This window comes from Podarcis erhardii (genome assembly GCF_964252035.2).
Source record: "Podarcis erhardii genome assembly, chromosome: 14".
NCBI classification, from domain to species: domain Eukaryota; kingdom Metazoa; phylum Chordata; class Lepidosauria; order Squamata; family Lacertidae; genus Podarcis; species Podarcis erhardii.
This window is the reverse complement of record NC_138503.1, coordinates 43,779,030-43,895,321: the sequence shown is the minus strand read 5'-3', so window position 1 is coordinate 43,895,321 and position 116,292 is coordinate 43,779,030. Positions and strand designations below refer to the sequence as shown.

Here is a 116,292-nt window from a genome sequence, read left to right as displayed (position 1 = left end):
TATCATACCACTTTAAAAAGTCGTGGCTTCCCCCAGAGATTCTTGCGATCTGCAGTTTGTTAAGGGTGCTGTGAGTTGTTAGAGGAGACTTCCGATTCCCCACACAGAGCTACAACTCCCAGAGTTTCCTGGGAAGAATTGATTTTAAAATTACTTATGGGGTGGGTGTCTGTAATGGTTCTAGGGGTTGCTCGTGCATAAGCCGGTGCAAACACCTGGCTGGGATGCCTGAGTGAACCTTTTCTGTCCGGACAGCCACTCACCCATGGCTGTCTCAATTGCTGGCAGAATCCGTCAGTGGGCATTTCTTAAACTTCTTCCAGCAATGAAGCTCTTTGACGCCTAGTCTCCTCCTACTCTCTCTGCATGAAAGCCTTCTGCGCAAGGAGGGCGTAGGCAGTGGAGGACCCCTACTCTCCCCGCTGGTCCCCGGCAAGGAGTCATGGGACCGCCTCGCCGCTTCCCCCATCTGCCCCCCTTCTCCACTGGTGCTACGCTGATTCTCTTCCCCAGAAGATGGGCTGCCTCTCCCAATCCCGGGACGCTCTCTGGAATCCCTCTGGATTTTGCTCTCTCCCTCCGGCACTGATGGCAGTTCCCTGACAGTGTCCTATGACTGTAATTCAATGGTGCAGCGCTTTGGAAACATGTTCAAGTCCAACCTTGAGCATCTTTTGGAAGCAGCGTGAAGTCTGTTTCTCTTGGCAGTCTTTCAGGTCCAGGGTTAAGTCTGCAGAAGATTTGCGGCTTTAATAGATTTTAATAGATTTATTTTAACAATTAAATGAGATTATTGTTCTAGCCCAGGGTTCACAGCTAGAAATAGCTGCGGCAATAAAATGGCAGAGAGGAGCAGCACCTTATGGGGAGAGATTTACAGTAAAAACGGATCTGACGAACTCACCAGCCTTAATAAACAGCAGCCCACAAATTAGAGAGTGAAACAGCTTCTGTCACAAATGTAACAATCAAGAGAAACAGATGAATGTAGGAGGTTTGAGATGCAGAAAGCGTTAACACTCACTTAACAGGGGGGGAAAAGGCACCCTGTTTTAATTTAAGGGGATAAAATGGCTTCAGACAACTTTCAAAAGACGTTCTGGCAGATTCTGTCTCCCCACCGCCCTGAAACAAAATGCAAAACTAAAAGACACTGACTGATATCCTCTAATTTTTACCTTTTTGGGGGGAGGATACCCACAAATACAACACATTGGGCCAGTTTACACCTTAAAGTATGGCAAACAATAGCTTACTGCAGGGGTGGACTCTTTTGTTCCACAGGTCAGATCCTTTTCAGGATGGACCTTGTGGGCCAAATTTGATGGGTAATGGGCCACCCAACTGCCCATTGCCTGACATCACAATGACATTAGGTGCAATGTGCTTTGAAGTCCCAAAGTCAGGGCTTCAAAGTGCCTTGCAAGGCACTGTTAACATGAAGGTTTCCCCCAATGTTTTAGAAAGGAATCTGATGTGAACCCCTTCCTGAATCAAGAACACCATGAGAAGCAAAGACCCAAAACACAGCATTAAATCCAAGTCGGACATGACATCATTGTTGAAATTATGCTGTTCAGTCTAAATCATCCTTCCATAATATTCCATGTGTGGAGGGAGAGTTGAACCTGTGTTTTGTTCTATTAGCATGCCTAATACAAAAATCATGTGTATTTTATTTCTGATACTCTTTGGCTGCCTTAGCTGTTATTTAATTACTGCATAGGTTTCAGATTCTGTTTTTACACTGCATTTATTAGCGTATTGCTGCTTTTTATCATGTTGCATAAGCTACCCTGGGAATGAATTTTCAAGGGCAGTGTTGGGGCATAAATCCCCAAAAGCAATCAGATGCATGGAGCATTATACTCACTTGATTGTCAGATAGGCCCACGCACAACTGATGGTAACAGTGAGAATGTCAGTTGAATATTATATGAGTGTATCGACACATTACTGGGGACATGTTTTATTTATTTATTTATTTATTTCATTTGTATCAATCCTTTCTTCCGCAGAGCTCAAGGTGGCAGATGTGGTTCTCATATTTTATATTTCACAACAACCTTGCGAGGTAGGGGAGAGAGAGAAAGAGAAAAGAGAGAGAGGGAGGAAGGGACTGGCTCAAGGCTGGCTTAAGGTCACCCAGTGAACTTCATAGCCAAGAGGGGATTTGAACTCTAGACTCCAAGTTCTTAATCCAACACTTTAACCACTACAGTCGTACCTTGGTTTACAACCATAATCCGTTCCGGAGGTCCAGTTGTAAACCAAAACATGTTGTAACCCAAGGCGCCCTTTCACCAATGGGGCCTCCCCCCCCCCCAAATTGGTTGTAATCCAAAAAAATGGGTTGAAATCCAAAAAAAGGGACATGCACTTCTGGGTTTGACATGGTTGTAATCCAAAACGGTTGCAAACCAAGGTACCACTGTACATCATGCTGGCTCTGCTTGGCCACACTGAGAGTGACAGATGTAGGTTGATCCAAAAGGAGTTGATAGATATAAAATACATCTGACCATCCTGGCAGATTTAATTAGAAGGGTTCAGTAAAGGTTTTACTCAAGTCACAGAAGGAGTAGTACAGGAGGGTACAGGTCACCTTCTTGCTTGTTCCCTTGCCTCTTGTTCTGGTCCAGACCACAATGGTGACCCACCCAGTGAGGAGGAGGAACAGGAGAAACCTCTGGCTGCTTGCTTATTGACTCTGCCTGACATGCAAGCAGGTGTCTTGCCAGAATGGTATATGCACTGTTTATCTCCTGCTTGGATTACTGCAATGCGCTCTATGTGGGACTACCTTTGAATGTGACTCAGAAACTACAACTAATCCAGAATGCGGATACCAGGTGGGTGGCTGGGAGCAGCCACCAGGAAAATATAACACTGGTCCTAAAGTATATACACCAACTCCCATTTCCAAGCACAATTTAAAGTGTTGGTGGTGACCTTTAAAGCTCTAAACAGTCTCAGCTCTGTATACCTGAAAGAGCGTCTCCACCCTCATCGTTCAGCCTGGACACTGAGGTCCAGCTCCAAGGGCCTTCTGGCAGTTCCCTTGTTGAGAACTGTGAAGCTGCAGGGAACCAGGCAGAGGGCCTTCTCAGTAGTGGCGCTTGCCCTCCCGTCAGATGTCAAACGGATAAACAACTACACAATTTCCCAATGACATCTGAAGGCAGCCCTGTTTGGGGAATTTTTTAATGTGTGATGTTTTGCTGTGTTTTTATTCTGTTGGAAACCACCCAGAGCGTCTGGGGCAAGGTGTCTTGTCCAAGACGCCCTTCAAAATCTTTAGAGAATGGCTGCAGCTTAGTAGCAGAGTTCCTGCCTTGCATGCAGAAGGTCCCAGGTTCAATCCCCAGCATCTCCAGGCAGGGCTGGGAGAGACTCCCTGCCTGTAACCCTGGAGAGATGCTGCCAGTCAGTGTAGACAATACTGAGCTAGATTGACTGATGGTCTGACTCAGTATAAAGCAGCATCCAATGTTCCTAAATTTGGAGTTAATACTGTTTGTGTGTATTGGGGAGGGGCATGTGTGGGATGTGTGTGTGTGTGTGTGTGTGTGTGTGTGTATTTGTGGTGTGCATATTTTATATTCTGGGAAGATCCTTACAAACCTGATCAAGGATAAGGTAAAAGGAAGCACTCTCCCAGATAAGGCTCTGATTCAGATTCTAAGCATTATATATATATATATATACGCTTCAAAAACATTTTTATTACAGCTACAGCTCTTCAGTGTGTGTCCCCACCCCACCCTCTGCAGATGGAGTTTCTGCTCTTTGGTGAATTAATGGAACAGCCATTGTCAGGATATTCCCTCCCCTCCTGCCCTGACTTTTGAGAACTCACTGCTTCTGTTGACTCAAGAGATGAGTGCCCTTGGAAGAGAGATAGAGAGACGACTGGCCTTGGAAGAGAGATAACAAAAAGGTTGCATTTACATTTTAAACCTTCAGATACAAGCAGACGCTTTCTAATCATGTGCTAGCTGCAGGATGCACTAAACCAAACTGGAATGCCAGCAAGCTTCCTTTCGGCACTGAATCTTGGGTTGCACCAATCATGTCTCCCTCCTCAGCTATCAGCCCATTCTCTTCCTTACCCATCTGCGCTGACTGCCATTTGTTCGCCTTTGTGGCTCCAGGGGTGCCTGTGTTTACCCAGGGTTCAGTTTCCTCAGAGTGAAGTTCAGCAGAGACTGTGATGTCTTTAGGATATATGGTTTTATTTACACATTTATGCAATCTGAGCATAGCATGGAGTGGCTCTCAGAATCAATACTTCAACAGATCTTGACCCCCCGCCCCAAAGTCACAGCTTAGGTTCAGCACAGAGCAAGGTCTGCCTCTGTGTATCCAGCTTCCAGCATCTGCCAAAACTCTCTCTCACACACTTTCTGTGCACAGCCCCCCTTGACCTACTCTTCTTGTTCATAGGCTGATGTGGCATCCAGCCAGGTGAGGTGGGAAAAGGCCCACCCATTTGTCTCTATGGCAACAGAGCAACCTCTTTGGATATGTTAAAGCACCGTACTTAATAACCCAGCCAAAACAATTATCGTAACAAAGGAACTGGTTCCACTGGTAACACAGCCTCTTTTCCTTGATTCTAAGCAGGCCTAGAGGGTACCAGGATATCATCTAGACTAATGCCCCAAACTCACAACAATATCCACAGTGGGACCCAGTTAACCTGCAACATCTGCAGGTCCTTAAATACTGAGGTTGTGTACACACTGTCCCTTTCGTAGCACAAAAATGTTGCTTTTCCCAGTCCAAAATCATCCATGCTCATCCTCAACATGCTGCTTTTGATCTTGCACCCACAAGGGCAGGGGTTATACACATTTGAAAATCCTCTCCTTAAGTAGGCTATCCATGCCCTTTCACCCCTGCACATTCCCTAGGTGAATGAAGAAGGAAGTGATGACTGTGATCTTGGTGTATGCCTACCCACCATGTCATTGGGCCAGTGGGGATGTATTCACTCCCCCTACAATTCCAGGACCACCTACATCTCTTTACACAGGTTTTCAAATGGACACACTACAGACTAATGCAGAATCAATCTGCAATGAGCTATTCTTTCTGGAATGAAACCAGTTTCCCGAGAAGCACTTTTCAAGGCCTTTTTCTTTTTAATGCATTAGATCTAGATTGTGTGGGCTATGCGGGGTGGGGGTGGGGGGTGGGGGTGGGGAGTAAGGGCTTAGTCTCCACTGATTATAGAAGAAAATGTTGTAGTGTATGCAGCCTGACTTTTGCCTAATGGCTTTCTTTCCTCAGACTTTTTCGTGTGTGCACTACGCCCCATTCTAGGGACGCAGGTGGTGCTGTGGTCTAAACCACTGAGCCTTGGGCTTGCTGATCAAGAAGGTTGGTGGTTCAAATCCCCACAATGGAGTGAGCTCCCTTTGCTCAGTCCCAGCTCCTGCCCACCTAGCAGTTCGAAAGCATGTCAAGTGCAAGTAGATAAATAGGTAGCGCTCCAGCGGGAAGGTAAACGGTGTCTTCTTGCGCTGCTCTGGTTTCGCCAAAAGTGGCTTAGTCATGCTGGCCACATGACCTGGAAAAACTGTCTGCAGACAAACGCCAGCTCCCTAGGTCTGTAAAACAAGATGAGTGCCGCAACCCCAGAGTCATTTGCGGCTGGACTTAACTGTCAGGGGTCCTTTACCTTTACCTTTTTTTTTACACACCATTTTACTTGGGTGAAGGGCCATAGCATAATGCTAGGGCACACACTTTGCATGCAGAAGGTCCCTGATACATTTGCTACTGTGCTGGCTTTATTTCAAGTAAATTCACAAATAAGAATTTCCTTCTGATGACAGCATTCATTGTTTATTCCAGGACAGGCAGGTTAACCCATTTCTATGGCACTCCCTTTGCCTTTTGGGAAAAGTTCCAGACACAGAACTATGACTGGTTTCAGACTTAGAACTATAACTGATTTACTTAAGAACATAGGAAGCCATCTATTGCTGAGTCAGACCTTGGGTCCAACAAGCTCCGTATTGATGGAGAACTCTCCTCAGCCCTAGCAGCAGCAGCAGCAGCAGAAGAAGAAGAGTTTGGATTTGATATCCCACCTTTCACTCCCTTTAAGGAGTCTCAAAGCGGCTAACATTCTCCTTTCCCTTCCTCCCCCACAACAAACACTCTGTGAGGTGAGTGGGGCTGAGAGACTTCAAAGAAGTATGACTGGCCCAAGGACAGTGGCCAGGGATGATGGAGAGTTGTGGTTCCCCCAACTGGGCAGAGCCAAAGGTTCCTTATACCTGGATTGTCAGCACTGGGGTCTCCCACAGCCCTACGTGGGAATTGTTGGGAACTGAACCTGGGATTGTCTGCATGCAAAGCAGATGTTCACCCACTGAGCTATGGCCTTTCCTTGTAGGAACAGATGATGATAGGAAGAGCCCTATCAAGCCAATGGCTCATCTAGTCCACCATCTTGTTCCCTTAGTGGCCAGCCTGTAGCCTGGGGACATAAGGAGAAAAAGTGAAGATTGGCAATTTCTGCTCCCGTTTCTGCCTTCATTGGAATTCTCTGACATCCTTAGACATAATGTCAATTTTGGGTGGTGGTGGTGGTCATCTGAACTGCTGTCTGAATCTGCTGTAAGGCAAACTTCAAGTGCCTCCTGTTGGCTAGAAAGAGTTTTCATCCTAAGGAGCATTTCTTCCATTTTCCCCTGAACTCCTTGGTGTGTTTTTTTGTGTGGGGAGGGGGCTCCCACTATCTTCCTCTGCCCCCTAGAGCTGACCCCCCAATAAAACTATTAGTAGCAGGCAACAGAGAGCTCGTGTGAAAAATTGGCGAGTGGAGGCATATTCTTAATTGCAGCTTGTTCCAATCAGTACAAACAAACCTACATAATATGAATGCTAAATTTTGCCTTGAAAGAAAACACCCAACTAATTTCAATAAACACTGCTTTATATGCAAACCTTTGCAGTGGTGGTGATGAAGGAGGAGGACTGAGTATATTTTCCTTGGTGCATTTTTTTAAAAAAACTGCTTGGCTTTTCAGTTCATTAAGCTCCTTTCTCACTACTTAGACCAACCCTGCCAAAATGGAACAAGGCGTAATTGCCAACCACTTTGACTGCCCTGGCTTTGCTGATCCCCTATAGCAAGGAGAGGGAACTGGCGGCCCTCCAGACATTGCAGCTCCCATCATGAGTCCCTGTCAGGGAGATATGCGGGATATAAATAAATGTAAAAATAAGAATAAGAACTCGTGCCCAAAGACTGTGCTGGCTGGAAGCTGGAATCCCCTAACACAACATGAAGGGTCACAGCTCTGTAGTGCGCCTCCAGAAGCCTTTGTCATTGCAACTCTGATAATGGAAAGTGAGCCTGCCTTATTTTGGTTTCTGCTTAAAAAACACCCAGCAAAACACCCAGGTGGAAGGGTTCTGCACCCCTTGCCTGCACCCCTGCTTTACGTGGTATAGGCACAATTGGGGAAGTGTCAAGGATGCTGCCCAGCCCAAAGGAATGCACATGGCAGGTAGCTAACTCTTTTTTGTCAAAGATAACATGTGCAGTCGCTTCTACAGCTCCGGATACCTATGCACACCAATCTAGCCTCTGGGCAGCTATTCTCAGGTCTATGCTCTAAGGAGCAGTTGCAGCAACAGGGGCCCACTCTCCCTTCAACAGTTTATGTAGCTTCTCCGATGGGCTGCGTGTGCACAGAGACTGTGCCTGCATGGCAACTCCCTGTGCTCATCCCTTTTCACTCCCCTCCTGGTTCTGGGAGATAGTGATGCAGGAGAGGGTGGGGAAGCACCAGGACCTTCACTTGCCTGGCCTGCCTCTTCCTCCTCTTCTTCTGACCCATCCTGTGCTCCACCCTCCTTCTCTGAAGCTTCCTCTGCCTCTTGCCTCCTGGCTGGTGCAGTTCCCCACAAAGCACTGATCCCCCCCCCCTCCAAGTCAGACTCCAGCCCCCTTCCGCCAGGGCACAATTGTCAGCCTCCTGCCAGTCCTTGACAGGAAGACAGTTGTAGCCAACTAACTCCTACTCAGCGTAAACCCACCCATTGGAATTAATGGACCTAAGTTACTTGTGCCCATTAATTTCATTTGCCCTACTCTGAGTAGCATTGGCTCTCACCCGTGGGTTGTTAGGAAGAATACTTGTATTCACTTACGGACAGCTCTTTTAAAAATATAGTTTACAAACCCTGTTTTTCTGGGTTACAATGGATTACCTTGAGGGCAGAACAGCAGAGTATTTATAGTTCTGTACTTCTTAAGTACTTTTGTGTTTTAACACAATGTGGATGCCAAGGCTGCAGCTTTGAAAAGAGGGTGGTTAATGCTGGGGAGGGGCCTCTTAATCCTTTCAACCACGTGCTGTTTTTCCATCCAAAGTCCCCCCACCCCTACCTGCTCCCCCCCCAATACGGGGAAAGGGTTTATAATTTTTAGATCTTGTATTGCTATATCCCCCGCCTCTGCAGTGGTGGATAAAAGCAGCTTAAGGGAGAGTGTGCAATTTGCAGTGGAAAAATGTTGGAAGTGGTGGGAACTTAAGAAGAGTGCTGCTGGATCAGGCTCATGGCCTATCTTGCCCAGCATCATGTTCTCATATTGACCAACCAGATGCTTATAGTAAGCCCGGAAGCAGGATCTGAGCACAAGAGTGCTGTTCCTGCTCATGGTTTGCAGCGTGACTGCCTCTAACCGTGACGTAGAGCATAACCATTATGGCTAGTAGCCATTGATGTTAAAGCTATGGTTTTCCCAGTAGTGCTGTATGGAAGTGAGAGCTGGACCATAAAGAAGGCTGATCACCGAAGAATTGATGCTTTTGAATTATGGTGCTGGAGGAGACTCTTGACAGTCTCATGGACTGCAAGAAGATCAAACCTATCCATTCTTAAGGAAATGAGTCCTGAGTGCTCCCTGGAAGGACAGATCCTGAAGCTGAGACTCCAATACTTGGCCACCTGATAAGAAGAGAAGAATCCCTGGAAAAGACCCTGATGTTGGGAAAGATTGAGGGCACAAGGAGAAGGGGACAACAGAGGACGAGATGGTTGGACAGGGTTCTCGAAGCTACGATAATGAGTTTGACCAAACTGCAGGAGGCAGTGGAAGACAGGAGTGCCTGGCGTTCTCTGGTCCATGGGGTCATGAAGAGTCGGACATGACTAAACGACTAAACAACAACAACAGCAGTAGCCATTGATATCTTTATCTCCCATGAATTTGTCTAATCCTCTTTTAAAGCCATCCATGTTGGTGGCCATCACTACAACATTCAGCCTCGTTGGATGTCCATGAGTCCTAGTGTTATGAGAGAGGGAGAAAAACACTTTTCTCTAACCACTTTCTCAATGATCACCTCTTGATCGCCTTTTCTGAACCCTTTTCAGCTCCACAATACCCTCTCTGAGGTCTTTGTACTGTAACAGTGCCTCTTGCTTGGGTGGGTAGAGGCATCTGTGCAGAAAGAAACCTCTGATATTTGTGTTGCTGGAATGTGGTCTACTGAAAGAGTCACATCCATTGCCCTGCCCACTTTTGCCTTTGGCTCCACCCACCACAGACATGCGCCCACCTCCCAAGGGTGGTCGCATGGGAATGTGGCCCTTGAGCTGAGAAAGGGCTCCCCACCTCAGATCTGCAGTGCCCAACAGTGGCTCTCTGGGGTCTCAGATTCCCTAACCCTGCCCAGAGATGGCAGGAACTGAACTCAGGACCTCCTGCATGCAAAACATCTACTCTATCCACGAGCCACAACCCTTTCTTGTCACGAACCTACTGTCTGCCCAGGACCCTCCAAGTGTCCCTTTTTTCCAGGGACAGTCCTGGATTTACAGAAGCCGTCCCGGTTTCTGATTTCATCCTGGAATGTCCCGCTTTTCCTGAGGACATCCCTATTTTCGCTGGAGAAATGTTGGAGGGTATGGTAGGATGTTCCTATTTTCATCAGAGAAATGTTGCGAGGGTATAGAGTTATCTGACCCCCGAGCCATCTGAAGGCTGTATGGGGAAGGGTGTTTGTTTGTTTGTAATGTTTAATGTTTTATATATGTTGGAAGCCACCTGGAGTGACTGGGTCAACTCAGTCAGAAGGACAGGGTGTAAATCATAAACTTATTATTATGGAATAGGATCCATCAGAGAAATTTTGGAGGATATGTCTGCTCATTTCAGTGAGAGAGCTCTACTATTATGAGAAAGGAAGGTGGAAATCTCTCTAACCACAAGTATCCTCCACAAGTATTCCCCCCACTTCTTTGGGACACACTAGTATGCCATGACAATGGAATAATAGAATCATAGAATTGCAGAGTTGGAAGGGACACCCACAGTCATCTAGCCCAACCCCCTACAATGCAGGAACCTTTTGCCCAACGTGGGGCTCGACTCCACAACCCTGATATTAAGAGCCTTGTGCTCTACTGACTGAGCTATTTAGCAGTTTAGAAAGTGACTGACTCATAGGGAAAAACCTTTGCCACTGCCCATAGTTGATGTAATCAGAATCTATTGCTGCTGAAACTGTGTACCCAGGGCAATGCATAGTGTAGGCAGAGTCTATTTCCCAGTCCTGCCCCCCGCAAACAAAAACCCCACATCTGAGTGTTCATAAAATTGAGAGGTGGGGTAGATGGGAGAGGAAGGGAGTGGGAAAATCTGGTTAGAATTAATTTAAATTCCAGTATCTGATTTAAATAATACCACAGCATGTTCTTTATACTGTATTATGTAAACATCTTCCCACTGGTCTAACAAATCAGATTAAATATTTCTGAGCCCCTTCACTTGGCTGAAACAGGAGGCCAGTCCAGGAGGGAGATTATTCTCAAAAGTCAAATGAATACTGCATTACAATAAGTCTAAAAGTAATGCAGTGTGGGTGTGAATAAGGAAATGGATTCACTAATGCTGGATTAAAATATTAATGTTAGGACGGGCGGCAATTTCGGCTTCCAGCAATCGCTTTCTGTTAAGCAGTGTTTGACAGCCTCCTCTTCTCCAGAATATACATTCAGCCTAAAGGTATTTGAAAATGGCTATATCTGCCTGGGCTTCTGGAACCTTACCAGCAGGTTTTATGACAGTGTTGGTATGGGCGTTTGTTTCAATGGAAAGTCCCTGTTTTTGTTAAAGCTAAATAAAAAAATAAAAAAATTCCTTCCAGTAGCACCTTAAAGACCAACTGAGTTAGTTCTAGGTATGAGCTTTCGTGTGCATGCACACTTCTTCAGATTCTTCAGATACACTGAAACAGAAGTCACCGGACCTTTCTATATTGTTAAAGCTGTAAGCTTTAATTGGGTTAACTAGCAGATTAACCCACTAAAGCTTTAGTTAATTAATTTGTGTGTGTGTGTGTGTGTGTGTGTGTGTGTGCATGTGTGTGCGCACAAATGGGTGGGGCTTCAATTTAAGGGTCTACTTTTTATTTTCGAAGGGAGTTTTTACTGTTTTACCTCATGTTTTTACTGTACAGAAGTGAAAATAGAAAATGTATTAGGAAACCCTTTCCTTCTATAAGCAAATGCTATTGTTCCTTTGGGAAAGTGTTCAGGTTCTCACACGTGCTTAAATATCAGCAAAAAGGAACTTAAGCTAAGTTTGGGGACAATGCGGACATTTCTTTAAATGTAATCAATCAGTGTTTTCCCCCCTGAAGGGACGCAGGGGTAAGCATAACCCTAAACATTTTGTGACTCTAAGTTTGGCCTCATTGAGGGGCAGTGTTTCAATATGAGTAGGAAAATGAGAGTACCCCTAAACATTTTTTAAAGAAAAAAAGCACTGTAATCAATTAAAGGGAAGTCATTCTTCAATTACAAATTTGTTGTAATTGTAGACAGCCTTAGGGACACGGGTGGTGCTGTGGGTTAAACCGCAGAGCCTAGGACTTGCCGATCAGAAGGTCGGCGGTTCAAATCCCCGCGACGGGGTGAGCTCCCATTGCTCGGTCCCTGCTCCTGCCAACCTAGCAGTTCGAAAGCCCGTCAAAGTGCAAGTAGATAAATAGGTACCACTCCGGCAGGAAGGTAAACGGTGTTTCTGTGCGCTGCTCTGGTTCGCCAGAAGCGGCTTAGTCATGCTGGCCACATGACCCAGAAGCTGTACGCCGGCTCCCTTGGCCAGTAAAGTGAGATGAGCGTCACAACCCCAGAGTCGGCCACGACTGGACCTAATGGTCAGGGGTCCCTTTACCTTTACCTTTTAGACAGCCTTAGGTGCTTATGGTTGCACTGAAAGCTGCCTTGCCTTCTGTCCTGAAAGATCAATTCCAAAATGTTCTCTCCCCTTCCCCAAGTTACACGAAGTTCCAGAGAAAGTGCTACCCTCACATCAGATCACCAGAGACACATTTTTTATTTTCATTAATTAAATTTATATTCCACCCTTCCTTCAAAGGAGTCCAGGGTGGCAAGCATGTCATTACTAAAACAATGCAATTAAAATTTCTAAAAAGTTAGAAACTTCTGAAATCAATGACTTGCTCACAGACAGGAAACTGAGAGCAGATTAGGGTTAGAGGGGCAGTGCCCCATCTGCCCTAAAGGGTCAACCACCACTATTAACAGGCTAGCTTAGTCTGAAATCCTCCCCACATTTACCTTGGAGTTAGCCTCACTGAACTTAATGGAGCTCACTCCTGAATAAACATGCCTAGGATGGCACTGTTTATTCCCGCTGAAGTCAAAACCTTCCACCAATATGGTCAATGGTCTCTGCAAACAGCTGCTAATATGCAATAAACAAGCTTTTTGTGAACAGTTCATCAAATACAATTAAAACTCTTTACTACGATACTCCCACTGGAACTTAGCCCGTTTTGGTTTCATTCATCCTGTTAAGCTGTCCGGCAAGGAATTGCATTGAGATGGGCTTATAGATCAGTGTTTGTAAGTCAACATTTATGTTGGTCTTGCTATCCAGATGGCTGCTTATCATGTACAAATAAAAGCTCTTTTAATTATCACAATGCGAGACACCAGTGTGAGTCAAAGGCTAAAGAATAATGCTCTTCATTAAGCCCTTCATGAATAATTAGTTGATGTTTATGGAAGACTCTTGACACTACATGCAGAACGTTATAAGCAGCAAAGTTGTTCTTATTCCTTATCGTTCCCTTCCAAGTTGGCTGAGAGCTAAGGTATTGTTTTGTCCGGAAGGAAACTAAGAAGAAAGTCTTTTTGTGATTCAGAAGAAGTGTCCTGCTGGACCAAAAGACTGGGCCGGCCCTACCATTTAGGCAGAGTGAAGCAGTTGCCTCAGGTGGCAGATGCTGTTGGATGAAAGTCAGCAGTGAATTGTTGAGGACAAAGCTATTGTGTACCCTCTAGCCTGCTCTGTAACCTGTAAGTTTCCTTGCTGCCCTGTCTCATTGAGAGGGTTGAAGTAACATTCTGCTACCACTCTGTCATTTTCTGTGTGCAGTGGTTGCACAGTTTTGGCTTCTAGCAGCAAATATTTTGGGCCAGCCTTGCCTATCAAATCCTGTACTCTGCTCCCAGAGTGGCTAGCCAGATGCCTCTCAGAGGCTCGCAAGCAGGGTGTGAGCAAAATAGTCCTGTCCTGCTTATATTGCCCAGAAACTTGGAAACGCAGTAGTAAGAAAGATACTTATTCAAGAAATGGAACAATTGACATTTGACCGCTTCAGCCAAAAGCGGGACAAATTGGCCTTTTTCTGGACCACTGTCTGAACCCATGGGGAATGCAACAAGACTGGAGGCAGGGATGGACCAAGATTACTGGGCTACAGACAGCTCCAAGCAAGCAACTCACTCCAACAAGGCTTGGGAGCAGACTGAGGGGTATTTTATGCTTGTCTCCAGACCACCTCCTCCAGGCTCTACCCCAGGCACCCCCAAACTTGGACCTCCAGATGTTTTGGAACTATAACTCCCATCATCCCTAGCTAACAGGACCAGTGGTTAGGGATGATGGGAATTGTAGTCCCAAAACATCTGGAGGGCCAAGTTTGGGGATGCCTGCTCTACCCACTTGAAAGAATTTCAGGCCCTTAAAGGGCCAGCTTTCTGGCCTGAAGATGGGGACTTCTCCTTTGTTCCATAGCCTTCCTCCCTGTATGCTCCCAGTGCTGCTGGACTGCTGATATGCAGCAGGAGTCGCCTTTTTTTCAGGTTCAGGGGAAAGTGTCTGTGAAGGTTCAGGCTCTGGCCCTTTTGGACCTGGAAGCCTGGGAGGAACTTCTGGGAGGTCTTCTCCAAAATTTTCAGGTGCAGTGGTCTCCCTATCTTCCAGCTCAGACCCAGACCTAGCTCCCCATCTGGCGCCCCTGCAGTCTCCAACTCTGTGTTCAGATCACTGCAGGATACAGGGGCCATGACACCTTTGTAGCTCCATGTTTGTGGGGATATTGAGAGCTAAGTCACTGTTCCGATCCAGAAGTAGTTCACTGGGTGGGGTAGAGCCACTACATTGGCTTCCTGGCAGGTGAACCACTGGCAGGGAAGTCAATGCATTGCAAACACACTTGCAAGAATGCCAGGTTGGTTCTGCCAGGGCATTTGTACCATGCCAACCTCTGCCACTTCAACCCTCTCACTTTCAGAAAGCAACAGCAACACACCTTCCATGAAGCTAGTGAAGCAGCTCCATTCCACCCAGAGCAAAGATTCCACTTTCAAAAGGCATGGCTTCCCCCAAAGAATCCTGGGGTGCCGGTCAGGGGTGCTGCAAGATGTTAGGAGATGCCTATTCCCCCTTGCAGAACTAAAATTCCCAGAGTTCTCTGGGGTAGAGCCAGAGTGTCAAACCACTCTGTGAATTAGCCATGTTGGTAGGGAATGAGGAGAACTGGAGTCCAGCAGCTCCGGAGAGCTCTGATCAAACCTGCACCCCACAAGTTCCCTTGGCCTACTTAGTCTCCATTGAAAATCATGGGAGCCTTGCAACAGCATTGCAGTTCCTAGCAGACTGTGTCTTAAGCCATTCAAACAGTTGCACTGAAAATGAGGTGCAAATGCATTAGGTTTTCACTGTCACTCCCAGCCGCAAAATATCTGTCTTATTGAAATGGAGGGAACGTGCTTTTGGCTGTTGAGAAAACAATTCTATAAAATGTGTGAGTGGAATGATTACTCTTTTAATGCAGTGTTATGAAATCCCCTGCAGAGAGAAAATTATGTTGCTACTATGCTACCACACGTGTGGGTGTGAGGTTATGGGAGCATAAATTTGAGCAGGATAATAAAAATCTATAATTTAATATCTATTCATGAAATTAACATTGACATTTTAAGTAGATGGGGCTCTGTTGTTATTACTCCCCCCCCCCCAGTTTGTTTGCCCCACTGTGGTTAGTATTTCCTTTGGTTAGATTCTATTTTGATTCATCAGAATCATCAATTGACTGCAAGCTGGAGTAGGGCTTCCAGAAGCCACCATCCTATCATTCTAGTTCAAAAACAAACTGCTCTGTATTAGTAGTACACTGATGCAGATTCTCAAACGTCTCAGAATCTGTTATAAAACAAGCTTTTATAAGCTGCATCTAGAGATGGCAGAGAATTAATTTCACCTTCAAAGACAAGCCTACAAAATCCACACTTTCTGAAACAGATTGTGAACCAAAACATAGTCATCCTTTGGAATTCGTACTTCCCCAAATTCTGCAGAGAGCTAGAGAAAGCGCTAGATAGCTAGGGAGAGTGCTAGATAGCCAGATAACAAGAGATTATGGGAGTTTTAGTTCAGCAACACCTGGAGTAAAGTGTGGCAATTTGAAGGAAAGGAACTGGCACAGAGGCAACCCAAGACACTTTTCTCAATAAGCTGCCTGTCTACTTAGCAATCAAACCTTATCAGTTCATTTTAAAATGTGTATAACTCAAATGACACCAGGCAGTGTTAAACATTAACCATTTTGAACAAGAAAACAGGGAATGACTGGTTTGCGTCAGAGATTAGAGACCCTGAGAAAATATTTTTAAAATATTTAGCCTATGACACACTTGTCTAGACGGTTGCTATGTTTACTGCTTGGGAGTGTCATTATGACCCCAAGTGATAGATTGTACCTGACAGGTTAGTGGTGATCACCTTAGGACAGCTGTATCAGAACAATCAGCCAAGCCAAAGTGCTGGTGATGGACGTGGAGCTGGGCTAGTGAGCAATGTGGACGGGGAGAGGGTGTGACCTTGAGAGAGTCCCAAGGGCGAGATAGGAAGGCATGGAGGGTTACATTTAACCTCCCACCCACTGCCGCAGATTGTAGCTAGATGAACCGGAGGTTTAACCCCGTATAAGGCAACTGATCCAGGGTTCAGTTTCATTGGAATGTAGGTCAATGGGGGCTGCAATGTCTTCAGCAGAGTTGGCCGCCCATGACATGGGGCGAAGCACTGGCCTCAGGTGGCAGAAGTGCAAGAGGCGGCATTCTGCCTGGCCCACTGCTGGAATGCTGGGAGGCATTCAAGCATGTGGCGTCATCACTTGTCGTCCCCACCCCAGGCAGAGAAGCTGAGTGACAACAATCTGAATAGCTCACTGGCTCCCACCAAATTTGGGCACAGTAGGGCACAGCAGTGGCAGCAGAAGTGGGGTGCAGCACAGCAGGCCAGGAGGTGACAATTCCTGTTTCACCTCAGGTGGCAAGACGGGCAGTGCTGCCGTTGTCTTTAGGATATATAGTTTTATTTACACATGTATACAACCTGAGCAACCACAGCATTAACATTCCAGCATATCTTGTCTCCCCATGATGTTTCCAGGTAGGCCCCGAAGCCATAGCTTTGGGTCCAGCACAGAGCAAGATAAGCCTCTCTGTCTCCAGTTTCTGGTATCAGCCAAACTCTCACTTGTACACAGCTCCCCCTTTGCAATCAGCTAGCTAAGGTGGGGAAAGGCCCACTCACTTGTCTCTATGGCAACAAAGCAACCTCTCTGACCATGTAAAAGGCAGAACTTAAGTGGCTGGTTTAGGCCTTTACTAAAAGAATTAGGTTGTTTGGCTGATTTGATTCTAACATCACAGATACAGAATCACAGGTTTGGAATGGACTTATGATACTATGTGTCACATCTTCTCACAGTGCCTAATTAACTTATGGAATTCAATGCCACAAGATGCCATGACTACCAACCTGAAAAGAGCTGCTGCTGCTGCTTAAATTTATATCCTACCTTCCCACAAAATCATGCTCAAGGCAGTTAATGGAAATAACGTGCAATAATTCAACAAAATGCAAAAAAGGAATAAAAGACAAAGTAAAAAAAAATGGTTAAAAGAAGAAAGATAACATATCATTTTTTAAAAACCCAGATAGTTGCAACATACTTACAAGCCTCTCATACTGAACTGCCTTCCACTATGAAGCAGGATTTAGAGAGAGGTGGGTGCCATGACTGCTGACCGTTTGCAATTCTTAGAATTTTGCAATGCTGCCAATCTCCAGTCAAGTCATGTGCACAAGAATGCACACGGTGGGGTAAAATGTGAACAAAAATGGGTGTTTTGCTGCAAACAACATACAAGAATGCATTCTATTAGGGAAAATTGCTTTGCAAAAATGCATTCATTAGGCAAAAGCGCACACCAAAAATTGTACATTCAGAGAAATTCACATGCAAATACTGATGAATTTTTAGGAGGACTTAACCCCCCCCCCCACATTCACAAACTGATGTGGAAAAGTGGAGAAATGAGCTTAAAATTGGGAAAATGATAAATGGATTTATCCATCTCTAGTATCTGGCCAGCAGACATAACTGCAACCCTAAACATGCTCATCTGGGAATAAGCCCCACTGCAGCTTGCATTGATTTCCTTCTTCAAAAAAATTCATAACGGCTGCATTTCTACACACTGCCATTTGAATATCCTCCGCTACCTGCCGTTGTAATGACAGCCATAAATTTCAAAGAAAGGCACATCAGTTATAAATGTGGCCCAAGGTCACAGAACCAGGAACTGCGCTTTGCAATGCCCTGTGATGAAAAGTTCTTCAGCATTCTCAGTCCTGAAAAATAATTTATTTAAAAGGTACTCAATGCTGCTTTAAAATCTGTCTTCATCATTTGCGTTGGAATACATTATATAGTTATCCATTGTGGCAGCAAAGAACAGTCAGTGCTATTATTGTGTGGCACCTGCAAGCCATAATGATTTAACATAATCAAGAAGATTTTAAAAGGAATACTTTATCATGGGGGGAGTTGCTTCTTCAGTCTACCCAGAATAGTTAGCCTTAGGTTGTCATTGTGATGCTATGGGGAGTGGAAGTACCTGGGCCCAATTTTGGATGTGTTTTGAGATGCTTGCTGATGGTTTGATTGCGATTGCTGCCAGTGGGTGGAATCCAAAAAACTGAGCAACTAGGGGCCAAACTATGTTTTAAATGAATCTCTTTAAGAAGATGCGTTTGGCCCATTTAGTCCAGCATCCTCTTCTCAGAGTGGCCAACTAGGTGCCCGTGGGAAGCCAAAAAATCAGGTCCAAGCACAACAGCATTCTCCCACTTGTGAGTCCTAGCAATAGGCATTCAGAGGCATATTGCCTCCAAGTGTAGAGGGGGAACATAACCATTGTGGCTAGCAGCCACTGATTGTTAGAATTCCTGCTCCATGATTGCAGTCATGGGATTGTTGTCTATCACATGACGGTATATGTTTTGACTCCACAGAGTGGGAAGTGACGGAGACAGGATGTTTGTGTTACAGTGGTACCTCAGGTTAAGTACTTAATTTGTTCCGGAGGTCCGTTTTTAACCTGAAACTGTTCTTAACCTGAAGCACTACTTTAGCTAATGGGGCCTCCTGCTGCTGCCTTGCCGCCAGAGCACAATTTCTGTTCTCATCCTGAAGCAAAGTTCTTAACCTGAGGTACTATTTCTGGGTTAGCGGAGTCTGTAACCTGAAGCATATGTAACCTGAAGCGTATGTAACCCGAGGTACCACTGTACTGTGTTCCGTGAAGTGGGACTATTGTCCTTCGTTCTTTTTCTCTTTGCTGTCTGATGCTAGAGAAAGAGGGAGCCATGTTGCAGTGCTCTGTGTGTGTTTATATGTAAATAAAGTAGATTAGCCAAAATGCTGAGTTGCTGAGGTCTGTTACACAAAATGTGCAAACTGTGGATCCCTAAGTGTGCTGGTGTTGGTTGGCATCAGTTGCTGTGATGTTCAGGCTGAAGAAAGCTTATTAAGCTCCCGAACGATCGACCAGGAGGGAGAGAACATGCCAGTCAGGCATGTGTCTCTGCCAGGGTCCTACTCGAGTGTAGGCTGAACTCCTGACATTGATACCCTTATCCTCTTTTTTTTTAATGCCATCCAAGTTGGTGGCCATCACTACTACTTATGGGATCAAATTCTGCAGTTTAACTATGTCGTGTGTGTAGAAGTACTTTTTGTCATGTGCCAACATTCAGCTTTGTTGGATTGCCACAAGTTCTAGTGACATGAGAAACAGAGAAAAGCTTTTTACCACCACCCCTTCTCTACAAAATGCATAATGACAGTGGTTAGGGTGCCAGACTAGAATCTGAGAAACCAGGATTAAAATCCGCACTGAGCCAATATGAAGCTCACTGGGTGACCATCTCTCAGCTTAACCTGCCTCAACTGGGTTGTCATGAGGAGGATATGGAGAGAGAGAGAGAGAGTTATTTACACCACCTTGAGCTCCTAGGAGGAAAGGTGGGATATATAAAGAAGTACAAGTAAAGTAAAGTAAAGTAAAATAAAGTAAAATAAAATAAAATAAATAAATGCAGAGCAAAACCTTTCTCCCATCACCAAGAAATTTGTCTGATTCCCCTCCCTCTTTCCCATCATTAATAGCAATTCCTGTTCTTCTTCTTCACAAAGTTTACATTGTGTTCTGTCTGTCCCTGATCTAAAATCCCTGAGGCAACTAATCGTGTTGTGGGTTTTTTTTTTTTAATACAAAAAATTAATCTTCATCTTTTGTTCAGCTCAGTGCTGAAAGCAACTGAATTATTTTCCAGGTATTGGCAAAGCAACTGAAACGTTGTTGTAAATTTTCACCCCCTAACCTCACCTTTCCATTTTGTTCCCTCATGCTGAGAGCCTGGTGTGCTGAACGGGTTTTTTGTTTCGTTTCGAGAGCACACTTATGAGCCCATCACTGTTGCATTCCCGTATGACACAGGGAGTGTGACAGCGATGGGCTCGAAAGCAGAATAAGTGTGTATTTCAAAACAAACGGAAAAAGCAAACAAACAGAAGAAGTATGACAGAAAAAGTGAGTAACTCTGGAAGGACCCTTTGTCCAGCTTTACCTCGAAAACAAATGTGAAGAGAAACAAACAATCAACACCACATCATTACTGCTGTAAAAATAGCATCCCCTTAAAACCCAGGCGACAAGTTACTCTTCGTCAACTGACAGTTGTAATTTATCACTTTGCTAACCAGAGTGCCATGAACTGTACCTGCTGTGTATGATATTCCCACATGCAGGAAAGATGAACACCCACACACAGGGTGGTTTCATAATACCGGGAGCATTATGGAAGCATTTAAACATACCAGGTGGCTCAAAGTATAAAGTAAGTTGGTCCACTGTAGAACTTGGCTGGAACAGATGGATGTGTTTTGCTAAAGTAATAGTAAGTCATTATTGCAGGTGGCAGCCAATGCACTCATTACTGCAGATATTAGTATTATGCCGTCTGAAGCAAATGGATGCATAAAACCTGACTCCTTTTGAAATAAAACATTGTCCAGGCCCATTAGTGTTAATCAAAACTTGCAGAAATTTATTCAGAACAGAACAGAAACATAAAAACTGCTTTCTCCCAGTGCAGCTTTTCTGTATCAAAAGCAGCTATTAGAGTATTCTTACATCCATGTTAATAATACAGTGGTACCTTGGGCTACAGATGCTTCAGGTTACAGACTCCGCTAATCCAGAAATAGTACCTCGGGTTAAGAACTTTACTTCAGGATGAGAACAGAAATCGTGCTCCAGCGGCATGGCAGCAGCAGGAGGCCCCATTAGCTAAAGTGGTGCTTCAGGTTAAGAACAGTTTCAGGTTAAGAACGGACCTCCGAAATGAATTAAGTTCTTAACCCGAGGTACCACTGTAAAAGGAGCCATGCTTAAACAGGCTGCCTGGAAGCAAAGGGTCAAGAATGAATACGGGAATGTATTGCAAGGAAACCACTGAAGCTATCAAGAGAATTACTGTGTGCGAGTTACCCATTAATACAGGGACAGGGAATCTGTAGCCCTTCTAATGTTGATAGACTCCCATCATCCCTGGCCACTGAACATGCTGGCTGGGGCTGATGGGAGTTGGAATCCAACAATATATTGAGGTTGAAAGGTTCCTCAAACCAGCATTAACATCATTAAGGCTATAATTTGGATATACTGAAGACTTGTTTTATAAGAGGAAACAAAAATTGGAGTAAATAATCATGGAAATGATAATTATTAATCGAAAGAGAACATAGGAAGCAGCCTTATACTGAATCGGACTGTTGGTCCACCTAATTTGCTATTGTTCACACTGACCGTCAGCAGCCTTCTAGGGTTTGAGGCAGGATTCTCTTCTGGTCCTACCTGAAGATGCCAGGGATTGAAGCTGGAGCATTCTACAGGAGATGTCCTATCATTCAGTTAAGGGTCTTGCCCGTGGAGAAGGCCCACTGGCAAAAGAGTGGTTGAACAAAGTTTGGGGCTCATTGCACATCAGAGTTGGAGAACCTTAGGGCCCTCGAGATTTAACACTTGATATTCTCCCCAGGCTACACACCTCTTCCTTGAGTGCTTTTGCCCGAGTGGGATGTGTCTGTGAATTGTGATCATTCCTCTTGCTTGCCTGGAAGGAGGATGTGTGCATTGAAACCTCTCATGTTTGCAAGGCTGGAATGTACTCTTAAGATCCACATCCATTGCTTACCCCACTTTTGCATCTGGCCCCGCTCAGCACTGATATATGGCCCTTGGATGACTACCCATGAAGGAATGTGGTACTCAAGCCAAAAAACATTCCCTATTCCTGATGTACATAGTAAAACTTACACATTAAGAATGATTCCAAAAAAAGGAGAGAGAATCTTTGTATATCTACTTACACAGCAGACCCACTGAAATCAATATATATATATATATATATATATATATATATATATATATATATGCTGCTATATGACAACAACAACAACAACTTCTTTATTATTTATACCTCACCCATCTGGCTGAGTTTTCCCAACCACTCTGGGTGGCTTCCGGAGCATATAAAAATATAATAAAATCTCAGTGGTTTAGACCTAGGACGGTTATATGGATTAATTTCAATGGTTAGTGTAGTAGATGCAACCAATTGTGTCTAGTTGGAACTCAGATTTCCATACTGGAATACAGTGGTACCTTGGTTCGACTTCCAAAACATTTGCAAAACAAGGTGCGGCTTTTGATTGGCTGATTGGCCCTGGAAACAATGCCGACAGCCAAAACAGATGTTCGGCTTCCAAAAAAAGTTCGCAAATCAGAACACTTACTTCCGGGTTTGCGGCATTCTGGAGCCGATTTGTTCGGGAGCCAAGCTGTTCAGGAACCAAGGTACCACTGTATAAGGATTTTAGGATAATATTGCAAATGACATTTTAAGTTTGTTTTTTTTTAAATGTGGCTTGCTAATTACTGCTGATTGGATTGTTTTATGGTATAATGTGTGATTTGTGTGTGATGGTGATAGAATAAATACACTGAAATAAATTCAACAAATTGAAAGAATGAATGCTGGAATTTAGGGAGGAGTAAAAGTCACTAACAAAGTTACTCCTTAGACAGCCTCACAATTTGGTACTTATTTCATGAGCAATCCATCATCACCCAAGGTTAGTGTAGGTTTCTTTAAAAGGAAAATCACCCTGATTAGCTGTGTTACTATTTGCATACATCCATATTTATTGCTCACCAGTCCCTGAAATGCCAGATGGCAACTTCCCAAGACAAAGGCTGGGTCAGAGACCCTGAGATATAAGGGGAAGCGATCTGTCTTAAGGGGCTTTTCAAAGTATGATAATGGTCAGGCATCTTTTTTCCTCCGTGGTTTAATAATCCAAACAATCTGCAAATTAGTGTACCGCAGATGGGAAGAGAATCAGGACTCCATCCACACCATACATTTAAAGCATCATCATACCATGGCTTCCTGCAAAGAATCCTGGGAACTGTAGTTTGTTAAGGTGGACCTAATTCCCCTCACAGAGCTTCCATTCCCAGAGTTCCCTGGGAAGGATTGTAGAATTGTCACTCTGCGGGGGGAGTAGGGGGTCTTCTAGCAATTCGGAACACCCTTAACTACACTTCCCAGAATTCTCTAGGGAAGCCATGACTGTTTAAAGTAGTATGATACTGCTTTAAATGTATAGTGCAGATGGAGTCAAGGAAGCTGCCTTACATTTAAGCATTTGCTCACTGTAAATTTAGGTTTTAGATTTATTACAAAGTGTTGCAGTGTGGAATGTTGCTGTTCAAGGTTCCAAATAACACTTGGTCCCCATGGAGCATGCTCAGTTCTCCTTGGGCTGTGTTTGCCTCGCCCCACATGGAGTTTGGTCCATTAGGGCAAATGGGGTACTGCCCGACCAACTTCAGACTGCTGTCACCCTCACCTGCCTGTCTTCTTACATGCAACCATTTCAACTGGTGGCTCCGGCTGTCAGCTTCCCCCTCCTTACTCTGTGTTGCCCTTGTAGAACTCAGCAGGGAGGGTGAAGGAGAACCATAAATAATAACTATAAGAATCTTCTTGAGATACAGTTTGTCTATTTGCTCAGGAGAGCCAAACCTCCAGGAAGCTAGTGGCTGGTTCCGATTTAGATTGCCTGGATCAGTGGCGTAGCGTGGGGGGGTGCAGGGGGGGCCGGCTGCACCGGGCGCAACATCTGGGGGGGGCGCGCTCGCCGCCTCCGGAGTCGCCGAAGAGCCTCGGGCGCAGGCTGTAGCAGAGCCCCATGTCTCGCGGAACCGACGAGCTGTGCGCGCGTCCGGGCTGAAGGCGTCTGGCAGGCAGCGGCTCTCAGCGCTCGCCGTGGTCCCCGCGCGTCAGGGCCGCGGAGGGTGCACCAGGCAGCCCCTCCTCACAGCCCCGCCGCCGCCGCTGCTGCAGCTGCTGGGCCATGTTGCATTTTCCTCGCCTCTCTGCCCTCCTCCTCCTCCGGGCAAGCGGCGTCGTTTGGGCGGCAGCGCCAGCGGCAACTCGCCTCAGATCACCTGACACGGACCCGCTGCTGCCGCCATGGCTACCTTACCGTAAATACCCCAGCCCAGGCAGCAGCAAGAAGAAGCTGGCAGCGGCGGCAGGTTAGGGGTTAGGTGTTAGGGGCGCAAATTACTTGCCTTGCCCCGGGTGCTGACAACCCATGCTATGCCGCTGGCCTGGATGACCTTCAGTGTGAATCTAAGCAACCAGACATTTGTGCCCTCGCTTACAAGGGCTCTGTGTCCAGGAAACATTTAAAATCTCCCCTTCCACTGCTAATTCCTGTGAGTTTTGAATGTTGATTTAAAAAGAAAAACCTAGCAACAAGTTCACTTCTTGTTGGTCGAATCGTATACAGTAGTGGGGTGGGGAACCTAAAGCTCAGGACCAAATTCTGCCCCCATGGCTTCTCTTGGTGGCCCACGGAATTCTCCCTAGGCCACACCCCTCTCCCTAGGCCACACCCCTCTCCCTAGGCCACACCCCTCTCCCTAAACCACCCCCCTCAGTGTCGCTGCTTCACACCCCAAATGGTTTTGCTTGGCTGGGATGTGTCCCAGAACTCTAACAATGTCTGGATGCAAAGGTTAGATTTATACTGAACTATCTCAGATCTCTTGCATCAGGTACAGTTTGGTGCTGAACCCTTGGTACACGGTATGTGCTGCCTTTAATACAGAAACACAAATGCTTTCCTATGCGTTCCATAGAGAATGGCTGCAAAAATGTGGAGAACTGAATTTAAGATTGGCAAAAAAGAGAATCGGAAAGAAACCTAGCTGGACACATTTGCCCATCCCTCGTACAGACTCACCACAGCCCACCCACCACGAAGCACAACAACAACAGCTCCAAGCAACATGCAACAGGACAGGGATAAGCCTCTGTTAATTTAAGCCATTCTTGTTTGTTCCATAGACAGAATGCAAAGAGATAATGAGATGGAACAAATCCTTTGATGACATCTCATAGCTTTTCCCTTAATAGTAATAATAAAAATAAAAAACCCTCCCCAAAACCTTTGTCAAATGACGGTAAGTGGTCTTTGTGTCCCTTTAACGTCGCTGATTCAACTGCTCAGCCCATGTTTCTCGGTGCCTTCTCTGTGCCAACTGTGCTTTTAAACCAAAATGAACTTCCACTCAGACAGACGCTGCTCTCATTTCCTGGCTGTGTGGTGAGGAAGTATGTTTCCTTATGAAAGAGCATCTGCAAATGGCAGTGAATTTGATAATGGAACATTAAGGGCTTTGATCTCACTCCCATTCTGTGCCAAGGCTCTCCTCCCTGCCCCACCCCCGCCCCTTGTGGGGGATTATATATCTATTTCACAAGCTTTATATACTGCTTGGTTGTAATGAAACCTCAAAGCGGTTTACAAAAAAACACAAGTTGATAAAATCATCTGTAAAAAACAACACCACAACACCAGTTAAAAACAACTATTTAAAATATTCAAATAATAATAATGAACACCTCTGGTAAGCTGAAAAGCAGATTAAAACATGTGTTGACATCCTGCATATTTTTTGGATAGCCTTTCCTATACAGAAATGCTTTTAGCAGGCACTGAAAAGGGAAGGAGGAGGAGGAGGAGGAGGAGGAGGAGGGGGTGGTGGTTTGGATTTGATATTCCACTTTATATTACTCTAAGGAGTCTCAAAGCAACTAACAATCTCCTTTCCCTTCCTCCCCCACAACAAACACTCTGTGAGGTGAGTAAGGCTGAGAGACTTCAGAGAAGTGTGACTGGTCCAAGGTCACCCAGCAGCTGCATGTGGAGGAGCGGGGAAGTGAACCCAGTTCACCAGAATATGAGTCCTCCACTCTTAACCACTACACCACACTGAAGTACATTGAAGGCCCCTGCCAGGTACCCATAGGCAGGGAGTTCCAACGTTTGGATGCTGCCACACAAAAATATCATTTCATACAAATGGGAAATGAGTGTTATATAACACCTGTAACAGGGCCAGTTCCGCAGAGCAAAACAGTTGACTGGGCAAATGTGGGGTAAGGCATTCTCTCGGGAAAACTAATGTGAAGTATGGACAAAAACACATCTATTGGTGAAAATGATATATTAAAAATGCATTATGTTTGACAAATTGCTTTGCTAAAAATGTTTGTGTTAGGATGAAATTCTCAGTAAAATGCTGATGAATTTTCCTGAGGAGGACACAACCCAGCTTGTATACTTGTACTACATAGCATGTGGACAAGCCCTAAATATGCAACCCTGATTAAGAGATCACATTCATCCCGAGCCAGCATTTAATACAAGTCATGTCTCATTCCAGAATCGATTTCCAGCCTTCCATTAGTTCTTGGCAGCAGCTGTTGACCCCATCAGTGTAAGTGAGAGGGCAGAACCTGGTTTCCTATATTCATTACGACCATAAGAGTCAAAGAACCCATTATGATGCCTGCAGAGATTGGAAGGCCTTCTATAAACACAAACCTGCCCGAGTGTGTTTTCTGACATCCCCTCCCTTCCATGACATATGGCTTGATTTGGAAAACTGGCTACTGAATTCCGGAATGTAACCTCTCTCGACTGCAACCTCCAAGTACTTCACCTCTTCTGCTGCAGTTAAAAGAAAAATATGTAGCTTCTGTGTCAGAGTCAAACACGAACCAGTATTGCAAAAATATATGGCAAGCGTAATACGAAGTCGATGATGGGTGGATGAAAACTGGAACGTGTGAGCTGGCGTATAAAAAGAATTCCTGTTGAGTTGCTTCTACTCTGATGGCTAGGATTGCCTTTGGGAAGGGTGGAAGTCTTTGAGAAATAGGATCATTTAGAACCTATTTAGGCTGAGAAGGAATGGAAGCAGTCACTAGAACAGGCATGAGCCCAGTGGAGCTCAACTAGAACCACTGGAGAGCCCAGCATTAACAGAGAAAACCAGGTTCCATCTGTCAAGCCTCCACTTTGAATGTTAAAGTCATTGGATGCAAAACTTGCAAAAGTAGCCACTAGCTTCATCTGTGGCCAGCTGCTATGAGTTTTATTAGTTTGTTGTTGGTTTTAATTTTTTGAGCTTTAAATTGTTGTTGTCAATTCTTGCAGAATCCAGTTTTCTGACAGCAGAATCTGGGAATTAGTTTAGTGTGGCATTTGTGGCTAACTCCATAGCAAGCCTCACATTTAAAAGACAGAGTGTGGGAGAGATATGAAAACTGAAATGCCATTCAGTATATTTTTTTATTGCCTGTGAGATAATTCATAAAGACAATAAATACTCGCATTGACTCTAAATGTTATGCCTTTTTTTTTTTTTTTTTTTTTTACAAAAATGTCAGCCACCTCATTCTTTCACATTTGTATGTTTATTGCCTGTGGATGGAATCTGACCTCACATAATCAAAGAGCAATTGCAGTATTGTTGGTTAAATTCCTTTCAGCGTTGAAGGAACTCAACAGTAAATGTAATAAAAGATGGCTTTTATTTAAAAACAGAAATGGGGGGAATATGGCTTTAGCAACAGCTAATTTCCTGGCCTTGAATAACCGGTTCATTTACATGGGTGACGCTGTGGTCTAAACCACTGAGCCTAGGGCTTGCCGATTGGAAGATCAGCGGTTCGAATCCCGCGACAGGGTGAGCTCCCACTGCTCGGTCCCTGCTTCTGCCCACCTAGCAGTTCGAAAGCACGTCAAAGTGCAAGTAGATAAACAGGTACTGCTCCGGCGGAAAGGTAAACGGCATTTCCATGCGCTGCTCTGGTTTCACCAGAAGCGACTTAGTCATGCTGGCCACATGACCCAGAAAAACTGTCTGCAGACAAATGTCGGCTCCCTCGGCCAGTAAAGCAAGATGAGTGCCGCAACCCCAGAGTTGTTCACGACTGAACTTAACTGTCAGGGGTCCTTTACCTTTACCTTAGCTGCTATAGCACTTAAAAAAGAAAGAAAGAAAATACTATTATAGTGACATTATAGTGACATTATCACTATAATACCCTTTATTATCAGAGACCTCCAGACCTGGATTTTTTAACCCAGATTTTGCAAATCTGCCCAATATCGATCCATTTGGAATGGACTACAGACTGTTCAAAAGCAATCTAGAAAGTATTTTTTTTATATTCCTTAATGATGAATAAGTGTGTGTCCCCAAGGCAACTGGGAAAGTCCATTTACAGTATCAAATTAATAGATTCTGCCTGCTGCACAGTGCAGCAGGGACCATGGGAGGTGAGGTTCCCATGGATCCCGGTCTCCCAAGATACAGAGTAGATTTTAAAATTGCCTTTCAAAGCACACCTGCTTCCAAGGGGAAGGGCTGTAGGTCAGTGGCAGAGCATCTACATTGTATGCAGAAGGTCCAGAGTTTGAGCCAACACATCTCAAGGTAGGGTTGGGAGAGACTTCTGCCTCGAAACATGGCGAGTTGCTGCCAGTCAGTGTCAGTAATACTGAACAAGACAGACCAGTGGTCTGATTCAGTATAAGGGAGCTTCCTATGTTCCCACAATTGCCCAATGCTCACAGCAGTGCTGCTACTTGCCACCACTGTCAGGCAATGCCCACCAGGACCCTACAACAGAGGAAAAGACCCCACCATGGGACACTTTTACCAAAGCCCCCTCAAATTGGGAGCTGACCCAGGGAGGGTTCCATCTGCGTATGAAAACTTCACTGAATGCAAAATCCCAAGGATGTTTACTTACAAGGTTGCACTGTATTCAGTGGGGTTTGGTTCCAGGTTAAGTGTGCATAGGTTTGCATCCTCAGGCTCATGCCCCACATTGTGATGTAACAATATAATTTTTGTGCACCTGCATTTAGGGACCCTAGCCATACCCAAATCAAGTTAAAGTTACTCTAGATGATTTGCAGAGCAGTGATTTGTGGTGAGGATAGGCCAGGTATGTGGAAACAGATGCTGTCAGACTCCAACTCCCATCAGTCCCGTTCAGCTTGGCCAGTGATCAGGGATGATGGAAGTTGTAGTCTAGCAATTTCTGGAGTTGCCACAGGTTTCCCATCCCTTGGATAGACACACATCTCTTCATATAATACTCACTGTTCCATTCATGAAAATGCAATCATTTGTTCCTAATAAGGGCTGCATTTGGATTTGCTTTGCAAGCTTTGAGTAAAGGGGGGGGGGACTTTCAAGGGAGTCCTCAGATTGAGTCCTAGCACACACACTATTGAAACTCCCTGGCATTGCTAGAATTTACCTTCCAGTTTCTGCATTTCCTCCCCACCAGACCCTCCTTCTTAATTGTCTCTCCTGTAGAACAGCTAAAGCTATTCAGACCAAGAGTGCTGCAAGAACAGAATGGATGGATTGCAGAAGTCATTGACTGTGCATACGAAAGCACCAACTCATTTGGGAGGCCCCCAGATTCCGATACATATAGAAAAACTCATTCTTGTAACTGCTGACTATATTTGTTCAGGAACCTGGCCATACGCAGCCCATCTGCATCCTAGCCAAGACCTCAAATAGGAGGGAATAAGCTGCACACAGAGTGTAGCGGGTTTTTGCTAGTCGTTAATGGTAAACCCTCTGACCACCACTATGATGTCAGCCACATGCTTGGTGTTCATGTCCCGTTCCAGGTGCATTGCAGTTTACCTGGCCACAGATCAGGGGTGCCAACTTGAATAAAATATTGGAGGGGGGGGCAGGTAAGCTCCTCTCTGCATAATAGAACAGATGCTGCGGTGCACACACCATGTGAATGGCAATGCCCACCAACTTTGGGGGAGGGGCAGTCCCTCAAATATTTTGGATGTTATTTTCACTAATGTATGCATTTACCCTACTTTTTATATTTTACCCTCCTTGACTGGAGAACTGCATTGCAAAATTCAGAGAAGTGCTAATTCCAAAAGATGGCTGTGTTTTGCTTCAGAAAGTGGTCATTAGGTAGCTTCTCCTTTAAATGTGAACTGAATCAAAATTGTCTCTCATTCCCAGTTATGGTAAGTTAATGTAGAGAGTGCATCCCCACCCTCCTGTTATTTGGGTGGAAAGAGCCAGGTTATGCCCTGCGTTTTCCAGGATTTTGTTTGGAAGTTTTCCATCTATAGTCAACCCATGAAGTTCGCAGCACACTCTCTCATTCTATGTAACTGGCATAATTGATGGATGTTTACATTCTTCAGTTCTTGGCTGACTTTCAGCCTAGTCCTCTGATGGGCTAGAGGGCTCCATAGGGAAAGCTATATATAAAATCCTGGTGCGTGCAAAATTAGCGCACAGTCCTGGAAATTTTGACTGCTGCTATGTCAGACTTCCCTTGGCTCTCTCTCTCTCCAATTGCCTCACTCTTTCTTCTTTGACTATTGTCCAGGTTCCTGCCTGATCTACAGATGAATTTCCTGATTGCTTCTGTTACCTGAACATGTTTAGTGCTTGCCTTTGCTTTTAAATAGTCAGTTTCACAATTCTAGATCTTGACTCTAAACCAGTATTTACAAGAATTTCCTCTGGCATTCAGGCTGCTGGTAGGGATTCTTATTGGCATTCAATGAATTAATTTGCAGCAGAGTATTGCAATACTCAGTGTGCAATGGGAAAAAGTAAAAACATCTTGACTTTGCTCTAGGCACTGCAAAGCCTTGGGTTTTTCCCAATTTCTCCTCTGTGTGCGAAACTTACAACTAAACGAATACAAAGCAAATAATGAATCTTTAAACCCTGTCTGAGAAAATCCTTTCAGTTGCTTTTGGCAGTCTCAAGACCAATTTCATTTTTGAGGAATTGTAGTTTTCTTTGGATACTTTTTTTCACGGAATGTCTGATAATGTCTGATGATGAATATCAACAGAATGTCTATCAGGAGCAAATCATGACATACCTACTTAGAGAAACACATGTGTAAAGGTTGCTACCCTCCGTCTTAGTCCATATCTGCACTATGCATCTAAAGCAATATCAGAATAAACTACCTCACATTAAACAGCCATGGCTTAGCCTGAAGAATCCTGGGAATTGTAGTTAAGGGTGCTGAGAACTGTCAGAAGTCCCCCTATTCCCCCTCTCAGAGTTACAGTTCCCAGAATGGTTTTAACAATCAATCCCTCTCCTCAAGAATGTCTGTGAATTGTAACTCTATGATGGGAGGAAAGGGTCGCCTAATAATTCTCAGCATCTTTAACTACCTACAGTTCCCAGGATTCTTTGGAAGAAGAACCCATGGCAGTTTAAAGTGGTATGACACTGCTTTAAATGTATAGTGCACACGAGGCCTTAATATGCATGGTATCAGAGCATGAATCGTAACAGGTTTTTTTAATACGGATCACTGATATTTTTTTTTAAAAAAAGATCAGTGGTGCTATAAGCCCTACCCACTCTCCTCCTGAACACTATCCCTTTCCTTAGCTCCATCTGCCCAAAAGCAAGCCGGCCTGCTCTACTCTTAGCAACTGATGAAAGCAAAAATGTGATCACTGTATATATATTTTTTTTTTATAATAATTTTTATTAAGTTTTCACAACATAAACATAACAACATAAACATAACAAGAAAAAATAACAATACAACATAGAAAAAAAAAAAGCACAGATCATACAAACTTGAAGACTTCCCCATACCTCTCCTGTTCTGCACCCTTATTTCACAATTCTCTCTAGCAACCCTTCAGTCAATTTTTACATATCACCTCCTTAAAACTTCTTCCCTATGGTTTATAGTTTACAGCTGTAAATCTTTATTTCTTACCCCTCGACATCTTTTCAGTCCTTAATTTGACAACAATTCTCAAGATACACTTTAAATTTCTTCCAGTCCTCCTCCACCGCCTCCTTCCTCTGGTCACGGATTCTGCCGGTCATCTCTGCCAGTCCCATATATTCAATCACCTTCGTTTGCCATTCTTCCAGAGTGGGTAGTTCTTGCAACTTCCAATACTTTGCTAGTAGTATTCTTGCTGCTGTAGTGGCGTACATAAAAAAAGTCCTATCCTTCTTTGGTACCAATCACTGTATAAATAGTGAGCCGAGTAGAGCTATTGATGGAATCATCTCCCTTTGGAGGTGTAGCAGAACCACCAGTGACATTGGTTGTAACTTTAAGACCTTGTGCTGGAGCTTGCTTTTCTCTCTTCCCTCCCACTCCTTTTTCCTCATGTGCCATGTCCTTTTAGACTGTGAGCCTGAGGGCAAGGGCCATCTTCGCACTGACTGCCTTTTTTTTTGACTAAAGGGTGAGATATGACAACAATATAGGATTGGTCTTTTGCTGCTTGTTAAAAATACATCTACTTTCTCATGCAGTTCCAGGTCATTAATTCTTAGCTCCAGCTCTTAATGAACCTCTGGATATCTTTTTGTTTATCTGAATTTATAGCAGCTGGACATATTGTTGCATTATTGTATGTGTGTATTGCTCACAGGGCTGTCTTAAGCATATGCAACGCCAGGGTGCAAAGATCTGCCCTGTGCTTCCCCCAGTTGTCCAGTCCCAGGTGTGCAGGAGGGCTGGATGGCTCGGGCACCCCCAAACTCACGGTGCAGAGCCGCCCACAGCAGAAGAGCCTGCAGCAAAGCCCTGACCGATGGACGGGCTCTTCCCTGGATTCAACTCTCGGGCCCCGGACTCTCAGCCTGGTGCCCCGCACCCCTGGTGCCTATGGGCAAGATGGCCCTGATTGCTCATGTGTTGCTCATGTTTTTGTAAACTACCTTGTACTTATTCTTGGGAAAGTAATTTTCTTAGCGTAGGATGCATCTTAAATACAGTATACAGTAGCAGAATTCTACACTTGTAGCTTAGCAGTTGAAGCAATAATAAAGCTAGGATCAGACTGTAAGGCTGAAATCCTGTACGTGCTTGGAAGTTGGTCCCATTAAACCCAATGGGACTTCTTTCTGAGTATCTATGCAGAGCATTGCACTGTAAGTTGATCACCCTCCGATTGAATTGGGCAAGAGTGGGAAGCTAGAGCCAACACCAGTTCACAGCTTGGTTTTTGATATGATAAATGGTGGTGGCAGTGATACTGAAAGAACTGAAGATCTTCGTTAGGGGCACCTTTTTCTTTTTGCAATGCTTTACACAGAGAGCTCTCCTGCTGCAACGAAATGTGATATTCAACAGATGCCAGTGTTTCGGCTGATAAGTAGGGGGGAAAAAACCCTCTCTGTTCAAAATGAAACAGGAACCACAGCACAGAAGGCTGTGTGGGTTTTCAGCCATCTGAACTGTTATTATGATTGATATGGAACTGATCGTGGGAACTGTATCAGAGGGAAAATATTACGCTGACTGAATATATAATAAAATTTTCTGATGAGTGACTTGGCTTAAGTTGTTGGTGGAATTTGGAAAAGGCAGGCTGTCTCCCCCCGTCCCCCAATGCCGGAAGTATTCAAAGCAATTTTGGTTACAACCAAACATTTGCCTACAACATTTGAGGCAGATCTGGAGGTTCCAGATTTCTGCTGGGGAGGTTCAACTCTGGCTTTCTTGCATGGACCCAGGGATTGGAGAAGATAGCTTACAAGTCCTGCCCCATCCCCACTGTAAACCTCATCACTTGATACTGCAGCTGTGCACAGACACAAACAATTATCGTAAGCATGAAGGTCAAAGCTCTGTACATCAACTTTCATCTATTTGGGTGCTTAACACCCTTCATTTCTGTTATTTCTAGCAGGTAGCTGTCATGATCCTGGAGTCAGATTCCTCATCTTCAGAGTATGAGGAATCTTGAAGCCAGAGGCGAAGGGAATGCAGGGTTAACACTAGACATGTTCTCATATGAGCCTGTGTGGCTTTAAGAGAAGCATCACAGGCTAAGTGCTCTGGCCTCTCATTAGTTAAGGTCCAAGTGATGGGTACCAGGGACAGAGACATCTTGGTTGTCCAAGGTGGTTGACACTGCAGTTGTGGAATTCCCTCCTTAGCTAGGTCCACTTAAACACTTTCTCTTCTTATGCTTAGATGGATACTACAAAAACCTCACGCAGTCACAAACCAGGTATTTTAAGACAGATTTCTACTGTGTTTATGCTTTCTCCTTAGGTTTTAATGCCGCTTTGCTTTGTAACAGTTTTGTTTGATTTATTTTTCGAGCTGTTTTTCTTGTAATGCTTTTGTTTTTTGTTTCATTATTATTGAAAGAATTGAAAAGTTGCCTTTTATTTTTATATAAATAATTAAATGCGGGCAAATAAAATCTTACGAAGGTTTGTGGTTGCTTGTCACCATGATATTATCCTATGCTCTTAAATTTCCGACAGTAGGGATGGGTGAGTCAGGTTCTCTCTATTTCTCATTAATCTAATCTTAAATTCAGTTCTCCACATTCCCTATCAGTTTGTGATCCCACCCCACTCCAGAAAGTGCTAGTGAATATTCGTCAGCATTTTGGTGTGATTTCCACCCCCTACTATAACACATTTGTGTATACAATTTTGCCTAACGTACAGATTTTCTTTGCAAATAAATTTTCCCTAATATAAAGCACTTTTGTGTTATTTTACGCATGTGTGTGCATGCTTTCTCCTAGTATATGCATTTTGTACACATTACTTGGCTGGTGGTGAACTGTGTTGCAAAATTTAGAAATTTTGAAGGATGGCTATGTTTCGATTCATGTATTGTTTTGGGGAGGGCAGATTAGGTTGAGTTCACTTTTAAATACAAACGGAATTGAATTTCTTCGTCATCCCTGTCTGAAAGTCAAACAGACAAGGCAGGCTTTGATGGCCTTTCCCAGGCTCCATCAATATGATATGCCATAGAGAAAGCAAAGAATGCACTTGAAACCCCATGAAGAGTTGGCAAGCACTGAGGCAGGCTGAGCCTGTTGCCAGCAAACTATTACTGCTCATTAAACCTCAGGAAATCCTTCCCAGCTTTTCCTGGTTGTGTGAAGTTGTCTTTCACTTACAATGAGCAATATGGATCAAAACACTCTTTTGAACCACTCTCTGCAATCTCAGAGCAGCATTCTGAATGGGCAGATGATGCTAAGACGTGGAAGGGTCAGCAGAGACTGCAGAAAGGATCTGACTGTTCCATGGACATCATTAATTGCTTTTGAAAGCCTATATGGTCCCTGCGTTTTCTGCCTCATGCTGAATCTGCATTTGGGGCTGTCCTTGCTACTCCTCCACCTCTTTTGTACTGAAAGGCCTCACTAAAGCATTAATCGCCAGCAATACATTTCTAGTGCAAACAACAATGCTGCCATAAACCCATTGCTGCAGTGTCTTTGTTTTTGACATACAAAGACGAAAATTGCCAACTGCAAACTAGCCCGTTTTCTTAAGCTCGAAAAGGAGGTTGTATGTACTGGTGTATAGGGATGTCAGAGAATCCCGACAAAAATGCAAGTGGAAGTAGAAATTACTGACATTTGCTCATTCATTCCATGTCCAGAACAGAAATCAATCAAATACCTGTGAATAAAACTGGTATTTGTTGTTGTTACTGCTTTCAGTCTGCAATGACATGTAATTGATAATGCCTCCCCCCACCCATTCACATTGAATTTCCTTTCCATTGAACTGAGAGGAAATAACATAACAACAAGTCCGCTAAACCTTTTGGTGTAGCAAAATTGTGACTGGGTCCCAATGTGCTGCATCGCAGTCCAGACGAAGCCCTGTTTGTTGCGTGGCTCCCTGGCCAGCAAGGCAGCCTAGCCTAGCCTTGTCTTGCCAGTCAGGCCTTGTATTCAGACCTACTCAAATTCAGCCAATCAGGGCAAGCAAATTGGCTTGTGGGTTCGCCTACCTCATAGCAATCGTCACAACTTTGGCATTGGGAAAGCCTTAGTATTGGTTGGAGGGGAGGTTGTAGCCTCTGCCTGTCCCTCCAAATCATGGGTATCCAGTTAAAGGAATCTGGGAGTTGCTTCTGTCCAGGTGCCCAGGCAGTGGCTGGAGCCACAGCACACCTCAGAATGGCGATCCCACAGGGGGAGCTTCTAGTTGATGTAAGTCATAGGTCCCCCCCTCCAGCTGTCGGGTTGACCTAGGTTTTACTTCCAGCCAGTGGGCCTGGAAGTTCATGGTGTTACCCAATGCCTATGCCAAACTTCTGACACCTGTCAATCAAAAAAGTTGTGGTCTTATTTGATCCCAATACACTGTCTTGACTGTTATTGTTGGTCGGTGGCACGCAATGTTATTTATTTAAATAAATAAATAAATAAATAATTGTGCAAGCGAAATAATTTTGCCATAGCATGCGGTGGGATGAATAGCTTAATTTTTGGCAGGAGGTGAACTGCCGTGGAACAAAAACAGAGCTGTAAACGATGGAGACAGAGCAGAAAGGAAAACAATGCCTTCTTACTATTGGTACTGTTATTCTGTGCTTCTTAAGCATACCCATGAAGTACCACCCTTTTCCATCTGTGGCCATGCCCCATTTTTCTACTGACTGGGGGCAGAACACTTCTCACACATCTGACAAAGAGAGCACTAGTCCATGAAAGCAAAATTCTGCAACAAGAACATGGTTGGACTACAAGGTACCACCAGAGCATTGTTTCTGCTGCAAAAATGGCTGACATAGCTACCTTAAACAATTCAGGTAGAAAAACTGGGGAGGGGGGAGGATATGCACCCCTCCTACTGGATGTACTCTAAATCACACCACTCCCTTTATAGCAAATCTTAGAGCAGACATGGCTCAGGTCTGCCGCCATAATGTCTTTCTCTCCCTAAGAGGCAATTAGATGCAATTCATTACCAAATTGGGAAGTAATGTCTAAATTAGACACTTTTTCCATCTTTGGGCAGAAATTGAATCCCCCCCCCATTAGATGTTGTTTTCCAATTTTAAGAGCATGCTGTTTCACATTCGAAGATACCTTTTGGCAAAAACAAAAGAATCTCACGAACATGAAACGTGATGCCCTCAACTTGCTGTGCCTCATCGAGTCTGGACAGGGGTCTAAATGAATTTGTAGTGTGAATATATCGCTGATTCATTTTTGTGGCTGTCTGTAGGGCAGGTGGAATTTTGCTTGTTGACGTTTGATTGAAACCTGCATTAGCTGCCAGCACCCACACGAACCGGAAAAAAGAACTTAAAGGCAAGTGAGAGATTGACTGTAGACATGTACATCTGATCTGACTGATTTTCACACTTCCCTAGATTTAACTAAGAACTGCTTTCACAGAAGCTCTGGCAAACCCATGCCCTTTCTAAATAAAATTATGAACAATTTGCAAATGCATGTGTGACCACATGGAATACAAATAAGGAGACTGCTTGTGAAATTCCTTCCATTAACTATAATTTCATTTATTTAAGGTTTTCTTTTTAATATTCTTCCTTTCCATAAAATGTGCCTGAGGCAGCTTACAATCAATGTGGAACAATTTAAACAAATCAATATATAAAAAATTGCTAGAATAAGCCACCTGTAAGATAAGGAAACAGCCTAAATGAACAATTGGCAGCAGCAAAAGGCACAAAGTGTGTCTTACATTTGATACTAAACAGATTAAATCTATGAAGCAATTAACAAGATAGCAATTCAGTGGAGGAAGGGAACTAGGCAGCCAACTGGAGAACAACCACTGAGAAAATCCTATCTGCAACAGCCATTGGCTAAACTACAGGTTACCAGGGCCAGCTCTAGATTCTGGGGAGCCCTTAGGCATTTACACCCCACATTTCTTGCATTGTAAAACCCAAAGCACCATACCTGTAGTTCCTAGGCAGTCACTCTTCTAGGCAATGACCAGATAAGCTTTAGCAAGGCTGTGGCCTCAGGCTTTATTGGGGTGGGGGAATACCGAGAGAAAAAGAGGTGGCAGAAAAAGAGAGAAAAACAAGTGGCCCCATTCCCCCCCCCCACTAATTCCACCCTCTGTTGGCTTTAACCCTGTCCACAGTTGGCCTGTAGTCCCTGATGGGTTATCCCCAAGGGAAAATACAGCCCTTGACAGGGGTGGAATCTACACACATATAAAAAAATGCTGTGAAAATGCTTTAAAAAAAAAGTTTTGAAAAATACATCGAATTTGTCATAGCTCACTGTCACCATCTAGTGTCACATTTGTATATTGCATGTCCTTCACATAAGCCCTCTCTGTCCAAAATTCCTGGGTGCCAGCTTGATTGTATGTGAAGCTGGGCACAAGTTTTCTTACCTCGAGATAATCCTCATGCAGGAAAGAGTCACCTAGTAGTAATTAGAAATGTATGTTTGCGCCCTTGGAAAATGTGACTGTTTGGAATCAGATTATGGCAATGACTGCAGTGCTGGCATTTTGTTAATAGATCAACGTCTCCTTTTGTTTCTTTAGTTTGCATGGTTTGATTAGGAGACCAAAGTATGAATGAAAGAAACGCAGATAATTCTCTTTATAGAGATTGCACTGTGTGGAAACTATGGCTTTCTGAGTTAATCAAGCATCCCTGAAGAGCTGCCAACATTCATTTTCCTTGTAATGCCCATTAGAATGCAAGAGGAAGCAGACGACACATCATGGCCAAACACCTGACGTTCTGGCATTGTGAATGTAACGGGGGTGAAGAAATAACTCTCTCATCATCCGTCACTAACAAAAGCAGTACAGGAAGAAAGATAGAAGGAAAGTGGGATGTAAGGCTGGAGGCAGAATTCAAGGATATATTGCACATTTTGGGCATTTTTAAAATTTAAGTTGTTGAACTCTAACACCCATCAACCCCAGCCAGTGTTGTCAGAGCTCAGGGATGATGGGATTCCAAAAATATCTGGAGGGCCAGAGGTTCCCAAGTAGGGCTGTAGATTTTTCTAAAATGGAGCCATGGGGATGTGATTTTCTTTCTCAGGCAGAGAGTCTTCGGGAAAGTTTTTCCAGAGAAATGAGACCAAGCTGACAGTGTTGGGGAGGGGAGGGGGTGGAGAACCTTCCATGAATCAGCCCAACTCACATTGTAATTCAGGGTACACACAGCGCCAGCGAACACTCCTACAGAATAAGTCCATCAGCTGCCTTAATGCCCATGTTCTTCATAAGTATTCTTCAAACCAGCTATTGGCAAAAACAGAAATGAAGTATCCTCTAAAAGGTTTACTAATAAAAGGAAACAGGCTTTCATTTTGGGAAAAAAAATCCATACTCAATCCAAGATAACAAAATATATAGAAGAAGAATTAATAGGAATAGCATATGAAAAGTATAGCATGGACATGATGAATTCATGATGAAATCCCTGGCATAGTGAAGAGGAATCAGGGAAGAGGAATCATAGTGAAGAGAAAACCAAGACATTTTGCCACCTGAGGCGGACCCCAAAGTGGTGCTTGTTCCCTGCCAGGGAAGAAGAGGTGAGGGAAGATCTGCATCAGGAACAAAGGAGGTGGGGGAAGAAAGATCAACTGCTGTCCCTGTGGATCCTGCCACCTGAGGTGGCCACCTCACCTTGGCCTCATGGATGGATCTGCCTTTAAGGGAATGCAGGGGAGCGTAGTTCCAGGACTTTTTTTCAGAGCAGGAGCAATGATGAAGTGATAGCAAGGCTTTCAAATTCTTTCGAAAAACTAGAGGGTCTCAGCTTTAAAAAAAATCAAAAAAATCACCCCCACTCCCCAGGTGGCAGCCCTTTCACCAAACCAGCCCAGTGAGAATTGCCCTTGTTCAGAAACCATGGGACACAGGGGTCACACCCACACCATACATTTAAAGCAAATGGTTCCCCCCCAAAATCCTGAGAAGTATAGCTTGCCATCGCAGAGCTGCAATTCCCAGCACCCTTAACACATTGCAACAGTGTGGGAAACTGTGTCAATTAAATGTATGGTACCGATGTGCCCTAAGGGTTAATAGGAAAAGGAAAAAGGAAAACTGGGAGTGTGAGGAGGGGAGGGGGAGATTTGAGTGTCCTCATCAGCTGATGAATGAAGATTAAACCTTGCTGCCTAAGCTGTGTGGTTCTGTTTCTTCAGCACAGCCATTGGAGGATGGCCCTACCTATCAGTCAATGTCATCAGTGATGTCAGGTAGGTGTGGTTTTAGGGGGGAAGTGGCTTGGAGAGCCAAATTGGACTCCCTAGCAGGCCATGATTGGTCTCCACATATTGGAGCTTTTTTGGCCCTATGGTATCCCTGCCCGTATGGGCCAGTCGTGTCTGACTCTAGAGTTGCGTGCTCATCTCGCTCTAGAGGCCGTGTGCCGGTGCCGTCCGAAGACACTTCCGGGTCACGTGGCCAGCGTGATGAAGCTGCAGCTGGTGAGCCAGCACCAGCACAGCACACAGAAACGCCGTTTACCTTCCCGCTATAAAGCAGTCCCTATTTATCTACTTGCACTTAAGAGTGCTTTCGAACTGCTAGGTGGGCAGGAGCTGGGACCGAACGATGGGAGCTCACCCCGCCGCGGGGATTCGAACCGCCGACCATACGATCGGCAAGTCCTAGGCACTGAGGTTTTACCCACAGCGCCACCCGCGTCCCTCTTTTGGCCCTATACTAGGAGGTAAATACAAATTTTGCTTGGGGTTCCCTAGTATTTGCTAGTAGCAGGCTGAAGCCTTCAGCAGGCATCTGAGCAAAAATCCAGCTTTATTAGCCCACCTGTGCCCTAAATCTTTCTTCCTAAATTTCAGGGTTAGACATTTCAAAACAGTGCCTCAAACGCGGCAAATGACACAAACTAGAACACAAAGGCCTTTTCCAAAAAGAACAAAGCTCTTTTGAAGGCAGCTGAAATTGTCGATGCTAAATTAAAAATTAAAAATCCAATCTGTGGGCTGAAGAGAGATGGTGAGTCTGCCAGACAGCCCTTAGGGTGATGACGTTAAAAAAAATATTCTTTCCACTACAGCTATAAAGCTCTCTTTCGTAATATATTTACCGCGTCACGAAATATATAGCTGACTTGCATGAATATGTTGCATGGGTATCGTTTTCTTTGGCAGCATCTATGTGAAAACAGCTTGGATGAGTAATGATGAAACCTGTGGAAAAAAAATCTGGTTCCTTTACTGCCTAATTATTGATGGGCATCAAAAGCAGCAGGCTGGTGTGTGCGGTGTTTTTTTAAAGGATTTTTCCTCCCTGAATCCAATAAACAACTGATGCATGCTGTTTGCACAAAATTAAGAGTTATATGCTCATAAACATATAAACATCAGCTGCATTTTTCAAGCAGTGTGTTTAATACGTATTAAATTGAAGTTTTATCTTTGCTTAGCACTAAGATGACAAAGCAAAATGTGGGCAACAGCGAAGGCTGATGGTGCTAATATTAGGCAATCCGTTCATCTCCACCATGCTCTTGGCCTCACCAAGCAAAAAGAATGTGCCATATCTCATATTGCCCATGTTAGACTTCTCTGCAATTGTATTGACCTTGCCTGTCAAAGCAAAAGACATATGGCTTTAATACCGAACAACACTTCGTCCTCGTAACAAAGCTCTGTTGCACGTACTGCACACTAGTGCTCAATAGCCAGGAAAGTTGAACTCGATCCTGCTGTTTAGCACTTAGCTCTCCTCACTGGCTGGCTGACACATGTCAGAACTTCAAAGCTCGGTCATAAACTATAAGCCACAATCTTGGTGTAATCAGCAGCAAAATCCCCGTTGGCTGTAAATGTGAAAGTCCAGGGGTTGCAAGCAATGTTTCTGCGCAAGCTAACCTTATCATCCAGTCCTTGCAGGGTGCTTCAGCCACAGACAGAGATTGGCTTTGGATCAGTGTAGTCTGCGCCAATGGTGCCATTATTTCAGCCTTAGTACATGAGGCCTGCAAAAAGTCACATCAAAGGGAGGAATTCACTTTGAGGTTTGCAAATAGTCCACAATGTTTTTGGCGAGTGTCAGAATCAGGTTCTGCCCTAACAAAATGTGGTTCAACTCATGTTTGGATCTTGCCAACATAGATTTGCTTTAAAAAAATTCCTTATAGGAAGAGCTGTGTGAAGCTCTCCTAACAAAGGAAACATTCATACCTTACATTTAAAGTAGTATTATACCACTTTAGTAGTCGTGGAGATTCCTGAGAACTGCAGCTTCTTAAGGGTGCTGAGAATCGTAGCTTTGGAAGTTCAGCACCTTGGGCAAACTGCAGTTCCCAGAATTCTCCATGACTGCTAAAGTGACATAGGAGTGCTTTAAATGTATGGTGCAGATAGAACTGGAAACAAAAAGACTTGACTATGAATGGGTGTGGGCTTGTTACCGTTAGCCACTAGAGGGCAGGCAGAGTTAACCTTAGATGAGTCTCAGCCCCAGGATCAATACCAAAGATCAGCCCTTAAACTTTGGAACTTCTGCCCTTTGATATCAGGCAAGTGCTGTACTTTTTGGGGGGAGCTGCTAAAGATTTCTTTTGTTTAAGTGAGCCTACCCAGACACCTACATTTGACTTGTATTTTAATATGTACATATTATTTTACAACACATATTTTTTAAACTGCTGACTTTATTGGTAATTTTATTGTATATTTTATATTTTATGTAAGCTGCTTAGAGAATTTGATGATTAAGCTGGATATAAATCCTGTTAAGAAATTATAACAAAAGAATAAAAACAACCTTTCTCTTCATTCGTGTTCCACCAGCAACTGAAGACACTCATTTTTAAACAAGCTTTTTAATTCTGTTGCAGCTTAATGTATATATTGTTAGTTCTGCTCTTTATGTGCTGCTGTTTCTAGTTTGGTAATTTGGGTTTTAATAGTTGGATCATTTTCGCATATATATTTGTTGGCTGCTGCAAGGAGTTTCTTTGCGGAGGGAGATGTAGGATATGGATTTTAAAAAATGAAAATGAGCAATTAATCAGGTAGTCCCTCATTCAGATCTCTCCCCTGCCTTGAACTGAGTATACAAGTGGGGCCTGCAACAAAATGTTGCATTGTGGAGCACTGCTGCCCAAAATTCCAGCTGTTCCCTTCCCTGTTGTGCTCCAGAAGATTCTCTCAAAGCCTGGGGTCTCAGTCCAATGAGGTAAAAGCCTTTTACCAAAACACTTGCCCAAGAAAGTACAGTCCAAGGTACAGCATAGTCTCAGAGTTAAGCCAAGCCCAATCACCTTATATTCTGTGGCCTCCTAAACCACATTCTAGCTCAGGCATCACCAAACTCAGCCCTCCAGATGTTTTGGGACTACAACTCCCATCATCCCTGACCACTGGTCCTGTTGGCTAGGGATGAAGGGAGTTGTACAGTGGTACCTCGGGTTACATATGCTTCAGGTTACATATGCTTCAGGTTACAGACTCCACTAACCCAGAAATAGTACCTCGGGTACTATTAAGAACTTTGCTTCAGGATGAGAACAGAAATTGTGCTCCGGCAGCGTGGCGGCAGCAGGAGGCCCCATTAGCTAAAGTGGACCTCCAGAATGAATTAAGTACTTAACCCAAGGTACCACTGTAGTTCCAAAACATCTGGAGGGCCGAGTTTGGGGGTGCCTGTTCTAGCTGCAGCTGCTTCGTAGTAAATAAGTTCTAGGGACTGCTCATTCACAAGTAGACCCCTTACTCATGAGCCACATGATGACTCAAAGTCTGTAGGCATATGTTGTGTCATGGCTCTTTGGATTGGACTCTGGGCCTTTTGGCACCAATCTTCTCAGAGACTGAGGGGTGGCTCTTCCTCCTCCTCCTCTGACAAAGTTCTTCAGCAGGTCTCAACCTAGACAGCTCCACAGGAAGATTCTCAGCACTGGTGCAAGGAGGCCCTGCCTGTTGCGCAAGGTTCTTGACCTGTGGAGCATCTGGTTTGTCCACCAAGGACTCAGGGCTCAGCTCAGGGCTAGGCAGGATGGCCCCGCCCCTGATTTTCCGCCCCGCACAGAACAGCCAGTCAGAATTTACACTGGGCTATTTTGAGGGTTCGTTCTATAGGACTAAACTTTTTTTTTTTATACTTCTGCAAACTTCTAGTACTTCTACTGCTGCCTCCCTCTAATGGACAGATGTTGCCAATCTGGCTGTGTAAGTAATGACACTCACAGCCTGGACATTGGAAAAAGAGGGAACAATTAACCAACATGCTATTATTCTTCCCAGGAATTATGACCCAAATCTGTACCTCTTTTTTTTTGTTGTGGGAGAAGTTTAATTTTCGTTTTTCTTCTCTGTATTTCCTTCCTTCTTTCTCTATTTCCTTGTTTCAGGGATTCCCATACTGTGTGACTCATAGACCACCAGTTGGTCCATGAGCTTCATTCAGGTGGTTCATGGAGTGTTGGTGAAAATACCATTAAAAATCATGCAGCATCTACTGAAGTGCTTTACCATTGATACAACAAGCAGAAAAATCATTAAGTAGTCCACTGAGAGCAATTGTAAAGTGATCTGTGGGGATGGAAATGGGAGTGTGGGAACCCCTGCCTCATTTCTTACATAGTTTTGAATTGTATGGTTTTGATTAAATACATTTTTAAAAAGCAATATTAAAAAATGATTAACAAGCATTATTATGTTTCGATAAGGAAGGCAGAGAGAAAAAACGGTCAATTTTCATAACATATTGGAATAATAAGGATTCAGCCTTGAAGAATATTGGGAATATTATAAAGGAGGTGTTGATACGAATAAGACTTTGGCACTGGGTGGTTAATAATGTATCTGGTTAGCAATATAATGGCTTCAGATTTGAAAAACAAAACAAAAACAAAGGCAGGGCATTAATTTGGGAGTAGGAGGGTGGAAATTTCTTATCATCATTACATTTGAAGCTATAGAAAAAGTTTGTACAAGGCATTTGCGGAATTTAAAAAAATGCAAATGAAAAATTATTATTATTTAATTGCTACATCGCCATTCCTCTCACAGTGCAGAGCAACATGGCAACACAACTTGATTATTGCAATGTGCTGTATGTGTGGCTACCCTTGAGCCTGGTCTGGAGGCTCCAGCTACATTGTGCACCCAATTTTATGGAACTCCTTTCCAGTTGATGTCTGACAGGCCTTCCTCCCTTATGGCACCTGTGGAAGACCTTTTTATTCCAGTGGGCATAGCTGCCAACTTCCTGGGGTCCCTGGGTGCCCAAGCACCCACAAAATTCCCCATGAAAGGGCAGGGCACCCACAAATTTCGGTGCCAGGGCCATGCACGCTGGGTGGCATGCATGGCCCCAGGCACCCACGATCGCAGGGCCAAGCTGACACACTTGCCAGCGGGCGTTTTATGTTTGGATTTGTCGTTATAACTGATGTTTACTTTCGGGGCATTGTATCTTTGTAAACTATTTCGAGATGACTGCAGTTCAGAGATACATGAAGGTTTTAAATCAATCAATCAAATGAATAACAATCACTTGCAAAAACTGCAGGACCAGGGCGAGTCAATACTTCTCAGCCCAATCTGCTTTACAGCGTTGGGGTGAAGTATTGGTGGGGAATCTATTTATGCTATCTTGAGCACCACAGAAGAAAGGCATGTTGTATAAAGTAATAAATATGAAATACAAAAGGAGCAGTTTCTTCTCACACATCACTGCACAGCACATCTCTTGGGTCATTGTCCCTGAAGGGTGCTTTACATGTGCCCAGACTTACCACAGCTCATTCTCAAATAGTATTGCATTATAACAAAGAAAGTGCCTCTGAGTAATGTGCAGAGTGCTTGTTATTACATTTCATTTCAATCCTACCCTTCCTTTTTTATTATTAAAAAGCACACATTCTCCCACTTTTATTCTCACAACAGCCTTGTGAGGTAGGTTAAGATTAGTTAGACTAGCAGAAGATAATGTACAAGTGCTGTGGCGCTGAGGAGTGACTTGCGCCCAGGTTTCCCCAGTTTTATTTATTACATTGCTATTCCACCTTTCCTCCAAAGAGCACCACAGAAGAAAGGCATGGCACACATGGCTCTCCTCCTCCCCATTTCATCCTCACAACAACCTTGTGAGGTAGGCTAAGAGGAGAGGCTGGTGAGCTCTATGGATAAGTGAGGGGATTTGAAACCTGGTCTCCGAGGTCCTAGTCTAGCACTGTTTTTCTTTGGCGATCACTCGCAGCCGAGTAAGATTGTCTTCCATAAACACGGTTTTAACAATGAGTCCGTAAGTGACTGTAGCCACTACACGACACTGCCTACCACACATTATTATTATTATTATTATTATTATTATTATTATTATTATTATTATTTCACTGTTTCAACCCACATGCGAGAGAAGAGCTGCGACGGGCTTTGAGCCCAGACATCTCTCCTTCAGGTTAGATGAGTGAGCGAAAGCTTCTCCTCAGGGAATAAAAGCGAAATAAGCTTTCGCGCCTTTTTCTCCCGCGCTTTGCTTCGCGCCAAAAAAACCCGCGCGTCCCCGCCCCCCAACGAGCACGCGCCTTTCCCCATCCTCTCTCTCTCTCTCTCTCTCTCTCTCTGAGAAGGCGTCACGCGGGCTTCCGAACCGCCCGACCAATCAGAGCGAGAGGCCGCCACGGCGCGCGCTCCCTTTGCCCGGCTCTCCCACGCCCCCTCCCTCCTCGCAGCTTACCCGGCTCAGCCTTTTAAGAGCGCGCGAGCCGCTTCGCCGGCGCAATCCTACTTTTGCTGTCTCTTGCAACGAGTTGCTGCTGAGCGTTGCAAGCTTTTTCCCCGCTCCGCACTTTCTTCTCCTGCGAAGAAAAGTGCTTCCCCACGCGGAGAGACGATCGCTGGGCGCTTCCCGACGGCAAGCCGTTTGGAAACACCACCCCAGGGGCTTTCCCGGGTTTGGCAGCCTCTTCCCCGCAACCCCATGCTGAGCCGGTCCCTCCCGCAGTAAGTTAGCGCCCCCCACCCACCCACCCACCCCACCGCCGGCATGCTGCTGCCTGTCTTAGCGGGGCTGGCTTTCTCCGCGTGGGGGGCAGCGGGCGCCCAGGAGAGCCCCCCGGGGAGCCGCTTCGTGTGCACCTCGCTGCCTCTGGACGCTGCCAACCCGGGCTGCCCGCTGCCCCCCATCCCCATGCAAGGGGGCGGGCTGCCCCCCGAGGAGGAGCTGAAGGCCACCGTGCTGCAGCTGCGGGAGACGATCCTGCAGCAGAAGGAGACCATCGGGAACCAGAGGGAGGCCATCCGCGAGCTGACCGCCAAGCTCGGCCGCTGCGAGACCCCCGACGGCAAAGCGGGCACGTGGAGGAAGGAGTTCGGCAAAGGCAAGGACACCATGGGCGACTTGCCCCGCGACCCCGCCAAGATCATCGAGCAGCTCAGCCGCACCATGCAGACGCTCAAGGATCGCCTGGAGAATCTGGAGGTGAGGACGGGGGAACGCGGGCGGAGCTGTCCGCGGTGCTGAAAGTTAGCCGCCGACTTCGCCAAGCCGGGACGGCAGCCAGTTGGCGGTAATGGATAGCGGGGAGGGCTCTGTCCCGAGCGGGAGCTGTCTGTGGTGCTGCAATTTGGCCTCTGGTCCCGGGAAGCGAGCGCACCCCGTTGGGGGTGATTGACAGGTGGTAGCTAGGTGCGGGGTGGGAGCTGTTTGTGGTGCTTCCATCTCTTTTCGGAAAAGAGAGCGGCATCCTTGTGGGTGACTGATGCCAGGTAGCTTGTGTTTGGTTTGAAGGTGAGAAAGTCACTTTGCCTTTGAAACTTGACTCTTAGGGAGTCCTAATAGGGATAAAACAACCTTTTGTGTGTCCAGGATGCTGAAAATTGGCTACTGGTATGGAAAGGAGGCAAGTTAGACTTATGCTGCAATCCTAAAAGCTAGCCTTACTAGGGAGCAAGCACTTCAGGGCACACTGGAATTTACTTTTTTAAAGTAGGCATTGCATTGTAAGTATCATTGAGTTCAGCTCTAACCCTTCTTCCACAGCGTTGAAGGCGATATGTATATAGGAACACGGGAAGCTGCCCTATACTGAAGTAGACCATTAGTCTAGCTAGTTCAGTCTGTCTGCACTGACTGGCAGTGGCTTTCCAGGGTTTCAGAAGGAGGGAGTCTCTCTCAGACCTGTCTGGAGATGCTGGAAATTGTCCATGCAAAACAGATGGTCTTTCACTTTGCTTCTGCTCGTCTTCATGCCTCCCACTTTCTTTATCCTTGTGTGACAGCCATAGGCTGAAATACATTGACTGGTTTCCAAGGTCATCCACAAAGCCTTGGGGCTGAGATTTGAACCCAAATCTCCTCAATCTACACCCCAGACTCTAACCACTATACTAAACTAGCATGATGGCTAAATGGAGCCTCCATGTGTAGGGGGACTGTACCTCTGAATACCAGTTGCTGAAGGAGGCAACAGCCCTTTTGCCCTGTTTGCAGGCTTGCCAGAGGCGGCTGGTTGGCTAGTGCAAAATGTTGAGCTTGATCCAGCAGTGCTGTTCTTATACTGCTGCATAAATAACCTACACATTCTTCTGAGTAGTTGTAGTGTCGAGGAACAGGATTTGATATTATCCCCCATCAAGAAGTGCCCAGATCCCATTATAGCAGCTTTGCAACCTTCATTTTCTTAAAAATAGTCTATTGCTGTCCATATCTAAAGAATTGTGTGAAACATCTTCGTTCATAGTCTATGTGTCTGGTCCATTCTATAGTATGGTCCATTCTATAGTGCTGTTCCAAGTTCAAATATCTGGTCACTTTTTGGGGAAGAACTCCATATTTGTACCCGCCTGTCTTCTTTTTTGCCATTTTCTTAGCCATTCAACATTTGTAACCTATAGTTTCATCTTCTAGGCAGCTGAAGGTGCATCTTTCGTTAGGGGATTGTTGTCACGCGCTAAATATATACGTCGTAGATTATCAGGGGAGCAATTAGTGAAGTTTCAACCTTCTGGGACACTGCAATAAACAGGCTTCATTTCCCAGAAACTCTTAGTCATCGTCTCATCTTTAATGGGATTCTTTTTAAAAAGAAAGGCTGTTCAGGTTTTATGTAAATCACTTTCTTGAACTTCTCTTTTATAAAAGGGGAACTTTATTATCACATTAAGCAGAGAAGCTGTACTTTAATCCAGGCATAAGAGGGAGAATATGAAGGGGAAGTGAGATCTGGAATTGGTCAATTTATTAGAAATCCAAAGAAATAAAATATTCACCAGCTCCTGGCAAGGCAATGCTTGTTCTGAGCCCTGGTGTAGATTTTGTGAAAATTGATTGCAACAAGTACAAACTACAGAACTGGTGTTTATGAGGTGCTATTTTCCCCAATGGAAGCACAAGAAGGTATAGATGTTCTGTGTGTGTTTACCAATAAAATGGATTGAGAGGAGATTTGTGGGTTTTATTTCCCTGCCCTGGTGCTTTTCATTTCTTTTTCTTAATCTCAGCCTCGGCTAAGAACATAGTTGCTTAAGAGGTTGCAGTGTAACGTTGACATCCTAGATAATGTGTCCTTGGCATATGGTGCCATGTAGGAACATGAGGGTTTTTATTTTGTTTTACGTGTTAAGTGCCGGTCCATCTTCTCAACAGTTTAACTATACAACCTGCTACAAAGACAATTGGAATGAATGAGACAGTATTTTAGATATTATTTTTATTAATATTTTAGATATTATTATTTTTCAGCCCAGTGGTCGCTGATGCTTAAATATTAATGCAGAATATATCTCTTCTCCCAATCCAGCTGTCATTTTGAAGGACATGGTTGAAAGCTTTTTGTAATCAATGCAGAATTCAGTGTTTGAAGCAGCTCTTACATTTGCTTGAAGTGCTGTCAATGTATAATGAGGAAGTCTCATAGTAATCGAATATCAAGGATATAACTGTTAAGGACAAGTTTTTCCCTTCCTCTTTGGAAAGGAACATTATCAGTAAGGTGCAGCACCTTTGGAAATGCTGGATGCTTTGTTTGATTACCTGTGGGACACAGTGAGGCAACCTGTGGCCCAGAGGTCACAGGTATCCCCTTGTTTCATTGCATTTCTTCTTCTTTTTGACTTTGACATTGAATAAACATAAGGATGGATGAACTCAGTAACATCAGGCCTATAAAAATGTAAATAAAATGGCTAGCAGCAATGCTTTTATTGCACAGTTCAAAGGCACCCCATGAACGCTACAGTAAAAGGATTCAAAGTGTTAGCCATTCAGTGACAATTTACACAAATTTATCTGCATTCCCCAAAATCACATGTCTAGACTGGCGTGAGATCTCTGTCGCATGTGTCATAAGCATTTAACAATTGTTCATGCAAAGAAATGTTAAATCTGGCAGCTAATGCCCCTGTGAGAGCTATTGCATGCCACCAAAGTCACACATTCCCCCCCCCCCCAACATACCTGCATAGAAGTGACATCACTTTCTGTAGAATGGAGCAGCTTAAGAGTTATCAACCATCCATTTGTAAGTAAAAAAAGTTGACTTCTGGGCATAACTGAAAGTGTTGGTTTGACCCTGTGGTAGCCAATAGGATGCCCTCCAGATAGCATTTGAAATTAGCCAGGCACTGGGCGCATTTTGTACCTGGCTATTGGCCACTTGCGACCACGTGAAGATGCTTGGGGCACCAGGACGGCACCTGATGTCTCTACTCTCTGGAGGTGCATGCCTGGGGATCCTTGGATCTCGCCTATTTGCACACACTAGCAACACAGCCTGTAGAAGTCAATCCATTATATTTTATGTGCAAAATTGGAATGAATTTTAGGAACCAAAAAGTTGTTTTGAAAAATATGACTTTCAAGCCATCTGGCCCCAAAATGGCAACGAGGCATTCTGTTTTAGTGACTGTAACCCAGGTTTAAGGAGCCAATTGGCTCCTATCTTATATATCTGAGTTTTTAACACTGCCTCCAGATGTTTTCAGCTTCCAGCAGCTGCAGCCAGCATGGAGACCTCTACACTTCCAGAAGTCCTTTTCCCACAGCTGATCTCCATATTGATTGCTGAATTGCTCTTTTAGAGCATGAAGCCAGGCCATTTCTAGTATTGCTCCATCTTTGCAGGGTATTGTTCATTTGCCAAGACCCTCCATTTCTGCTTTCCTAAAAGAAGGCTAAAACTTTATTTATTCCAGCAACCCTCTACAGTTGTTAGAATGAGATCTGTAAGGTCTGACTGTTGGGGCTGATGCTAGTGTGGACTGCTTTAATTCATTGTTTTGCAAAGCCTGTTTTATTTATGACATATCATCTCCCCGCCCTCACTGCTAGTTTTTTTTTTAAAGGACATGTATTTTTCAAACATGGACTATTACTGCTTTATAAATTGGAATTTAAAATAAGGCTGTGTTCCTAATCATGCTCATGCTAATATTAACAGTGTTGTATCCAATTCTATTCCTACTCATAGTAGACTCCTTGAAATTAATGGGAATGACTCCCTTGGGATACTGTTAATCAGCTATTAGATGAATTGAATCCTGCTGCTCTCTTCCTTCTTGCCCTGAAAGGCTGATCTGTGGAAATCCAGCTTTTTAAAGAGAGGGTGGTTTACCGGGTTCTGCATATACATCCCCGGCTGTTAGATCACAGAGGAGAAATTTACACACGTCTCCCATCTGCACACATGGTTTCCCATACAGTGAGATATATAAACTCAGAAGCTCAATTTTTGCTGCATATGCTTGACTTCCGGCTGCCCTGGGGCATCTGAGAAGATAATATAGTATTAGTGCCTCGTTAAGTTTAATAAATGAGAATTGTGGCGTTTTGTTTTGTTTTCCCCTTGTCCCCTCTCCTTTATAGCATCAGCTCCGAGCGAACGTGTCCTATACAGCCCTGCCTCACGATCTCCGAGAGATGCTTCAGAGGAGGCTGGGAGATCTGGAGCGCCAGCTTTTAAGCAAAGTGGCAGACCTGGAGAACGAGAAATCCCTGCTTCATAATGAGACTTCCACCCATCGGCAAAGGACAGAGGCAGCATTGAACGCACTTCTTGAAAGGGTTTCTGAACTAGAAAGAGGTAATGATGATGCCTAAATTACATCCTCCTTTGTATATTCCAGCGTGGGTTTATTTTTGTTTGACTTGTTGACTCAGCAGGAGCTCAGATGTCCTGCAACACTCCAGTCCTGTGTACTTTAGGGTGCAGTGATGCCTGGAGCAACTTGTATTGCTGGTAGTGGATGGAGACAGCCGTTACTGCATTGGTCTGAATCGAAGGCGAATGAATAAATAATAGAATAAGGGCATCCTGAGTGCAGACTTATACACACATTTGGACGATGGATGTGCAGTACCTCCACTGTAGGAGGCAAAATGTCTCTGAATACTGGCTTCCGGAAACCACAGGAAGAGAGACTGTTGTCATGCTCAGGATCTTATTATGGTCTTCCCAGTGGGGCATCTCGTTGGCCACTGTTAGAACCAGGGCCAGATTTAGGTTTGATGAGGCTCTAAGCTACTGAAGGTAATGGGGCCCTTTATATGTTCAGCTGTACTTTGTCAGCAACAAGTTGTTGCTACTTTTTATGTTGAATATATGCTGTATGGTAATTTATGGACCTAATAGGCATCTAAAGCCATTTGCCCATGTTGCCATGCAACCAATCCATGCAGAATGTAGGCACCCTATATATAGAAATGAGCAAACCAGTGATATTTTAGGGAAGCAGGCTAGCAGGCAGGGTCCATTACTTGCATCAGAGGAGCCTACACAACACAAAACACTGTTGATGTATGTAGGTTTTATTTTATTTGTTTTTTGTCTTATATTTTGGAAATGTACATCCAGTTTTAATTTTTTTGGGAGTCCCCAAGTGAGTGGGTCCCTAAGCTATAGCTTGTTTAGCTTATACGTAAATCCAGTACTGGTTAGAACCGGATGCTGGGCTAGCTGGCCAATGGCCTGCTCAGATAGGGCTTTTCTTATACAGTGGTACCTCGGGTTACATATGCTTCAGGTTACATATGCTTCAGGTTACAGACTCTGCTAACCCAGAAATAGTGCTTCAGGTTAAGAACTTTGCTTCAGGATGAGAACAGAAATTGTGCTCCTGCAGCGCGGCAGCAGTTGAAGGCCCCATTAGCTAAAGTGGTGCTTCAGGTTAAGAACAGTTTTAGGTTAATATTGGACCTCCGGAACGAATTAAGTACTTAACCCGTGGTACCACTGTATTACTACGTTTATATAGCACCCCCTCTTGTTCAGTGCAGAATCTGCAATGCAGGATGCAGCTGATATACAGTGGTGCCCCGCAAGACGAATGCCTCGCAAGACGGAAAACCCACTAGACGAAAGGGTTTTCCGTTTTGGAGGTGCTTCGCAAAACAAATTTCCTATGGGCTTGCTTCGCAAGACAAAAATGTCTTGCGAGTTCCTGCGGGTTTTTTTCCCTCCCCCCCCCCTTTTTCTAAGCCACTAAGCCGCTTATCTGCTTATCCGCTAAGCTGCTAAAAGCCGCTAAAAGCCGCTAAGCTGCTAATGGCGCTAATCCGCTAAGCCGTCAATGGGCTTGCTTCGCAAGACGAAAAAACCGCTAGACGAAGAGACTCGCGGAATGGATTCTTTTCGTCTTGCGAGGCACCACTGTATTCCTGACGGATGGTTGTACAGCCCCCCTCCTTAAACACACCCAGTGAAGGAGAGCCCACCGCCTCCTGCTGTCAAAAAGCTCTGGCTATTAGGAAGCCTCTCCCGATATTCTGCTTAAACTTGCTTCCTTCCATCCAATTGACAACTGCCACTTGGTTCTGGCCCTGCTCTCCAGAGCAACAGATAAGAAGTCTGTTCCATCTTTGCATGGAGGTCCTGTGGCTATTTGGAGGCTACTGCCATGTCTCCATCACTACATGGAATCCATTCTCATAATCTCAAAGGGATGATGTCGAGCAAGGAAGAAGTGGCTTCAATCCTGCACGGTCCACTTCTGGCAATGGAATTCCTTCAGTCCACCCAGCACACAAAGCAAGAAGAGGCCTTGTGGATCAGGCTAGCAGTCCATCTAGTTCAGCGTTTCTCAAACCTGGATCCCCAGCTGTTGTTGGACTGCAGCTCCCACCATCCCTGACCACTGGTCCTGCTAGCTAGGGATTATGGGAGTTGTAGTCCAACAACAGCTGGGGACCCAAGTTTGAGAAATGCCTGGCGTAATGGTGGTGGCTGGTGCTGATTGGGACTGCTAGGGTGGATGGCAAGGAGACCAATAGCAGGCGCATCCAGAGCCAATGACAGGCAGAGCCACCCACTGACTGGTTGCATGCAAGAAGGCAGGTGGTGGCTGGCTGAGGTCAGGCTGAGATAGACAGGGCATTGTCCCATTCACCGTAGTGGACCAGCTTCCACTGTTTGAGTCTGTTTCCCATAGTGGCCAGCCAGATACCTCCAAGGAAACCCAAAATCAGGGCATGAGGACAATAGCCCTCTGCCATTTTGGCTCCCCAGCGGGTGGTATTCAGTGGTTTACAGTCTCTGAACCTGGAGAATGCATATAAATATCATGACTAACAGCCACTGATAGACCTCTCCTCCTCCATGAATTTGTCTAATTCCCTTTCAGAGCCATCTCAGTGGGTGGCCATCACCACCATCCTGTAGCAATGAGTTCCATAAGCTATAGCACAAGTCCATGTAATGCACAGAAGCAAGTCCCATTGGATTCAGCAGGGCTTATTGTTTGCAGCATTGCAGTCTAACTTTAAGTGTTGTGTGAAGGAGTACTGCATTTTGTTTGTCCTGAACCTCCTATCAGTTAGTTTAATTGGTAGACAGAGTAAGAGAGAGGCACTTACCTTACCTGTAAAGGCTTCTTCTTTGCCTTTGAGCAAGCTGTGAAATGAGACAAACTTCCCTTTTCTCTTTTGCTTTTAATTAATTGCTGAATGTCACTTCTGTTCACTCCACAGACCTTGGGGCAAGCATGTCCTGTCTCAAATGCGCAACCTTTACTGTGGATTACTCCTGGAGCCACTGGGGGACACTCTTAATCCTAATCATTTAATCAGATCCTTAGATTTAATTACTGGGAAACAGCACGCTTGGCTAGAGTTTATGTATTTAAATTTCAAGCACACATGGCAAGGGAGGAATAACACGAAACTGTCTGCATAATCATTTTTCCTTTCCTCCCCCCCCCCCCCCGTTTTTACAGAGCAAGAGTGTGTGAATTGTTTAAATATAGATTCTCTTTAAATGATATTTATAGTGTTAAGCAAGTCTGGATCAAGGCTTGTTCAGGCAAATTAATGATTGCACCTCCGAATTGTGCCAACGGATGCATTTTATGAAGGTTAAGCCCCAGCCTTTGCAGGAGCCAGGTTGCACATATCTGGGCATGCCTTTACTCTTATGGGGAAAGGGTGCAAAAGTTCCTTAAAATAAATCTCCAGACCACATAAACACCTCTAGTTTCTCTTTTTTGTTGTTTGTTATTGTTGTTGAGCAAAAGCAGGAGAATCTTCATTTTGGGTTGCTTAGGTTTTTTGCCATGATGCGCTAGTTACAGGGATGTTTTGGAGATATAGGAAGTCTAGTGATAGGAAGAGAGAAGGCTGCTGTGCTTCTGTTCTGCTTTGCAACCTTCCCTAAAGGCCATTCTCTTGGTCCCACCACCTTCGCAGGCATGTTTTGCGAGGACATGAGACAGGGCCTTCTTGGTGGCTGCTCCCAGATTAAGGAACTCCCTTCCACAAGAGGCTAGGCTGGCCCCCTCTGTGCTTCCCTTTCACTGGTAGACAAAAGATTTGTTTATTCAGACAGGTCTTTGGCCACTAACTGACTGGCTTGATATTCTACTTTGGGTGTGTGTGCTTTTCAATGTTTTTAAGAGTTTGTAGTGCTCTTTTTTAATATAGTGGTACCTTGGTTTACGACCATAATCTGTTCCGGAGGTCCGTTCATAAACCAAAACAGGTCGTAACCCAAGGCGCACTTTCGCCAATGGAGCCTCCAAAAAAACTGGGTTGTAATCCAAAAATAAATAAATCACAAACCGGGATGTGCACTTCTGGGTTTGAATTGGTCATAATCCAAAATGGTCGTAAACTAGGCTGTTTGCAAACCAAGGTACCACTGTATGGTTACTTACTAGTTTTTTAAAAAAAGAAGTATTGACACTTGTTGTGTGTTTTAATACACTCATTGTATTTGTTTTAATTCATGCTGTGTCCTCCCACTGGAAGAAATGTAAATCAAACAAATAAATTTGGTTGGCCACCGAGGGAATAGAATGGTGGAATAGATGGATGGGCCTTTTGTGAGACTCAGCTCAGCTCCTCTTATGGTCTTGGGGAATGGGAGACATCTTATCAGGATGAAGTCCCAAACACACACTGTTGGAAATGAGTGTCTGTGGAATGAAAAAAGACTCAACTCCTGAGACTGAAATTAGATGTGGTGGCGATGGACTAATGTGGTTTAGCCTGGTTCTGTCTCAGATTTGGTCCCAAGGTATGGTCTGATGACCTGTCAGTCCCACAACCTTGCTGAAGCTAAGCAGGTCTGGTCTGATGGGTGATCACTTGGAAACCAAATGTGTGTTGGCTTGGATTCTAATACAGTGTGTTTCTTTGTGTGTGCCAGGTTCCATTGTAAGAGCAAATGGGACAATATCTAAGGTAGGCCAGAGATTTGGATTGTGTCCCCAGGTTGTATAAAGCAGGCACCCCCAAACTTGGCCCTCCAGATGTTTTAGGACTACAACTCCCATCATCCCTAGCTAACAGGACCAGTGGTCAGGGATGATGGGAATTGTAGTCCCAAAAAACATATGGAGGGCCAAGTTTGGGGATGCCTGATATAAAACAAGTGAGGGGAACCTTTTGCCCTTTTGCCCCCATATGAACCAGCCCAGACTCTCTAGCCTTCAGCAGAGCCCCTTTTCCATGTGCCTCTGAGGGAGGTACAGAGGGTCGCCACACAAAAATTGGCTTTTTAAGTGGTGCTCCATCCCATTTTTGGAATGCTTTCATCAGGAAGATGTACCTGGCACCATCATTGTCCATCTTTAGGCACCAAGTCTTATTTTGCTTAGGCCTTTGGTAATTAAGTTGTGTCCTATGGTAGTGGTCATATTTTAGTGGACTTGTCCTTATTAAAATGTTACTGGGCGAGTGCTTTGTGTATTTTGTAGTGCTCATTGTTTTAATTTTTTTCTGGTTTTAAAACATTTTTAGGTGCTGTGTTTCGTCAAATAGCTTTTAGACTTTTTCTTTTGTATGAGCAACTGATAAATGCAATAAATGATAATTATATATTGCATATAATTGCAATGGTTAATATTTACATTGCATTATATTTAAATACTCCACCTTTGCTCCCCAAAGCTTAAGTCATTATACAAGGTTCTTTCCCACTTGCCCCATTTATCCTCACAACAATCTTGTTAGGTAGGCTAGCCTGGAAGATGGTAGCTGGACCATTGGTCATGGTGGCTGGGGCTGATGGGAACTGGAGTCCAGCCACATCTGGAGTCCTGCAGGATCTCTATCTCTGTACACAGGAGGTCCCCCTGTGTAACTACAGCTCCCATCATCTATGACCATTGGCCATGGTGATGGGGACTCATGGGAACTGGAGTCCAGCACCATCTGGAGAATCATGGATTTCCCATGCCTTCTTAAACCTCTAAATCACACTGACCCTTTATATGGGTGCAGGACCAGCGTTGAACCTGAGTAAACCTGCATCCAGCTTGAACCTGAGTAAACATGTCTGGAATCAGGCTGAAAGATGGACACGTTGATAAAAAATTAACAGAACCTTTCATCCAAGGTGAAAGGCAGCATGGAATGAAAGTGTTCATCTTCTCCCCAGGGACATGTGCTGTTCACAGATGGGTTTTAACCTCTTAATAGGGTGGCGATGCATTCATAGAAAGAGCTTTCAGAGGCAAGCAGGCTGCTGCAGAACTTGGAACCAAATACACTTAAAGGGAAAATGAGTCTGAGAAAGCTGCAGGATCACTGCTGCAAATCAAATCCCCAGGTCTTTAAAAGCAGTCAAAAGCTATTTTAAAAAAGCTGACCTGCTAGATTTCTTTAAAAGCAAACCATCTGGGACAGGTAATGTTGAGATCTGCCGGAAATTGCCACATGCAGTCTTGATGTAAGTTACCTATATCCTCAGTGTAAAAAACACATTTACGGCGAAGTCTGCTCCATAGAAATCAAAGGCTTTGTGTTCTGTTTCATTGCAAATGAATGTGCTTGCCAATTTCTTTCATATATATATATATATATATATATATATGCATGCCACACAGAGGAAGGAAGGAATAAAATGCATAGTGATGTTTTTTTAATTAAAAAGAAGGCAGCCATTCACCGGTAAGCACAGAATCAGAACGTCTAATTAAACGAAGATACCATACACATACTCTGCAGAGGGTCTTGGGTTCAATCCCCTGTATTTCTAATTAAAAGGAGCTAGCTGCCTGAGACCATAGGGGCTACTGCCAGTCAGAGTATGTAACACCCAGTTAGATGAATAAAATTGTCAGAACTAGTAAAAGGCAGCTTCCTATATTTCCAATCCTGAACCAGACAGCCTACAGTCTGCGATGTTTGCTTCAGGGGCTCGGGCAAGGGATATCTTTTCAGCATCTGTGGCATGACGCCCAATAATCTCCAGAGGGGATTGCAGTAAATGCTGCTGTCCACCAGAAGCTGCTCTCTGGGTGAGACTGAGCCATTCTGTTAGCTTCCTGGCAGCTGGGTTGCTGTTGCTTACCCAGGAGGGACGGAGGCAAGGCAGTAGAGAGGTTGCTACAGTGCAAACACACTTGCAGGAATGCTAGATTGGCTCTGCTGTTGTGTTTGCACTGCATCAACCTCCCTGCTGACTCACCCACCCCTCTTCTGGGGAGCTAGCATGGTGCCCCTGCCCCACTCAACAAGGTATTCTTCGATACCTGCTATCTATTTTCAGACACGTGGAACTCACAAGAAAATATGACACTTTACAGCATGGGTAGGCAAATTAAGGCCCGGGGCCCAGATCTGGCCCAATCGCCTTCTAAATCCGGCCTGCAGATGGTCTGGGAATCAGTGTGTTTTTACATGAGTAGAATGTGTCCTTTTATTTAAAAAGCATCTCTTGGTTATTTGTGAAGCATAGGAATTCGTTCATCGCCCCCCCAAAAATATAGTCCAGCCCCCCCACAAGGTATGAGGGACAGTGAACTGGACCCCCTGCTGGAAAAGTTTGCTGACCACTCCTTTACAGTACAGTGGTACATCTGGTTATGTACTTAATTCATTCTGGATGTCCATTCTTAACCTGAAACTGTTCATAACCTGAAGTACCACTTTAGCTAATGGGGCCTCCTGCTGCTGCCGCGCCGCCAGAGCACGATTTCTGTCCTCATCCTGAAGCAAAGTTCTTAACCCGAGGTACTATTTCTGGGTTAGCGGAGTCTGTAATCTGAAGTGTATTTAACCTGAGGTACCACTGTATTGGTCACCCAGCCATGATTTTTTCAAGGTTACTCCATTCCATTCCTACTCCTGTCTGATCTCCCAGTCAGTTAGCATTCCATGCCTACTGAGCATGCTCAGTCCTCACTGGGCTTCCATAGAGCTTTCATTCCCTAAAGATTTGTTATACAGTGGTACCTCAGGTTACGTACACTTCAGGTTACAGACTCCGCTAACCCAGAAATAGTGTTTCAGGTTAAGAATTTTGCTTCAGGATGAGAACAGAAATCGTGCTCTGGCGGCACGGCAGCAGCAGCAGGAGGCCCCATTAGCTAAAGTGGTGCTTCAGGTTAAGAACAGTTTCAGGTTTAGTACGGACCTCCGGAATGAATTAAGTACTTAACCTGAGGTACCACTGTACTTTTGTTGTATGGGTTGGCTTCCCCACCTACAAATTTGTTGTACTTCTGCAAATCTTGGCGTTCTCCCAAGCCTGCTGATACCTCCCTCTTGTGCGTGAGTGATGCTGTTTTGGCTACATAAGCAACAGCCCTCACAGCTTGATAGGTTCAGCACAGCTTCTTAACCACATTGGAATAAGTGGGTTTTCAGAGTCCATTTAATTCCAGCACTTGTTGTTGTTAATCCTCTTATTAATTTATATAAATCTTATTGCCAGAAAAAGGCTTCTTAAACAGTGTTCAAGTACAAAAAGCAATTCCACAAGCATTAAAGTATAAACAACCACAATCAAAATACACAATAAAATGATCCCATTCAAACTTTAAAATACAGGGGGCACCACTGAAAAGGCGCTTTCTCCTGTCACATATGTCATGAAGATCCATAAAATAGATATATTTTATGTTTTAATTTTAGGCACTTAATATTTCAGGAGGGAAACTTTCTGCGCAGGGATGAAAAAAGCACGCTTCTTAGTTTGCTTTCAGAGCTCTTGTGTTACTTTTATGCAAAATTGATTGATTGATTGATTGATAAACCAGGTAAAACCTGTGCAATGAATCAACTTCTTTATTTGAGTGACCACCTTGCAATTTACATGGGTAACCTTGTGTCCTTTGGGATACGGCTGTAGGTACCAGCGCCTTCAAATCGCCGGATGAATTTAAAGTCTCCCTCCCTCTCCGCACCAACTACTTGTATGGAAAGATCAAGAAGACGTTACCTGAGCTGTATGCCTTCACTGTGTGCTTGTGGCTGAAGTCAAGTGCCTCTCCAGGAATAGGGACACCCTTCTCCTACGCTGTCCCTGGGCAAGCTAATGAAGTGGTGCTGATCGAGTGGGGGAACAACCCCATTGAGCTGCTCATTAATGACAAGGTGAGGAAAGACTTACCTTCCAGTGAGCCAGTGTGGTGTAGTGGTTGAGAGCGGTGGACTCGTAATCTGGTGAACCGAGTTCGATTCCCCGCTCCTCCACATGCAGCTGCTGAGTGACCTTGGGCCAGTCACACTTCTGTGAAGTCTCCCAGCCTCACTCACCTCACAGAGTGTTTGTTGTGAGGGAGAAAGGGAAAGAAATCTGCTTTGAGACTCCTTAGGGTAGTGATAAAGCGGAATATGAAATCCAAACTCTTCTTCTTCTTCCTTTTGAGAATCCTATTTCTTTCCATCAGCCAAGGCAGGAGGAACAAAAAAAAAGAATTCCCGCTGTGCAATAGTGAAATGTTCGAGGATTAAGCTCTGCTGCACTGTAAGATGTAGCAGAGTTTAATCCTGCCCTGCTAAAATAGTAGGGCAATTCTTCATTCTGTCTGGAGGGTCAATGCATTTGAGCCCCACTCTTGTTAAAACCATAAACAAGCATATTGAGTGTCTTGGCACTTGGCCCCTGGGACAGCAATCCTGTGCACACACGGTCCCTAGCAAGTCCCACTGAACTGAATGGGACTTGGTTCCAAGTAGAGATGAGCCAACCGCTTTCTCATTTTTTACCCAGTCTTAAGTTCTCCACACTTTTACATCAGTTTGCATAAAATAAAAATAAAAATCCTCATGGGAATTCATTAGCATTTTAGTGCAAATATCTCCTGAAAGGGACATTATTTGTACGCAATATTGCCTAATGCACACATTTATGCAAAGCAAATTCTGCTAATAGAGCACATTTTTGCACGTTATTTTCACCAATGTACTTTGGGTACCCATTACTTGTCTGCAGAACTGCACTGCAAAGAAAGGTGAATTTTGAAAGGTGTCTGTGTTTTATTCTGCATATTGTTTTGCAAAGTGAGGATTTGGGAGGCCGCATGACGTTTACTTGCTTGCAAAGGGAAGGATCAGGCTCCCAGACTTGCACTGCTGCAAGTTCTCCCAGTTGATTGATCAGGTTGTAAAGCTGCAGTTCTTGAATTACTTTGCCGGTAGAAGTTCCTTTCACCAGAGTGCGGCTTGTTGGCTTGGCCGCTTTAAAATTAGGCTGTAAGTCACGTAACAATTAATCAAGTCAGCAACTGACCTATTACAAATGTGGTCAAAATAAGGCTCTGTCAGAAGGAGAAATTTGTTTGTGTGTAGCTGGGGAGAGGAGAAAAGGCCTGTTGTTCTGTGCAGATGCATTGTGGTAGTCTCATAAACATCGAATCCCTGGGAGCGTTATAAGAGGTTGCTAAGAGACATGTGCATCATTCAGAATTTGCCACAGTTCATAATATATGCACACAGGGCTTCATCAGCATCCAGGTACAAAAATCAATTCTACTAGGCAATTCTAAAGGAAAATGTATTTAAGCCTGTTCAGAGGATATTGCTGTTACCACTGGGGAGCGACAATGATTCCGGATAGATAGATAGAAGGAATTGTAGAATCATTGGAAGGGACCCAAGGGTCATCTAGTCCACCCCCTGCAATCCAGGAATCTCAGCTAAAGCATCCATGACCGATGGCCATACAACCTCTGCTTAAAAATCTCCAAGGAAAGAGAGTCCACAATCTCCCAGGGAAGCCCGTTCTACTATCAAACAGCTCTTACTGCCAGAAAGTTCTTCCTGATGTTTGGTTGGAATCTCCAAATAATACAGTGGTACCTCAGGTTAAGAACTTAATTCATTCTGGAGGTCCGTTCTTAACCTGAAACTATTCTTAACCTGAGGTACCACTTTAGGTAATGGGGCCTCCCGCCGCTGCGCCGCCTCCCACGCCGCCGCCCCCCACCGTTTCTGTTCTCATCCTGAAGCAAAGTTCTTAACATGAGGTACTATTTCTGGGTTAGCGAAGTCTGTAACCTGAAGCGTCTGTAACCCAAGGTACCACTGTATTTATGGAACCGAGGACAAGAGTTTTTGTGACAGACTGTATGTCAGGCCTTTTCGCTTTCCAACACAAAATAGCTGAGAAGATTACAGTGGTACGTCGGGTTACAGACACTTCAGGTTACATACGCTTCAGGTTACAGACTCCGCTAACCCAGAAATAGTACCTTGGGTTAAGAACTTTACCTCAGGATGAGAACAGAAATCACGTGGTTGTGGTGGCAGCGGCAGCGGGAGGCCCCATTAGCTAAAGTGGTACCTCAGGTCAAAAACAGTTTCAGGTTGGACCTCCAGAACGAATTAAGTTCTTAACCTGAGGTACCACTGTATTTCTTCGTCAGACCAACAGTTCATCTAGTCTAGCATCGTGTTCCCACTGCGGCCAGTAGATGCCTATGGGAAACCTACAAGCAGGATTGACCGCAACAGCACTCCCATCCACTCATGATCCCCAGCATTCAGTGGCCTAGGAATCTGCGTTACACTTCATCAGACCATTGGCCTATCTAGCTCAGTATTGCCTACACAGACTGGCAGCAGCTCTCCAGGGTTTCAGGCGGGGCAATTCCCCCAGCCCTACCTGGAGAAGCCATTAGGGATTGAACCTGGGACCTTTTGCCGATGCTCTGCCACTGAGCTGTGGCTTTTCTGCTTCTGATACTGCAAGTAGCACATAGCCACTATGACTAGTAGCTATGGCAGACTTTTCTATGAATGTGGCTAATTCCCCTTTAAAGCTTTCCTACGGAGAATTCCATAGTTGGGCTATGTGCTGTGTGAAGAAGCACTTTATTTCCCCTGCCCCGAATCTTCCAACACTCAGCTTAATGGGATGACCCCGATCAGTATTGATTCAGAGCAGAACTCCAGTGTATAGTTAGCAGAGTAAAAACTTAAAACACGTTGCAGGATCCAGCAGAGCTTTACTGCTACTGAAGGCAAAGGAGCATAATGGTCACAAATCCCATACATTCAGGAGTGGCACTGTCCATAAGAAATCCAGTTGCAGCAGATTTAACTTAAACTTACTTACAATAAGTCTAAACCTGAACACTAAGCATACAGTCATACCTCATGTTATGTCCACTTCATGTTACGTTCTTTCAGGTTACGTCCTGCGGCGACCCGGAAGTACCGGAAAGGGTTACTTCCGGGTTTTGTCGCTTGTGTATGCGCAGAAGCGCAAAATGACGTCACATGCATGCGCAGAAGTGCCAAATCACAACCTGCGTGTGCACAGACGCGCCGCTGTGGGTTGCACTCTTTTCATGTTGCAAACGGGCCTCCGGAACGGATCCTGTTCACAACCAGAGGTACCACTGTACTATGTACAGAACACCACCCCAGAAGGAAAAGAGATAGAAAGAGAAAGTGAAACCCAGGCTCCTTCTGGCCTTACTTTTATAGTCAGCATGACCTTGACAGAAAGAGATAAAAAGACCAGTTTAAACCAGCTGTACAATACTCAGCTTCTCTGAAGGAATAACGCAAACATTATGAACCGTCTGCTTGTTTAGAATCATAGAATCCTAGAGTTGGAAGAGACCACAAGGGCCATCGAGTCCAACCCCCTGCCAAGCAGGAAACACCATCAGAGCACTCCTGACATATGGTTGTCAAGCCTCTGCTTAAAGACCTCCAAAGAAGGAGACTCCACAACACTCCTTGGCAGCAAATTCCACTGTCAAACAGCTCTTACTGTCAGGAAGTTCTTCCTAATGTTTAGGTGAAATCTTCTTTCTTGTAGTTTGGAACCATTGCTCCGTGTCCGCTTCTCTGGAGCAGCAGAAAACAACCTTTCTCCCTCCTCTATGTGACATCCTTTTATATATTTGAACATGGCTATCATATCACCCCTTAACCTCCTCTTCTCCAGGCTAAACATGCCCAGCTCCCTTAGCCGTTCCTCATAAGGCATCGTTTCCAGGCCTTTGACCATTTTGGTTGCCCTCCTCTGGACACGTTTCAGTTTGTCAGTGACCTTCTTGAACTGTGGTGCCCAGAACTGTTTATTTCCCACAGAGAAGCTTGCAGAACCCTCTTGAATTAATTAGAACAGGAAAGATCTCTACGCGTCGGATCAATACTTTCTGCACTAAGAAATGCAAACTGACGGCAGGATTGTTGGAAAGGATGCACCTCCTTCCGTCCCTCCAGCCCCCCCATTGAGAGCTCTGCAGTGTGTTAGTGTCCAATCTTCACAACTCTTTTCCTTTACGATTTGGGTTTCCTGAGGACTAGGCTCTTGCCGCTCAGCAAACAGTTCCAATGGATGCTGTTACACTTTGGGACAAGCAGGGCAGAAGGCAGGGAAGCCAGCAACAGGAGGTGACAGAGTCAGTGACTCATTCTAGTTTCGTCCCCATCTTCCTCCCTGCTGATTTCTACAGTTCAACTTGATCCTGCCGCTTAGCATCTGTCTCTCCTCGCTGATTGGACACATGTAGGATTTGCCAAGCTTCGCCATAAAATACGAACCGAGATTCCAGTATAATCCGCAGCAAAATCCTGTTAGCTGTAAAATGGGAAAGTCCAGAGATTGCAAGCCATGTTCCTGCCCTAGCCAAACTTACCGCCTGTTCTTTGTAGAGTGCTTCAGCCACTGACTGGCTCAGGATCAGTGTGGTCTGTGCCAATGGCAGCTGGTGCCCATTGGGACTCCCAGGGAGGAAGGCAAAGAGGTCAATGGTGGGTAGAGTCAGTGACTGACAGAACCAATTAATTCTAGTTTTGTCCCCAATCCTCCTCCTCCTCCAACGCTGAGACTAAAGAGGAGGGAGCTGGCAGGCAGGGCCTCCGCTTGGATTGGGTGCAGGTGAGAAGGCAGGCAAGCGAGGGTTGGCTGAAGACAGGCTGAGGTTGGTGATGCAACATGTCATTCACCCACACAGACCAGTCTCCCCTGGACAGGCCTGCACCCTTTGGGCGTAACACTCCGGGCATCCACAATAACCTTTATTATCTTCAACAGGTCGCCCAGCTCCCTCTCTTCATTAGCGATGGAAAATGGCACCACATCTGTGTGACGTGGACCACGAGGGACGGAATGTGGGAAGCTTTCCAGGATGGGGAGAAGCTTGGGACAGGGGATAATTTAGCTCCTTGGCACCCCATTAAGCCAGGAGGGGTTCTGATCCTTGGTCAGGAGCAGGTGAGTTGTGGAAGGTACTTATTTCCCCCCCCCTTCCTCCTTCCAAGAAATTAAAACAACAGGAAATTGTCATCTCCATTCCTCTCCCAGAGCTTTAGTTCCCAGAGTATTTCAACGATCAATCAGTCTTCAAAAGGGTATTTGAGAAGTTTTAGCTCTGTGAGGGGAATAGAAGGCCTCATAACAACTCTCATCGCCCTTAAGAATCCTTTGGGAGAAGCCATGACTGTTTAAAGTGGTATCATATGGTTTGAATGTGGCTTGAGAGGTACCTGCAGATATCCTTTTTTATTGTGCATTCATGGAGTTGTATCCAATATTAGTCTTGCTCAGTGTAGATTAATTGAAACCAATGGGCATGGCTAATTTAGACATTGGTTTTCAATGGGTTTACTCTGAGTAAAGTATCATTGGGTGCAACCCATGATGGTATCGGGGTGGTTATACACAATCTCACTTTCAATACCGTTTGCACCTTTGGGGCAGACATACTGCTTCATCATCCATCAGTGTGTGTCCTGCAACTCCCTGTTGGAATCCAGTAACTTTTTATACCACAAATGCCCTGGGGTGTGTTTTGGTTCTGCTTTTGTTGCTCTGTAGCGCAAGAGTGCCCTTCTGTGTGGCAATAATGCAGAAGCATTGCATGATAACGAATAAAGCAGAATGATGCGACCAGTATAAATCGTAGAGCTGGAAGGGACCCCAAGGATCATCTAGCCAAACCCCCTGCAATGCAGGAACATGCAGCTGTCCCATACAAGGATCAAACCTGCAACCTTGCCATTATCAGCACTAAGCTCTAACCAGCTGAGCTATCCAGGCAGTTATGCAGTGCTATTGCTTCAATGACATGTTGCAGAAGAATGCACCTGTCTTAAAAAAAACACAGTAGTTCAACTAAGTGCAATGCACAAAAAGTGTTTTAAAATACAGGTTCTGCCCACAATCTTGCAAATCCAACTACAGTGGTACCTCGGGTTAAGTACTTAATTCGTTCCGGAGGTCCGTACTTAAGCTGAAACTGTTCTTAACCTGAAGCACCATTTTAGCTAATGGGGCCTCCTGCTGCTGCCGCACCGCCGGAGCATGATTTCTGTTCTCATCTTGAAGCAAAGTTCTTAACCTGAAGCACTATTTCTGGGTTAGCAGAGTCTGTAACCTGAAGCGTATGTAACCTGAAGCGTATGTAACCCGAGGTACCACTGTATGGGAGAGACCAATATAGAAGGGGAAAGAAACATCCTGAAAGGGTGTGATTTTCATCTGCAGAAAGGCAGAGGGTAGGTGGGGAAGGAAGGGAGGAAGAACACATAGGGAGCTGTCCCATACTGTGTCAGATCATTGGCCCATCCAGCTCAGAATTGTCTACACTGACTGGCAGCAGCACTCTGCCTTCCCAGCCTGACCTAGAGATATCAGTGATTGAAACAGGGACTTCTTGCATGCAAAGGCTGATGCCGTACCATTGATCTGTGGCCCTTGGGACTCTCCTTCCTCTTTTCCTGCTGGTTATCTTTCTATAGCCCAGCATCTTGCTTCCCACACTTGTCAGGCAAATGTTTCTGGGAATCCCATAAGCAGTGCACAACAGCGGTAGCCCTTTGTGAGGTTGCTGCCCAGCAACTGCAACTGCCTCTGAACACGAAGGAACATGATCCATCTTGTTATTTCTGGCCTGCTTTTTGAAGCCCATACCCTGGGGGAGCTTACAACAAATCAATAAAACACCACATTAAAATTTGAAATTCAAAAGCATCTCCCGAGCTTTAAAATAGCAGCAGTAGAGAAAAGTTATTAAAACACTGCACCATGGTTCATTCAACTAGGTGTTTGGGGCCTGCCTAAAGGCCAATGAGGAGGGACCAAACCTGGGGATGGTATTCTAGGAATGCAGGGCCACCACAGGAAAGGCCCTCTTCTTCATCCTCTACAGGGAACATCCATAGCTCATGGGTAGATCATCTGCACTGTATACAGAAAGTTGCCGGTTCAAATCCCTAGTGTCACCAGGAAGAGACCCCTATCTGAAATCCCAGGGAGCAGCTGCCAGTCATTGTGGGCAATATGGGCTCAGTATAAGGCAGCTTCCCATGTTTCTGGGATTAATTCTCCTCCTCTACCTCTTCCCCTCCTCCTGCTAATGTATTGTAACATGAAAAACCTAACACATCTCTGACATATTGTCGGCCATACCGTATTTCTTTATTACGTGTTTATTTTACCTTTCCACCAGGAAAGTGACATGGTTACAAAGCAATATTTTACCCAACGTGGGGCTTGAACCCACAACCCTGATATTAAGAGTCTCATGCTCTACTGACTGAGCTTCATGACTGAGATTCATGGCCTCACATATGAGTACATCAGTCTCAGTATGTTGCAGATGGCAACATCACACATGCGGCGCACAAATAAAAGATTCATGGTTGTAGCTGAACACAGTGAATAAACCATCCTGCACATTCCTGAGCTCGCCATCCCTTGCAAGGGTGCTGATTCCATTGTACTAATGAAGCTCATAGCATCACTATGGGACTCCCCATTCAACTCAATAGAGAGGCACCTCTACATAAGAAAATCTGCAATAAACAATTTATGTTTATTGGGGTGCAGTTCCTCTCCAAAAAGCTGTGTTGCATTTTTAGGGTCCCTTCCAACTCTACAATTCTATGATTCTATGTGTGACCTAAGGATCAACTGGAGGAGATACTAGAAACAGGAAACCAGAGTCCCTCAAGATGTTGCTGGACTACAACTCCCATCATCCTTGACCATACTAGCTGGGGCTGATGGGAGTTGGAGTCCAACAACACATGGAAGGCCACAGGTCCCCCCACTCTTGGTATTTAGGATTTGCATGCAGATGGCCCTAGATTCAATTCCTAGCATCTCCAGGTAAGTCTGAGAAAGGTTCCTGCAGTTCTTCCACCACCAGTCAAGTAGTCAATACTGTTCTAGATGCACCAGTGGCTTGACATGACACTGAACGGCTTCCTAATCGAGAAATAATAATAATAATAATAATTTATTATTTGTACCCCGCCCATCTGGCTGGGTTTCCCCAGCCACTCTGGGCGGCTTCCATAAAAACCAGAAATACACTAAAATATCACAGATTAAAAACTTCCCTGAACAGGGCTGCCTTAAGATGTCTTCTGAATGTCAGGTAGTTATTTATCGCTTTGACATCTGATGGGAGGGCGTTCCACAAGGCGGGTGCCACTACCGAGAAGGCCCTCTGCCTGGTTCCCTGTAGCTTTGCTTCTCGTAATGAGGGAACCGCCAGAAGGCCCTCGGCGCTGGACCTCAGCGTCCGGGCAGAACGATGGGGGTGGAGACGCTCCTTCAGGTATACTGGGCCGAGGCTGTTTAGGGCTTTAAAGGTCAACACCAGCACTTTGAATTGTGCTCGGAAACGTACTGGGAGCCAATGTAGGTCTTTCAAGACCGGTGTTATGTGGTCTCGGTGGCCGCCCCGCAGCTTTCTGCCCACGCAGAAGTAAGCTGCACTGGTTTCTTTTTCTCATCATTTTTGCAAACGTAAAGATACTGATTTGGCCATCTCTTTTAAGGATGGTCTTGAACTAATCCAAGCTTTGGTTTTCATTCACTTTAAGGACACTGTTGGAGGAAGGTTTGATGCAACTCAAGCTTTCGTTGGGGAGATGAGCCAGTTCAATATATGGGACAGAGTCTTGAAGCCTGAAGACATCATGAATATTGCTAACTGCTCCACCAACATGCCGGGCAACATCATCCCCTGGGTTGACAACAACGTGGATGTGTTTGGAGGTGCAGCGAAATGGCCCGTAGAGACGTGCGAAGAGCGTTTGCTTGATTTATAGCCATGACCATAACCCATTGAAGTGCCCCGTTTTTCTTAAGACAATCTCTCGTGAGGTCTGACGCTCTGATGCCCCTATCTGCTTCCTTTCATTAGCGCTAATTTCAATTACCCCTTAGTAAACTCACTGCCAGGGTAACAATGAGAGGCACAGTTCTCCACAAGTGCTTGCATCAGCCTCCCTTAATTAAACAGGAGGTGGCGTACAAGACAAGGGGTCCCAAACTGGTCTGTAGGCCACCAGTGGTCCATGAGCTTCATTCAGGTGGTCCATGACATGTCTGCAATAATACCATTAACAATCACACAGCATCTAGCTCAGTGCACTGCAATTGCTAGAGCAGGCAGAAAAATCCTTAAGTGGTTCACCAGGACCCTCAGCGATTTTCAGATGGTCCATTGGGAGAGGGGGAAGTTTGGGAAGCACCTGTACACTGTTATGCCCTCAACCTGTCCATCTTTGATTCTGCTCAGCGGAGCTCCTGCAGAAGAGGTTCGTGGCCAATTCTGTCTGTTACCTGCATGGGTTCCTGGCTCGAATTTCCAAAACCATCAAGCTCTCAGACTTGAGCAGTAGATAGTGGCATGGATCCACATCCAAAGTTTACTTCTATCCCTCTGGCAGAAAGCTCATATCCCGTGCAAATACTTTGTCCCTGCTTAGTGACAGAATGCGTCCCCTCCTAACAGCACATGGTGTCAAATAAAGCACAAACGTCATAGGGGTTAAGTGTAAGGACTTACATGCAATTTGGTCGTCGCAATAGATTAATGCTGTTTCCCAGTGAAACTGTAATGCCCAGCCCTGTGTTTACAGCCAAATGGAGGAATTGGGAGCACTTGTGGGGCTGAAGTGAAGAATGGGAAAGGGGAGGTTCCTTAAAGCAGGGGTGAATTACTTCCTGTGGCCCTCTGGGTTTCTCTAAATGGCCCTATGGAAATAGCACAAGGCCCTGTATTTCCTTTTTCGTGCCCACTTCAGGCTGTAGGCGGAGTCCCAAATTTCTGGAGGATCCCGTCATGTGAGAATGAAACTGTGTCATGGAGAAAAAGGCTATCGATGGCTACTAGCCACAGTGGTTGTATTGTCCACCACTGTCATAGATGCAGGATGACTCCGAATGTCGGTCGTTGGGGGACCCCAAATGGGGGGGAGAGAGGTTGCACTTGGGTCCCGTTTTGAGGCTTCTTGTAATCTGGTTTGCCACTGTGGGAAGAGGATGCTGGACTAAATGGACCAGTGGCTCTGCTTATGCTAATAGAAATCCAGCTTATCAGGGTTATGGGTTTTTGTTGATCTTCCTTTTGCTTTAGATTTCCACATGCAAATTGTTGTTGGTTTTTTAAAACACTAGCAGTATTCAAACATCTGGCATATGCAGCCTGCAGCCTGAAGTGGTCTGTAACACAAAGGGCAATATGATATTCTGTTGCTGCACTTCTGAATCATATCAAGGAAGGGGTAAAATTAAATGTGTCTACTGCCCTGGTTCAATGGGTCTGGGACTGGGACTTTGATGCATAAACTGCCCTGTTGACAGGTTTCCAATGGAAGAAGCAGACCTGTGAGCTCATCCTACCTTTCGTCAGGTGTCCTCCTTTGCGACTAGGGATGGGGGAAGAGATTTGGTTCCATTTGCACTTAAAGGGGAGCCAAGCTAATTCACACATTCAGAAACGATCTACAAATTGAAACACAGCCGTCCTTTGAAATCCACTCTTCTCTGAATTTTGCAGGGAAATTCTCCAGCCAAGTACAAAAATGCATTTGCTAGGGTAAAGTATGCATAAAAATATTCATATCACTGAAAACAATATTTAAATGCATTATATTAGGGGGGGATTGCTTTGCAAAAACATGTCTGTTGCACATAGTTGCATACAAACATGTATATTAAGAAGAATATGGTGGATTTTCATGAGGACTTTAAAAAAAATGCAAAGTGCTGTTGAAAATGTGGATAACTTACTTTAAGAGAACCAGAATTCTGCAGCAGTTCGTGAAATTGTGTGTGTTTTTTTAAATGCTCATGAAAATTCATCAGCATTTTAGTGCAAATTTCTCCTAATAATCACATTTTTGTATGCAGTTTTGATTAATGTGCACATTTTTTGCAAGCAATTCCTCCTAATAAAATGCATTTGTTTTTGTGCACACTTTCCCCTAATATATGAATTTTTGTAAACATTTGTTGGAGAACCTTATTGCAACATTCGAATAGCTGCAAATTTCAAAGGAGGGCTGTGTTTCAGTTATACTGTTTGGGAAGTGCGAATTTAATAGATTTGGCTTCAGATGAAAACTGAATTGGATTTCTCCACCATCCCTGGTTAGAAGTAAATCCAAATATGGCTATGTCAGGTTGTGAATCTTGAGGCACATTGTAGCCCTCCTTTCACGCTTCCCCTTCAGAGTATATCATTTGCAGTTGTTCTAAAGTCCTTAGGCAATAGTTAGGATCTCTAAGTAAACCCAGTCACAGAGAGAGCCCAAACCTTTGCTAATAGGATCCTGACCTCCCCTTTCCTCAGACTCCAGCCCCTGTGTTTTGGTAGCCCTTCCTTTAAATAAAAAAAGCACTTTTTAAACGCTATGGTAGCTTTGTCTTAATATTGCATCATTCAGGCCCTTAAAAAGCAAAAGATATGCACTATTTACATTGCAAAAAGTGTTGCTGTACAGCCGAGAAACGGGCAACACCTTTCTTGGTTTTGTTCTTGTGTGTGTTTGTGATGTGGTACAATGTATAGGAGTCAGTTTTGCGGCATGCCATTTCACTCCAGCCTCGCAGGAAAGTGTTAGCAGCACCATCTACCCTGGATCTACTCCTGAGTAAGCCCCTCTGAAATGAACCTTGGAAGGTGGTGGACTCTCCTTCCTTGGGGGTTTTTAAGCAGAGGCTGGATGGCCATCTTCAAGGATGCTGCAGCAGAGGATTTTGTGCATCGGACAGGGGGTTGGATAAGATTACTTTTGAGGGTCCTTCCCCTCCCCCCAAATCTCTGATTTTGTGAATGGGAGTTGTGCCAAGAACTTGGTGGTGCCCTTCTGCCCATTCATTTCAGTGGAGGCTTGTGCAGGAGAGCTGTTCAAATGGATCGTGCCATGTGTTTTTATTTGTTCATTTTATCTGACCAAATTTATATACTGCTTGATTGTAAATAGGACTTTACGAAAAACATAACATAAAAGTTGCCACTTTAGCAATTTTGATGGCGTTCAGTTTAGCCAGCAAGGGATCTGACCAAGGTGTCTCTCTCTCTCTCTCTCTCTCTCTCTCTCTCTCTCTCTCTCTCTCTCTCTCTCTCTCTCTCTTCTTTTCTTTCTTTCTTTCTTTCTTTCTTTCTTTCTTTCTTTCTTTCTTTCTTTCTTGTATCCACTACTAGCCCTAGGCTGTGTACACACTATACAGTACCTTTAAAGCTCATTCAAAGTACATTTCCCACCACTGCAAAGAATTCTGGGCACTGTAGTTTGTTAAGCATTGTTGGGAATTGTAACACTATGAAGGATAAACTACACTGCCCAGAATTCTTTGAGGGGATAAATGTGTGTATGCAGCCCTACACGGAATAGAGCTGTTGAAATTAATGGACGTGACAAACCCAAGCTCATTAATTTTAATGGGTCACTTACTTAGATGTAACCCTGTCTTCCTTTCCTCCAGGGCAGTTCAATTGTTGCTGGGGCTAAGGTTTTCTGATTGTATTCACATCTTTCATTGGCTGATGAATGTACTGAAAGTCATTTGCTGGGTATTTACATGGAAGTGAACCCAGGCCTTCCTTCGTTCCCGATCCGTCACGCTTGCATCGCAGAGTAGCATGCACAGGGATTCTGAACAGGGTTGCCAACTGACCGGAAGAAAGTGATCTGGGCTGCTCTTGTGCCTTGCACAGCAGCTTGCACTGCATATGGGGAAGCTTTTTGCAGCATGGGTCTGGCTGTTAATCAGAAGGTTGGTGGTTTGAGCCCACCCAGGGATGGTTGTGAGCAAGATTCCTGCATTGCAGGGGTCAGACCAGATGACCCTCGAGTCCCATCAAATTTTCTATAATTCTATGAGTGTGTGATCCTCTCTACTAAGGCCTGCACATCAAACTGCTGTTGGAGGTGCTTCTACAGAGAGCTTGTCTGGAAACCCTGTTGGGGTTTTTTGACCAAGTGCATGTGAGTTGGAATTCCCACTGGGTGACATAGGGGAAATCCCATCTCTCATGCACATTGCTCCCTTAATTCTCTGCTTTGGGGCTTCCCAAAGGCATCCAGCTGGACACTTGGGGAAGCAGGGTGTGCTGGATTACTTGGACCCTTGTTCCGAGTCAGCAGAGCTCTTTCTGAACAGTTGGCAACCTTATTCCCAAGGCTAAGTTCCCAGAGATGCTGCTTGCCCATTTATTAGCCCCAAGGCACTATGATTCAATTGATAGGGGAGGCCTCTGGCTATTGGGAAACCATGTGTCCTACATGTACAGAGGGTGGTCCTCTATTTGAAGGCATCTTCTATTTGAAGGGCTGTCTGGTCCAAAGATAAAAAGCCTAAGAGAGAAGAACAGGAGGGATTTTGAAGTTGGCCATCCTCAGTTAGCACAGAGGGAGCAGATGTCTTAACCCCACCATGTTGAGATGTATTATATTTTTATTCAGATTATAGTTAATTATTTCTAAATTCTGTCTGAACACTGGAATTAACTTATGCAAATATGTGTCCTCCTTGTCCTCTTTTTTTTTGGCGATACCCTACACCTGAGTAAGGACCCTTGATCTTTATTAGGTACTGACTCTTAGCCATACTTAACCTTCTGGGTTAAGTTTTTATTTGTTTATTTCCTTTTAAAATATCTACCCAAGAGAATTTCCAAAGGGGATTGTACTTTTGCTTTGCCTTTCATAAGCCTGTGCCAAAGTTAAGGATCTTGTTTTAGTCTCTCTCTCTCCCCCACACATTTGCTAAGAAACATTGGCTCTTCACTGGGCACTTCACCTGCAAGTCCCATTGAAATGAATGGGCACAGTAGTGCTTCAGTAGATGCCGCCCATTCATTCCAATGGGAGTTGTGCAGGAGGACTTCCTGTCTGCAGGGATGGGGAGCCTGCTGTCCTCTATATGCTGTTGGACTCCCAGTTCCCATCAGCCCCAGCCAACGTGGCCAAGGGATTATGGGAGCTGTAGTTCAACAAAAACCCGAAGGGCCATAGGTTCCATATCCCTCTTGGACAATGTTTATTATTTTCTTTATCTCTCCCAATTAAAAAACTGTCTGTTATTATTTTTTTTTAAAAGAAATATCTCCTGTGATGGTCCTTTGTGCTTTACAAAAAATAAAAATCAGCTGTGTTGCTTTTTAGTTCTTGTTCACTATCATGATATCTGTAAGCACTGAACTGTCTTTAAATGTGTTTGGGGTTTTTTTTTTTAAGCAAATGTGTTCTTTCCCCAATACCTTGTAGATGTGGCTCCTCCCCCCCCCCCTTTGCATTTGGTGACTGGCTTGCATCACTAAGAGTACTTACATGACATATTGGGGCAGGGGCGGGGGGGGGGGAAGAAAGCTGATAACCTTTTCTGATTTTAGGGGGATTTTAAAGGGAGGGAAAGGAAGGGAATTTATATATTTTAAAAATCATATATTATTTTTCAAATGTTTGGATTGTACGAAGCTCTCGTGTGGTGACTGTATCATTTGTAGGAGAAAGTTACATATTCCCATTAATACGTAGTACAATGTTCTTTTCTTTTTTTTTTTTTAAAAAAAGAGGAAATTAAAAACTTGCACTGTAAATTTAAAATGTCTTGGTGCTTTTGTGAAAAGCTGATTCCATATGATGGTGAAAAGTTGAAACTACAGAGTTTTGAGAAATTGAAACCTAAAGTCCGAGATTGGTTACATTATTACCAGATTAATGAAACTTTTAAGCAGGACAGAAAATTAGGATTTCAGAAGGAGAGGTCAAAGTTAGAAACAGAATTGCTAGAACCCAATACTAAGAATTTGTCTAGAATGTATAATCTGCTGCTAAAATGGAACACACAAGATGAAACGGTTAAATCAGCCATGATTAAGTGGGCACAAGATATCGGCCATGATATTATGTTTGCTGACTGGGAGCAGTTATGGACCACAGGTATTAAATTTACGGCATGTAGTGCCCTGAAAGAGAACTTAATGAAAATGATCTATAGGTGGTACATGACCCCAGTCAAGCTAGCAAAGATATATCATTTGCCCAATAACAATTGCTGGAAGTGTAATGAATGTGAAGGAACCTTTTATCACCTTTGGTGGACCTGCCCAAAGATTAAGGCCTACTGGGAAATGATCTATAATGAAATTAAGAAAATCCTTAAGTGGACATTTGTAAAGAAACCGGAGGCTTTTCTCCTGGGCATGGTCGGCCAATTGGTACCAAAGAAAGATAAGACCTTTTTTATGTACGCAACAACAGCAGCAAGAATCCTTTTGGCGAAGTATTGGAAGACTAAAGAATTACCTACTCTGGAAGAATGGCAGACCAAGGTGACTGAATTTATGGGACTGGCAGAGATGACCGGCAGAATCCGTGACCAGAGGAAAGAGACAGTGGAGGAGGACTGGAAAAAATTTAAAATCTATCTTAAAAATTGTTGTAAAATTTCGGAATGTTAAGATGTCAGGGGATTGGACACAAAGAATTACAGCTATAAATCGAAATTTATAAAGCAGAAACTCTTTTTAAAGAGAACTAAATATAAAAATGGGATGAAGAATTGCTAAAAATTTTGAAATTTGGATGCAGTGAAGGGGAGGTTTGGGGAAGTCGCATTATGTTTGTTCGTTTTTTGTTTATGTTGTAAAATCAATAAAAAATTATTATAAAAAAAAAAAAGAAAAGCTGATTCCACTGCCACGAGGTTCGCGTGTTGGTTTTTCACTCGTCTCCAATCTTATCTTTGCAAATGGAGAAGATTGAGAACATGAGCTAGTCACATAAATGCACCTAAGCCCTCCTTCTTTCAAAACTCCTTAAACTCTGTTTTACGCATGTGTTTCTAAATCTCCCCCCAAATAAATGCAGCTGGAAGGTGCACGACTTCGACAGGATTGTGCCTTAAGCAAGGTAGCCAACCCAATGCATTCCTAGGTGTTTCGGAATACAAATCCCATGATCCTTGACAACTGACCACACTGGCTGAAGCTGGTGGGAGTTGGAGTCCATAATATCTGGAGGGTTCTAAGCTGGCTACCCATCCTTTAAGATGTTAGGCTGACCTTGCATTGGCAACACAAAGACCTTTCTGTATTGTGAAGCTATTTTTCCATCCTTTATTGCCTGTGCAAAATGATAGTGCTAATAACAATGACCTGCTCAAAACCTCCCCAATGCTCCCCAGCTGAAAAGAACGTGGGTCTTGGTCCAATGTGTGATGCATCCTTTTAAGAATGTGCACAAATTCAAAATTTTAGAGGGCCATGTGTATGGCTGGAGACTCTGCCCGTTTATTTAAGAACTTTGAGGCAGTTCATAGTAGTGGCACTGAAAGGCGATGGAGAATTCTGATGAAACTGAAAAGGAGGCAGAAGTTGTGGTCAGGAAAGGAAATAAATCAAGCAAGCGGCATTCATTCTGTGACAGTGTTGTTGGCATTTTAAGTCCACGAATGACACACAATTAATGGCTTTTAAAAAACCTGTTGTGGAAGTATAGGTGGGTTCCCACAAGGCAAGACACAGTGATAACAGCAAGAACCTTTATTGAACTGCACAACTGGGAAACAGGCAAAGCAACTGCTTATACACATTCCTGAAAGCCTGTGCCACTCCCACTCCCAACGTGATTGGCTGTCTAAACTTCCAAGCTGCGAATCACGACTCAGAGTTCAAGGGCCAATGGCATTGGCCCAAATCCTGAAATGTTCTGTGATTGAACACCATGTATCAAATCAGAACACAGGAGCTCAGAATCCATAGTCCAGACTCAAACACAGACCAGTAACAGTTGTGACATTTCCTTTACATTGAAATGAATGTACATTGTGTAAATTACATCTGTCCTTGAAATTAGTTACATAAGTCATGTAGCTTACATTAACCAGTGGACAGTGGGACACATAACATAGAATTTGGTGGAAACTGAACTGCAGAGGAATAGAAACTGCAGATGAATAGAAACTGATTATGGCATGTACAGGCTGGAATGGAAATCACTGTCTTCTTACATCCCTGGTAGCACCTCCTGCCCCAATTTCCTGCCCACCCATTCCTGCCAATTGCTGAGAGCAGCAATTAGAATCTCACAATCTACTGTTAAGTACAGACCTTGGATTCCGACCTGACTTGCTGGATGAAGAACTCAAACTCAGATCAGTACGATACATAGACAAGGCAAGGGTTACAAGGCACAGCAGGCGGACTGCAGGGCTGAGCTAGCTAAGATGCTGATTCAAGGAACAACAGCTTTTAAGGAGCAGGATGGGCACAGCTTTAGCACAGCAAGCAAGAGTCATCTTTTTCATGTGGACAAGCAAATGGGTGCTCCTTTGAGAGGGTTGGGTCTGAGTACAGTCAGATGAATTGCAGCATATCCCTGAAGGATAGCTCAATTGGTAGAGCATGAGACTCTTAATCTCATGGTCATGGGTTTGAGTCCAGTGTTGGGTGAAAGATTCCTGCATTGCAGGGGGTTGGACTAGATGAAACCATGGTACCTTCCAGCTCTACAGATCTGAGATTCTTGATGGTGGTGGTGGCGGCTGAGAAGAGCCGCTTTGATCAGTTCTCTGTATTGCCATGCCTTTTCCCAAAATTTAGGCATCTGCTTCGGTTTATAGAGTACTTTTAAACTTCTTGTTTTGAAAACAGCAGCAGCAGCAACAACTTAACTTGCATAGTGCCAAGCCATAGCTGAGCTTTGTTTCTTGAAATGCAGACATCTCTGAGGTGGAAGATGACAGCCAGTTTGATGGCAAAAATGCGAGAGACTAGTTTGCTTGGAAGACAACAACCTGTGTACTCCGCTGTGTTAATACAATGCCTTTAAACAGAAGAGGCTTTATGATAAATTCCTTAGCTAAGAGTTATTTACTGAATTGCGACTGCCTCTGGGGTGCAGGACAGCTGCCAGCCAATTTCTGCAGAACCGGAGAATGGCTGCTTGATGATAGATAAGTACACACAGATGATGTTGTCAGTCAATCACAGCAGGGGATCACTTCCAAGCTCTTCTGTCATTAGAAAATCATCTGCCTGATAAAAAGAATAAAATATTAATACTTGCCATGAAGTATGAAGGGGCATGGCTGGCATTGTTGAACCTGAACTTATATTTTTCAGTAGGAAAACGTTTGCTTACCTGGAGTTCAGACCACACAAGTTCATCCCTCTGGCTACTCTTAAGGTGTTTGCAAATATTAATAGGCAACTGTTCAAAAAGTATGAGAAGTGGAATATTTATTAAGATGGAGTGGTAAGTCTCTTACAGGGATAATTATCAGGTGAGAAAATGGAAATCAGTTTTGGAAGTGCTGTTAAAACATACACAAAGCCTGCACTTACAACTTACCCCTAGAAGGCAGAGTCATTTAAGACTTCTCTTAAGCTGCATTCAGACATGGAGGATATTGCATTCGTTTTCCTGATTGCAATTCTAGTGCTTCTAATTTCTTTCACACTGCAGTCCCTGTTGCATTATGGAACTGTGGCTTTTTGGCCAATATACCAGCATGTCATGCTCCATTTCATTCACACCCGTAGCAGTGGTGTGACTCAAAAATCAATGTCCAGGGACAATGCCCCTACTCCCCAACCTTTCCCACATGTGTGCTTCTTTCACCCCGTGATTCATCCATGAACGGCAGGAACAGGCTGTATGCCAGGATACAGCTCCAAATTTAATCACTCTACTCTAATAATTTTGCGGGTTAAGGTGGCTGCGAATGGATTCTTTTCTGGAAGCAATTAACACAGAAATGAGTGTTATTCTTCTAGTACGTTCTGCAAGGTTTCCGGAAGTGGCTTTTACATCACCTGAAAGCTCAAATATAATGTGGAAATTAATGTTAGAGAAACAGAATAAACTGTGTGAAAGTCAAGGATGGGAAGCCCACGGTACTCTGATGTTGCTAAGACTACAAATCCCGTCATCCTTGACCATTGGCCACCATGGGAGGGTGAGTTGTCATCTATTGGGTAAAGGTAAAGGGACCCCTGACCATTAGGTCCAGTCGTGACTGACTCTGGGGTTGTGGCGCTCATCTCGCCTTATTGGCCAAGGGAGCCGGCGTACAACTTCCGAGTCATGTGGCCAGCATGACCAAGCCGCTTCTGGCGAACCAGAGCAGTGCACAGAAATGCCATTTAGAGCGGTACCTATTTATCTGCTTGCACTTTGACGTGCTTTCGAACTGCTAGGTTGGCAGGAGCAGAGACTGAGCAACGGGAGCTCACCCCATTGTGGGGATTCGAACCGCCAACCTTCTGATCGGCAAGTCCTAGGCTCTGTGGTTTAACCCACAGCGCCACCTGCGTCCCTATCTGCTGGGACCCTCCCCTCAAATCAGACATCTCTTGGGGTTCAGAATCTACAACAGGCATCCTCAAACTTGGCCCTCCAGATGTTTTGGACTACAATTCCCATCATCCCTGACCACTGGTCCTGCTAGCTAGGGATCATGGGAGTTGTAGGCCAAAAACATCTGGAGGGCCGAGTTTGAGGAAGCCTGATCTACAAAGCCTCACCCTACTGGGAACTCCCTAAGGTCTTCCAGGTCTAACTTCCTGAGCTTCTCCTCCTTCTCCAGGTCCGACCACCCTGCACCAAGACATTTCCATGGGACTCTTTGTGCTGGTGCAAATAGATTTTGCACTCTCAGCCTGCTTGCTGAAGCCCTTGCTTGCTTGCCTGCCCAGTCCTGAGCCTCGGGACGTCAACTATGCAAATGCAGGTGCCCACCCCACTCTTCAGAAACAGAGCTCAGGAGGATAAGTCAAATGTTGCATCTGTGTCTTATTGTCTGCCTAGCCATGTGTTCTAGAGCTCCACCACACTTCTTGACTTTGCAGCCTGTAACCCAGTCTTGGTCTGCAGATGGTGACAGCGGTCACAAAATTAAAAGACGCCTGCTTCTTGGGAGAAAAGCAATGACAAACCTAGACAGCATCTTAAAAAGCAGAGACATTACCTTGCTGACAAAGGTCCGTATAGTTAAAGCTATGGTTTTCTCAGTAGTGATGTATGGAAGTGAGAGCTGAACCATAAAGAAGGCTGATCACTGAAGAATTGATGCTTTTGAATTATGGTGCTGGAGGAGACTCTTGAGAGTCCCATGGACTGCAAGAAGATCAAACCTATCCATTCTGAAGGAAATCAGCCCTGAGTGCTCACTGGAAGGACAGATCATGAAGCTGAGGCTCCAATACTTTGGCCACCTCGTGAGAAGAGAAGATTCCCTGGAAAAGACCCTGATGTTGGGAAAGATGGAGGGCACAAGGAGAAGAGGACAACAGAGGATGAGATGGTTGGACAGGGTTCTTGAAGCTACCAGCATGAGTTTGACCAAACTGCGGGAGGCAGTGGAAGACAGGAGTGCCTGGCATGCTCTGGTCCATGGGGTCATGAAGAGTCAGACACGACTAAACAACAACAACAACCCAGTTTATGTTGGGGCACGACCATGAATTTTGGAAGAAAGCTTTAAATCCTAACATCCGAGATGAGAGTTTGGGTACCAAATCTGTGAGTGGAAGCCAAGACATGGGGGCAGGCTGAGGTTGGGAGGACAGCACCCCATTCTACTTAATGGACTGGCCTCCTCTGGCTGGCAGTGGGATAGTGTCCTCCATAGCCACTGAGCACAGCAGGCTAGATTATGGGTTGCAGGATACAGCCCATGGGTCCACTGCCCACCTCTCAGATTTTGTCGCCTGGCTCACTCTGCCTCATGCCTAGAATGTTGAGGGGATAATCTAATAAGAGTCTGTAATGTAGGGAATGATGCCTCTTTGCAACTAGGGGATAGTAAAAAAAGAGGCTGGAATGAGACCCTGAATCACAGCATCTTTATTTGGGTCTGACTCACTAGATCCCAAACTTTTTGTCACTTGGAAGGCAGGGGAGATGCTGCAGCTGCCATCTTTCTCTAAAGAACAGGGCTACATTATTTTGCAGGAGGGGAGGTGGACGTTTATTTGAACGCAATAATTATTGCAGTGATGCATCAGGAGGAAAAAATATATATACTGAATAAAGCAATGGGGGAGCTAATAAGGAATGCCTAACGCCTGGATGCTGAAAACAAGGAATGAAACGACACCCTAATTGCTACTGCAGTATTAGTTTCTGCTAAGGGGAAAAAGAGGATTTTTAAGGTTCTGAGAAGAGGGTCATTTTCTATGTCTCCGCTCCCAAGAGGGAAAAATGTAGAGCTCATGCTCACTTGGGATCAGGGCCGGCCCAAGACATTTTGGCACCTGAGGCGAACCACAAGGTGCCCTCCCCCTGGAAGAAGGGGTGAGTGCAGATCTACATCAGGAGTGGGGTGGGGGGAGAGAGACAAATCAACCTTACTTGACGGTTGAAGGCTGTCATGGGGGAAGGGAAGGGGGCTGCTCTGAATTGCAGTGATATCCCGGGGGCAGCTCTCACCATTTCCTCTCTAGGGGTGGGAGAAGAAGAGCTGCAGATTCTGTTTGCCAAGAGGTCACCACAGAGGTGGCATACTGTGACTATCACTGTTACTGCAGTAGCAGCAGTGGGAGATGCATTCCTTGGAGCCTGGATCTGCTGCCCTTGAGGATCCTTCTACCCGAGGCAGTCTCCTCAACTTGCCTCATGGGTGGGCTGGCTCTGAATGGCTGCTGAAGCAATATCAGAGCTCTGTTCTCCTCTGACCAGCGCCTGAGTATGTTCTGGCCCCAAGCCTCCCCTTAGCACTTGTCCTAAAACCACGGGCATCTGCTGGGATGTGGGTCTTGGCAGATGCCAAACCACGATGTTGCCCCTGCAATGAAAGTATATTCACAAAATCAGAAGGTTGGCGGTTTGAATACGCATGACGGGGTGAGCTCCTGTTGCTCTGTCCCAGCTCCTGCCAACCCAGCAGTTCGAAAGCACACCAGTGCAAGTAGATGAATAGGTATCATTGTGGCGGGAAGGTAAACGGTGTTTCTGTGCACTCTGGCTTTCGTCACGGTGTTTCATTGTGCCAGAAGCGGTTTAGTCATGCTGGCTACATGACCCGAAAAGCTGTTTGTGGACAAACACCGGCTCCCTCGGCCTGAAAGTGAGATGAAAGCTGCAACCCCATTGTCGCCTTTGACTGGGCTTAACTGTCCAGGGGTCCTTTACCTTTTACCTATATCTATCTATCTATCTATCTATCTATCTATCTATCTATCTATCTATCTATCTCTATCTATCTATCTATCTATCTATCTATCTATCTATCTATCTATCTATCTATCTATTATACCTGAAGGACGTCTCCACCCCCATCATTCTACCTGGATACTGAGGTCCAGTGCTGAGGGTCTTCTGGCGGTTCCCTCACTGCAAGAAGCCAAGTTACCGGGAACCAAGCATAGGGCCTTCTTAGTAGTGGCACCCACCCTGTGGAACACCCTCCCACCAGATGTCAAAGAGAACAACAGCTACCAGACTTTTAGAAGACATCTGAAGGCAGCCCTGTTTAGGGAAGCTTTTAATGTTTAATAGACTATTGTATTTTAATATTCTGTTGGAAGCCGCCAGAGTGGCTGGGGAGACCCAGCCAGATGGGTGGGGTATAAATAATAAATTATTATCATTATTATTATTAGCCAAACTTTTCAGAAAACCTACCTTTTGCTGTTTCTTTATGCAGTGCCTCCCTCGGCTCTTGGGATCCGAAAATGGCCCAGCTCAAATCATCCCTTGAATAAAACAACATCGTCTGTCAGAGCAGGAAGAAGGAACTGTTTGTTGAGGGAATTGTCCACTGTGACAAAATATTAAAACTGTGATGAGGGCAGTCTGGGGGGTGGGGGTGGGGGGAAACCTTGTTTCTTTCCATCGACACCAGATGTCAGAAACAATGTCAGTCTGAGTGGCCTTTCAGGACGGATCTGCATCATCTGAACCTCGGGGACTGCAGACAGAACCGCCTTCCACCCTCTTTGCCTGAAGGTCAAGTTTGCATTTTGCAAAGGAGCATTGCAGGTGTTGCCTGCACTAGACACATTCGTTTTCATTATAAACTCCCCTCCCACCCCCCACTGGCGAGATCAAGGAACAGAAGAACTTCATAATTACTGAGAACATAACCCACCTACTTTCCCAGATGTCAAAATGACCCCCGTAGTCTCACAAAAACCATGAAGTGGAAAACAAAGTCAAAACAAGTGGATGTCTGCTTTTGGGGTTTTTATGGGAGTGAGGGGGAAGAAACTGGTTGCACATACTTTTTTTTTGGACAGGAGGGTTGGTTTACATCAAGACGCAAAGTCTGTTCCCACTCTGTTCATCTCTGCAGCTATTTCTACACAGGGGTGTGTGTGTGTGTGTGTGGCAAGCCTTTTCCCTTAAATGCTTGGAGCGCCTGAGTGAATTTTTGACTAGGGAAGATGTCCCAGGAGGGAAGAAGCTAAAATAAGTCTGGGCACAATGCTCTGTGAGGACTCTGCTGGGTTGGATGAGGCTGCCACGTTCAATCTCACCAGGAGCCCATGCCCTCTCCCCCCTCCCACCACCAGTGCCCACTGATTTCACCCCACACTCGGTCAGCTGCAGGCCCTAGCAGGCTTACCTGGTAGAAAACAGCTGTGGTTTTCCAGGCTGGGCTGTGTGGCCAGCTCTAGCCACTATTTAAAATTTCCCACAATTCTCCTGGTGCAATACTGCCCCAGGTCATTGTGGGAAATTCAAAAGAAGGGTTGAGCCAGCTACCTGGTGCAGTTTGGAGCACCAGTGGATTTTGAAATATATAACAGCAGCGGTGGGGGACCTTTTGCAGACTGAGGGCCACATTCGCTTCTGGACTACCTTCTGAGGGCCACATGCCAGCGGTGGGCAGAGCCAGAGGCAAAAGTGGGCAGAGCAAATTAATATAAACATTATGTGATGGCCTGGGATTTGGACTCGGATGCTGAACCTGAGGAATCCCAGCCTGCACAGGAGTCCTTGCCTCCAGAACCTGCTGAGCCGGGGCTGGGGCATGAGCCTGAAGGGTCCTCACCTGTGCTGGATCCTCAGGTGCAGGCACCAGCTGAGTCTGCTCTGGCTCCTGAGGTGATGGAGGACCTATTGCCTGCAGGTGCTCCACTCTCAGCCCTGTCAGGGGAAGCTGAGGTTGCCTCTGGGTCCGGTAACCCTCCAGCCTCTCCTGAGCTGCGGAGGCTCAGGGCAGAGAGGCAGAGGGAACTAAGTTTCCGCAGGAGGAGTGCTCGCCTCCAGGCCAGGAAAGGTGAGTCACTTGAGGATCGGGGCCACCCTATGCCTCGGGGCAGATAAAAGACGGCCAGCCCCAGTCCCAAGTTGCGGGAGCAACATTGTTGGTTGCTAGTTCCTGCCTGAACCCTGTCCTGCTTTCCTGCCTGAGCTCCTGACCCGCCCTGGCTCCCTGCTTGCAAGCCTGTTCCTGACTTCACCCGGCTCCCTGCCCTGCACCCAGCTTCAGCTATTACGGACTGCCTCCATGTTGCACCTTTGACCAAGGACTGGACTTGGACCTCGCCTCTCGGGTAACCCACGGCACCAGCACACAGTACCTTTGTACAGTAGGTCAGTTTCTGCACTCAGGCTCCTCTCCATCTAGGCAAGGAAGAGTTCAAATTCACATTCCAGGTAGGCAAAGCACTTGTGGCATGATGCAGGGTGAGTGAGGGCCAGAAAGACTGGTGTAGGAGATTCCTGAGGGCCAGACAGAGAGGTCTGGGGGATGCAATTGGCACCTCAATCCTGAGGTCCCCTCCTCTGTTTAAATTACAGCCATTATTTCTAAAATTGCATCTCTGCCCATCAATCAGCATAGACAAAGCTTTAGCAATCAGAACTTGACTTTCATCTTGCTGCATGGGATTCTAACATCTGAATTGGCTCCAGTGGATTTGCACTCACAAGTGGATTGGTTTCTCCAGATCTGCCCCAGCTGAATGAGCCTTTTTTTTTTTTTGTCCAGGTTTTCCTCGTCTGTGAAGTTGTGCTAATTAATTTGAACCTGGAAGGCTGCCGCTCTCAAACTTTCAAAAGACACATTAATTATGACCGAATGCGGAACGGCAGATGTTGAGTAGTATTTAAAGATTACAGGACCAAGGTAGGTCAAGTTATTTTGGTGTGACCCTCTGGACCCATGGCAGCTCTTTTAAGCTGATTATGAGACAGGAACCCAATTGCCTGCTTCCACCAGGAGAAATTCATCATATCTCACCCCCCCTGTTATGAGTGGGAAAGGGAGGAGGGGAAAGTATTTTAGTCTGTGTTTTCTTTTGGCTTCTGCCAAATGAACTCATAATAGCATGTGGCTTTCCCAAAAAACCAGGTTGCCTCCTGTTCTCTGAATATTGCGTCTGTTGCAAAATATTAATTCTTTACTTGCATTGTGAGCGGATTATCATTCCAATATATTCCAGTGCTGCAACTGAGACAAACTCACTGCTGAAATCACTTTCTGTCAGGCACCAGGAGTTGAATTCTTCTTTATCAGGTGAGAGAGGTGAAGACTCCCTTCCCTTTTGGGTGCCATAACCCCTGTCTCTAGCAGTGATGTGGATACAGAGTCTGAGGCTGCAGGGGCACCCGGTGGAGAGCTGGGTCTGGGTCAGTGTCAAGGCTGGGTTCAGATGCAGAGTGCAGCTAATTCTTCATTCAATAAAATGGCATACAATTCAGCAACACTTCCTGGCAGGTCTTGTCCCTATAGAGCAGTTTCCAGGACTGACGGTCCCCTACCTTCTACCTCTACTAAGGCTCCTCCCCGGCCAGGTGTCTCCCAAGCAGTTTTGAACTGTGTCTGGGCACCTGTGCTCTCTGTTTCGCTCTATGCATCACTTTGTGTGTCCTTGGAGCCGGGGGGGGGGAGGGGGGCTTGTCACAGTAGGAGAGGCAAACTCCTGGGATTCTTCTGCAGCTTCTTGCCCACCCCCTCCTCTGTGTCAGGAATGCGTGCTGGAGCCAGGCCCTGTGACCAGTAGGACTTTGCAGGACTGGGGCCTTCCTAAGTTTGTTCTGAAGAGTCAAGGCGCGGCTGCACAGGTGAGGCCGATTGGTAACTCACAGCACCTGGTGGCAAGAGCCAGGAAGGGATAAAAGGTCAGCATTTCCCTTTGGCTCTTTGCCACAGCAACATGTACCCTGCCTTGCTGCGTTTGGCTCCTTGACTCCTTGCTTCTTGATCCTCGGTCCCTTGACTTCATGACTCCTTGCTTCCTGACCCTCGGACCCTTGGCTTCTTGAATCCCGGTTCTCTGACCCTTGGACTCTTGGCTTCCTGACTCCTGGCTTCTGGACTCCCTTTCCTGCTCCCACCCCGCCATCTTGCCCCCCGTCCCAAAGTCCCCAGCCGGGACTTCAACCACCCATGAACTGGACCGTGACACTCAGCTTCAGTCTCTGAGTCTGAACTGCTCCCTGTCACAGGCTCTCCTTGCTCACTAAATCCTGTTGCCTCTCCAGCATCCATTAACTCCCCTACTCTTCTTCATCTCACTTCTTCTCAGTGTCCTACTACCAATCTCCTGGCTCTGAGCTTCCCTCCTCTGGGGTTTCCCCGGCTGGTGCCTTTCCACCGTTCCTCATCATTCAGCCAGTCCCTGGCAGTCAGGGCTCAGAGCTGGCCACAGAAGATAGGGAGACCATTGCTCCTGAGGTGGCTGGGCAAGAACTCCCAGAGGAACCTCCCAGTTCACCAGAGCCTATAGGGACAGAGCCTGAGCCTGAATAGCCAGATGCCTCTCACTCCTGTTTAGCAGCACTGCAAGCATGGTACGAGGAAGATTATGAAATGCACATCTTTAAAACCCTGAAGTTCTATCAAGGGGGTGGAGCCTGGAGGAGGCCGTCTGGAGGTCTCAGTCTGTTCCCAACCTTTGTTGGAGCAAGGTGCTCACTTGCAGCTGTCCGTGGTCCTTCTCCTGTGGGTTCTGGCATAGGACCAGACCTCAACAAAGGATGTGCAGAGGTGCTGCTGCCAGATGAACCCATGAGGCCGCTCCCTGTCCTTAGCCCAAGGATGTGGTACTTCTGCCCTCTGACTCTGCTGTAGAAGACTCTGGAAGACCTTTCATTCTGCTCCACCATTCCCACTAGGCACCATTTGCTACTGAGTGGCTAGGTTTAGTTTTTAGACTCTGTCACAACTCCCCCTTTCTCTGGAGATATGTGCAGTGGCAAATAAATGAATTTTGCAAACAACCGTCAGTTTTAAAGCAGTGCAAAGAACACACATGACAGTTTTATAAATTATTTTGCCTCATTTTATTGTTTTACCCCACAATACGTTGAATGCCAGTTTCGGGAACCAAGTTTCAAAGCAATGCTCCTTTCTCTCTGCTGTGGCAGTTTTCCATATTGATGTTCCAAGGAGACTTCGGCAGGCAGCTTAGGCCCCTCTGTTGAATACCTATTCAATATTTCTTTTTCAAGTTTCCTTTGCTTTGCTGCCTTCTGTCTGTCAGGTGGCTTAATTCTCAAGGCCTAACTAGATGAGATGATGCAGAGCTGGGATCCGGATTGCCTGCTTCTTTACATTTTACCAAAGAGCAGCCTGCTAGTCTTTGTAAAACTTGTGATGCTGGTGCTTGGCTGGGGCTACAGAAATAGGATCTGGCTGGGCACATCTGGCAGGACCCAGGGACATGTGAGGGGAAGTGCAGGAGCTCTTGGAGCATCTGCTTTGCATGCAGAAGGTCTTGGGTTCAATCCTCAGCACCTCCAAGTCGGGCTGGGAGAAACTACTGTCCGAAACCCATGGAGAACCACTGGCAGTAAGTACAGACCAGATGTGGGGAACCTTTTGCCCTCCAGATGTTGAACCGCAACAGCTATCAGCCTTAGCAAGCATAGTCAATGAATCCCGACAAAAGAACAGTGGCAAGAGAAATTGATGAACTATGCAGAACTGGCTAAACTGACATACAAACTGCGAGATAAGGACAACTGTGACTTCAAAGAAAAATGGGAACTTTGTAAAAAGTATTTAAAAAAACAACAAAATGAATTGGACTCCTTGGCAGGTTTTGAATAAACATACACAAATTTAGTGATTGATAACATGGTAGATAGATAATATAAGAATTGAAATAATTTTATATGCAGAGAATAACATGTGCTGAGAAATCAGAGAGGAGCTGAGGGAATTCTGGGGGGGGGGGAGGGAGGGTTTGATAGGGAAAAAGGGGGGGAATAATGAATATGATATGTTTTGATATACTGTTATGTTGAAATTGTTAATAATTTTTTTTTTAAAAAGCAAGCATAGTCAATGGGCAGGGATGATGGGAGTTGTAGTTCAGCAACACCTGGAGGGCCAAAGGTTGCCCACACCAGGTTGAGACAATACTGAACCAGATGGACGATTAGGCTGACTGTGCATAAGGCATCTTCCTATGTTCTAATGACAGAGGGTCATGTTGGGCTTAGGAGAGGTCACAAGTGAGGAAAGGTTTTGATGAGAGCAGCACCTGGTGTGGAATTGCCTGATCTGCACCACCCCAACCTATGTGAGGCTTGGGCTTGGGCAGCCACTCAGGAATCCATACATTAGTGGATCCTCCACTTAGCTCATGGATCTCACTCACGCTCAGTAGCCTGAGGACTACCTCTTGTCCTTATTATTATTGTCCTTCTCTTGCTTATCTTTATAAACTAATTCCACAACCATCTTCCAGTGGCTATCTAGCATGCATTCGCACATGTTGGAAACAAAGTTAGTTTCCACTCTGGGAGTGATCAGTCTTGATCACATGCTGTTGCTCCCCAGGGGACCAATGTGATGCCCTCCAGATGTTGGACTACAAGTCCCATCAGCCCCAGACCATGTGACCTGTGGTCAAGGATGATGGGAATTGAATTCCATCAACATCTGGAGGGCGCCATGTTGACTACCCATGGTGAAGAGAATGCTGAGCTAGGCGGACCAATGGTCTGTAGGGGCAGCGATGTAATGGGGGTTCCAGCACCTTTAAGTGTTATGTAGAATTCCGGTAGTAGTAGCTTCTCTTAAATTTGCAATTTGTCTTCCACTCTCTTTATCTCTGTCACAATCTCTGCCAGAAGTTAGATATTTCATGACACTATAACACAATTTCTGCAGGTAGATTAATGCAAATAGGGGCCTATTTGCATATGCTCATTAACTTGCATAGAGTTTTGTTATGATGCATGGATTCTAGCCAAAATATTTAGGTCACCTTGCTATCTGATTTGAAATTATTTGATGCAGAAGTTACCCAGCTCTGCCTTGTGTCTGCTTGCACACCTTAAAACGTCTGAGGATGAGTGTTATGCCTGTGTATTTTTAAATGTACACCCACTTGGTTTATGAGTAGAAGGAAGCTTTTAATTGCTATTTGATGGCTGCAGAGTCGTCCCATACTCATTTGGGATGCCCATCATTTTCCTTTTATAAAAAGCAGACAACATAATTCTCTTTAATAGTGAATGTCAGTGTTGAGTGTCAATCGAAACAAAGCCAAAACTTAGAAACAGGAGTGGGGTATCAACATGCTCAGAGAAACCCCAGGTCACACACACACACACACACACACACACACACTCATTTTATTTTCCATTTAATAATATACATTCACATCATTATTATCCATTTTACCTCCCTGGCTCCTTAGAGCCTATCACCTTCCTTCACTCCCACCTCATGGCTTTCAAAATTAACCTTTATATCATTGCATTTTGTACATTTTCCAATTCCAATTACGCTCATTACAAAATAACTCAAAAATTAGATATAGAAAGGTGGAAAACTTCTCATTACAAGTCTTCAGATAACCTTGCCAGTAGTGTTAATTTCTTACAATAATCTTTCAGATATCGTATAAATTTACTCCAGTCTTTTTGGAATACTTGATCATGCTGGTTTCAGATTTTTCCTGTCAGCTTCACCAGTTCTGCAAAGTCCATCATCTTCATCTGCCACTCTTCTTTTGTTGGTACTTCTTGTTGTTTCCATTTTGGGGCTAAAAGCATTCTTGCCACACTTGTTGCATACATAAACAGTCTTTTATCTTCCCTTGGTATCTCTTCATTCACAATACCCAATAAAAAGGCTTCTGGTTTTTTAACAAAAGTATTTTAAAATATTTTCTTTAACTCGATTAGATGGTACAGTGGTGCCTCGCAAGAAAATAATCCGTTCCGCGAGTCTCTTCGTCTATCGGTTTTTTCGTCTTGCGAAGCATCCCTATTAGTGGCTTAGCGGCTATTAGCGGCTTAGTGGCTAAGCGGCTATTAGCGGCTTAGCGGCTTAGAAAAGGGGGGGGGAGCAAAAAAAATCGCAAGACTCGCAAGACGTTTTCGTCTTGCGAAGCAATCCCATAGGGAAATTCGTCTTGCGAAGCGCCTCGAAAAACGAAAAACCCTTTCGTCTACCGGGTTTTTTGTCTTGTGAGGCATTTGTCTTGCAGGGCACCACTGTATATCGATTCAAAAGCTTCAGTTCCATAACACAGCAATGTCATGGTTAGAGTGTTAGAATCCAGGATAGAAATGCTATCATTATAACCAGGAAAGCGAATGTAGTAATCCCTGTGTCTGAATCACCCCTCCCTTTGCAACAAATTCCTATATGAGTGTTGCCACCCACTCTTAGCCCTCAGGGATTATCAAATAAAATGGGGACTTGTTTGTTTAAAGATACAGTGGTACCTCAGGTTACATAAACTTCAGGTTACATACGCTTCAGGTTACAGACTCCGCTAACCCAGAAATATTACCTTGGGTTAAGAACTTTGCTTCAGGATGAGAAAAGAAATCGTGCTCCGGCGGCGTGGCGGCAGCAGGAGGCCCCATTAGCTAAAGTGGTGCTTCAGGTTGAGAACAGTTTCAGGTTAAGAACGGATCTCCGGAACAAATTAAGTACTTAACCCGAAGTACCACTGTATATAAAAGGAGGAAAGAATAGTCAACACAGGGAAGAATACAATGTCAGGTGTTGTTCGCGTTTGAGTTGTAACATTTGGACAAAGCTAGAAATGTAGAGGTTCTTATTTGGAGAAGAGTGGATCACAGTTATTTGGAACGAGGTCATGTTTTTACTGCGCGGGTGAGAGGAGATTTGGCTGCGTGACTTGTAAATACAGTGCAGTAGAAACTGTGGCAAAACGATGCTGTAACCCCAATTGAACTGTGAGAGGATAAGCTCTGTTCATGCATGCTTTGCGTCAGGGGAGATAAACGACCGATTTGGAAGTGTGATTGCACTCCAGGGGTTGACAGACAATCAGCTGTGATCTGGCTAACTTGGCCGGGAGAGAGTTGCACCCCCCCTCCTCACAATTGATTTATCAAATTCACATGTGGGCACAAATATTGCAGGATTAGGGCTGCAGGCAGAGTGCTGTTAAATCATTTGAATGTCCTCAAAGTTGTTACAGTAATGGTGGTGGTAAGAGAGAGTACCCCGGTGTTGGGGCAGGGGGGAGGAGGAAATTACAGTGTTTTTTGCTCTATAAGACGCACCAGACCACAAGACGGACCTAGTTTTTGGAGGAGGAAAACAAGAAAAAAAAAAATCTGAATCTCAGAAGCGAGAACAGCAAGAGGGATTGCTGCGCAGTGAAAGCAGCAATCCCTCTTGCTGTTCTGGCTTCTGGGATAGCTGCGCAGCCTGCATTCGCTCCATAAGACGCACACACATTTCCCCTTACTTTTTAGGAGGGAAAAAGTGAGTCTTATAGAGCAAGAAATACGGTAACCCAAGGACTGCATTTTCTCATGGCTAACCATCCATGGGCTCCATGCCTTGGTGGGGGGCACCCCATACACATGTAACATTTTGTGCTAATTACCTAAAAGACCTACTGCTTCTTTCCCAACAAAGAGCTTTTATGCTCACAAGTCTAAATGCTTTCCCCTCCACAGTGACCACAGGTAGATACTTGGAAATTCCTTATCAAGCCCGCCTGTGTGCCTGCAATCAGGGAACAGAATTTTATTATTACGGTCACAGACCAGTTCTGCCTCACTTACAATATCAGGAAAATCATAAAACACAACAGGAATACATTGAATTGCAACTGGGTATAACAGAGACAATTCAGATATAGCGGCAGTTAAAAAAATATATTAAATCTTTGATTGCTAAAATATAGCCTAAAATTATTTAAAACTTTAATCATTTTGGTAGTACAGCTTGTTCCCTAAGTTTTATGGCAGCTGCAATCAGGGAGTAACAGACTCACTGGACCACATTCTTTTGGACTGCCCTTTGCACAGCAGACTCCGCAAACAGATGCAGAGGAAGATGTTGTACCTGCGACCCACTGCTCCAAGAGAAAGCCAAATGAGGTTCTTCCTAGTGGATAGGGACAAGGACGTTGCTGCCTCAGTGGCTTCCTTTTTATCTCCATCTTACCCGAAAGGGTTCTTAATCATCCCTCTAGGGCAGCGTTTCCCAACCTTGGGTCTCCAGCTGGTTTTGGACTACAACTCCCATCATCCCTAGCTAGCAAGACCAGTGGTAAGGGATGATGGGAACTGTAGTCCAAAAACAGCTGGAGACCCAAGGTTGGGAAACACTGCTCTAGGGAATAGACAGGGTGAAGCAGAACCATCAAGTGCCTTGTGACCCTCAACAGCCTCACTCCTGTCCCTTTTAAATTTATCCCAGTGATTCGAAATGTCTTAACTTGTAATGCCAATAAAGGTTTGTGTATTGTATGGTAACACACCCCACACTTCTTGCTGTTGTTGGCATCCACCTGTCTTGAGAGACAATGGAGTGCACCCAGGACAGTGTGGAGCAGGTCCAGCGAGTCGTGTGGCTTGGAGAGAGTCCACAGGGCCAAGCAGAAAGGGACCCTGGGCTGGCTGCTGTTCCCTACCCCTGATGTCAAGGAAGGACAAGCTCCTTCATATTTTGACTGCCCCCTCCATTGCCTAACATAGTATCAAGCACTTTGCTACCTATGAAACGACAAGCACAAACAGGGTGGAAGACGAGAGACAAGATATAAATGGATTGCAGAATAAATCATTGATTAGAACATACATCTGAGAACCTCTTTAGAGCTTACCAGAAGCAGGGAACACAGGAGCAGAAATGTACTGCAGTGTGTGTGTGTGTGTGTGTGTGTGTATCTGTATCTATCTATCTATCTATCATCTATCTATCTATCTATCATCTATCATCATCATCATCTATAACTATCTCTAATATATGTGTCTAATATCTAATAAATAATCTAATATCTAATATCTAATTAAAAGAGAGACTTTTTATGTGTATGTGTATGTATATGTATATGTATACTGTATATGCACACACACACACACACACACACACACACACACACACGGCTCCTCACTTGGCACTTCACTTCAAAACACCAGCGCATGACATGCCAAACAGAAAGCAAGGTTAATTGTGTGTAACATACGTTAATGAAAGCTGTGAAAAAGTGTTTCCCCCCTCCCCCCGAGACTTCCCCGCTAAATAAATTACCATTCATGTTTTATTCAAGATGGCAGAGCTGTCAGTGGAGAACACAGATCGCAAGCCGGCTTTCAATTAAGGCAGAAGCACCAGGGTTTTCCTCCTGGCGGTCTCATGATCCATTCATTCTCTGACGCTTTGCGTGCTGCATTCTGCATAGTTTTGTGTGCACCTATGTGTTCTGGTTTAATGTGAGCTCAGTGAAGGATGTATCTCCTGTCCAAGCAGCCCAGTTCCCTGTGATCTGGCACTTTCTCACTGTCCTGTCTGTGGCTGAGGCGAGAGAGAGAGAGAGAGAGAGAGAGAGAGAGAGAGAGAGAGAGGGGGAGACTTTTTATGTGGAGCTGGATAGACTGTAGAATAGTTTATCCTCTGTGCAAGGAACCTGAGGGCCATATTGCCTTCTGGGCAAGGTTCCGAGGGCCACACCTCAATAGTGGGTGGGGCCAGAGGCAAAAGAGAGAGCAACAGTTCCTGTAAATTTTACTTTTGCGCAGTAGCCTAATTTCTGCACATACATGCACACCTCTCTCCAGCCTCCATTCAGATTAGCAAGAGGTAATCTCTGAGTTCAGCGACACAATCTAGCCAGGCTGAAACACTCAGGGAGAGTGGAGAGCAGGGCTGGTGATGGGCATGGTCTAGGGAAAATTCTGTGGGCCAGATAGAGAGCCTTGGGGGCCACATACTGATCCTAGCTTGAGCTTCTTCACCTCTGTTTTATCCTCTAAGATCCCTTACCCTCCAGGCCTCAGCAACTGGTGAAAACTTTCCTGGGCAATATTTTTGTGCAATGGACTCTCTTTTGAGAAGGTTTAAAATAAAATTTTAAAAATTGACCAGGTGTGTTTCTCTTGAAGGACCCTTCCTTTGTTTTGTTTTGTTTTGTTTTGTTTTGTTTTTTGTTTTGTTTTGTTTTGTTTTGTTTTTTGTTTTGTTTTGTTTTTCCTGGGATCCTCGGAGCAATCAGGGAGTTGCTTCAAAGATTCAAAATGATAGCAGTAACAGAATCGTTTATTTTGTCATGACCAAAATGGTACAGACAAGCGTTTGCCCGATGTCTGCCCCCGAATTCTGAGTGAGCCAGCTTTTTATACATTTGCAGAATACAATACCACCTGATTTCTGGGAAATCGAAAGTTATAGTAAGTTCCTATTACCATGTAAGGTCCTGCCATCTCCCTCCTTCCTGCCATGGCCCCACAACACCACGGCCATGTGCATTCCTGAGTTTGCTTATCTCTTTACAACCTTGAATACTAAACATTTGAGCCTGTTCCATCAATGCCAGCCTTGTTCTCCTGACGGAACTCTCCTTTCTCAGAAAGGCCTTTGGGGGGGGGGTTCTTATGGCCCTACACTCTCATCCTTGCTCCCTGGTAAACCCACCGGTTTCTTTGAGTCATCTTATTCGGGCAGAACTGCCGAGGAAGTGAGTGGCAGAGCTGTGGATCTCCCTGCGGTCTCCAGGCTCTGTTAAGCCCCACTGTCCCCTGGCCAGAGTTTGGATTGCAGTCATTGATTTATTTTTCTGCACACTTATAACTCCAATTCCCCAGCAATATTTACAGGGGTTTTCCCCCCAGCTGGAACTTGCTGGAAGTCAGTTCAGACACCTCTCGGGTAGGCCATTGCCATTCTAAGAGAACGAGGGCGGTGTTCATGGTGAGTTCTGGCACCTCTTTTTCTAGAAAAAGAGTACCAACTATTTATACACATTTGTTGTTGTTTAGTCGTTTAGTCGTGTCCGACTCTTCGTGACCCCATGGACCAGAGCACGCCAGGCACTCCTGTCTTCCACTGCCTCCCACAGTTTGGTCAGACTCATGTTTGTAGCTTCGAGAACACCGTCCAACAATCTCATCCTCTGCCGTCCCCTTCTCCTTGTGCCCTCTATCTTTCCCAACATCAGGGTTTTTTCCAGGGAGTCTTCTCTTCTTATGAGGTAGCCAAAGTACTGGAGCCTCAGCTTCACGATCTGTCCTTCCAGTGCGCACTCAGGGCTGATTTCCTTGAGCTTCAGACCATATTTCTTGTTGAGCTTCAGACCATATTTTGCGCTCTCCTCTTTCACCCTCATTAAAAGGTTCTTTAATTCCTCCTCACTTTCTGCCATCAAGGTTGTGTCATCTGCATATCTGAGGTTGTTGATATTTCTTCCGGCAATCTTAATTCCAGTTTGGGATTCATCCAGCCCAGCCTTTTGCATGAAGAATTCTGCATATAAGTTAAATAAGCAGGGAGACAATATACAGCCTTGCCGTACTCCTTTCCCAATTTTGAACCAATCAGTTGTTCCATATCCAGTTCTAACTGTAGCTTCTTGTCCCACATAGAGATTTCTCAGGAGACAGATGAGGTGATCAGGCACTCCCATTTCTTTAAAAACTTGCCATCGTTTGCTGTGGTTGACACAGTCAAAGGCTTTTGCATAGTCAATGAAGCAGAAGTAGATGTCTTTCTGGAACTCTCTAGCTTTCTCCATAATCCAGCACATGTTTGCAATTTGGTCTCTGGTTCCTCTGCCCCTTCAAAATCCAGCTTGCACTTCTGGGAGTTCTCAGTCCACATACTGCTTAAGCCTGCCTTGTAGAATTTTAAGCAAGGCCTTGTAGAATTTAAGCCTGCCTTGTAGAATTTTTGTAGAATTTTTTAAAGCAATTTATACACATAGTATGCTATAATCAGACATTAACATCTCTCCCTGAGTAAATATCTGCCCCGCATTAACCTCTTTTTCTGTAAGCACTTGCTTGGGGAAAGCCTTCCACCCCCCCCACCCCCCAGCAGATCCCCCTTGGATATCAAATTCTAAACCGTGTGTTCTTTCATGTCATTTTAAGATTTCCTTCCTGTGACACTGGAGCAAAAACACAGATTGAGACCAGGCCAGAAAATGGGGGATTTGAACTTCCTAATGTGAACAGATGTCTGTTGTTGCTGCTCCTAAACATCTGTTCCTACTTTCTATTTTCAGAAATAATGAAAGGCAGAAGGGGGGCGGGGGGAGGGAGGCGAGGCGTTGGCAGCAGGTTACCAATGTTGCCTCATTCTCTGTGATCCTGTAAATGATCTTCCACTATCTCTGTAGTTATTGGGTAAAAGCAAGGGCTTGCGGAAACTCATTGTGCAGCACATTTCACGATCTGTAGAGCAACCAGCATTCCATTTTTTAATTGAAGTTTTTTTCACAAGTACACTAAGGAGTAGAAAATAATTATAGAGAGACAAAGCATGAGAAATATGGGGAAGGCAGTGCCTGTATTCCCATGCCAGTTTATTCTGTTTCCCCCCTTACTTTTCTGCATGTTATTTTAGCGTTCACACACATTAAAAGCTACTTCTGGGATGATGGTGGCATATAATGCAAGTTCAGCGCTTGTTTCCTTGTTATTTGGCTCCAGGAAAAAAATGTTTGCAAATATTATGGAAGTGAATGCTAAAGATAAACTGTATTTCAGTATAGTTCTGGAATACAGTGGTACCTCAGGTTACATACGCTTCAGGTTACACACTCCGCTAACCCAGAAATAGTGCTTCAGGTTAAGAACTTTGCTTCAGGATAAGAACAGAAACCAGGCTCCTGTGGCACAGCGGCAGCAGGAGGCCCCATTATCTAAAGTGGTGCTTCAGGTTAAGAACAGTTTCAGGTTAAGAATGGACTTCCGGAACGAATTAAGTTCTTAATCCGAGGTACCACTGTATAGTGTGAAAACTCAAATACAATGTGGACATTTATAACTAGAGGGTTATAGGAAAACAGCACGGAAAAGGAACAAATTGCTATGTGAATACAGCTAATGATGGATATGGTACCAAAAAATAAAATAAAATGTTAGCATTATGAAATTGCCAGTCTGGATGTAAACTATTGAGTCAAACCGAAAGGGATGTCAGTGTGTCTCATCTTTGTTATTAACATACATACTAAATTGAAACTGTGTCTCAGAGACCTGGTCTTTGCATATTTCTCCCTTTGCTTTCTGGCAGCTGTGTGTTAACTTCTCATTTAGAGCCAATTGCCGTAGCTGTTTATGCATTGGCTTGCATGAAGTGTTTTGCCAGCGGAACAAGTATGCCGCTAAATGACTTTCACTTAGTGCTACTTTGGATACAACCTGCTGGGTCTGAATCTCTAGTGGGACAAGGCCTTTAGAAGGCCAGCCAAAATGTCATGCCACAGGATGCATTCGAGTTCTCCAGTATGCTTCATCAGGCTGCAATTTAAGCAAAGGCTGTGGGAGGGGGGGGGGGGAAGATGTATTGGTATTAAAGAAATAAAATTTGCATTGATATCAGTCTCAAGGTAGAGTCTGGGAAAAGGGCAACTGACTTTAGAGTCAGAGACCCTTGATCATCTTGGCTGCCCTCCTTTGCACATGTTCCAGCTTGTCAACATCCTTCTTAAACTGTGGTGCCCAGAACTGGACACAGTACTCCAGGTGTGGTCTGACCGAGGCAGAATACAGAGGTACTATTACTTCACTTGATCTGGACACTATACTTCTTGTTATGTACTGAGTTGAATAGGATCCAAAATGTAGCAGTCTGATTGGTGCTAGAACAATAGGTTCCAGAATGCAGAGGTCTGATTGGTCCTAGAACAATAGGTTCCAGAATGCAGCAGTCTGATTGGTCCGCAGGAGCCAACCAATCCAACTCCAGGTGGAAGTGAATCCGCAACCTGATTGGCCTACAGGAGAATCCCAAAATTACCCAATCACGTGGGGCCCATTTGTAAATAATGTATATAAAGCAGATATTTTGGGGGAACTTCCATTCCTCCCTACTATGAGCTGAATAAAGAACATGAAATCCACTCGGCTCCAAGTATATTTCACTTCTGTTGCTGCAGCCTAGAATAGCATTACGGTTTTTGTTGCTGCTGCATCACACTGTTGACTCATGTTAAGCTTGTGGTCCACCAAGACCACTAAATCCTTTTCACACGTACCGCTAGTAGGCCAGGTGTCCCCCATCTTAATTTGTGCATCTGGTTATTTGTGCCTATGCAGCACCGTATATTTTTCTCTACTGAAATTCATTTTGTTAGTGAATTCACTTAGACAAATTCATGGAGGATGAGGCTTTCAGTGGTGATGATCTACCTCCACTGGCAAAGGCTGCATGCTTCTGAAACCACAGAAGAGGAGAGTGCTCTTGTGTTCAAATCCTGCTTGTGGGCTTCCCACAATCATCTGGTTGGCTGCTGTGAGAACAGGAAGCTGGACTAGATATAATAATAATAATAATAATAATAATAATAATAATAATAATAATAATAATACAGTGGTGCCTCGCAAGACGAAATTAATTCGTTCCGCGAGTTTTTTCGTCTTGCGATTTTTTCGGCTTGCGAAGCACGGACTTTGGAAAAGCTTCAAAAATCACCAAAGTCTTCAAAAACCTCAAAAAAAGGCTACCATACCGTGTGCTATGAGTTGCTCCTCGAAGTGAATGCACGGTTTTAGGAAAAAGGAAACAAACTTGCAAGACAAAGGAAACAAACTTGCAAGACGTTTTCGTCTTGCGAAGCAAGCCCATAGGGAAATCCGTCTTGCAAAGCAACTCAAAAAACGAAAAACTCTTTCGAGTTTCGAAAAACTTTTGCGAGTTTTTCGTCTTACGAGGCATTCGTCTTGCGAGGTACCACTGTAATAATAATAATAATAATAATAATAATAATAATAATAATAATAATAATAATTTATTATTTGTTCCCCGCCCATCTGGCTGGGTTTCCCCAGCCACTCTGGGCGGCTTCCAACAGAATATTAGAATAAAATAACCTATTAAACATTAAAAGCTTCCCTAAACAGGGCTGCCTTCAGATGTCTTCCAAAAATCCAATAGTTGTTTATTTCTTTGTCATCTGGTGGGAGGGCGTTCCACAGGGCGGGCACCACTACTGAGAAGGCCCTCTGCCTGGTTCTCTGTAACTTGGCTTCTCGCAGTGAGGGAACCGCCAGAAGGCCCTTGGCACTGGACCTCAGATGGGACATTGATCTGATCCAGATAAATGTGAACAAAAGTGTTGTAAGATATTTAAAGTCTTATTTCTTACTGTTAATTAATTAATTGTTGCATTTGGGCCCCACCTTTCTCTCTGAGGGCCTCAAGGTGGCACCTGCGGTTCTCTCCCTCCTCATTTGTTCCGCTCAACCACCCTGTGAGGTAGGTTAGTCTGAGAGACAGTGACTGGCTCAAGGTCACCCAGTAGGCTGCGCGGGGATTTGAACGCTTGTCCCCAGGTCCTAGTCCGACACCCTAACTGTTGGACTTTTCTTTGCCAACCAAGTTTGTGCAATGGCTGGGACGATGGAATAAAAACTTGCCCACAATATCTTTGCTTAGCTTTATTTTAAGTAATAATCAAACAGCTGCAAAACACCCCTTCTCACCACTACACACTCCCCCAGTCATTAACCGAATTCTTTAACACTACTAGTCAATTAGTAAGTCAAACAGAGAGTGCAAAATAAGAGAGTAAAATAGCAAGATATGATACAGAGCAATTGGTCAACTTAAATACAGTACAGTGGTGCCTCGCAAGACGAAATTAATTCGTTCCGTGAGTTGTTTCGTCTTGCGATTTTTTTTTTTTTGTCTTGCAAAGCACGGATCCTGTGCTGAATTTCTTCCTCAGTCGCTCAGGCTTCCCCCTCACTTTCAACCGGCCACCATGACCGTCAAGTTGCGCTCGGGCTTCTACATGGGCAAAAAGTCCGCCGCGCTGCTCTTGGCGCTGCTGGTGCTGGCTATCCTGTATGGGCGCTGCACGCAGGATTTGAATAGCACCATTGACCACATTAAGAAAACCTAACACTAACCACTACATCGTACTGTCTTGTATTGTTTCCAAACTTCACTGTGCAATTGTTTCAACAGCACTAATGTAATGTTCATTGTTCTGATTTGCCATGCTTTTGAGGAAGAATCTCCATTTGAAAAACGTCAGGCCAATAAAACCTTTATTCTTCGGCACCCTTCAGATTTCTCCAGCGATTTAACAGAGACATTTCCCATAAATTAAGGGTGCTTTCTTGTCAAAGGAGGGCAACAAGAGCATAAGTGTTAACGTGAGTGTTGGCAGAGGAGAATGTTTGATTTGATCGCGTTTCTTTGCCCTTCTCTTCCTATTCAAGTATGTGGGATGAGATTGTTGTGTAGCAGCCCCAGGCCTCTGCGAGACCAAAGACACATCATCTGTTCAGGAGAAACTGGGATTCTTTTGATGGAAAGATGAAGGAGCTTTTCTGGGGAATTAATGAAGAATTTATTAGACAGAGAAATACATCTGTTGAGAGCAATGGCACTGGAACTGCGAGGGGGTGATTAATTATCGTGTGTTCTGACAACTCTGGGAGAATCAAATTAACGAATTTAACTTACGAAGGCGAGCCAAGGAGAGACCCATGCAAGCTAATTGAGGGCGGCAGTGGCGGCAGGGAGTATCTAATGTAATGAGCCAATGACCCACCTTTTGATCATTTGGGCTAGAAGGGATGTTCCTGCTTTTGAAGAAAAAGGTAGTCCTTTAGGAAAAGGCAAGAGAAGAGAAGGAAGAATGCTGGAGAAACATGAGAACTTATTGCAGAATGGTTCAGCGGCCGCAGCTAGAGAACAGCATGACTTCTAGGCTGGTAAGTGGAGCAGTCCAGCAGGGCTGGGTCTTGGCATGTCTCAAAAGCATTGCACAAGCCCAATTAAAGGTGTTAGCACTAAATTGCTTGGGACCCTGGGACCTAAAAGGGTGCCTTCTCCAGTTTCAACCGTTGAGGAGCCTACGATTGGCAGGTGAGGCCTTCTTGGTGGTGTCCCCTCTGAAAACTGCCCTTTTGGCACTGACTCATGATATGGCCTTCTCAGTGGCACCTCCCCATTTGTGGAATGCTCTCCCTGGTGATAGAGTCCCTCTTTATTGAGTTTCAATAGAATTTAAAAAGGTTTGTTCAGGTATTTGATGGCTGGAAGACACTGCTCCTGAGATCACTGCTTGAGAGACTGCGCTTTAAATTTTTCTAGAATGCCTTTTCTAAACTGATGTGTTTACTGCCCTGGACTCCTTTGGGAGGAAGGAAAGATAATAATAATAATAGTAATAATAATAATAATAATAATAATAATAATAATAATAATAATTTTTTAAAAAAGAATGTGCCTGGTTCTTCTGTGTGCCTGGCTGCACAGTTGGCCACTATGAGAACAGGATGTTAGACTAGATGAAACTTGGGTCTGATCCAGCAAGCCTCTTCTTATGTTATTCACCTTACACTTGGACACTGGAGAAAAAGACTTGCATAATGACATGGCACAGAGGTGTTCAAATCCCAAAGAATTCAAGAAGCGTGAGATTTTTCAAAATTTACTAAAGCATCATGGGTTGAATCAAAGTAGGTTTTGCTTAGAGAAGGCACATCAAAATTAATGGGCCTAAATTAGTCCTGTCCATTCAATTGAATGGTTCTGCTCTGCGTAGGACTGACATTGGACACAACCTTATGTTTCTCTTTTGCAATGAATTATAAAGATGATTGTTTCGAGAAGGCCACACAATGGAATCCATCTGCCAGGAAAATGAGTAGAATAAGTAGACCGGATGACAGAAGCTGTTGGGTCTGTGTAGAGGTTGAAAAGGAGATTTTTTTCCATTCATGGTAGAAGTATGAATGTGAGAAGGCAGTTACATCTTAAAAGATGTTTGTGTAGAGCAGAGAAAGTCCACATGGTGCCTTCTAGGTGTTGTTGGACACCAGCTTGCATCAGTTCAGCCAACATGGTCAATGGTCATGCATAATGGGAGTTGTGGGCCTGGGAGAGCCATTCCCAATCAGTGTGGACAATACTGAGGTAGGTAGACCAATGGTTTGACTTGGTATAGAGCAGCTTCCTATGTTCCTAAGTACACAACATTGATCCTAGCTATCAATTGCAAATCCAATGTGCCTGCTATCCACATGGATGGTTTCTGTTCTAATTCATGTACATGGAACAAGAAGCCATACTGTTGGTGGCCTTTCACAGCAGGGTGCACATGTGGAAAGCTCACTGAAGTGCACTGAGGTGTGTAAATCATAATGTGGTGTAACATCCTTTCTCTACACACAGAAACCAAATCTCATGTGTGCAATCCTACATCAGATTGAGGCTTCAATTCCCTTGTGCCTGGAGTGGATCTGGCCCAATTTATTTAGAACCTTGCCAAGATCAAAAGACCCACTGGAAGAAGACTGAATTAAATTTTATGATGCATTTGGAAGGCTATGTATTATTTACTCTGGAAGTCTTATTCCATACAGAATTCTAAGTTTCCTTCAGATGTGTATGGCCCGTTCAGTAGATAAGAGAGCGGTGAGCACACACACTTTTGCTTGTTGTTCCTTACAGCCTGGTGTTGCCTCTAGAATGATAAGCACACCAGTTATAAATTAGAAGTATGTGTGCTGTGCTTAGACTCCCATGAATGTCTTGTTCTGTCTGAAGTTGCCTTAGATGAATTTGAGAAAGGGACTCCTGTCTGCCTTAATTATGCTGAGACAAAGTTGGGGGACATTACTGCAGTCAAACCAACAATTCATGTTTTGCCAGATAGGCACGTGAAGAGGCTGAGGCTCACAGAGCTTTTCTGTAAAATTTGCTAGCAAAAACTCTGTTGAGATTCCTTTATCTACTTCAACAGGAAGCTGTAACATTACATACTTCCTTCCTACTCAGGGATCTTTCTCTTTCTTCATCATTCCTCCAAGCTTACCACACATGCATGTCTGAACTCTGCAGCTCAGACACCATATTGAACTTAGATAGTAGTTATAAACCTGCCTTCATTTTGCTACTGTAACTGCTGCTTCATGTCCTAATTATGTAAGTAAACACTACTTTTACTTCTTCACAAAACAATGTTTATGTGATTGTATTTTTAGGGTGGGGGGAGGAGGTGAAATGCCAGGGAAAATACAGCCTGCCTTAAAGCACCCTGGATTATTGTTTCTAAAAGGTTAAATCAACCTTGTCTTTGCTTACAAGTTTGAGCCACAAAGGATAGTACTCAGCTGATTTCACGTGAGCAAGGAAAGATAATAACAAAATATTATATCTTATCATGCCTGATTCCATTTCTACAAAAGTCACTTGGAACAGAGTCAAGAATAGGGGTACATAACATAAGCTCAGGGACCAAAATTGCCCCCTCAGGCATCTCCCTCAGGCCCTCGGAACTCTCCCCAACCACACCTCTACTCAGCCAGCACTCTTCACCAGCCCTGCTTTGCATTTTCTTGAGTGTTTTTGCCTGACTAGAATGTGTCGTTGAGTGCCAATAATGCCTCTTGCTAGCAGAAGGGAAAATGGCCTTTGGACTGAAAAAAGTTCCCTACCTCTGGTCTAGAAGACCGACCTTCGGGACGTGGGAGAAGATATCTTGAACTACTTAAACAGTGTCTCAAATATATAGAAAACTAGCACAGTGTCCTAAAGCACAATGAAAATGGTTCTTACTTCAGTGTAAGGAAGAGAACTTTACTCTGAAGAATAATGGGGAGCTGGGGAGCAGAGAGGTTGGGGCTGCACAAGCACACTGTCAGGAGCATTGGACTGACTCTGCTGGCACATCTGCACAGCCTTGACTATGATGCTTCCTGTCCTGCCACTCCCAGAACCAGGTAAATATCAGTGATGCAAGGAAGGTGGCTACACAGCTCTGCCCTGCCACACCAGCTGCTCCCATGGAAGACCATATTTTTGAATACTCCACAATGGCTGGCCTATCGACTATGTTTTCAAAAGTTGCTTTTTCACTAGGCATTTGGACACTGCTTAAGGGATTTGCAATCACATTTTGCGTGATAATTCCTGAGATGGAGTCAGTTTCGTCTGTGTTTGGGGGAAAATTGGCACTATTTTGAATCAAGATGATGGGCTGAACCTTTCAAAACTCCATTCATTTCAACCAAACTTATGATGGTTCCTGAGATGAAGAAGCAGATTATTATATTTGTCTATGTTGGGATACAACTGGATGCCGTTTTGAAAAAAACTCAGCAGACCAAACTTTTCCAAACTCTGCTGGTTCTTAGGTTCCTTAGAATTCCTGAGCATTGTAGGTGGGAGGTGCTGCTATTTCCAAATAAGCACTGCTTACTATTTGAAGCCCGAGCTTCCCCCGACCCCAGCCCCCAGAACGGGTCCGAGAGCGATGGCGAGGTTGCACGCAACCTCACCATCACTCCCGGAGCTTGCTGGGCTGGGGGGATAGCTTCCTGAAGCCTTGAGAGTGAGATGGGTCGGTGCGCAGTGACTCCTCTCGCTCTCCAGGCTTCAGCGAAAGCCTGCATTCACCCCATAGGATGCACACACATTTCCCCTTCATTTTTGTAGGGGGAAAGTGTGTCCTATAGGGCGAAAAATACGGTAAGTCCCATCTTCAGTGATTCAGAAAAGCATTACAGTGGAGTTTCCATATTCTGGTAGCCTGAAGTGTTTACATCACAAAGCAAGGCAAGTAATTCAGCTCAGTTTATTGGGATCATGACTTGTTTAATGGGCCAGCACAGTATGTTATTGGATTTTAATAGCATACTGATGAAGGCATTCCTTGTTCACAGACTTTGAGCTTAGCTGGATCTACAGAGCTTTTAGAAGACTGGTGAGAGAATTCTCATTGGCTTCTGCCCAAATCCTATGTACACATTTTTAACATTCCTCTTTCCTCTAATGATTCAGACAGGATTTGTGATGAATGACTGAAATAAGATTGTTCTGCTTCCCTCATAAAAGCAGGCCTCCTTTGCCTTAGTCATTCTATCACATCTTTTGTATGTGTTCGTCAAAAGCAGCTGATCTACAAAAATCAGACATCACTGGGAATTCAGCCTGTCACTTCCATTAAATGCTCAATTTTATGAGCAGCGCTCAACATTTCAACATAATAACGTGTGATTTTCTACCAAATTTAACATCTAATTCTCAGCAGGCACTGTAGACAGTTAGCTGCCACTTAATTAATTTATGTACACATGTAACATTGATTATTAGATTCACTAAGAATAGAAAAGAATTGTAAGGATTATTGTTGCTAGATCAGAGTAATATCTAGTTAGGGCTTTGGATAGAAGTGAACTGCAGGAGGCAGCTTCCCAGTGGAGCACTTCCAGGCTCCAGATATTCTGCTGACTCAAGTTGGCCATTTGAACCTCTGGGGCCAAAAGCAGTGTAAGGAGCTTTCAGCTCCTGTTCATAAAATCATAGAATTGTGGAGTTGGAAGGGATCCCAAATGTCATCTAGTCTAACACCCTGCAATGCAGGAGTCACAGCTAAAGAATGGCCACCCAACCTCTGCTTAAAAACCTCCAACAAAGGTGAGCTCACCAACTTCCGAGGTAGTCTGTTCCACTTTCAAACAGCTCTTACCATCAGAATTCCCCTCCAATGTTTAGTTGGAATCCCCTTCTTTGTAATTTGAATCAGTTGATTCAGGTCATCCCCCTGTAGCAGCAGAAAAAAGCTAGCTCTTGTCTTCCATGTGACAGCCCTTCAGATATTTGAAGATGTCTATCACATCACCTCTCAGTCTCCTCTTCTCAAGGCTAAACATACCCAACTCCCTCAACCATTCATCATTAAGCTTGGTTTCCAGACCCTTCATCTTCTTGGTGGTGCAACAAGAAGTTCTTGTGCTCTGCTGACCTGCTACTGTCCAGTTCTGTGGGAGCTTGAGGATCACAGGGGAATCTGGCAGCATCCATTCAAGCATCCAGTCCAGCAGAGAGCCAACAGGAACAGGACCTTGGACAGCTCCAATGGGCCCTGGTAGGAAAGGTGTGTAGAACAGTGGTGTCCAAACTTGAAGTGAAGGGCCGTGAGGGCCGACCAAAGAGGCAACCAAAGTTGTTGACCTTTTTTAGGATTGAAGTTGTGGAGTGTTTTCTAAGGATTTTACCCACAGGAATTAAACTACCACAGGGGCCAGATTAAACCGACTGGCGGGCCGGATTAGACCCCCCAAAACGGGCTTTGGACATGCCTGGTGTAAAAGATACTGTCTCTGCAAGGAACTAGAACCAACTGAAGGCAGCAGAAATATAGATGATTGGACTCCGGCCGATCGCGAAGCATGGGTATCCCCCACAAAAATTTATAATTTGGAAAACATTTGGACTTTATGATGTGTAACTGATACAATTTGGACTAATTGGTATGATATGTTTAATTTGGTAAATGGAAACTTAATAAAAATTACTTTTTAAAAAACCAAAACCAACTGAAGGCTTAGGTAGGCCGATTAGACATGGTATGTGGTATGTTCTGCTTCTCTGGGGGAAGTGGCTGACTGATCAGAGATCCCTCACCTTGTTTTGTAGCCACTGTGCTCTGCAAGGCAAACTGAGATACTGTAAGTGGTTCCGGCAGGTTCCTGTGCCTTTTAGCCCACGGAGCCTTGAACAAGGTGTTAGAAGTTCTCTTCTCAAGGGCACCCTGGCTAAAGGTGCCTTTGTGATATTTGCTGCATTTAGAAGCAAACAAGCAGTGCGTAAGTGGAGGCAAACAGGCACTTTGAGAGGCTGTTGGTCTTAGAATGATGCACGGGGGAGAACTACGTTTCTGCCTTTCCCACAACCCTTGCTGCTTCCTTCTAGTGTCCATCAATCACCCATTCACAATTGCTCGGCTCTCTTAATAATGGGGAGAACAGCTATTCTTAGACTCTGTACAGCATCTGCTGTAATAAACATGCCTCTACAATTACAGCCACCCAGGCAATGGTAATAAATTTATCCATTCTTTTCCAATTTAATTTGCCTGGCATGGTTTGTGAATGCCTCTTCTTCCATTCATCATGGAGTTCTTTTCCACCACATGACCCCCAACACAATGAGGAAGGCATTTAATTTGGAAAAAAAATGTGGTCAGTTTGACTTCTGATCTATATTTTGCTTCTCAGCCTGGGGTGTTTGCTATCCCTTTCCTTAAAGGGAAGGGGGAAGGAAAGAGTGTGGGAGAGGGAAAGAGAAGCCTACACCAAATAAATATTGATGGTGCATCTGCTAAAATTAAGATTCCCAAGTAGGCATTTCATTTAGAGCCGATTAGATGTCCAATTGTATTTTTTTAAGCTGTCATAATTAAAAACCGCATCCAGGGAGGGATTGTCTCAAAATGAGAATGCACACTTCCTGCATGTTGCTGGGTTCTCATTAATGGGTGACGATAAACAGAGCATGTGGAAAGCCCCTTGTCACAAGGTAATCACCCTGTCCCCCTGGAGGTGATGGTGGAGCTTGGTAGATCACAGGGAGGGGAATCAAATGACTACTTTTTCAGTCTGTTATCCTGTAACTAGTGACTTTCCTAAGCCATTCAAATGTGCACTTTCTGCAGCACTTCCTGTTTCCGGGTCTCCCATGGTGGCCTGCCACTGCGGGAACAGGATGCTGGGCTAGAGGGGCCATTGGCCTGACCCAGCAGAATCCTATTATGTTATTGGATTCCTCTGCCTCTCCATTGGGTATGGATGAATTTGTCTGTTTCAGTTTCTCATTTTCCCAGTTCTAAATTCCACATGGGAACAGATCTCTCCCCGCACCCCTGGACACCATGCTTGGCTAAGCCTAAGATTCCAGTTCAAGGCTGGGGAACCTTTGTCCCTCCAGTATAAGAGCATAGGAAGCTGCCTTATACTGACTCAAGCCATTGGTCCAGCTAACTTAGTTATGTTTACACTGACTAGCAGTAGATTTCTAAGATTTCAGATACAGTGGTACCTCAGGTTAAGTACTTAATTCGTTCCGGAGGTCCGTACTTAACCTGAAACTGTTCTTAACCTGAAGCACCACTTTAGCTAGTGGGGCCTCCTGCTGCTGCCGCGCCGCCAGAGCACGATTTCTGTTCTCATCCTGAAGCAAAGTTCTTAACCTGAAGCACTATTTCTGGGTTAGCGGAGTGTGTAACCTGAAGCGTATGTAACCTGAAGCATATGCAACCTGAGGTACCACTGTAGTACCTCGGGTTAAGAACTTTGCTTCAGGATGAGAACAGAAATCGCACGGTGGCAGCAGGAGTCTCCATTAGCTAAAGTGGTACCTCAGGTTAAGAACAGTTTCAAGTTAAGAACGGACCTCCAGAATGAATTAAGTTCTTAACCTGAGGCACCACTGTACCTGGAGATGCTGGGACTTGAACCAAAGCAGATGTTCTACCACTGAGCTAAAACTCTTCCTTATGCCTCCTCTCCTTTCTTTACTCTTGTGACAGTCCTAAACTGAGAGACAGTGACTGGTCCCAAGGTCACCTTGGGGCTGAGATTTGAATCCAAATCTTCTCAAGCTACACCCCAAACTCTAACCACTACGCTAGACTACCATGGTGGCTAAATGGAGGCGCCTCCCATGTGTACCAGCCCTACCTGAAGATGTTGTGGATTGAATTTAGGACCTTCTTGTGTGCAAAGCAGATTCTCCAGCACCAAACTATGATCTTTCCTTTGTAGGACTCCAGCTCCCATCACCCAGTATGGCTGGTGGTCAGGGGTGTAGAACAATAAGTACCTGAGGTCCCCCCAACTGCATTGTGCATGCACAGCTTTCCCTGTGCACCTCAGGAGTAAGGCTCAGAGCTGCATTCTCTCCAATGCCACTTTGCAGTATAAAGTTAATACATAGAAGCTGGAGGTTTAAAGCTGTGTTGACATGCTGATTTCAGAGTCCTGACAGTGCCATCCATCATTTGATTCCATGATAACCAAAGACAGGCTCATCACAGATACCTCTGCTCTTCAAAGCAACACTCTGCAGATTCTTGTAAATGGGAGCCATGGGACAGAAAGCTTTTCAATTCTTCCCATCCCTGAAAGTGTCAAGGTAGTAATTATACGAAATATTGACGTGGTAAAAGAGGTTCAGGTACTCCCCGAGCCAATAAGATGACAACGTTCTGTGATGGTCTCTCCTATTTTCTGTTGGTAAGAAGGGATTGCAAAACTGAAACATCAATAGGATCAATAATACATAACAGCACAGGTTATGTATAGTGTCCTGGTGTGTGTGTGTGTGTGTGTGTGTGTGTGTGTGTGTGTGTGTGTGTTTGACTGTTTTCTAGGAAGGGCCATAGCTCAGTAGCTGAATGTTTGGTTTGCATGCAGGTCCTAGATTCAATCCCCAGCATCTTCAGGTAGGTCTGAGAATCATAGAGCTAGAAGGGACCACAAGCACCATCTAGTCTCAACTCCTGCAAGGCAGGAAACATTTGCCCAATGTGGGGCTCAAACTCATAACCCTGAGATTAAGAGCCTCATGCTTTACTGACTGAGCTATCCCAGCTGTTGCCAGTGTGGGGAACCTTTGGCAGTCTATGACATTTGAACTACATCTCCCATCATCCCTGGCCATTGACCATACTTTCTGGGGATGATGGGAGTTGTTGTTCAGCAACGTCTGGTAGGCCAAAGGTTTCCCCACACCTGGTATGGACAAGACTTTGTAGATGAAGCATCCCTTTCAACTCTACAATCCTATGATTCTATGAATCACTGGTCTTACTCAGTAGAAGGCAGCTTCCTACATGACTGCATTGCTCCTACCTGGAAGGATGTTTGCCAGGATAAAATATGGTTGAGAGTAGATGGGGGGGGTGGAACTGGTGTCCCTCCACATGCTGTCAGACTGCAGCTCCCAGGCAGCCCAGCTAGCATTACCAATGGTCAGGGTAGATGAGGAGTTGTAGTCTGACATCATATGAAGGGCCAGAGGTTCTCCATCTGGGGTTAGAAGCATCAGGAGTGTATCAGAAGTCCATGAAGCCTACCACAGTTTCCTACAGTGCCCACTCAGATGCCTTTGGGAAGTCTGCAAATAGGACATAAAGCTTCTCCTCTGTTCCCCCCGAAAGGTGCAGTCGTCTATTGGAAGGGCTGTCCAAGTCCAGTTTGAAGACTGGACAAAATTCATGGAGGATAAGGCTATCCATGCTCACCAGCCATAATAGCTGTGTTCTACCTCCACTGTTGGAAGTGCAATGCCTCCTTCCAGTTGCTGGGAGTAGCAAGTGGGAAGACTGCTGTTGGAATTGCTTGCAGGCATCCCTTAGACATTTGCTTGGCCACCGTGAGAACAGAATACTTGGCTAGAGGAGCCTTTGGCCCCATCCAGTAGGACAGCTGCTGCTGCTGCTGCTGCTGCTGCTGCTGCTTCTGCTTCTTCTTCTTCTTCTTCTTCTTCTTCTTCTTTAAATAATATTTTATTTTTTACTGTGGCGATCACACAGGGTCCCCGGACGTTTGATGGTCTATTGATCCCTGTGCCACCACTGTGATTGCCTCTTCGCTGCCACCAACCCATTTCTCTCGGGTACACACGGAGTCCAGACAGTTGTTAACATTAACAAATAATCAAGTTTATTTGTATAAGCATGAACAAGTTTAAGGTTTCAGTTAATTTTTCTTGCCAGTTTCTTAATCTTAGTTCCTTTACTGTCCTATACATTCCTAACAACTTCAAACTGATTATCCCAACTATCTATCTGACTTCACCTAACAGTTCCTCTCACTCTCTCACAACACAACTCGACGAACCCACAGACTTATCCTCCCTCTTCCTTCTCCAATTCCCAACTCTCAACTGACTTTCAAACAACTCCAACTCTAACTTTAACTCCTTTCCTAGGGTTCCCACCGGCCAATCACTTCACACTCATTTAACCCTTTCCTTATGACCCACCTAGGAGGCAAACGCCCCATTTACCAACCACCAAGACACAAACAGTGAAACTCCCCAGGCAGCTGATACACTGGGTATACCTATTCAATAATATACCTATTCAATAATATTCAATAATAACAACATATGTACACTTCTATATACCTAAACACTCCTCCCTCCACAAGGTTTATTTAACTTTTAACATTCTAATTGCCCCAAATTGTCCAAACCAACCCAAATAATTCAAAATCTTCTCAAACCAATCCTCCTCTTTCTCACTGACCTTAAGCCCTTTCATTCTATGTATCTTCACAGTTAGGTATTCTAAAATTATAATATTATTCAGTTTTTTCCTCCATTGGTTCACCCCTAGCTCTTCTGCATTTTTCCACTTACTCGCTATAACCTGGCTGGCTGCAATTACCATCAATGTTATCCATTTACATTCCTCTTTTGTTTTTAACTTGGTACTACTCAGGGTAATAAGAACCATTAATTTAGATATTTCCACATTCCTTCCCACAATGCTCAGGGCTTCTTCTATGTTCTTATACCCCTAAGAAGGAGCACCATTCCCTCCAGAGCTACAACCCATATGAATTCCTTGGCTTATTTAATAGGAACATCTGAAGTTGCCTTATATCAAGTCAGACCACTGATCCCTCCAGCTCAGTAGGTGATCCAACTAGCTCAGCGTTGTCTACATTGACCGACAGCTGCTCTCCAGGGTTCCAGGCAGGGATTCTTTCCCAGCCCTTGCTGGATTCCAGGGATTGAAATTGGTCTCTTTTTGCATGCAGACCCTTGCTTCCCATATATACAGATATAGATTTAAACCAATCTAGTGTTCCAAACAACTCAGTTTGAATAACAGCATGCCATTAAAGCTGCAATTCTAAGCACGCTCCTGTCAGATTGCATTCCATGGAAATCAACACGGCTTAGTACCTTGTTAAGGATCAGGCTGCTGATATTAGTTTCAGCAGCTGAAAGATAATACTAAATCAGCCAGAGGCTTCTCGTAATCCCCCCCCAGCATACAGCTTCTGGTTCATAGCTGGCTCTCATTCAGTGATGGGGGCGGGCAGGGTCTTGAAGCCGAGGGATACAGTAGAGCGGCAAGACCCCAGAAGAGGAAAAAAATAGATGCTGTTTCTGCAGCTTAATAATTTGCATAAGGAGTAAAAACAACTAGAGCATTTCAAGCATGTGTGTTTGTGTGTCTATGTTTCAAAAGAACAAACTCCAGCTGCAGACGGATGTTCTGCTTTAAAATTTCAATAGCTCTCAAGCCAACAGTTCATCTTTTAATCATTCTTGGGGAGTGGAGGGAAGGGAGATATTCTGCTTCCAGAAATAGACGTGCGCATATGGCTGAATTGGGGCCACCGTGTACAAGCGTTGAAATGAATGCGCTTGTCTTTGTGGCTTGGATAATGCCTATTTAGCATCCCCTGGAGTTTCTACTGAAGTGTGTGGTCTTGTGTTGAACCCTACAGTCTGGCTACTTGCATGTTTTACAAGGAGCTTGTGCCTGCATATTGTCAGGGCTGGAGTCAGACAATATGCAGCAATAAAAGAAGCAGGTTTCCATTGCCAGGGAAGTTGACGCTTTATTCCAGGAAACGAACATACAACTCCGCCTAGTACTCTCAGCAACACTTCCCAGTAGGTCTTGCCCCCATGGAGCAGTTGCCAGGACTGAAGGAACCCGCCTCCCACTCATCTCTAAGGCTCCTCCTCTCCTCAAACTGCATCTGCGCACTCCTGGTCTCTGTTCTGCTCTCATTACTCTACAGTCCAGTGGTGGCCAGACTTGGCCCTCCAGCTGTTTTGGGACTACAATTCCCATCATCCCTGGCCACTGGTCCTGTTAGCTAGGGATGATGGGAGTTGTAGTCCAAAAACAGCTGGAAGGTCAGGTTTGGCCGCCACTGCTCTACACGTTCCCGGAGGCCAGGGGGAAGGGGAGCTTGTCGCAGCAGGGGAAGGCAGACTCCCTAGCTGCCTCTTGACCCCAGTCCTCTGCTTCAGCCTCAGAGTCTGAACTGCTCCCTGTCACAGGCTCCTCCTGTTGTCTCTTCTGCACCCTGTACCTCCACCCAAACTTCTCCCTCTGACCTCTCCTCAATGTCCCACCACCAATCCCTGGGATATGAGTCCTCTGGGGTTTCCCTTGGGGGGGGTGGTTCCCCGGCTGGTGCCTCCCACCACTCCTCTTCGTCAAGCCAGGTCCATGGCGCATATTTTGGAGTGGCATTATAAGACTGGCTTTACCCGATGCCAATCCGTTTAGCATGAAAGGGGCATTTAAGGGGTTAAATGTTTTCCTAAGCCATGAATTGCAGTTCTTCCCTTCTTCCATTTGTGCCATTTGTAAGCTCCCCAAGCAGAAATTAAGTAATGTGATGCAATGTAGCTATCAGATTTGGCCTCCCTGTATTACAAAGCCAGTTCAGAGCGCCCTCATTCTGAACTTCTGCTTTCACTTGTAAATTGTTGAAATAGGATTCATTTAAGTTGAAAAGCACCACCTTTTGAGCTCAGCCCTCCTCACAATAATGATATGAATATATTCTATAGGGTTGTTGTTTTAAATTCTGTGTGTGCACATAATGCTTTTAACATTTACTTACTTACTTAGCTGTTCCGTATAGTTTTTATTAAATTGTCAATCACTTCAGGGTGCCTCTTGGGAAGTGATTCATAAATTAAATTAAACTAAATTAAATTAACAATAGATGCTGTCCTGAAATGTTTCCGCTGGTGGAACAATGCTTGTGTGCATAGTGTAGTATATGAACAGGGTCTGGGAGGGGAATGCAATTTGGTTTGCATTTAAAGTTGAGTTTACTTAACATGCAGTTTCCAAAGCAATCCATGAGCTGAAACATGCATGCAGGCTCAGGGGGAGGAGATAGAGAAGCTGAGGTTGGAGGTGGGACCTCCCTATTGCGGCAACTGCCTCATCAGGTGCACACCTAGGAGTGGCTGAGGCCTATGACTGATGGACATGCCTTTCCCTAACTTGTAAGTGTACTTTTGACAATAGAGAGTTAATTCTCACTCGGGACGTTCCTTACCTTGCAGCACTGTGGCACAGTGGTGGGTGGGGCCAGAGGCAGAGCAGCATAGTTTCTGTACCACTCACACACCACTCTCTATCCTCTATCCGTCCAGACAAGCAAGGGGCATTATTGGACCTCAGGGCGAAAACATGGGGGGTAAATCAGGGCCAGTGAGGGTGATGGTCTTGAGAATTCTGGGGGCCAGATAGAGACCTAGAGGATCACACCTGACCCTGGGTTTAAGGCTCTTCACTCTTACACTAGTGTAGTAGGTAAAAGTCCCATGCATGTTCCTTGCCCTGGAAGCTTAAAGGTAAAGGACCCCTGACAGTTAAGTCCAGTCGCGAACAACTCTGGGGTTGCTGCGCTTATCTCGCTTTACTGGCTGAGGGAGCCGGCGTTTGTCCGCAGACAGTTTTTCCAGGTCATGTGGCCAGCATGACTAAGCCGCTTCTGGCAAACCAGAGCAGCGCATGGAAATGCTGTTTACCTTCCCGCCGGAGTGGTACCTATTTATCTACTTTGAAGTGCTTTCGAACTGCTAGGTTGGCAGGAGCTGGGACTGAGCAACGGGAGCTCACCTCGTCGCGGGGATTCAAACCGCCAACCTTCCGAACGGCAAGCCCTAGGCTCAGTGGTTTAGAACACAGCACCACCTGTGTCCCCCCCCCGGAAGCTTAGGTAAAGGTAAAAGATAAAGGACCCCTGGATGGTTAGGTCCAGTCAAGGACTACTATGGGGTTGCGGCGCTCATCTCGCTTTCAGACCAAGGGAGCCGGTGTTTGTCCACAGGCAGCTTTCCGGGTCATGTGGCCAGCAGACTAAACCACAACAGAACACTGTGACAGAAACCAAAGTGCATGGAAACTCTGTCTACCTTCCCGCTGCAGTGGCACCTATTTATCTACTTGCACTGGCATGCTTTTGAACTGCTAGGTTGGCAGGAGCTGGGACAGAGCAATGGGAGCTCACCCCGTCACGGGGATTCGAACCACTGACCTTCTGATTGGCAAGCCAAAGAGGTTCAGTGGTTTAGACCACAGCGCCACCCACATCCCTGTCTGGAATGCTTAGGATAGGGTTAGCCAATGTGGTGTCTTTCAGGTGTTAATGGACTCCAACTCCCATCAGCCCCAGCCAGCTTGACCAATGAGAAGGAAGATGGGAGCTGTAGTCCAACAACATCTGGTGGGCACACTGGTTTATAGGTCAAACAAATTTAGGAAGCATTTAGGAAATTACTGACTTTTATAGGCTTGGAGTGAGCAGCAACTTGGGGGAAGGTAAGTTAATGGACTCTGAGCATCTCCC

At 44.8% G+C, this 116,292-nt stretch overlaps 1 protein-coding gene and 2 long non-coding RNA genes across 4 annotated transcripts; 1 reads left to right on the top strand and 2 right to left on the bottom strand.

Moving 5' to 3' along the window:
- Positions 1–909: 909 nt before the first annotated feature.
- Positions 910–4,541, bottom strand: LOC309329428. Its single transcript, XR_014151158.1, has 3 exons — positions 4,428–4,541; positions 3,860–3,912; positions 910–950 (listed from the first exon to the last, which is right to left on the bottom strand). It is a non-coding gene; the product is annotated as an uncharacterized lncRNA (long non-coding RNA).
- A 33,606-nt stretch (positions 4,542–38,147) lies between these two features.
- LOC309329368 lies at positions 38,148–46,401 on the bottom strand. Of its 2 annotated transcripts, none has more exons than XR_014151086.1 (3): positions 46,270–46,401; positions 41,781–41,887; positions 38,148–39,171 (listed from the first exon to the last, which is right to left on the bottom strand). It is a non-coding gene; the product is annotated as an uncharacterized lncRNA (long non-coding RNA). The 2 variants fall into 2 exon arrangements; XR_014151087.1 differs by lacking the exon at positions 38,148–39,171 and adding an exon at positions 39,409–41,495.
- A 214-nt stretch (positions 46,402–46,615) lies between these two features.
- Positions 46,616–71,678, top strand: NPTX2 (neuronal pentraxin 2). The gene is made up of 5 exons (XM_081839915.1): positions 46,616–47,343; positions 51,727–51,943; positions 60,431–60,675; positions 65,579–65,758; positions 69,379–71,678. The coding sequence occupies exons 1-5, from the start codon at positions 46,909–46,911 to the stop codon at positions 69,604–69,606; spliced, it is 1,305 nt and encodes a 434-aa protein (XP_081696041.1). The 5' UTR covers positions 46,616–46,908; the 3' UTR covers positions 69,607–71,678.
- The last annotated feature ends 44,614 nt before the right edge of the window (positions 71,679–116,292 follow it).

Excerpts from the sequence above, each read along its gene's own strand:
- NPTX2 (XM_081839915.1), top strand. The coding sequence starts at position 46,909 with ATGCTGCTGCCTGTCTTAGCGGGGCTGGCTTTCTCCGCGTGGGGGGCA. Across the intron at positions 51,944-60,430 it reads GGTTTCTGAACTAGAAAGAG|GTACCAGCGCCTTCAAATCG; the intron begins GTAATGATGATG and ends ATACGGCTGTAG. Across the intron at positions 60,676-65,578 it reads AGCTGCTCATTAATGACAAG|GTCGCCCAGCTCCCTCTCTT; the intron begins GTGAGGAAAGAC and ends TATCTTCAACAG.